Source organism: Meles meles, chromosome 15 (assembly GCF_922984935.1).
Source record: "Meles meles chromosome 15, mMelMel3.1 paternal haplotype, whole genome shotgun sequence".
Classification (NCBI taxonomy): Eukaryota; Metazoa; Chordata; class Mammalia; order Carnivora; family Mustelidae; genus Meles; species Meles meles.
In genome coordinates, this window is record NC_060080.1 from 39,294,401 (window position 1) to 39,438,579 (window position 144,179).

At 40.9% G+C, this 144,179-nt stretch overlaps 2 protein-coding genes across 5 annotated transcripts; one reads left to right on the forward strand and one right to left on the reverse strand.

The window, feature by feature from the left end:
• Positions 1-17,295: 17,295 nt before the first annotated feature.
• On the forward strand, positions 17,296-23,695 carry CD8A (CD8a molecule). 2 transcript variants are annotated; one of them, XM_045980017.1, is made up of 6 exons: positions 17,296-17,840; positions 17,930-18,295; positions 18,883-18,993; positions 19,227-19,337; positions 19,997-20,033; positions 22,375-23,695. In XM_045980017.1, exons 1-6 carry the CDS (start codon positions 17,792-17,794, stop codon positions 22,424-22,426), a joined length of 726 nt encoding a protein of 241 aa, XP_045835973.1. In that variant the 5' UTR covers positions 17,296-17,791; the 3' UTR covers positions 22,427-23,695. The 2 variants fall into 2 exon arrangements, with proteins under 2 accessions (XP_045835973.1, XP_045835975.1); XM_045980019.1 differs by having other exon boundaries at positions 17,301-17,840; positions 19,227-19,341; positions 20,007-20,033.
• A 7,904-nt stretch (positions 23,696-31,599) lies between these two features.
• RMND5A (required for meiotic nuclear division 5 homolog A) lies at positions 31,600-95,047 on the reverse strand. 3 transcript variants are annotated; one of them, XM_045979213.1, is made up of 10 exons: positions 94,582-95,047; positions 74,468-74,610; positions 58,151-58,285; positions 56,526-56,626; positions 43,863-44,029; positions 42,705-42,870; positions 40,113-40,215; positions 37,818-37,972; positions 35,976-36,063; positions 31,600-35,492 (listed from the first exon to the last, which is right to left on the reverse strand). In XM_045979213.1, the coding sequence occupies exons 1-9, from the start codon at positions 94,721-94,723 to the stop codon at positions 36,000-36,002; spliced, it is 1,176 nt and encodes a 391-aa protein (XP_045835169.1). In that variant the 5' UTR covers positions 94,724-95,047; the 3' UTR covers positions 31,600-35,492; positions 35,976-35,999. The 3 variants fall into 3 exon arrangements, with proteins under 3 accessions (XP_045835169.1, XP_045835167.1, XP_045835166.1); XM_045979211.1 differs by having other exon boundaries at positions 31,600-35,496; XM_045979210.1 differs by having other exon boundaries at positions 31,600-36,063; positions 94,582-95,045.
• Between the last annotated feature and the right edge of the window lie 49,132 nt (positions 95,048-144,179).

Consider the following 144,179-nt stretch of genomic DNA (forward strand, 5'->3'; position numbering starts at 1 on the left):
TCCAAAGGGAAGGCATTTCAGTAATCCCCACCTCAAGATGCCCACCTGCAAAGTACAGCCACGCTGTGACTTCACCAGAGCTTCTTGGCCCCAGGGTCCCTGAGAATCAGTAGCAAGATATGCAGGTCCACGTGAGTGAATCTTTCCCATTTTTACCAGAATCCCTCCCTCCCCCATCAGTGTGTTCCGGCTCCTCGCCCCCACCCCAAGTCCTAGCTCTGACTCTAGGTGAGTCAGACTCTAGGTAAGAGACTCTAGCTCTGCCCTGGTGAGCAGTGAGCCCTGTCCCTGTGACCTACAGAGTGTCCACCTTTAATAAATTTGCCCGAAGTCCTAGAGGCTGGGGGAAAGGGCAGTGCTGGAACTGGAAAGTGCTCAGAGACATGGCTGTTCTGGCATCTCTGGCCCCGGGATCACCGTGGATCACCAAAGGTACAGTTCACTCTCTTCAATGTTATTCAGGCACATGCTGGAAAAACACTGAGAAACAGTTACTGGATGCCACGGGGCAACAAATAAAAACAGTTACATATGTGATAGATATTAATCCAACCACATCAGTAATCACTTTCAGTGAGAATGGTCTAAATACACCAACTAAAAGACAGATTGTCAGGATATAAAAAACAAGATCCAAGCATATACTGTCTACAAGAAGCCTGAAGGTAAAATCTCAGATAGGTTGCAAAAGGCTGGGAAAAGCTATATCATGCTAATACTTATCAAAAGAAAGCTGTTTCTTTTAGAGTTATATTAACTTCAGATAGGGCAGACTTCAGAATAAGAAAAAGTCTCAGGATTAAAAAGGGGCATTACATAATGTCGAAGACTTAAAAATCTAACACGTATGCACCTAACAACAGATTGTCAAAACCTGTGAGACAAAAACTGACCTGACAGCAAAGAGACAAATCCACCATTGTTGGATATTTCGAATCTTCGCAAAGCAATGGATAGGTCCAGCAGGGAGAAAATCAGTAATGAGTTAATCAACATGATCAGTACTATTAACAAACGTGATTTAGCTGACATTTATAGGATACTCCATCAAACAACAGCAGAATACAAATTTTTCCCAAGTTCACACAGAATACTTCCCAAAACAGACCACATTCTGAGCCATAATGCACATTGAACAAATTTAAAAGAACAGAAATAATACAAAGCATGGTCTCAGACTATAATGAAATTAAGCTAGAAATCAGTAACAGAAAGATATCTGGAAAATCCCTAAATATTTGGAGATTAAACAACAAACACGTGAGTCAAAGAATAAATCTCAAAAGAAATTTAAAAATAATTTTGAATGAAACGAAAATGAAAATACAAGTTATCAAAATGTGTGGGATGGAGCAAAAGCTGTGCTTCGAGGGAAATTTACAGCATTAAATGAGGGTATTAAAAAGGAAGGAAGATCTAAAATCAATTATTTAAGCTTCCACCTTAAGAAATGAAAGGAAGAAGAGCAATTTAAGCCTAAAACAAGCAGAAGAAAAGTGAGAGCAGAAATCAAGAAAATGGAAAACAGGGAAACAATAGAGAAAATAAATAAAGCTAAAAGCTGGTCTTTAGGAAAGATCAATAAAATTGATAAATCGCTAGCCAGGCTAATCAAGAAAGAAAGGGAGAAGACACTGATTACTAATACCAGAAATGAAAGAAGGGTCATTTCTACTGATCACGTGGACCATAAAAGATACTGAAGGTATATTATAAATGGATGGGGCTACTTGTGTATGACAGACTGGACCATTCCTCATCCTCTTAATAATCCCGGAAAAAAGCAAAAGACACCAGCTTCCTATACCTCACTTCCCCTCTATCTCCACCAAACTTTCTTTACCTTAAGGACAATGAAAGAAGAATCTATCAATTCCAGGAAAATCATGTAATCTCACTGGGCATCACTTTCCCCCATATTTCAGCCCAATTACCCCAAGATCTCACCACTCTAAAAAATGCTTTATAAGTAACACACACACACACACACACACACACCCCTCAGTTGTATAAGCCTGAGGCTCCATAGTACCCCTACCTGCTTTGTGTGCCACACTGAAAGTTCTGCTCAGGACAACAGGCAGCAGAGGGAGAGGGAGAATTCGTGGTATCTGGTTTGATGGGCTGGATTTTTTTTTTTCAATAAGGTGTTTTGCTGTAGCATAAACATAAGCATAATTCCTAGAATGTAAGACTTGAAAGAGATTGACCTCCTCACGTTACAAGTCAGAAAACACAAGTACAAAAGGACAAGAACAAACAACCCACATACAACAAAGACAATAATCATCGTAGTTGCAGGCAGAAAAACAACTTCAATAAAAATCAAAGCAAATTTTTTCACAGTATCCCGCTTCTTTTTTTTTTTTTTTAAAGATATCTATTTATTTATTTGACAGAGATAACAAATAGGCAGAGAGGCAGGCGGGGCGGGGGTCGGGGGGGCGGGGAAGCAGGCTCCCTGCTGATGCGGGGCTCCATCCCAGGACCCTGAGATCATGACCTGAGCCAAGGGCAGAGGCTTAACCCACTGAGCCACCCAGGCGCCCCTGCCCAGGTATCCCATTTCTTATCTCAAAAATAAAACTGTCCTGCTTTTGGCTTTGTTAATTTGACCCCTGCTGTGGAGTTCAGTGAAGTTCAATGAAGCAAGCACTCCCATGTGGCCGCCAACCATGAGTGTTTGTCAAGTCCTTTAGAGGCCAATTTGGCTTTCGACGCCATTTCCCTCCAAAATTCAGACCAAGAAAATAATTTATTCTTCTTTTATTTTTTTAAAGACTTTATTCATGTGAGAGAGAGAGGAAAAAAAAAAGCGGTCGGGGGGTGGGGACAGAGGGAGAGAGAGAATCTCAAGCAGACTCCACACGGAGCAGGAAGCCTGATTAGGGGCTCGATCCCAGGACCAGAAGATCACAACTGTGCTGAAGGCAGACACTCCACCGACTGAGCCATCAGCACCCCAGAAAAATAATTTTATTTTTTTTAAAGATTTTTAAAAATTTATTTGACAGAGATCACAAGTAGGCAGAGAGGCAGGCAGGGAGAGAGGGGGAAGCAGGCTCCCCGCTGAGCAGAGAGCCCGATGCGGGGCTCGATCCCAGGACGCTGGGATCATGACCTGAGCCGAAGGCAGAGGCTTTAACCCACTGAGCCACCCAGGCGCCCCTCCTAAAGGAAAATAATTTAAAAGCCAAAAAAAGAGACATATGTCAATTTGTCTGTTTGCCATTGTAACAGCCATGTGGTTTTCACACTACATAGCATCACTTTAAAATAAGGAAATAAAATGATTAAAAGATATAAACATCCAGTTATCAGATAAATAAGTTCTGGGGAATGTAATATACAGCATGGCAACCATAACCAACAATACTGTTGTAAGTTTGAAAGTTGCTAAGAGTAAATCTTAAATGTTCTCAACTTGCACAGAAGAAAGAAAATGTAACTATGTGAAGTGATGAGTGTGTTAACTCTTATTGTGATAATCATTTCACAATACACATATCAAATCACCATATTGGACACCTTAAACTTATACAATGTTACATGTCAATTATATCTCAATAAAGCTGGAAAACATTTTAATAAATAAGTAAAATATATAAAGCACAAACTATTAGGAATATAAAAAGGAAATAATAAATCCACATAGTTTGACAACTTACAGTTCTTTCAGAAAGTAGAAGATCAAATAGATAAAAATACAGGACATAGTAGTTATGGATAACATATTTGACGGAGCTTCATCTCACGTATAAGAATTTTGTACCCGATCATTCATTCAACACCATGCTTAATTTACAAAATCAATCACCAATCAAAAGCTCAAAAAATTCCAGGAAACTTATACATGGACCACATTCTCAGACCACTTAAATTAAAAATAAATAAAAATAAATTTTAAAATAAAATTAAAAATGAATCTATCCACTTAAAAATTGTTAACCCTTTTGAAGAACTCGGGGTAATTAAGAAATAAAAATTGAGATTACATACTATTTAGAAAAAAGAAAATTAAAAAAAGAAATTACATGCTATTTAGAAATCACTGTATCAAAATAAACAAATATAGACACACCCTAAATGCCCAACTAATCGGGGACTAATTGGGCAAAATATGAGCAGACTTTAAGGTATCAGGTGAGATTCATGACAAACATGTTATAAAAGAAATGTGTATGGCATAAGATTTTTAAAAGCAGGCTAGAAATCTGAATAGAAAATATGATGACAATGATGGGGAAAAATTTAAAAGACACATCAGTACAGGCTTAGAACACAAAAAGACAAAAAATAATACCCCCCCCAAAAAAAGAACAACTATTGAGAGTGATTATAGTTCCATATTGGCACGATGGATGATTATTTTTCCTTCCCTTTTCTATTTTATATTTTGCAAAATATTTTTAGCCTGGAAAAGAAGGCAAAACTTTTTAGGTTAAATATTGATTGTATACATCTGTGGCAGAGAGAGATTTAGGGATCTGCCAAACCACAAATTCCGTGCAGCAGGACCCCCACTCTCTCCGCCCACCACAGACACACTGCACTCCCTGGCCCCCAGATCTAATCAGCTCTAGATCCACGCGAAAAAAAAAAAGAAGAAGAAGAAGATTCCTGTCACCAGAAGAAACAGACTGGGCCTAGTGACGTGTTAGTGGCTGACAGCATGACGCATTTTGACATGGGGCTGGGCTCCAAGCACCGCCTTCCAAGTAAACTAAAACCGAACGGGGAATGAAATCAATGGAAAGGCCAAAGGAACCTCCCACCTTAGTGCTTGGAGGTTTCCCCCCTCCCACACCCGCCCGAGCCCGGCGCGCGCCAGCCTGCACCCGCCGCTGGGTTCCATCTCCGCACAGCGACCTCTGCGTCCCCGCACGGGAGGCCGAGGACCGGATGCTCCACCTGCCCCAGGACTCCCCGAGCCCCCCCCCACACACACACCTCCCCGCTCCACAGACCCCATCCACTTCCTGCCCTATGCTGACCTCTTCCTACTCTTCCCTCCACCCACCGGTCCAGACCCCCTCTCGGGGCTGCATGTCCCAAGGAGAGAGCGAGAGGATCCCCACCCGCGGCTTCTCCGTGCCTCGGCCGAGCCGTCCTCTCCGGGGGACCCCCGGGCCGCGACCAGGTCACCCCCAACCCCGGCCGGGCCTCCCGGCTCCTGGGAGGGCCCAGGATCTCCGGTGTGGCCCACCAGGATCTTCAGTCGGTCCCTTTTCAGGATGGAGAATGGGGAGAAATCCTAGCCTGGCCCAAAGAAGAGGGGTTCTCAAACTGGGGATTCCTACCCTCCGTTGAAACGCTGACATTCTAGCTATTTCTAGGGATGAGGCATTGCACAGATGGCTTACGATTAAAGGTGGCTATTAAAGCACTGAGGGCGATTAAGAGTCTACCCAGGTATCTCCCCGCCCAAAAAAAGGCCAGAAATTCCATCTTTAACTAGTCATTTGGTCCGCTGTAAAAAGGCTGATCCCGCCCTCCACCCCACCCCGCTTCCCTGTAGCATTCCGGGTCACCAAAGAAAAGTGGGGCTGGAAGGAGCCTGTAAGAGGACTTGGGAGTCGGGGTGGCGATCTTGAGAAAGGCAGGGGCGGGAGCTACAGCCGCGGGATACTGGGGCTGGGTGGCGAGGCTCAACGGGCCCGGGCACCGCGTGGCTGGGCAGGAACTTGGTACCAGCTTCAGTTTTGCTAGTGGTCCAGCGCCGACTGATTTCGGATTACCCCCCTCCACCCATCCCCATCCAACCCCCACCCAACCCCCATCCCAACCCCCCCAACCAGGTGGAAACTAGAACAACATCGCCCCCTGCTGGACCCAGCGACCGTGAGCTTTCATTCAAGGTGGGCGACGGGTGGGCCTGAGTGGGGAGTGAGCCGCAGGTTAATCGCCGCTCAGGGAGGGCCTCCCTGAGGGACTCGTAGTAAAATGCGCACCCTCCTGGAACTTCTGTAACATAAATGCTTTCGACTGGGTCTTTTCTGAGTTCATCTCCAACTCTACCTTCTAGATCCTTCATCTCTGCTTCCCCTCCCAGAGGCCCTGAGAGCTCTCCTTCCTCTCCCCACCCCCACCTCGTGGTCCTGTTCACCCCACTATGGCACCCCAGTTTCAGCTTCTGTGCTGCGCTGAGCTCTGTGCCCTACAGGGGCAGGGGCATGAGGCCAGGACCCGACCATTTTTTTTTAATTCAATTAATTAACATATAATATATTATTAGTTTCAGAGGTAGAATTTAGTGATTCATCAGTTGTATAGAACACCCAGTGCTCATTACATCCTGTGCCTTCCTTAATGCCCACCACCCAGTTACCCCACTCCTCCACCCTCCTCCCTTCTAACAACCCTCAGTTTGCTTCCTGGAGTTCAGCATCTCTTAACTTAACAGTTTGTCTCCCTCTCGATTTTCATATTATTTTATTTTTCCCATCCTTCTCCTATGTTCATCTGTTTTGTTTCTTAAATTCCACATATGAGTGAAATCATATGCTACTTGTCTTTCTCTAACTGACTTATTTTGCTTAGCATAATACCCTCTAGTTCCAGCCACATCATTGCAAATGGCAAGATTTCTTTTTTTGATGGCCGGATAATATTCCATTGTGTATATATGTATGGGCATCTGGGCACTTCCCATAGTTTGGCTATTGTGGACATTGCTGCTGTAAATATTGGGGTGCAGGGGCCCCTTCGGATCACTACATCTGTATCTTTGGGGTAAAAACCCAGTGGGGCAATTGGTGGGTCACAGGGTAGCTCTATTTTCAACTTTTTTTTTTAATTTTTTTTATTTTTTTTTAAGATTTTATTTATTTATTTGACAGACATAGATCACAAGTAGGCAGAGAGGCAGGCAGAGAGAGAGGAGGAAGCAGGCTCCCCACCGAGCAGAGAGCCCAATGTGGGGCTCGATCCCAGGACCCTGGGATCATGACCCGAGCCGAAGGCAGAGGCTTTAACCCACTGAGCCACCCAGGCACCCCTATTTTCAACTTTTTGAGGAACCTCCATGCTGTTTTCCAGAGTGGTTGCACCAGCTTGCATTCCCACCAACAGTGTATGGGAGTTCCCCTTTCTCCACATCCTTGAAAGCATCTGTCATTTCCTGACTTGTTAATTTTAGCCATTCTGACTGGCATGAGGTGGTATCTCACTGTGGTTTTGATTTGTATTTCCCTGATGATAAGTGATGTTCAGCACTTTTTTATGTGTCTATTGGCCATTTGGATGTCTTCTTTGGAGAAATGTCTGCTCATGTCATCTGCCCATTTCTTGACTGGATTATTTGGGTTTTTTAGGTGTTAAGTTTGATAAGTTCCTTATAGATCTTGGATACTAACCCTTTATCTGATAAGACATTTACAAATGTCTTCTCCCATTCTGTCGGTTGTCTGTTGGTTTTGTCGACTGTTTCCTTTGCTGTGCAAAAACATTTTATCTTGGTAGAGATAATTGTCTATTGACAAATGATAATTGATAGAGATATTGTCCCAATAGTTCATTTTTGTTTTTGTGTCCCTTGTCTTTGGAGACGTGTCTAGCAGGAAGTTGCTGTGGCCGAGGTCACAGACGTTGCTGCCTGTGTTCTCCTCCAGGATTTTGATGGATTCCTGTCTCACGTTGAGGTCTTTCATCCATTTTGAGTTTATTTTTGTGTGTGGTCTAAGAAAATGAGGCCCTGACCTTCTTTAGGGCCCACTGTTTCTTGGGGTAAGAGTGGGAAGTGTGCTGGCTACTCTGTTAAGGGGCTTTGCTATGCACAGAAAAATGAATTCTGTGGGAGATGGTGGGAGGGCTTCAGGCTCTGGATCAACCAGGATGGATATTTTAGACTTCTGCCATGCCAGAGTTAACCCAGAAATGGTGCTGAATGAGCAACTGAGAAGGGAGTAGGGGTGGGCAGGGGGGAGTGGACGGTTTGCAGTCCTTACAATGACCCCACTCCTCTCCATCATCAACGCTGCCTCCAGGGACCTGGCTGTTGCGGGTTCCCCAAACACACTGCGCCACTTCTAGCCACCGTGCCTTTGCAACAATGTGTGCCTTAAGCCTGGCTCCCCAGCTCTGCACCTGGCCTCTTTTAAGCCCGGTTCAGACACAGCAGCAGCACAGGTCTCCCTGGTCACCCTCCCCCAGGCTCCCTCCCCCCCTGCTAAGGGTGGCGACTTGGGCTAGGCTCCTGTCCTCGCTGCACCCACCACATCCTGGCACCCCCCCCCAATCAGGAGTCACGTGTTTCCTTGCCTGTCACCACTGCTGGCGTGTCTCTCAGCATGGGGACCCTCAGATCTGGAAGAGGTCCCCTGAAGCAGGACACCACCTGCACACCCCACCCACACCCCAGCTCCATGTAGCTCCTCTCCACCGCCATGGACACATTCTCCCCAGTCCAAGGGAGAAGCTGAGGCGGGGAGGGGGGGGTAGGGAGTCCTCTCTCCAGGTTCTGCCTCTGGGCACATGTAGGAACATTCCTGATGGACAGTTCAGCTCGTGTCCGAGGTGTGGAGAGGCAGCTCATTTCTCTCATTCCCGCTGAACTGAGAAGGTGCAAACGATCCTGGAAAGCCCTCTAACCTCCTTCATCCCGCCCCCAACGAAACAGACAGAGGGAGGAGGAGCTGGAGGATTGGAGGAGGAGGGAAGGCAAAGCCTTGGGTTTCTCCGTCTTTTCTCCCCTTCCCAAGCTTCGCCTTTTCTGCCTTCACTAATCCGGCCCTCCTCTTCCCTGAGGAGAAAACTCTTCTAACTGGGTCAGCGGGCTGCAGGACGAGCCGGAGCCCTTTCCGCCCGCGCTCGGGCGTTGGTGGTGAGCTGTGGAAACAACCGCCCTCCTCTCTGGCAGTTTCCATTGCTGCGTCCTCCCGCTTCCACGGCTCACCCCGCAGGGACGTGAAGAGAACCGCTAAGATCCCCTCAGACACTCGCACGGGGGGCTTCCCACCGGCAAGGTCACAGTTTATAGAACGTGGGAGTGAAAGCTTTACCGTTGAGTTGAGGTTACTTCATGGATCCTCCACCAGCGCCCAAAGAAAGAATGAGCCGTCTTTGTAAAAAGAAAAATTTCCCCAGACTTTTTGCTCCCTGCTCCTCCCTCTGCCCCTCACCCTGCTCATGCGCTCGCTCTCTCTTTGAGATAAATTTTTTAAAATCTTCGAAAAAACTTAAAGTTTCTATTATGGATGCACCGTATCAAGACAACAAGTTGTACAAAGAAGGGAAGGAAGGAAGGTACGTAGGAAGGAAGGAAAAGAAAGAAAAAGAGAGAGGGGGAGGGAGGGAGAAAGAAAAAGGAAGGAAGGAAAGAGGAAGGGAGGGAAGAAAGGAAAGAAGGAAGGAAGAAAAAGAGAAGGGAAGAAAGCGGGGGGGGGGGGGGGGGTAGGAAACAGGAGAAGTGAGCCTTTTTTAGGTTTATTTTGTGACTGGGTATTTTTTGCCAGAGCCTTAACTGTGAGTACAGCAGGACCCAGGACAGCCCAGAAACAAAAAAAGGAGCTAAAGCCTCATTTATTGTGGAAATTAGTACCAGACAACTGGTCAGAAATAAATCCGGTTCTCTAAGCACCAACAAAATGACATTCAGAGTGACAGAATCAAAAAGACTGACAAAATGAAGAATTATAAATCATGTGGGTAAATGGAAACTTGTGCAGAGCTGGTGTGAGGATAAACTGGCACCATCGCTTTGGGGGAAAATTTGCCAATAGCTATGGAGGTTGAAGACAAGCTCATGTTCCAAGTAAGTCACTGCTCTCAAGGTCAATATCCTCTTGAAGCTGTTCCTTCTAAGCTGACACCCTAGGGAAAATCTTGTACATGGACTGTAGGAAATACTTACCAGGATGTTCACTATAGCGTTGTTTGTAAGAGAGAAGACTGGAAACAGCCTAAAGATCCATTAACAAAGGAATGGATAAACAGTGGCAGTTCTCATCACATCTCGTTGCTCTTGTATCCCCCCCAAATATGAAAGACTATGTGCTCCTTCACTTATTTTTTTAAAGGTTTTTATTGTGGTAAAATACATACAACATCTACCATCTTAACCACTTCTAAGTGTAGAGTTCAGTGGTCTTAAGTACATTGACATTGTTGTACAAACAACACTCTCCATCTCCAGAATGCTTATTTTGCAAAACGGAAACTCTGCACCTATTAAATAATAACTCTCCATCTCCCTGGCCCTCAGCTTCCAGCAATTGCCAATCTACTTTCTGTCCAGTGAATTGAATACGCAATATACCTCATGTCAATGGCATCACACAGGACCTGTCTTTTTGTCATTGGCTTATCTCACTCAACATAAGGTTCTCAGGGTTCATCCATGTTGTGGTATGGGTCAAAATGTCCTTCCTTCCTTTTTTAAACTTGAATAATATTCCATTGTGTGGATATACCATATTTGCTTATCCTTTCATCTGTGGGGGAGGAGGGGAGGACAGGTGGGTTGCTATGAACATCGATGTACTCCTTCCCTCCATTTTAACTTGACGTCAAGCACTTTTCATCATAAATAGTTGTAAAATATATAGTTTCCAATGTGTTTTAAATATCGATGTTTTAAGGTAAGACCTTCCATCACTTTTTTAATTGTTTCTGATAGAATGTAAATAAATAATATATTGATTTTTATTTCAGCCATCACCTGTTTTTAAAAGCAAAAACAAGTTTTTTAACTTTTGGAAATTTTTCATCATTTCTTTCTCCCCTCTAATTTATGAATTCTATCCATCTTCCTGCCTAGAAGTTTATTCTAATGTAATATGTTTTTATGCTTGAAGATCTTTGATTGATCATACTTTTCTGCCAGAAAAACGCATAAATTGAAATTTTAATTTCCTGTAACCATGAATTTCTAAGTATTAAAAATTTGTTTAGATTATGCCATTATTACAGCTATGAGTAGTGTAGATGGTTCAAAGAGAACATAAATTATGAATATTGAAAATTAAGGGTTAAACATAAAAAAGTCGTTGGTGATATTGTATAGAGTTGCAAGATGTTACCATTGGGGGGATACTGGGTAGAGTGTATGAGAGCTCTGTGTTACTTCTTATAACTGCAGTATCAACCTACCATTATCTCAAAATAAGAATTTTTGTAAAAAAAAAAAAAAACTTGGAGGGAAATTTTAGCTCCTAATGAGATGGAGAGTGCCCAGTTAATGAACTCACAGGAAATTATTACGTATTGCTAAAAAAAGTACACCACCAATTACTTTCCTACGTTTATTTTTTTAAGATTTTATTTATTTTTTTAACGACCAACCCGAAGCAACCCGATGCGGGGCTCGATCCCAGGACTCTGGGATCATGACCTGAGCGGAAGGCAGAGGCTTAACGACTGAGCCGCCCAGATGCCACCCCCCCTTTTTTTAAATACAATGTAAGCACCGAGAAATTTTGTCCCTATAAATAGTTGGTTTTGTTATAGCAGAGTCGCTAAATCTTTTAACTAAAAAAAATATGTATATTTCTTTCTTTCTTTCTTTCTTTTTTAACAAAACAGAAAACCACAATGGTGAACTACCACCAGAAGTTCATCTGAGGGGTGCCCGGATGGCTCAGTCAGTGAAGTGTCTGCCTTCTACTCAGGTCATGATGCCAGGGTCCTGGGATTGAGCCCTGTGTCAGGCTCCTTGCTCAGCGGGGAAGCTGCTTCTCCTTCTGCCTGCTGCTCTTCCTGCTTGTTCGTGCTGTCTCTCTTTCTGATAAATAAATAAAATCTTTTAAAAAAAATTCATCTCAATGATCTATTAGTTGCTGTATTAGTTTGCTAGGGCTGCTTAAATGTATGGTCTCACAGTGTGGAAGCTAGAAGTCTGAGACAAAGGCTGAGTTAGTTCCCTCTGAGGACCGTGAGGAATAATCTGCGCCGCCCCTCTCCCCTAGCTTCCAGCAGGTTGCCAGCCGTCTTTGGGGTTCTTGGCTTGTGGAAGCACCACCCTGATGTCTGCCTTTATTTCCGCATGACACTCCCCCAAGGTATGTCTCTGTGTCCACATTTCCCTTTTTTATAAGGACACCAGTTATACTGGATTACAACCTGCCATAATAAGGTCCTAATGACCTCATCTTAACTTGACTTTACCTCCGATATAACCCAATCTCCAAATAAGGTTACTTTCTGAAGTACTGGGGGTTAGGACTTCAACATATGATTTTCAGAAGGACACAAACAATTCAACCCATAATAGTTGCCAACTAGAGTAGGTCTTCTTTCAATTGTGGTGAAAGCAAAGACTTGGGAACCACTAACCTGTAAGTGGATTGATTATCATCATTAGAATTATTCACTGCTCAGTTGCTGGAAGCAGACTCAAATAGGCTTTACCACTGTCTATTGGGTAGCTATGAACTGTACCATTCTTACTTCACCTAGAAGCAACTGCCTTCACTGATGAACTTAGAAGGGGTTGGGGAAATAGAAATATTTTTAATTTCAACACAAATTTGCCAAAACAATAATTTGATGTTTTCATTTTATCAGACTTTAAACTTTGTGGGGTTTTATTTAAGATTTTTTTTTAAATTTTTAAAAAAGATTTTATTTATTTATTTGACAGACAGATCACAAGTAGGCAGAGAGGCAGGCAGGGTCGGGGGTGGGGCCCCGATGTGGGGCTCAGTCCTAACACCCTGAGATCATGACCTGAGCCAAAGGCAGAGGCTTAACCAACTAAGCCTTTAGGCACCCCTAAAGATTTTATTTATTTGACAGAGAAAGAGACAGTGAAAGAGGGAACACAAGAAGGGGGAGTGGGAGAGGGAGAAGCAGGCTTCCCATGGAGCAGGGATCCGGATGCGGGACTCGATGCCACGACCCTGGAACCATGACCTGAGCCAAAGGCAGACGCTTAACAACTGAGCCACGCAGGCGCCCTAAACTTTGTTTTCATTAAAACTTTGGAGCTAAGGTTTTACCTCATTTGATTCATTGCAAATAAAAATGCTGCCAGCTAATCTCTTTGGCAAAGTCAGTCATCAATGTCAAAACAATTAGCAAATCAGACTTTGTATCAAAAAAGAAAGTGTGGGGCGCCTGAGTGGCTCAGTGGGTTAAGCCGCTGCCTTCGGCTCAGGTCATGATCTCAGGGTCCTGGGATCGAGTCCCACATCGGGCTCTCTGCTCAGCAGGGAGCCTGCTTCCCTCTCTCTCTCTCTGCCTGCTTCTCTGCTATTTGTGATCTCTCTCTGTCAAATAAATAAATAAAATCTTTAAGAAAAAAAAAAAGTGTGGTTCCTTTTGCAATGCTGCTGAGCACGCTAGGAATGAGCATACATCCCATAATACCTCTCTGGTTTCTGCATTCTAGCTCTACAGAGAGAGGTGAGTAAAGTGATGAGGACCAGGAGTCGGCCATAAGGTGGTCCAGCTCCAGCATTTCTCCCAGACACCCTCTTTGCCAGGATCTTGGGAACTTTCCCCAGGAGAAATGCTTATCCACAGCTAAGGGTATGGATGCAAAATGAAAACTATCTGGGTGTTTCCCTTTGATTATTGTCCCATAGAGTTTTGTCCCCCCTGGGCATTGCACCACAGTAACCTACAGGACTGCCTGTCTGTCTTAGTGTTTTAAATCAAGAAAAGAGAGGTTATGAAAGGGGAGGCAGGGAAAGCGAATCAGCACAAAGACTAGACACAGACATTTGCTCCTGGGCAGATCTTAGGAAAGAGAGCCAATGGGAGCTGAAGATCTGGGAATGAGCCCCTAAAAATAACGTGTATCCCCAAAGACAGCCAGCCTCCTTGTCCCCCCAGGGTACGAATCCTCTGGTTGGAGGACCACTGAACTATGGAATATTCACAATACTACTGCACAGCATTTAAAATAAATGAACTAAATCTCTATGTATTAACACAACTCAAAGACATATGGTATGACAATGTTCTATACATTAAAACATTCTCCAGAAAAAGTGGGAGTGGCACAGGTGGGTGGAATTGACAGGTATTTGCATGGAGATAAAGCAAGGCCCTGTTAACTCTAGAGCTCAAAGAAAGGCATTTCTAGCCCCAGACAAGCTAACCCCTTCCAAGGAGACAGTATCTTCTCCACAGTTCAGGATTGGCAAGAGGAGGCAGCAGGCCATTGATTCCAAGTCGCCCCTGCAGTCAGTGTCTTATGAGCCACGATGAATTTCTTACCAGTGCCCAGTCCATTTAATGTGCTCCGAATGCCTTCAATTCATGTAAATTAAAATTACTTTATTCCCATATTTTAAGAACAAACACCTTCGAGAGAAACAAAGACTTACTTAAATTTGGCACAGATACTGGTGACTCTCTTACCTTCTCTCTCTCTGGATGCTTTTAAACATAAGGGACTTGCTTGACAGCGTGCAAGTCGTTGCCGTTGTTCCCATGCCTTCATGCCATCCCACGTGAGTGCCGCAGCTTGGGGTACGGGAGTTCACCTGGCAGTGAGGAGCGGGCCCCGCCCAGCCCTCTGCACACCTGGCCCTACTGCAAGCAAGCATCCCCAGAATTCTCGCAAATTGCATCTGCTCTCCCACCTGCTGCAAGGCGGATGTCGTTGTGGTTGCATTGAGAATCCACCACATTCTGTAAAAAATATCATTGGGGTCACAAAGCCTCCTTGGTAGGTTTCACATGTTGCCTTGGCATAGCCCCCACCCTCTGTCATGCTCTGTACAAAGGGGCTGTTACCCCCATGGCTGACAGTTTTCTTAGCTGCAAGGCTGGAAGGCCTCCAAGCCAGCTGCAGCTCTCTTTCAGGTGACCAAGATGGTCAGCCTGGATTTGACTGTTTCCTTGTCACGCTCAGTCATGTGGGTTAAGGGACAGCCCTGTGTCTACACAGCCAGGGACACACCGTACATGTGTACATCTCCATGCCAGGGATGCCCAGTTGTGAGTCACAGTCATAACCATCATTACAAAGCGTTTTCCTTCCCCAGCCTCCTTCATCTTCCATCTGAAAATCTAACATGTAGTGAGCAAGTCCCCAGTGCTGTAGACGTATTGTGTCTACTGCAGCCCACTAAATGCCCATTAACAGGAAAACTCAGTTCTGGAACACCCATAGAGAATGCACCCATTGAGAAGAATGAGATAGATCTACATGTGCTGATAGGAAGAGCTTTCCTTCTTCTACTATCAGCTAAGAAAGGGAGGTTGCAAAAAATGCAGGCGTAGTACAATCTTGTGTCAGTTGATTGAGCAGCCGACTCTTGCTCTCGGTTCACATCATGATCACGGGGTTTCGAGCCGGAGCCCTGCCTCAGACTCTGCACTCAGCGGAGAGTCTGCTGGAGATTCCTGGCATAGTCACAGTGGAAAACAGTGTGGAGGTGCCTCAAAAAGTTAAAAATAGAGTTATCCTATGTTCCAGTAATCAAACTACTGAGTATTTACCAAAAAAATTACAAAAACAGAGGCACCTGGGTGGTTCAGTCAGTTGAGCCTCTGACTCTTGATTTCCAGCTCAGGTGATGGTTTTGGGGTCCTGGGATTGAGCCCCACGTTGGGCTTCAGGCTCAGTGGGGAGTCTGCTTGGGATTCTGTCTCTCCTTCTCCCTCAGACCCTCCCCCCACTCATGCTCTCTTTCTTTCTAAAATAAATAAGCAAAATCTTTATAAAAAATACAAAAACACTGGGGTGCCTGGGTGGCTCAGTGGGTTAAAGCCTCTGCCTTCAACTCAGGTCATGATCCCAGGGTCCTAGGATCGAGCCCCTCATTGGGCTCTTTGCTCAGTGGGGAGCCTGCTTCCCTTTCTCTCTCTCTGCCTGCCTTTCGGCCTACCTGTGATCTCTGTCTGTCAAATAAGTAAATAAAATCTTTTAAAAAAATACAAAACCACTCATTCAAAGGGATACATTCACCCCTATGTTTATAGCAGCGTTATTAACAATAGCCAAATTATGGAAGCAGCCCAATGTCCGTCGATAGATGAATGGATAAAGAAGATGTATACATTTATACATGGATTATTATTCAACCATAAAAAGGAATGAAATCTTACCATTTGCAATGACATGAATGGAGCTAGAGAGTATAATGTTGAGGGAAATAAATCAGAGAAAGACAAATACCATATGATTTCACTCGTATATGGAATTTAAGAAACAAAACAAATAAGCAAAGGAAAAAGAGAGAGAGAGAAACCAAGAAACAGACTCCTTTATAGAGAATATACTGGTGGTTACCGGAGGGGAGGTGGGGGAGGGTAATGGACAAAATAGGGGATGGGGATGAAGGATGTGATGAACACTGGATGATGGATGAAGGGCTGAACTGTACACTGAAAATTAATATAACACTATATGTTAACTACACTGGAATCAAAATAAAATATGTTAAATGTTCCACCTAGGGGTAAGTACCTCAGCTTTGAGAATGCTGGGGAGCACACATTAAAATCAAGATGTAATTAAATCAAAGTAATAGTAGTAATTTTTTTAAAGCCCATCCAACACTTAAGTTCTACCAACACAGCTCAGCCCAAGTTATGATATGACATGGCCGGGAGGGGTGTCTGCAACACAGACCTCACCAGGCAAAATCCACGGGTGGGGCAGACACATGGAAGAGATAATGCCACTTGGCTTGACTCTAGACTCAGGTAGCAACAGTGTGAGGTGTATTTGTTCTGGGATTCAAAGTGGAAAGGCTAGGGCACCCTGAAGTAATGAGAAGCAGGCATCCACTGGGGCTGGAAGGCTTCAGGATAGCAACAGGCAAGAGGGAAGGGGATATGATGCGCCAGAGCCTGAGAGGGAAGAGTGCCTCCTCCCAGGCATTCACCCAGGCTTCACACGGGTCCCTGCCCAGTGCCTAAAGCCAAGGATAAAGAGGAATGAGGTCCGTGTCCTACAGCACAGAAGCTGGCCCCCAGGCTTAAACAGAATGGTATTTCAGACAAAGGGAACAGCAAAGACAGGAGTCCAGAGTTTAGACAGCTTCGAGTTCAGTGAGAATATAGGGCTAGGGGCCTGGGAGGAGGCTAGGAGGAGCCAGCACCCAAAAGCTCTGAACCAGGCCCTGTTTCAGCTTCCGCCCTGTCCTGCAAGTCATAGAAGGCTGCCAGAGTGACGCTGTCAGAGCCCCTTTAGGAGAATAATGATCATGGCAGGGTGGTTGAAGGTGTGGCCAAGAAAGAGACTCATGTGAAGACTGTTGCAGCAGCCCCAAGAAAACATCTTGAGGCTGTAGGGTGATGTGTGGCAGTGGGGAGGACTGGGTGTGGTCGCCAGAGGACCTTCAGTCCCACGCAAGGCAGGTGGCTGCTGCCCCTTGGTCTTCCTTCCTGCTGAGCCCCCAGACTACCCTGCAGAGTGGTGTGCAAGTCACCAATGCCTCTCCCTCCTCAGCCCTCAGCGCCCGTCTTGTTAGAGCCATTCTGAGTGACTACAAAGGAAGTGGACACTCTGCTTTCCTGCTTACTCTCACCTTCTTCACCTCTTCTAAACTCTCTTTACCCTCTGTCTCTGCAGCCCCCACAGGAGAGCCTGTTCCTAAGGTCATTGGCGAGCCTCTGTCTTCATCCTCAAGCCCGCAGTTTTAACTGCCCCCAGCTGCCCTACAAGCCCGCTTCGACTGCCCAGGCCCAGATCATGGACCCCAGCCTGCTCTCTGGGCTGGAAGGTGGTAACCGCGAAAAAGAGGGCGACTCTCCCCTGCGGGACTTCGGATGACATCACATCCCCCCAACTCGAAATCTGGCTCCTTGGCCGGCCGAAGGGCGCGGCTTCCCCTCTCCGCGTCCCACCCGCTCCAGAGCGCGTCCGCACGCGTCGCGCAGCGCAGAGCGCGCCATGGCCTCCTGGGTGACCTCCCTGCTCCTGCCGCTGGCCCTGCTGCTCCGTGAGTTGGCGACCCTCGGGGAGGGCGGGGGACGGGGCAGACGAGGAGAGCGGGGTTCCCGGCTCAGCCTCGATGCCTGCTGCCCGCAGATGCCGCCGCGGCCGCCGGGCCGAGCCAGTTCCGCATGTCGCCGGCGAAGGTGGTCGGACAGCCAGAAGGGAAGGTGGAACTTCAGTGCGAGGTGCTGCTGTCCAACGCGCCGATGGGCTGTTCCTGGCTGCGCCAGAAGAACGAACCTGCCGCCCGCCCCGTCTTCCTCATGTACCTCTCCCTATCCCGGAGCAAGGAGGCCGATGGACTGGACCCTAAACAGATTTCGGGCAAGAAGATCCATAACACCCTCTACAGCCTCACCCTGCACCGCTTCCGCAAGGAGGACGAAGGCTACTATTTCTGTTCGGTGCTGATCAATTCCGTGCTGCACTTCAGCCCCTTCGTGCCGGTCTTCCTGCCAGGTCCGGGCGCCCGGGGCGCGGCACCTCTCGGTGTGGGGTTTAGGGCTCACCTCTGAACCCGTTTTTTTATACGGAGCCCCGCTTTTGAGACTCTTAGCGCCCTTGGGGGCGTGGGGGCTACTTAATACTGCTTCCATTTCACAGACAAGGGAACTGAGGCCAAGGTGCGGCTGGGTCGGGGCTGAAGATGGTTTCTTAGGTCCCTCGGATCTGGGCTCAAGTTCGGGTGCTTGTCTGCCCCTGGACAGTTCCTTAAATTCTGTGAGCCTGCGTTTGGCTACCAACCCAAGCCCCCAAGCCTGCAGGTTGAGCCCTGGAGAGAGGCTGGGAGACCGGGAGCGGGCTCCTGCGTTCCTGTCCGAGGCGCCAGGTGCGCTTGGCCCCGCCCGGGACGCAGCAGGCTACCCCGCGCGGCGCGAAGGGAAGAGCGCGACTCCTGGAGGTCCCCAGTCCATCTGCCCTCCCTGAGTGCAGAGGTCCGAGCGGGCGAAGTAGGCGCCCCGTTGGGCAAAGGCGCGCGAAGCCGTGCGGAGGGTTAGCGTCGATGTCCCCTGTCCGACTCCAACCACACTCTGTTTCTCCCGCAGTAAAGCCCACCCCTACGCCCGCGCCGCGACCACTCACGAGGGGGCCCACCAACACGTTGCAGCCGGTGTCTCAGCGCCCCGGGATCTGCCGGCCGACTGCGGGCAAGCCAGGTGAGACCCGCGCAGGGGTCCCGGGACCGGGACCCGCCAGGGACGGTGCGGACGGGGGCCGCGGGGTTGGGGGAGCCCCCTCCAGGCTCAGTCCTGATCGTGGAGATAGAGCCCAAACCTGTCCAAATGGTGGGGAAACCGAGACCGGACCCGAGGGACAGGCCCGAGCTGGTGGTATGGGTTAGAGAATCCCGGACCAGTTCCTAAACCTCGGCGTCTTCGGTTTTTTTCAGTGGGAAAAGGTGTGCTTGGCTTTGCCTGTGAAATCTACATCTGGGCACCGCTGGCTGGAATCTGCGGCGTCCTTTTCCTGTCACTGGTCATCACCGTCATCTGCACCCACAGTAAGTTCTAGGGCCGCTCGGAGTGGCGGGGGAAGGGGGGGAAGTTTTGCTCCACTTCCTCCTCCTGCGCTGCTTGCTCCAGGCAGCTTGCCGCGAGATAGGATGGAGGTTTCTGGAACTTGAGCTGCACTGTAGGGTCAGGCACAGCCCATTTCTTTCCTGGAGACAGAACTCTGAAACCCCTTCCCACTCCTCTTTCCACTCTCTGGGACCTTCTTAGGGAGACAGAGCCCTTATTCCAGGATGGGCAGGAGCATTGTGTTCCATTGGCCAAGGCAAAGACGGTAGAGAGTGCAGTTTCTGGCTTCTTACAAATCACCCCCACCCACCCGGTGGAGAGTGTGCCCCTGTGGCCCTCGGACTAGTGCTCAGGAAGACTGGGTCAAAACCATGACTTGTTGAGATTTACCATAGGCCACCTCCCAGTGAACTCCCTACTTTGGGTCCCACTGTGGGTGACTGTACTAACCCATCTTAGCCCACATGTGTATTTGCAATGCTTTTAAAATTGATGAGAAGAGGGATGGAAAAGCAGCCTTACTTGGTTTTCAAGAGTTATAGTTCTAAAGAAATAGGAAAAGGGAAGGAGGAAATAAATCTATTTGGGGACTGTTGGTGGTGGGGAGGCAGTCATTTTACTCCTTCTTTTTCTTATCCAGGGAACCGAAGACGAAGACGGGTTTGCAAATGTCCCAGGTGAGTCTTATAACCCCTAGGGCTGCTAACACTGGGCAGCCCTCTGCACAGGTCCTAGCTTCCCAAGCAGCCAGCCATTGGTGGGAACATTTCCCAGAGAGAGGCCATGGCAGAGAATTCTGGGGATAGGGAGTCAGCATAGTTCCTGAGCAAAGAGCGGCACAAGGCTGGTAAGGTGAGGAAATGGGAGGCACAGTTTGGGCTCATGGGGAGAGTAGTACGACTTCTGTAAGTCTCCATTTTCTCTGACCTGGCTCCAAAAATCCCAAACAGGATTACCCCTGTTAGTCCTAGTTCCCCACAGCCTTGAGGTCTCTTTACCCGGATGATTCCAACTGAGTTTTGCTGTTTTGTTAAGAAAACTTTTTTTTTCTATTGTTTGTTGTAGATTTTTGAGCGACTAGTGTTTTTAAGAGCCAGTCTTTCATTGGAAAACCAAATAAACAATGGCCTAGGCTCCTAACTTCCCTGTGCCAGTGTAGTGCCTTGATTTACCACCAAGGACTAGAAGGGAAACAGAGGCAGGAGCAGTTAGCTATCTGGCAGTCCAAGTGACTCCCCCGATCCAATTCCAACCCGTGATCATTCTGAGATGATCAGGAAAAAAACAAACAAAAACAAAGACCAGTGCCTGGAAGAGAAGTCTCAATCTTTTCTGTCCTTTGAACTTAGGCTGAGGCAGCCTGTGCTAACATCTAACTGACCCCACTCTGGCCCTGCACCATGATGGGGGTTACACCCAGGTTCTCTCTTCTCCAGCAACCCCATGTGATAGATGCCACAGTCCCATCTCACAGCTGAGCAGCTCAGATCAGGAAATCTACCCAAGCCCGCAGAGACGTGATGATGCTCAGATTATCAAAATAATACACCATTTAATAAAAGCCTACAGAGTACCAGTTCCTTGTTTTATTTATTTATTATTTATTTATTTAAATATTTTATTTATTTGACAGAGATGGCAAGTAGGCAGGCAGAGAGAGAGAGAGAGAGGGAGGAGCAGGCTCCCTGCTGAGCAGAGAGCCTGATGCGGGACTCCATCCCAGGACCCTGAGATCATGACCTGAGCCGAAGGCAAAGAGGCTTTAACCCATGGAGCCACCCAGGCGCCCTTATATATTTCTTTTTAAATATCAAGTTTCATAACAATCTTTCAAGTAGTTGCCATGACCACCATTTTTTCAGATGAGGAAACCGAGGGTTAGGACATTTAGTGACTTGTCTGAGGCCGCACTGATGCCAAACAGCAGAGCTCAGACTTCTCTATCCAAGCTCAGGCTCCTTCCTGCTTGGGGGATGGGGATGTTTAAGGATAATCAGTTCCTTTCAGTGGATGAAAATACTTCAAATTTTATACCTAGAGTTTGCATTTCACACTCCTTGGTATCTCTCTGCAGGAAGCCAATTCCAATATCTCATATAATGTTATTTTTAAAAATATGTACCAGTATTTTTAACAACAGAAATATAATGAATGTATTCTAATGAATGTATTCTTATGCCTGTATTATGAATGGTATAACAAGGGGGACAAAGACCCTTTAAAAACAGAGAAAGATTTTTAGCATTTGCAAGTACTTGGGGTGCAGTTGGGAGCTTTGGCAGGAGAATCATCCCTTATCTTTAAGTTCTCTGAAAATTCTCATTTTGAAATGAACCGAGAGCAAAACCGTGCCCTTGTAATACAAAGCTACGCGGAGTGAACATATCCAAGGGACCCACGTGCCTGATTTAACACACTCAGTGATGACTGAGGGCAGCTCAGCTTCCAGAGAGGTTTGGAGGATGGTGTGCGTAGACCTGACATTCATGATGAATCAGCCCATCCAGGAGGTGTTAGCCCAGTCCTGAATGCACATTTTTAGTGGGACATCAAATTTGGGGTGTCTGTGTGAGATAAAGTAGCTCTGCTTGGCTGATGGTGGTCATTTGCTCACATCCTCCCGGGGGCCCGAGAATCAGCTCAACTGGTAACTTCGGTCATCAGCCTCCCTCTCTCACCTCCATGGGCACCTGACAAAGGTTCCCGGAAGCCAGACTAACTTGGCTCAGATCCTGGCTCCATCACCTCCTAGTTGTGTTAGAACTTGGGCAAGTTCTCTCCTCTATTTCCCAGTGGCCTCCCCTCTAGGTTGCTATGACAGCAAGATGGCAAACATAAGGCACTTGATGGAGTTTCTGACATCATTCACCCAGTCCCACGCTGATATTCCAGGGACAAGTTCGCAGACCCTGCAGGGGCTGGGAGGCTGGGGCGAGCCGGACAGATGTGGATGGAAGCAGTTAGCACACTGTGGGGGCTCTCGCTGCAATCATGGTTGACCGTCTGTCTCTCTTTCAGGCCTATGGTCAGACCAGGAGGCAAGCCCAGCCCTTCAGAGAAATACGTCTGACATGAAGATGGGCCCTGTGCGACAGCCACTACAAGACCCAACAGAATTCTCTGAGAACAGCAACAGTCCTTCCTTCCTTATATATCCATTCTCATTATTACTTTTGTGGGGGTGGGGTGGGAAGGGTGACTTCTTCTTCATGTGTTTTCCTTAGTTGACACAAAACAAGACTGTACGTCTACAGTACACCACAAGGGCTCTGATACCATTGTGCGCTCGCACGGGGGTGAAGGGTGGGCAGGCCAGAGCTACCGCGAGCCGTGTTCTCAGAATCTGGTGGTTTGAGCTGGGTGGGTGTGGGGGGGGTGTTGCTCAGCATGACCCGGTCCAAACCTCTTTGGTTGACATCCAGGGATGGGGAGCAGCTTGAGCAGAGTCACAGCAAGTCTCGGGGCTCTTTCTCCAGCCATTCGGGTCTTTCTTCTGGAGGTGTCTGTCTCAGTGTGGAGGTGCTGCATCTCAAACCCTAGGAGCACAGGTGATTTCCTGAGCAGCAGCGCTAGGCCCACGACTGCACCCATAACCCCAAGGGGGTTCTAGGAGAACTTCTGCCTTTCACAGAGTTCTCTAAGGTGGTTGAATCCTATTAGACTTTTTTTTATAATGACATGTGGAACTCCATGGAGTGGGAAGTCCTCAACTAAAGTGGAAGGGGTAAGCTGAATCCTGGAAAATGAGAAACTCCACCTCTAAAGACAATCTGTGGGAACTCCCCCAGTGGAGGCCAAATTGCTCTCCCAGCCCCCCGCCGTGCAGTGGGGCCCGTGAAAGAGGAGAGACCACCCCGTGACAAGTATGATCTGAGAATCAACACAGTGGAACGGTGGTCCTCTTGAGCCTCTGAACTTGAGACACTGTATCTGCTCGTGCTCCTGGAACATCATGGCTTCTGACAGTGCGGAAAGGCAGAATGGTTACAGAGCTGCCAGCACCGGCCCTGGCCTCCCCTCGACTGGCAGATGAGGGGCTGGGACGGAAGAGACTCTGGTGAGGAGGCGGACAGCCAAACTGGCTGCCCTCCACAGGCGTGTTTCCTCTCGTCTGGAGTTGAACAAGAATCGAGTCCTCACTGGAAGAAAAAACTCAAATGAGGAAGTACGAATCACCCATAATTCTTTACCTTAGGTGTAATCCATTGTTAATAGTGTGGTGTACATTCTTCCTGATGATTTTCTGTGCATATATGTGAAGCATATATTTCTTTTTAAAAATGCAATTGTGCTCTGCTTTTTATAAATGGCTTTAATAAATAAACATTGATAGCATCGTTTTTGTTTTGTTTTTTGTTTTTATTTTTTATAAACATATAGTGTATTATTAGCCACAGGGGTACAGGTCTGTGAATCGCCAGGTTTACACACTTCACAGCACTCACCATAGCACATACCCTCCGCAATGTCCATAACCCCACCACCCTCTCCCTACCTCCCTTCCCCCAGCAACCCTCAGTTTGTTTTGTGAGATTAAGAGTCTCTTATGGTTTGTGTCCCTCCAGATCCCATCTTGTTTCATTTATCCTTTTCCTACCCCCCAAGCCCCCCACGTTGCATCTCTACTTCCTCATATCAGGGAGATCATATGATAGTTGTCTTTCTCCGATTGACTTTTTTTGCTAAGCATAATACCGTCTAGTTCCATCCACGTCGTCGCAAATGGCAAGATTTCATTTCTTTTGACGGCTGCATAGTATTCCATTGTGTATATATACCACATCTTCTTTATCCATTCATCTGTTGATGGACATCTAGGTTCTTTCCATAGTTTGGCTATTGTAGACATTGCTGCTATAAACATTCAGGTGCACATGCCCCTTCAGATCACTACATTTGTATCTTTAGGGTAAATACCCAGTAGTGCATTTGCTGGATTGTAGGGTAGCTCTATTTTCAACTTTTTGAGGAACCTCCATGCTGTTTTCCAGAGTGGTTGTACCAGCTTGCATTCCCACCAACAGTGTCGGAGGGTTCCCCTTTCTCTGCATCCTCACCAGCATCTGTCATTTCCTGACTTGTTAATTTTAGGATGGCATCGTTTTTTAATGACAAAATAGCACGCCATTTTTGATTGTGCCAACTTTATTACTCAGCATTTAATTTTCCAGTTTCCAGTGTTTCACTACTCTAATACCACTGTCAAAACGTTGGCATGTGTGTTTGTGTCTTTAGGATAAAACCCTAAATGTAAAATTTATTAGGTCAGTCACTACTTTCACTGTGGACTCCCCGTTTTCCCATCAGCTAGAACTGATTAGCCTCTCCTGGCATCACCTTTTCTTTTGTTCTTTCATGGTAACGGTTAAGCTGATACTTCTCTCGTAATAAACCACAAAATCTTCACCCTTGTTGAGGTAAAATATACATACTGAGAAGTCCCCAAATCCTAGGTGTACGGCAGCTCCAAGATATCATCAAGTGAACACTCACATAGTCAGCACCGGGTCAACAAACTTTCCCTGCCCTCCTGAAACTGCCTTTTGCAACCTTAATTTTTAAAAACCATGACACTTTTAAAAAACAGAAGAGGAAAAAGTACCTCAAGTGTGAAAAAGCAGAAGTGAAGCTAAGAAAGTTCCCATGAGACAAAGTCTTGCCCTTGTCCTCTTCCTCCCCAAACTAATCCAGCGACAGAACCAGGAGCCACTGCAGGCACTGAGACCCAGTTCAGAGCAAGCTCCAGGGCTCTGAGGCTGCCTGTCCCTGGGTTCTCTGGGAGGGGGGACAAAGAACACCTTGCCTCCTTATGGGAGACACTTGAGAGGATGGCCGTGGAAGGCCAATCTTAAAGAACCCGGGCTAGCATGAAGAGAGGAAAAGGGCTTTTCCTCTTTAACTTGCAACACAGCTAATGAGTGGCTAGAAAGCCACCCTGGGGAGGCTGGGAAAGGGTTGAATACTTACTGATTTTCTCATACCCCCAAAGAAGTTTCACTTGCCATAACTAAAATGGTAAACACTATTTTGGAGGTTAAAAATATCAACATGGTTGGGGGGCGCCTGGGTGGCTCAGTCGGCTGGGTGTCTGACTCTTGATCTCAGCTCAGGGTCGTGAGTTCAAGCCCTGTGCTGGGCTCCACGCTGAGCATGGAGGCTACTTTAAAAACAACAACAACAACAACACAGAGAAAGGAATTCATTAGAATTGGCCCTCAGATCCAGGGAGAAAACAGAAAAACAAGCTACAGGCCAAGGCTGAAAACATGAAAGGTGGCTGTGAATTTAGGCTCAGGGCTTGCCGGAGACCACAAACATCCAAGTGTTCATTCTGCACACGCGGAAAGAGCACCTGACAGTTCAAAGCTGGCAGACTCAAGTCCAAGTCATATTTCACTTGCCGGCTTCTAGCCCGAGCACTGACTCTACAAATTTCCATGGGCAAGATGCCCATGACACATTTTTTGGACCCTGAGAAACAGGAAGTAGAGAAATGACTTCTCTATCATGTAGTCAGCTTGGTGTTCAGTGAATAAATATTCATTCATTTAACAAAAAACATATTCCATTTGTGGAAGAAAGAAACCGGAGAACTTTGTCATTTGTTTCTCCGGTTGGGACACTGCCCTTCAGAGAACCCATGCCACACTTGAACATCCCCCATGACTCTTCAACCAGTGGCACGGGGAGAAGTCTCTCTTTTCCACCAGCAAGAAGCAGCCCCTCTGTCCAGCCCAGGGCCGTTTGCAAATATCTCCCCCATCCCCCCACCACCTCCAATATTGTGACCACCAGGGGCAGGCAACACTTACTCTGCTCCTAAAGACAGGCTTGAGCTATGTTTCTCCACCAAAGGAACTGACGGAGGCCACAACTGCCCTCATTCAGGTTGAATGCAGAGTTCTGAAAGCAGCTTCCTGGCCCTGTGTTCTCTAGCAAGTGACTTCAGTTCTCAAAACCTTGGTTTCCCCACTTGTAACAAGGGGGTAATGATAATCCCGACCTCAAAGGGTTGTTGGGAAGAATATATGAGTTTATATGTATTTTTAAGTGCCTAGAAGAGCTCCTGGAACACAGTAACCAAACGTATACTGAAAACAACGTAGTGCATTTTTCAAAACCAGCTCAGTACCCATTACACTCAGAATGCAGCCAATTCTGTCTGATTCCCCCAATTTCTATTCTCAGAAAGGGTAACCATTTCTGATAGAAACACATTATGCATACACCCAGGGATCTCGCCCTCCCAGTGCTAAGAAAGACAACCCTTCATATGCATCTCACCTTGAGAGAGCTCAGTCCCAGATACACACAGCCTTGGCTCTGTCACTGAAGCTCCCGTCAGCCTTACATGCTGAGGGCCAGCCCCCCAGATCCCCCCACGCCCTCCTGCAAGAGAGCTCTACCATCCTCAGAGCGGCCGGATAAGGCTTGCAGAGTAGAAGCATGAGCTCTACTATCTGTCCTCTCAGCACCTCCTGAGGTCCCCATCCCTTTGGACAACTTCCCCTCTTCATGTCAGTTTCTAACCCCCTTCTTCCGCTCTCCCTCAGATGGTTGTGATCTGTAGGTTTCATTTGTTCTTATGTTTTAATGACTTAAATGAAATACCAGGTACCAGTTATTTAGCACTCATCATGGGCCCGGCACCTCACGTGGGCTTCAGTAGAACCCTGAAGTAGGAACGATTACCATTCTTCTTTACAGATGAGAAAACTAAGGCATCGGAAGTTTTGAACGTTTGCTCAAGATCACTCTAGAGCCTGGTGATGGGATCAAGATTTGAGCTCAGGTCTAATCCCACAGCCCAAAATGCCTAGCTGCTCTGCTCTTTAACTGAAGCACAGCGGACGCACAGCGGGACACACAACGGTACAACATAGGGATTCGACAACGGTGTGCGTTACGCTGCGCCGCCACAAGTGTAAGCACCCAAAACCAGTTTTTACACCTATGCAGCCCAAGGTACAAAACAAAAGTCACCATCTGCTGTGAAATCAAACAAATGGGATCCTGTCTGAAGTCAGGGTGAGGGCCCTGCTTCTAACGTAAATACCACGAGGGGCCAAGAAATGCAGCTCAAGGAGGTGGTTCCGCGACTGCGGACTCCTCATTTGTGTCATGTCTCAGGGAGGTGGAAGGCTGCACCAACGGCTGATGCCAGTGGCTTAATTCCTTTACGTGAGCGAAATTTCATCTGTCTCCTGGCTCCAAGGCACCGGCAAGCGTGGTAGAGACTGCCCGTTGTTTTTCCAACTGTTCTCCGGTTCTTCCTTACCAGCAGAGCCCTCACGGTACCACAGGTGGCACTGTGCCCAGACATTTCCCAGACTTCCCTGCAGCCCAGTGTGGCTAGTAAGTCATTGGATGGAGCTTCGGGGAAAGACTGTTCAAAAGAGCTAACTCAATGGGAAGCTGCTTCTTTCCCCACTCCCTTCCTCCTCCTCCTCCCTGCCTGGATCATGGTTACAACTAACAGAGAGGTGCAACAGGCCACACGTGAAGGCCGTGCAAACGGACAGGAGCCCGGGCCCTTGAGAGCGCGAAGCCACCCTACAAACCCTGGACTGCCTAGGCCTCACAGGCGGCTGACTGCGATCAGCTAGTAAAGTCAAAGGCTATTCGCCCAGATTTCCTATTTCCTTCTCAAAGCTTGCAGGATAATTAAATAAATTCCTGTGAAATTCCTCTTTAGGGCTGATTAGCTCACTGATCTAAAACAACTAAAAGCAACATGGTCTTAAAAATGAACAGAAACCTGAAATGCATTTCTAACCTGTTCAGAAGGGGAGAAAGCTCCCGAAATGGTAAGTCCTGAACACTGACAAATAACAGGCTTCCTTTTTTTTTTTTTTTTTTTTTTTTTTTTTTTTTTTTTTTTTCAGGCTTCCTTTTAAAGAACACTTTTCTTTTAGAGGGGAAACAACATCAAAGCCCTTTACTTGCACTGCAGCCCTTGCACAGTGGCTGAATGCAGTCCTCAGATGGAGTTAAAAAGACCCCTCCTGACTAGAAATTGGCAGAAAATCACACAACCCACATGGTATAGAAATCAACAGGAGGAGAGTGTGAGGTTAGAAATTCACCCTTCCGGGGGCACCTGGGTGGCTCAGTGGGTTAAGCGTCTGCCTCCAGCTCATGTCATGACCCCAGGGTCCTGGGATCGAGCCTGCATTGGGCTCCCTGCTCAGTGCTGGGTCAGCCTCTCCCCCACCACTTATGCTCTCGTGCACGCGAGCTCTCAAATAAAATCTTAAAAAGAAAAAAAGAAAAAAAAAGTCACCCTTCTAGAAAATGTAGGCACAGAAAGATTTGGGAATATATTTTAGAACATCAGATCAAGGAAGCTCATCACTCAAGACACCACCCTATTGCTTCTCTGAATTGCAGAAGGGTTTTTTATGATAAAAACTTCTCTTGCTAGGGCACCTGGGTGGCTCAGTGGGTTAAGCCTCTGCTTTCGGCTCAGGTCATGATCTCAGGGTCCTGGGATTGAGCCCCACATCGGGCTCTCTGCTCAGCCGGGAGCCTGCTTCCTCCTCTCTCTCTGCCTGCCTCTCTGCCTAGTTGTGATTTCTCTGTCAAATAAATAAAATGTTTAAAAAAAAAAAAACCCAGCTTATTCATATCTCCCTTCTCTTCCCTCCCATCATCCTCTGGTAGTTAGGATACCGACGGAAACTAACCTCACTACAAAGGCCTTGGTGCTTGTGCTCCACTTTTCTCTATCAGCAATTCCTAAGCTCCAGGATACCAAGTACCTTGTTTTCTCTCAGTGCCTGGCACTTAAAAAAAAACAAAAAAAAACAAAAAAAAAACCCACGTTGAATGACTAAAGGTGCCATACCATGGTATGTTAAATGTTTTCTGCCTTTAACATACACACATCTGTTTGAGTTATTAAGGATTCTAAGCAGTATTTAGCACGGAGCACCTTGACTTTCCCAAGGAAACTCAAAATGCTGATGAACAGGAGCTCTTGATTAGATAATACTTAATTTTTAGGTAAGTTATATTTGTTAGAATAGGGGACTCATAGGAGTGTAAGAAACTCTCCACTATAAGGAAAGGTTTTTTTGGAAAGTATTTTTTTTAAAAGAATGAATAAAATACTTTTTATCAAACATATCTTGACAGAGACTTCAAAGTAGCTTTGTGAGTGGACTCTACCATTGTCCCCTAATGCAAGGTTTTTTAATTTCATTCATTCATATTTTATTTTTTTAAATATTTTTATTTGTCAGGGAGAGAGAGAGAGCACAAACAGGGGGAGTGACAGGAAGTGGAAGAAGCAGGCTTCCTGCTGAGCAAGAAGCCTGATGTGGGACTCCATCCCAGCACCCTGGGATCATGACCTGAGCCCAAGGCAGATGCTTAACAGACTGAGCCACCCGGGTGTCCCAATGCAAGGTTTTTTTTAAAAACTGTGGCTCTTGACTAATTAGCAGGTCATAAAATTAGAGTCTTGGTGAACATTAACAAATTGAAAATATCAGTGTTATGACACATTAAAAGCATTCATTTTGTAAAACATGCTTCAGAAGTATAAACTTCGTGTATACGGTTATAAGAGTTTCTTACTGGTTGCCAGAAAACAAAGTCAGGTAGGTCCTCTGTGAAGTGACCTTTCTGTCTGCTAGGATACTATCACCAAAGCCTCTACCGGGGGGTGGCTACTGTTCGGTCTAAATGTGCATTTTTAGTCTTTATCTTGCCATTACAAAAATCCATTATTTTATATCCTTGGTGATCGTCCTTGCCCATTTTGGTGGGGAGGGGATGGGAAATGAATTTTGCCATGCAGCAAATACAGTACCCCTTCAAATGCCTGGATGCTTAAAGAAATGCACTGGTGTTAAAAATCACAGTCCTAAAACAGAGTTCAGGGCACACTAAATTTAACTTTTCTTGATGACTCAGGACTTAGTCATCAAGGGTAAATGTTGTTCAGTAGATGTGATCCTCACCTGTCCCTGAAGAGGGAGGATACTTCACAAAACAGGGAGGCCTCTTATCCAAGAGGCCCCTTGTAAGGGAAGCCAGTTTTCTCACAAGCATGCAGATTCGAATTCAGCAGATCTGGGCTGAGGCCTGAGGTTCTGCATTTCTCGCAAGCTCTCGGGTGATGCTGCTGCTGCTGCTCGAGATCACACTTTTGAGTCCTAGGGAGCCCCAAGTGCTGCAGGGATAGCTGGTGAGGTCTTTGGCCAGGCCGGCCAGGCACCGGAGCCACTGGCTCCAAATGCAACTGGGTGGTTCCCACGGTTGCTCCCAAGTAGAAAACACTCAAATGTCAGATAAGAATGAGTCTAGGGGCGCCTGGGTGGCTCAGTGGGTTAAAGCCTCTGCCTTCAGCTCAGGTCATGATCTCAGGGTCCTGGGATCGAGCCCCGCATCAGGGCACTCTGCTCAGCAGAGAGCCTGTTTCCCTCTCTCTCTCTCTGCCTGCCTCTGCCCACTTGTGATCTCTGTCAAATAAACAAATAAAATATTAAAAAAAAAAAAAAGAATGAGTCTAAAAAATATACAGAAAAGCAGAACAAACAGATCCTGGGTCTCCACCACATTAGCTTGTCACTAAACCGATCAACAACTCAGTCTGGCATTCTCCCAGCCAATGCCAAACGTAGGTGTCCCACTCGACCAGCAGCCCACGGACAGTGGCCCCAGGTCTCCTCTTCCCAGTCATACACTGACACCCCAGCCCGAGGGTCCCAGCCATCCAGAGGACGCAGCACGCACAGGGTGCTGGAGCCTGTCCACATGAATGCAATCCCCTCCTAGCGACCCGGGATGGTGTCCCCTCACCCCTTCCAACCTTCCCTTCCACTGCTGGTGGCACAGAAACAGGATAGGATGGAGACAAAGATGTGTTTTCAATTCTTGACACTCAGACCCTTAGCAAATACAGGCAGCAATGTTCTCTTCTTACCACTGATACCTCCAGACTCCCTCCCTCATACCTCTGTGACCTGTCACGTTTACACAGACTGGTTCCACAAAACACTTTTTAAATGTGCATTTCTTTAATTTTTAAAAATATACACAGGAGAAGCCATGTGTTTTACATAGGAATACACACATTAACAAAGCATTTGTTATAGTTTTCCAAAAACTCTATTATATCAGTCTGAAATTTATAAATTAGGTATATCAGAACTTTTTAAGTCAAAATGAAGTCCCTGAAACTACTTGATATGGTGGATTTTGTCCAAAATCAAATGAACAGAGAATATGAATATAGTTTGCGTTAAATAAGGTTTATTGTTAGCTTTATTGCCTATAGTCTATAAGATGCAATTTTATTGTGCCTTTGCAAACAGGATACATTTCTTAAAAAACTGATCAAAATTTTCCATACATATAGCTCTATATGATAGATTACAGTGCAACACTATTCTTGTTACATAATTATAGAAATACTATAGAACCCAAGAGCACAGCGTAAGCAAAGAAATACAATCCTGAGCCATCTGAACAAGATGATTTAATGAATCCTTTTAGTGTAAGTTTAGAAAACACGGACGAGGGGAAAAAAAATACATGCACGCTGCAGTCGTGAGCAAAATACACTAAATGCCTGTTCCTTGCTGGACACAGGTTGGGGGGGGACGGTGAGTCTCGGACACATGCACGCTCACTCACACGCCCGTTTTCTTCTGCTTCCCTCCCATCCCCACTACATTCACTCCCACCCCTTCCCAAAAGAAAAGATCAGGCACTAAATCCTAGTGAACCCCACATCTGCCTTGCTGGAGAACGTGAAGTGACTGCTGAAGTAAGAGTGTAAGTCCTCGCCCACAACATGAAACAAAGCATGTGCTGTAAGCCCATTCCAGCTGCTGCTGCCTCTTTGGAAGTAAACGAAGCATATGCTCACTACAGCTTAGCACTGTAGAGGGAAACGTCTCGAAAACAAATCTTTGTTTTCTCTCCCTATCTCTTGAAGTAAAATCAACAGCAGAAAATTCGCCCTAAAACTAATCGCCTCATCTGCTATTAAAATACATTTGTCATTCTATTTTTGGTATCTATTCAATTATAGCTCAGTAAGAACAGTTCATGCAGTTTGTACCTGCTTATGGTAAACACTATTGTACCACCATAAAGCCCACCCCAGCAGGACAGGCGTATGGAGCCCCAAGCCTTCCAAGTATGCGTTCCTTGCCAACATTCCCTCAAGACCACAGCATTCTAGTGTTACCAAGGATAATGTACGTAGAGTTAAGTAATGAAAGGTATTTGGTTTGCGTCTTTACCTTACACATCCTAGTGACGAAATTAACCAAACCATGCCTTCCCTGAAAATAACCTGAGTCTGCTGACTAAGCAAACTGACCAGCTTGACTGTCAGTCCGCTAATCAGAAGTTGAGCTGGAAAACCAGAGGGCTAATGTCTACCAGCAGCTTGTCTTGTGCGAATAACCAAGAGTCCTTGGTTTCTGCAGTATCTGTTGTCCCAAAGGCTGAACCACTGAGGTGGAAATAACTCACAGCGTAAAGAATACTGAACGAAACTAAAGGCCTGTGGGACTACCTGGAGAGAAAAAGGATCCTCATTCCCCACATAATTTGGTGTGGGGTTTAGTGTCTCTGTATACATCAGCTGCTACAGAAAAATCAAAAAGATTAACTTCATACCTTTCTTATTTTCAATTAAATGCTCATACACTCATAAAATACTCACACACCCTATGAATATGAGGTGGCTCTTCTCTTCAACGTTTTTTAAAATCAAGAGGCACCAATACCCGTTCATTTATGTATTAGAAGTCTCACATAATCACCACCGAAACAACAGAAATGGTATTTGTGATGGTCACACGAAGGAGAAAAAAGACTGAAAGACCAACTTGGCCACTGTCCTTCAGGTTGTACTTGAAAGCACAGACGCTCTGGCTGAATCAGAATGTAAGGTTCTAATAAGGTTTTATTGGTTTAGCATAGTCCCATGGCCTTTGTCCACGAATGATAAATGGAATGGTTCCTAAGGAAGCTGAGGAAACCACTCTGAAACTCTGTTTGCAATGTGTATTATTATAATGAGTCTGACTCTAAAAAAAATCTTGGCTCTATCACGACCTTTTGCAAACGGAGGCAGGGCATGACAAGGAGCAGCCTCCTGCACCGCGGACACACACAGCCTCAGCGACAAGGTCCTGACACCACTCCTGAAGGTGTTTCTAGAGCAGAAAGGACAACACGTTGTATTTCAGCATCTTTGGTTAAGGTCTGGCCTTTTCAAACCCACCTTTCCTTCACATTTTCCCACCAACGTTTTAAGTCCATGCATTCAGTTAAAGGTCACAAGACATAATTTTCATGTTAAATTGTCAAATCAAGAGTTTCAAATTTCTGGCCCTATCCTGCCGAGTAGACTACAAGGACCTTACATAAGAAACTCTAAAATCAAACGCTTCAGTTAAAAGCATGCTCTTTTTAAAGTTTCAGGAGCTGCACAGAAAACTGTCAACAGGATTCCCAACACTGGGAGACGGACAAAGCAGAGTTCTGGCTTTTGTCCTTCAAAGTGGCCTGAGCCGACCATGTGAAGTGTCTGGCCCCCCAAATATTTACCACCAGCCTCTTGTGCGACATCTATGTTGTACAAATCTTACGTGAAGCCTAAATGTTTCGTAAGTGTTAGAGATGGAAAGGTGAGAATAAGTTGTGAGTAAAGCTAAATCTGGCCTAGTGAGGAAATAAAGTAGTTAAAAAAAAGGTACTCTGGATTGTAACTCAAAGGGAATATAGATCATAAACCAGGTTTACATCCTCAGCCAGAGTTGCCTGGAATTCTCTACCTTCTCTTACGGAGTCCAAGGAGCTTCTCTCTGCTCTCTGCCTTCACTGCTTTAATGGAGAGAGCAGGTTTAGGGAGGGTTCCAACAGGAAAGCCGAAACACAGAGCTAGAGTCCTGGTGAGGCCAACAAGACAGAGGTCAGACAGAGCAACACTCTGAGCAGGCCAGTCGCCATTCCCGGCCAACCAAGCCCATACACGGCAGCACTCAGAGGGAGTCTGACCACACAGAGCAGTCAAGCAGGGCTTTCCAGCAGCACCCCTTTCCTTTGAGACGAATCCCTGCTCTCCCAGATAAACATTTCAGGACAAACCACGCAGGCCGGTGTATGACTGCATATGCTGACACTTTCGAGGGAACTCAGCACCAAAACCTGTTTTCTCCCTCCCTGCAAAAGAAATCAATCTGCAGTTTAAAATGCAAAGTGTCAACGGTCCTCTTTCCTTCTGCATTTTCTTCTTTCTTTGTTTTCTCATCAAAGTTTTCCTACAGTGATGTTCAGTTCCAAGTCAGATGAAATAAAGTTGCAAAATATTTGGTGACTTCCGTATAACATTCTTCTCATAATGAAGTGACTTAACAGGTGTAAGTCAGAAGTCCTTTCCATTGTAGTTCATTCATCATACAGAGAAAGACTCTTACACATGGCTATTTCTGGACAGTGCATTAAATGAAGATACCTCACAAGAGACAAGATCATCATCTGTATCCATTAGAGTAATATACAGATTCACAGCCAATGAGATGATACACTTTGCAGAAGAGAGGCATTGAACAGTATACTATTCAAATACAAAAACAGCAATAAACATATTCTGCACTACAGAAAATATGCTAACTTCTAACTTTAAGGATTTAAAGTAATGAGTCTGGTAACTGTATTTTAGGACTGGAACATGCTTCTTCCCTTCCAGATACAAAATGTTTGATGCTGGTGCACATATATACACACACAAACAACACTGTGTCTGCGATGATATACAAATGAAACAGACAGCCAAGTCCTGAAGGCAGATTTCAGAGAATAGGGCTACCAAGACCAAGAGAGCAAATATTAACTTAAGAACACCTCTAACTTCAGAATTTCATTTTATTGAACACACTTTTAAAACAAGCACCTCTTGGCAATAAAAGCAAAGAAACAATAGTACTCCTTCCACTCTGTTCTAGTGGAAGACTTCTCACACCAACCTGCTAAATTCACGATGGAATTTGAAACAGGCAGCCCGCTGGGGCTACAAGCAGAGCTCAAATGCAGGTCTGCTGACTTCTCGGTGAGAGCTGGAGCAGAGGAAAACATCAAAAAGCAAATTGGGAATCTATCACAGCTTTCTTCCTTAAGCAAAAAAAATGCAAATTAGTTTTATAACCACAATTCAGTTTTTCAAACTTTTTCTGAAGAATTTTCATTTAATTATGTATACATAACAGGAAGTAAAACTTTTTCACAAACATTCTCAAACCTTACAATTATCAAGAAATGACAAAAGTAAAAGCAGGAGAAATATTAAACACATGGCAGGGAGGTTGATTTCTGTTTCTGCTCTTAAAAAGTAAAAAAATCACCATATAATTAAGTACAAAAACCTGCATTGAATGACAACTGCTGGTGTATTTACTTGATCAAAAATGAAGACCAAGAATATAATAAAGCCCTATGATAATATTCATCTGGAGCACTCCCCTCAGTGTGTGTACACTAAAATGTTGGCAAAGTTTCTGGAGCATTAGCTTATATAAACACGGGAGTCCTCAGTTAGCTGCATTAAATGGAACGTTCTCTTCTGAAATGCGCCACAATTCAGTTTCACTTACAAATTGCAAATTAAAGTTATTTCTTCAGAAAAATATCTGTTTGGCATCTCCTGGACTCTGTTCCATCGGACAATATGGACATTTTAATCTAAAGACAAGAAAGAAAATACTGAATCAAGGAACAGATCAGTACTGAACATTCAATTTTCATCTACAGAATATCTCTAACAATTACTTACACACACACACGCACACACACACACACATATCTGTATTTTGTTTTGAGGGTTAACTATGCTTTCCCCTAATATACAACCAAACTCTGAAGGGTCACAAATAAATACCAATCAAGCCAGACACTAAACTGAAGGCTCCTCTTTAGTAGAAATTGGTGAAAACTGTTTTGTAAACAAGACAAAGACAATGGTTTTGAAAACTGCTTTTGTGGTTTTAAAAGTCAATCCAATTCTTCTCCTCCAAAGTTCAGGTTTTTCCTGTCTTTACAGGAATTTCAAATGTACTGGTGACACAAGGCAGTCATGTGCAGGCAAATGTGACCCGAGCTGCGGCGCCAACAAGGCACGGAGCCTGTGGAGGGCGTGCACAGAGCGGCATGCTCCAGGCCCATCCGGCTGCACCAGCAGGGCTGCTGCATGGTCTGGGAAGGGCATAGGGAGCTTCGTTACATGCCAGGACCTTCTTTCAAAAAAAAGACTTTACCATACCAGGTCTGAAATGAACTCCAATGAAAAAACGTTCAAACTACCTAAGCTAGAAATAGGCTTTTGAGACTTTTTATTTTTTTAAATAAGGTGTGCCCATTATGCGTACAAAACTTATAAATGTATATACTCTTCGAATTAGTAATTCCAATTCTACAGTTTACATATCACATGTAGATAAAATATTTCACTTTTTTTTTTTTAAGATTTTATTTATTTGTCAGACAGAGAGAGCACACACAAGCAGGCAGAGAGGCAGGCAGAGAGAGAAGAGGAAGCAGGCTCCCTGCCGAGCAAAGAGCCTGATGTGGGAATCAATCCCAGGACCCCAGGATCATGACCTGAGCTGAAGGCAGCGGCTTAACCAACTGAGCCACCCAGGCATCCCGATATTTCACTTTATAACAACAGATTAAAGGTTCATTGATAAGGAATTATCACATTTCCATACAGTAGACTACTCTGCAGGTTTAAAAAAGAATGAGGGCTGGGGCGCCTGGGTGGCTCAGTGGGTTAAGGCCTCTGCCTTCGGCCCGGGGTCCTGGGATCAAGCCCCACATCAGGCTCTCTGCTCCGCGGGGAGCCTGCTTCCTCCTCTCTCTCTGCCTGCCTCTCTGCCTAGTTGTGATTTCTCTCTGTCAAATAAATATTTTTTTTTTAAGATTTTATTTATTTATCAGAGAGAGAGCGAGAGTGCACAGGCAGACAGAGTGGCAGGCAGAGACAGAGAGAGAAGCAGGCTCCCCGCTGAGCACGGAGCCCGATGTGGGACTCGATCCTGGGACGCTGGGATCATGACCTGAGCCGAAGGCAGCCGCTTAACCAACTGAGCCCCCAGGCGTCCCCAAATAAATAAAATATTAAAAAAAAAAATGAGGGCTCTCTCTGTAGCATGTAAAAGACCTCTAAGATATACCATCAAGTAGAAAAAGCAAGGTTAAGAACTATATATGGTGCGTTACATTTCGTGTAAAGGCAGGGGGAACAACGACAATGTATTGCCTACCCCAAAAGTTAAGATTAAAAAACATGCTTGTAAATCTAACCATCAAATATATGAACAAATAAAAAGACTGACCAAAAAAAAAAAAAAAAAAAAAAAAAAAATCAGATACAACCCTCCCACTAAGTTCCAAAAGAAAAATGTTTTTAACCAACATTTAAAAAGTCAGACACTTACTTGCTACCATTAAACATTTTATTCAGGGCATCTCTTGATATAATATGACCACAGACCAATTTCATGGGTGGATTGTTATCTGTTGTTTGCTGACGAAGAATGGGACAGGCAAATATAGAGTGATACCAGCACTTTTTACCAAGGTCCACTTCAATCTTAAAAACAGTAAAAAGCCTCAAGTTATATTTCAGAAAACATGTTAATATGCACTGGGCAGCAAAAACATCAGTCTACTCATCTGAATTTAACTTTTTAAGCACTCTTACCTCAAAGAAGGGTAGTCTTAGGGATCCAAGTGTTACTTCATTATCTTAATTAACCTTCAAAATTATTTATAACACTACTTTTCAAACCAAATGCTCATGTTTGAGGAGTCAAAGGGAAGGCAATGCTCTAGAAGTCAAACACTCTTGAAAACGTGTCAGGATATACCCTAAGAGCAAAACCCACCAAAACCCCTGTTTTGTAGCACACTTAGCTAGATGATAAAAATTTAGTGTAATAATAATTCCTTTAAAGGCAGACTAAACAAGGTTTACTTTTGTGTAAACTTCAGATCTGAGTTTCTCATGTTTTGTGTTTAATGGTCCAGAGAAACCAGCTGAAACAAGAACTCAAGTTCTTGTTCAAGCTCAAGTTCAGGAAGACCTTTCACAATCTGTCCGTCAGAGCCCATGGCAGGTGTATCAATTATTTCCCTCCACAGTGAACAAAACAAACAAAAGCTCTATAAATGTCAGTTCTTTGTTTCCTTACCTTCTAAAATGGTTGTATCAATATAAAGTCTATTACCCAGACTCTTTCAAGAGAGCTGACAAAGTGTAACAGAATAATCCTGAGAAAAAATGGTCAGATCATCACCTCCCATTGCCTTACTACCCTGAAGCACAGGCTTTCAGATTTTCAGATTTTCAGATTTCAGTATGCTCCATGCCACTGCCAAATGTCAGAAATGCCCGTAATGTAGCTGGGAAACTGCCAGACTTGCAAGCACCTGCTTCAGCAAAGCAAGTGAAGGCTCAAGTTCTTTTCACTCGTTCAAATGAGCAGCCATGAAGTAGGGGTGCTGCCAGTATCCTGCCCACACCCAGCACTGGGAATGCACCTGTGTCTTCAATCAAAACAGATCTTCAAAGAGAAGCTGGGGCAACCAAATGACAGTTACCAGCTGGAAGGTAACTGCAGATAAACCTGTGCACAGGTGTAGCAGAAAAGAAGCAAAAAACCCAATGCATATATAGCCTATTAGGATCTCTGACACAGCCATGACAGGCATGAGAATTCTAGGCAGAGTTTCAGTGACTACTGTCAGAGGTCTGGTGGAAACTCACATGCAGTGACCTTTGTCACTGTGTCATGACTACTATGGCAGCAAAACTGGAGTATCTACTATGTGTCCCATGTTATCCTAAGCATATCAATGTTATCTCTAGCCTTTAATAGTCCCATAAAGAGAAGGGTGGTCCCCATTTTAAAGATGGACCAACTACTGTTTAGAGAAGTAGTAGAGCTGGCAAGTGATCCAAGCTGATGTTTAAAATCATGATCTGTTCCATGAGCAGCAGTGGACACACAGCACAGGAAGGCCACTGATGACTGCAGGTGTCCCACGGATAACCTTTAACAGCTATGTGGTATTTTAATAAATACAAATCCATAATCTCACAAATACCAATGCTTAAAACAAAACTAAATTTAACCAACTGACCTCCCTGCTTTTATATTTTAAAAGAATCCGAGTGTGAGTGGTCTGTCCACTACACTGGAGAACACATCTGCAAGCTACAGTGTACACCCCCCGCACACCTGGGAGATCTTCCTTCATGGGTGAGCACCGCCACTCTAAGTCAACATTTTATTATTTTTTTCCCAAGTCAGAATTTTTAAAAAAAGCAAACTCAGCGCTTCCAAAATGTACTGGCTTCCCATTTCTATTGTCTAATCATGTCTACACGTAAACGAATCCTGGCTGAACGGTTACAATGCTGTTCTCTGCTTAAAGGGCAAAACAAGCATTTTAAACTTTTTTTTTTTGAAGATTTTATTTATTTACTTGACAGAGAGAGATCACAAGTAGGCAGAGAGGCAGGCAGAGAGAGAGGGAAGCAGGCTCCCCGCTGAGCAGAGAGCCCAACGCGGGACTCGATCCCAGGACCCTGAGATCATGACCTGAGCCGAAGGTAGCGGCCTAACCCACTGAGCCACCCAGGCGCCCCAAGCATTTTAAACTCTTAACATCCAAGTCCTTCTAACAACGGCAGGAGAAAATAAACAACCGACAGAAGTGTAACTCACGGGCAATTCATCTTTCTGGTTCCAAACTCCAGTGCACTGCCTCTGTTCAATCACAGCTTTGATATTAATTAAAGCCGGCAGCGCCACACAACCTGCTGAGAAACTGGGAGAGCAGAAGAGGACGTGTCAGTGCCAGGCCAGGTGGCAGACAGCCTGGTCCCAGGAAATGTCAGTTCCTCCAGACTCCATGGGCCGAGGGCCCTGGCCATTGGACAGGGCACAGGGCCCTCTGCTTTGCTGAATTAGCACCCCAAAAAAGCTTTACATTTTACAAAACCACCAGACTCAACAGGCTCTGCTTATCAGTCATGAATGACTTTCTGACACTGTTTTTGCACACAGACTAGGATAGCCCTGTCCAGGGCAGAAGTGCTCATTTCTCAGATCTGAAAGCGCTGGCAGCCAACTCTCAGCTGAGACCCTCTTCAAGACTGTCGTCACTTGAAGCAAGCCACCTGACCAGGGTCACATGTGATGACTGCTTCGCGTGAGGACACACAAGCCCAGCTCTGTTGCCCCAACTGGGGATAATCCCACAGGCCCACCATAGCTCCAGAGCTCTCCAGGGAGGGGCATCACAGTTCAACTTACCCTCTGCCTAATCCTGCTGCTTTCATTTCCCCACTGGGGCCGATCCTAAGCCCCTGCACGTCAGTCTCCACATCACAATCTGTTCCCCCCGGACCTGGCCTGCGGCTGGTCACACAGTGTAATTAACTGCCTCAGTGTCCCCTTGTGCTCAGGTGGAACAGCTGGTGGGACGCAGACTGCACCTTACCCATCTCTGGAGCCCACACAATACTTGGTATGTAGCAGGGATTTGAAAACACTTGAGGAATTAAATAAATAGGAGAGAGCTAAAGAAGTTATTTTCTTAAAACAGGCTCATAAACTTCTTGGCTTCAGGACCCACTGACATGCTTAGATATTAAGAATCTTCAAAAGACACTTGTTTTTGTGGGTTATCGCTACCATTACTATACTAGGAATTATAACCAAGAAATTTTCAAAATATCAACTCATTTAAAATAATTAATATATTACATGTTGTAAGTAACATTCTTACCCCCCCCAAAACTTCTATATTTTCCAAACCAAAAATAAATTTGTGAGAAGACTGGCACTGCTTTACATTTTTAACAAATGTCTTTAATGCCTAGCGTGATAGAAGACAGATGGATTCCTATCTCTTCTGCAATCTGCTGCAGTGTGCTCTTTCGATTGAAGTAAATGGGAAAGGAAAATCTGGTTTTAAACAGATATTTGGTAATTTAATTGCCTTTGTGGATAATTGTGATATTTCCCCTTTAATGCCACACCAAAACTCAACAAGAATAGTTTCTTAAAGTTAGTTGCAAAGTGGAATCTGAATCCTTGTCATCGAATCCTTCTGTACCTTGCCACATGAAACTCCAATTGGCTGTCTCGTACTGTGAATGAATCTTCTATTCATGTGTGACTTTGTAAGATCTCGGAGAATTAAGATCTTCTAACACATTTCATTATACAATATCGAAAAACTCATATTCATAATATCACCAATTTCATCAGAAAGTATTGGGAAGCTGTCAAGCCCACAGTGGCAGGTACAAGTTTCCCAAAATTTCTTTTGTAGCTTAAACTCATGAATTTAAGAGATACAAAAAGACAGTTGCTTTCCTTGACATGATTCTCTTCCTACATGTGGAAAAATATCTGCCAAAAACCAAGTGTAATTAACTCTATTTTTTAGTGATTCTTTCAAGTAAGAACACGTTCATTAAAAAAAAAAAAAAAGCAAAACTAGTTTATTGGCTCATAAAACTCAAAAAACATACAGGTGTTTTCTTTTAAGTTTTTTTTTTTTTTAAGATTTTATTTATTCACTTGACAGATAGAGATCACAAGCAGGCACAGAGGCAGGCGGGGGGGGGGGGGTGTGGGGGGCAGGGAGCAGGATCCGCTGAGCAGAGAGCCCAATGGGGGGCTTGATCCCAGGATTATGGGATCATGACCTGAGCTGAAGGCAGAGGCTTTAACCCACTGAGCCACCCAGGTGCCCCGCATACAGGTGTTTTCTAAGACAAGCATGATACTTTGGCTTGAAGGGCTTTATGAGAACTTCTCACTTTGTAACACAGACTATAATAAATAAATAAAATCTTTAAAAAAAAAAAAATGTGTACTTAGAAGTCAGGATGTAATAAAACCAATCATTTTTTAAAGAACAGTGTTAAGTAAAGCTAGTGTGTCTTCAACTGCAAGTGTGTGGCAGAGTACAATGCGTGAGGAATACAGTGAGTCCTTCCGGACTTTGGGACCACTGCACTGATCTGGCTAAGGCACAAGCAGTTCAAACCACCATTATTTCTGCAACATCTTTGCAAATGTCAACACAGTGGAAAAGGTTCTCAGGGACAACCAGAGGTTCATGGATCACACTGCTCTAAAACTGCTTCCCTGCCAACTGTGACGATCTCTTGAAATACCAACTGTACTCTTCCTCAGAAAGACAAATGTTCTCTTCAGGTTTAACATCAAGAACTAGACAAGAAATTAAGGAAAACCAACACAAAGCAGTGCGTATTCCAAGAGCACGATCAATCTGCATACCTGACGCTGAGCGGGGACTCCACCGAGAGCCCCAGGAGGGCGCAGGCATCCCGTGTGAAGATGTCGCAGATGTCAGCCCACTGGTTTGCATCAAGTAGGTGAACATACGGTGAGTTCTCAATCCCTTGTCTCAGGTACACAAGGCTTCCCATCAAAACCTGAATGTCTACGCAAAAACAGCAGCAATTTTAAGTGCGAATGATCACACCTGAAACGGGGGCTGGCTTGGGGTTGGAGGCTGAGAAAGGCAAAATTCCCCCAACTGGCATAGCCTAAATCATTAACGATGTCTTTTTAAAATTCTCGTCCTTAACCTTGGTTTCTCCCTTTAACAAGAGAAAGGGGAAGAAAACAAAGCACTAAATATGAACCTCAAGTTACTTTATTCTTTTTATTTTTTTTAAGATTTTATTTATTTACTTGACAGAGTGAGAGAGCACAAGCAGGCAGAGCAGCAGAGGGAGAAGGGGAAACAGGCTCCCCACTGAGCAGGGAGCCCGATGCGGAGCTCAAGCCCATGACCCTGGGATCATGACCTGAGGTAAAGGCAGTCACTTAACCAAATGAGCCACCCAGGCACCCCTCAAGTTACTTTATTCTTATACAGAGCACAGTATAACTACCAGTGTCTAATTGATGTCATAAAGGAGGCCACACTGATCTCCCACCATAGAACTGGTCAGAAGACCAGTATTCCCACTCTGGCGCTCAGTGTCACTGGTGCCACCCGGTGCACCCTCAGACACTTTGTGGGGCAGTAATGGCAGCATGGGGGGGGAGGGTAACCCTGCTCTTTCTCATATCTCTTACATATGGAATCCCAAAAATGCAATGTCTCTTTTATCCAAGAGGCATTAATGTTTTACTTTTTTTTTTGTTCTAGGTCCCATCAGACCTTTTCCCAAAGTGATTATCATCTAAAATTGTTTCAGTTCATTAGCAAATACGTATCACATCCCCTTAAGATAAACTTAAATCTCAGCAGTGGCTACAGTTCTGTTCCAAATATCATAAACATTCAGGGTCCCTGGGTGGCTCAGTCTGACTCGATTTCAGCTCAGGTCTTGATCTCAGGGTTGTGAGTTCAGGCCCTGGGTTGGATTCTACATCCAAACAAACACAAAAACAAATATCAAAAACATCTGACTGCAGACTCACCTTTCTGATGATTTAGGGCAAATGGCTGAAAATTTTTAGCATATTGTAATGCTTCTCGCTGATTTGTAGTTCCACCCATTAATAAGCTAATAAAATACAGTCTGTGTAGTTTAAATTCCAGGGAGCTGTTTTGGGCTATAAGCATTTCTCGGTTTGAAACTGCCCATCTAAAGAAAAAGCAGAAAAGATTTTAATGCAATTAAGAGCATAGGCAAGTGTTAAAAATTCTTTGAACCCTAGCAATACAATAAAAGGGTTTGGTCTGCCATCTTGTGGAAATCAGTGGTAATTATCAACCTCCTGGCCCAGAGACTCGTAAAGAAAATAAACAGAACTACACCCAAAGAGGCACTTCAGCCAGTAAAATCAAGAAAAAAATATGAAGTCAGATGACAGTTACATATTTAGTAAGGTTTTACACGAAGACAAAACTGACTCTGATGAGTCACATGGTATTTCTGGCACTATACAAGGGCACACTTTGAAGCAGGTGTCAGCCATGAGATTCACTACTACTCAATTGCCCCATATCCACTACTCTTTTCCTGTTAAACCTGGCATAGTTATAAATGGATCACAAGACTCTGAATGGGAACCATCTATTTTTAGACTTTTGTTGGGTGCAACATTTTGTGCTACACTTTGAGATTAAAAACAGCAAACGCCGGTATTTGCCTCAAGGTGCTTTCAGTCCAGATTTTTGCTTTCAAGCACATATATATGTGCCAAAATAATTTGTACCAACAGTGCTAATGAGGGAAAGAACAATGTTCCATTCTGAATGATCCAAAGTACAGGAACTCAGGACTCTATAGTACAAACAGCTGGGATAACCAATCTCGAGCTGGGACTACCACTTCAGGTGGGTGCTAGAACAGAAATATATCCCAGGCCAGCTGTTAAAATCAACTTTGCAACCAAGTGGTAAGGAAGCATTACTTTATTTCTGTAAACATATTAACATGTAGAAGCTTTATCATATTCTCCTTTAATTTGACCTTTAGTTGGGCAAACAGTTCCCACCTAACCAACCCATTTCACCAAGGACCGTTGGAACCTGTCGTGGTGTGAATATAAACTTGGAGTAGCTTTCTATAAATGACGAAAGTAAAATGTCTCAGGTTATTCATAATGGATCAGCCGGCTGGGATTGGACGTCACAGAGCTGTACTTTTACGGGATCCTACCCTAAGGGTTGCACATGCAACATGAATATTCTGATCAACTTGTGGATGTATCCACATCTTAGAGTGCAATCATGAAGCTTTTCCAACCTAAAAAAGTGACTGTTAAAAATATTCATCACCTGGACTTTGGAAATACTTATTTAAATGTAAGTAAGCCTTGAATCGTAGCCTGGCACTAACACAAGCGCAGTCAAGCTGGAACACCAACTCTGGGGTAAATCTTGCCGACACCAACAAGGTACTTTTGGCAGCAATCTTTCATGAATGCCCAACACCAACCATCAGTACCAAAAGTATTGTGCTTTTGGCAATCTCTAGTTCGTCAAGCAACTTCTTGACTTCCAGTTCCAAGGAGTACATTTATTTATTATTTTTTTTTAATTTAATTCCAGTATGGTTAACATACAGTGTTATATTAGTTTCATGTGTACAATGTAATGATTCAGCAATCCCACATCATCTTTACAAGAGCCCTCATCGATCCCCATCACTTAGTTCACCCATCACCCACCCACCCCTCTATGGTAACCATTAGTTCTCTCTCTATAGTTAAGAGTCTATTTTTTGGTTTGTCTCTTTCTCCTTTGCCTGTATTCTTAAATTCCATGAGTGAAAACACATGGTATTTGTGTTTCTCTGACTTACTTAAAGCATTATACCCTCTAGCTCTATCCATGTTATCACACATGGCAAGATTTCATTCATCCTTTTTATGGCTGAATAATATTCCATTATGAATATATACTACATCTTCTTTATCCATTCATCTATCAACAGACACTTGGACCAAGGAGTACATTAAATCAGGTTACTTACCAAAAGTTCATCCTGCTCCCTCTCATTCATAAAAGCATGAGTATGTTTTCCTACTAACAAGTAAGGAGAGACAGCAAGCTTTTTCTTTTTTTGATATGAAATACATGTGTAAGATAGAACAAGAGACGGGCGCTAATAGAGTAACTACAAATTTTAATAAAGAGTGAAAGCCAGCAAAGAAAGGGCAAAGTCCTTAAGTAGGCAATTCACAGAGGAAGAAAATCTAATTCACCTTTCCAAGACAGATTTTCAGGATATGATATTGCAGGGGGGGGAGCAATGATATGTAGAAAAACTTAACTTCTAGTTGCCAGAATTTTTAACAGTAATGACTCCAGAGAAGTTGGATTCCACACATTATTTACCAACTGCTATGGCATGGACTGTGACAACCCAGAACAGGGCACCAACTACCAGAGCAGCACCAGGAGGCTAGAAACAATGGGAGGACACACTGCTGAGTAGCAGCTAACAGCCATCCAAAGGACAGTGATTTAACACAGTCTATGCTGTCCTATGTTTTCTAAATTTTCTACAACGAACATATATTACTTTTATAATTAAGAAGGTAATGATTTTTAAGCAAATGCAAAAGTAAACAAAAGTTCTTCCTTTTTTCATCAGAGCTTACTGAGTAATTGCAAATTACATTTCCTAAGAGTAATTCAAGCCAAGAATTATGAATTTAAGCTCTGCAAACTCTAACTTAACCCCTTTAACTTGCAGAGGCATTTACTTAGACAATGCAGTTCCTAATTTATCACTTATTTTTACCCACCTTCAAATTTAGCTATAAACAAGGCTACAAAATAACTGGAAAAAACTAACATGGCTAGTTCCTGATCTCCACCCCCACCATGAGAATTTTAGGAAAGTAAATAGATATTTCATTACAAAAAGGAGTTGGAGGAGTACGGGGAGAATGCAGAATCCAAATTCACAGAATATAAGTTATCGTATGTTTCTTAAATCATATTTCTTGACGTTCTATCCTTAAACAATGTATTATCTTCATTTAACTTCTGAATATTACACTAAGCCTAAATCTCACAAAGCAAGGGATTAGAGTAACCATTTCTAAGCTTCTTTTTGGCAAAATGTCATTTCTAAACTAAGGATCTCTGTCCCCAAACATGTAAGCACATGTAAGTAAGGACTAAGAGAAAAACCTGGTGCTATGGCACCTCTCCCTCATACTCCAAGACTATACCCCCAGGTACCCACAACTGTATTTTCCTGACCCAATTCGTTGACCACAGCCAACTGGCCAGGTAAACATGGATTTTAAAGTCACACTCTTGGGGCGCCTGGGTGGCTCAAAGAATGGGTTAAGCCTCTGCCTTCGGCTCAGGTCATGATCTCAGGGTCCTGGGATCGAGCCCTGCATCGGGCTCTCTGCTCAGCAGGGAGCCTGCTTCCTCCTCTCTCTCTCTGCCTGCCTCTCCACCTACTTGTGATCTCTGTCAAATAAATAAATAAATTTTTTTTTTTTAAAAGTCACACTCTTATGTTGTCACCTAAAAGCAAGTTCATCTATCCCTTATGTCCTTCCTATCACTTCACGGTCCTGTATCTTTTGTTCTTTCAGTTCCTGATGGTTGCCTTCCTTGACAATCATAACACCTGCCTTAACTCATCTTTGGAATCTGGGTACAAATTTCACAGCAGCATTTTTATTCACACTAGCAGCCTCCCCAGGGAGCTAAACGTAAGTCAATTCGTGATGGCTTCTAAAATGATGAAACCATCTCTGGCAGTAAAGTTCTTCACTCTCCTTGTAATCACTGTTTTCTTTCAAGGAGGCAACTAAATTCAACACAATCTGAATGTTAGCCAAACTGATGGAGGCTTTTTTTTTTCCTTAAACAATCTTCAATCCAAACTAATAGTAAATGTTCTGTTTAAATCAGAGGCAGCTTTCTGTTCCTTGTGCAATTTAAATTAAAAGATGTCAAAGTGCCTCTACCTTGGTTTTTATATTCATTGGGCTTTTTCAGTATGGCTTATATCATAACTTCATGTAGGCCTACGTCTCATCCTAGTTTTACCCGGCCACTGTCATTTTTCAGATCTTTCTAATCACATTCAATTTCACTTCTAGCAATTCATGTCTGTTGACCAAGCTCCTCTTTCAACTATCCATTTCTGTAATACATTGTGGGTTCACCTCTAGGAGATGAGCAGGCAAGACAACTACACACTTGTTGTCTGAGGGTAACAGGTGCTCAGTGACCAATCATGGACAGACCTGGAAAAAAGTGATGTGGTTGGCTGTGAGCATGATGCACATCCGTTATTGAGGCAGTGATCTGTGGACCCCAAAGCTGGGAGGACACTTTGTAGTTTATGCAATTACTTATAGTTAATACACTGTGGTAACTGAAATCTGAACCTTTTTGTTAGGGGGAACTGGTATTATTTACCTCAAATGTGGTAAATGAAATCCCGGCATACTGACATTGTACAGAGACAAAAATCCATAAGCTCAAGAGAGAAGACAGTGGGGGGACAAAGAACATTTCACAGGGAGAAGGTTACTCTACAGACACCAGGAAGGCCCAGAGCAGCACAACGGAGACAGATGCAACCACTGAGCAACTGAGCAAGTCCATGTGTCCATGACACCACTCTTAAAGAGTCAGAAAGAAAACCAGATTAGTTTCACCAAGATCCCTGTCCCTCTACTTTTCTGAGAGGGAGAGAGCTCGGATGGAAAACCAAGAGGTTTATGCCAGGAGGGGAAGTTATGCAACAAAAGGGTGGGTGTCGAGGGAGAAAGCAATGGTTGGCCAACAGGATGATCTAGAGGCGTTTGTCATGTGGTGTGAAGAATTAGAGGAGGAAAATAGCCATGCTGAGAATAGAACGGAGATAGAGGCGCTGGCCAAGAAAAACACACACAACACATACAGATAACCTGATCTAGCAACTTTCATAACCACTAAGTGACATGTCCAGGTGAATTAAAGCTAGTCTAGATAGAAGACCTGTTTGCTTTATGACATTAGAAGCCATGATTCTACCTCCCAATGTAGGTGCTGGTTAATTTTTACAAAAGCACAATCAAACAGAAGGTGAGCAGCTGAGAATAGAGTTGAAAACCTCAAGGCCCAGGCTCAATTACCACATTTTTAAAACTTTCCTAAATAATCTCTCCATCCACAGGACTCTAGATGTCCTTTATCTGAACTTCTCACACAGCTCATCTCACAATCTACTTGGTAGGACAGCTTCTGGTCTTCATTTGGCAGGAACTCAGTCTTGCTCATCTTGGCGCACCCCCTTCCTTTGAAGGGGGAATAGTGATAGAGAGTACAGGTTAGTAGAAATCAACTATGCATGGACTTCAGTCTGAGCTCTGCAGTGTGAATTTGGGCAATCTGTAACTCAATTCTCTAAAATCTGTTTCCTTACTGTAAAATGGGGGTACCTCAAAGGGTTTTGGGCATCAAATGAAGGTGCTAGTTTAAAGCACTGAGCACAGGGGCAAGCACAAACAGATACTCAATAAGCTTCTTAATTTGTATTTACTGAAAGGATGAACTCTAATGGTTCTTCAAAGTCATTATTTTTAATAAGAAATTTATACTTAAAATACAAGAATTATTTGGGCACTTCCATGTAATATTCAGTGCTCTTTTGATTTTTATAGGACCAACTGTGTGGGAATATGATGATATGCATGTATCATTTAATCCTCTTCAAAAAATTGTCAAGTTTTATTTATTTATTTGACAGAGAGGGAGGGAGAGAGAGAGCACAAGCAGGGGAAGTGGCAGTCAGAGGGAGAAGCAGGCTCCTCGCTGAGCAAGGAGCCCGACGAGGGACTCGATCCCAGGACCCTGGGATCATGACCTGACCTAAAGGCAGATGCCTAACCAATGGAGCCATCCAGGTGTCCCAAAATTTGTCAAGTTTTTGTAGCTAGAAGTTCACACTGAATATTTGGGTATTTGATTCACTGAGCAGGAATAAAGGGTAGAAAACAGTCACAGGCTTAATTAAACTGGTACTAACCAAATCCAAATACTACAAGCACAGCAAACTATGAAAACATGAAATATAACTGGCCCCCAAAACTTAACCCACTGTCTATAAAGCAACAGAAGACACATGACCAAGACACATAAAAAACTAGTGGAAATATTAAGGAATAGAGTGTTGTATTCTGGATAATGGCATTTCCAGAAGAAAACTTCCAATTTTAAATTTTTAAAAGAAAACAGCTAGCATGATACCACAACCAATAAGTTAACTAAACATTCAACTGAATTATAATATCACTGTTTTTTTTTAATTCTGCTCCCAAATCTCTGATGTGTCCAGTGAGAGCACCATCAACCTTAGAACTATTTCTTGTTTAAAGAAACACTGTAGAAAGGTCACTAATGTCACAATTATCTCTGTTCACTGCATTCTCTAATAAAGAGATCTTTTGTGCCTCTTCCATAAAAAGACCTCAAAACAATACTACTGACTTCGGTGACTAAGTTAGAAGCAACCCACATCCACACAATTATCCCACAAAGCATTAAGCATTAATTATCTTAACTGCCAGGCCTCTGAAAAGACTTGGCATATTGTTAGCTCCATATTTAGAATTCCCATGTTATTCCAAAAATAATTAAAACAAGATCCCACCTCCACAGTTAGCTGTTGTCCCGCAGGAACCTAGCTGACAGCCTCATCTGTTTACCCCTCTCCTCTCATAATTTTGCCAATCTGGGTCGATGTCTATTTCTGGTAATAATGAAATAAAAATACCTCTTGTCAATGCCCACAGATACTCCACTACAACCTTTAACTGCATTTTTAAAGGATCACAACTATATTCTTTTTCTGGTCTCCTTTAGGGGCGGAAAAGCAGAAATTCTGGGAAATGAATGACGTTTCTTTACTCCACAGATGTGGACTTAGCTGAATGTTACTGGTGACCAATCAAGTGCTTAAAAATTCAGAGAACGGCAAAAATGACAAAAATCAAAGTTCAGCCAAAAGAGTTAGAATCCTGTAACTTTACTTAAGAGACCAAAAAAGAAGCTTCTGGCTAACATTTCATTTCGGAGGTATTTTCTTTTTTTTTTTTTTTTTTTAAAGATTTTATTTATTTATTTGGCACAGAGAGATCACAAGTTGGCAGAGAGGCAGGCAGAGAGAGAGGGAAGCAGGCTCCCTGCTGAGCAGAGAGCCCTATGCGGGACTCGATCCCAGGACCCTGAGATCATGACCTGAGCCGAAGGCAGCGGCTTAACCCACTGAGCCACCCAGGCGCCCTCGGAGGTATTTTCAAACGGCAATTTCTCAGATACGGATTGAGCCCATCACTGGAACTACAAACATTTTACTCACCTCAGAACTGGTGTGAATCTCTGTCCTTCTTACATGCTATTTTAAAAACAACACAAACTATAGTATTACACCTTTGGGTCTACTTAAGAAAACAACACACACACATTTCTAACCTGAGCCTCTCAGTAATGCAGCATCCAGTAAGAGTCTCTAACAGCTGCAAGTGGCAAATGGGGTGCCATATTGGACAGCGGAGTTCTACACATTAGTGTTTTGTTTGTTTGTTTTTTATAAAAAGTACTTAAATATGGGGCACCTGTGGGCTCAGTCAGTTAAGTATCTGACTCTTGATATCGGCTCAGGTCATGATCTCAGGGTTGTGGAATCAAGCCCCACGTCAGACTCTGCACTGGGTGCAGAGTTGGCTTCGGATTCTCTCTCCCATTCCCCCAACTCACACTCTAAAATAAAATAAACAAATCTTTTTGTAAAAAAGTACTTAAATATGACATGCTTTATTTACCACTAATTTCCTACCACAAACCCAAAAAGTTTTACAACCTAAATCAACGTAAATAAGAGATCAGCATTTTACAAACAAACTTCAGACTTTTTCCTTTTGGTTCCCATTCCTGGCCTACTTCAGCTCCTTATTCTTTTAAACGCTCAACCTCGGGGACTGTTGGTTTCATTTTGGCCTTCTTTTTAAGAAGATTCCCAATTCCTCTACAGTCATGGTTCACCCACTCATTTTCAATATGCTCAAGTCCTTGGTGAGGATAAACCCTACTCCTCCTGAAGAATACCTATTGTGTTAGAACTGCACATAAACTTTTGCTAGCAATAAACATAAAACAGATAACAGAAAATGATGTTACCACCCTACGTATTTCTTCCCTTTTGGCCTTTATAGTCCACTGAGCTTTCTTCTGTATCCTTTCCACTGGGTACCTCTCTCCGTTTTCAATCAGCTTCTTTTTAATACAGGAGCTCCTTCTCTACCACACTTAGTGAATGGGCACAGCAAGTTAAAAATGTATGCCTCAACTTACCTCTTCTGCCTTTTCAGAATTAACAACCACCCTGAAGCAAAATGAACAAAAACAAAAATACAAACTCAGACTCTGGGAAATAATCCAACTTGTTCAAAACTTTAATTACTTTTCTCCAATGGTGTATCTACTGGAGACTTCTTTCTTCTGTTAGTTCTATGTGGCTATTAAAAAAATGCCTGAGTCAGCAAGACTGCCCACCTACTGGAAGCCAAAACTAAAAACAAGAAAACAGCAGAAACTGCTTAATCATTGTCACCCTCATTTCCAGTGATAGTCAAGGTTCTCTGATCAGGTACCACAGCTTGCTCCCTTCATCTTCATTTTCTAAAACCTTTCTACATGTATAAACTGTTTTCTTCGCTGATACTACAATTTCTTTAAGACTGGCAAGCATTCCCTTCTCCTAAGATCCAACATTCACACCACAAAGAGACCACAGTACAATGGCAAGCTCATGCCACATCCCTCTGTGGTTTTTATTTCTAGCCCCCCCACCCCCAATCACTAGGCTTGGAGATGGGAGTCCTCTCATTTTTCAATAGTCTGCCTGATACCGTTCATGGCCTGTCTAATTTAAAATCCTTCTGTGGTCTAAACTAACAAGATTATCTCTCTCTTCTCTGAAAAATTCTTTTAATGTCACTCTCTCTCTCTCATAACCATTCAGTCATCTTCTATTCCCTCAGAGCACTCTACCAAGGCTTTCCAAACAGGAGGGCTAGGAGGCCCCTTGGCCTGCTTCTCAGTGTTGAAAAACCACGTTTCCACATCTGCAAGCCAGATCCTAGGCTATGGCAAATCCACCAAGATAATACTACTCTTTGAAACACCTTTAGGAAGGCAACCAACTGGCTTCTCCTGAAGATAGAGAGCACTTTCAAAATGTCAGTAACTGGCACATGTCTACAAGGACAGGTTCTACTCTTCTAATATTTCTCCATCTCTTTGTATTAATTTACTATTATTCTCTCATTGAACTAGTTACTTTTGGCTTTACAGTTCTATCTACCCATGAAGGACGGGGTCATGTCTGTTCCAAGTTCTCCTTCAAACTATTCCACCATTTATTGAAGTATGGAATAAGCTATCTAAATATGTACCATGCTAGGTGCCAAGAAGAACTGAAAAAATAGATAAAGCAATCTGGATGAGAAGAAAAATCTGTACACAAACTCAGAAATGTAAGGGGCAGGAACAAAAGAGTAGGCTGTGTCCTAACTAGATCTGTGTATATAATTAGCTGTTCTGCCACTTCTCTCTGCCTTAACACCATTCTTTTCTGCCTTCTTTCCACTGTCTACTACTTGTAAATGATAGTTAATGCTCTCCAAAGTTCCTCCATAGCCTCTATCCATACTAATTTCTGTGGTTGGCCCCTGCCTCCTTAACGGCCTACCTTGCCTTGTGGAACTGCTATAGCCCCTCCTGAAGGTTCCAGACCTGCCTCCCAGCATGTGCCAGCAGAAGGTGCCAAACAACTGAAAAATACTCTCTGCCTTGTATCTGACCCAGAATTCTCCAAACTGATGTCCCATATTTTCCAACTTTTACTACAAGCTGAATGCAGTGAATTCTCTATACCTTGCACATTAAGGATGCTGAGGAAATACCTGCTTTGTATCTACCAGTAATGGGCAAGAACTGGAAAAGTCTGAGTTGCTGTAACAGACATTTCTATTAAGCTATCATTTCAAAACGTTGGTTCTGTAGAACACCAATTTTGTGGGTTTTAGTGTTTTGGGAGGGATGGGGACAAGAATAAGGATTCTTTGGTCAAATACACATGGGAATCAAGAGTTTGGTCAAGTTAAATGGGTTTCTTTAGGATTGCTGATGACCCCTGGAATGTGCTAAAGTCTCTTGGAGAAGAACATTCAGGGGACATCATGTGAAGCGCTTTTCATATGACCTTTTGATTCCATATCCTTTTCTTCCACAAAGCACTTCCAGGCCTCGATCCCTCCTCTATAAAATGAGTACTTATTTCATAGGGTTATAATGAGGATTTAATAAGTTAATACATGTAAAATGCTGAGAACAATGCTAAGTATATAATAAGCACTCAAGAAGAGTTGACTATAAATGCTACTACATTCCCCATGCTGACACTATTTAATATGCCAATATTCCCAAAAGAATGATGTTTTGAAAAAAATTTTTACTTTGCAGTAGTTTCCACTGTTAATACCAAGTAGACAGAATGAGCCCTCCTTTTGCCTGAGAGGTACTGCCTGAGGCTCCAAATAACAGAAAACATTCATACAAACAATTGATATATAAGATACAGTTTTCAGTAAGGAACAAATCTTACGGAAAAAGCACAAAGCGAAAAGGTGTTATAAATTTTCTTCATTCAAAAAGGAAAAAGCCTCAAGTACTTTGAGAGCTGAGGTGGTCTAAATGCTCAGCACGTCTCTGGCACATAAGAAGTCCTCAACAGAAGTTTGATGAGCCTGAGAAATTAGCAGATAAATGACTATTACCCTGAACAGCTCAAATATATTTCCAAATCACTATAAACTACTGGGAAACCCATACAATTCTCTGTTTAGGATCCCTCACTCTTCTCTATAGATGTTTAATCATATAGGTGAAATATGAAAGTAGATAGAAGAGTGGTTGCCATGTTCTGTTTAAGAGTTATCAGTGGTACTTGGCAGAATTCAATCTCCCAAGTATGCCAAAATCTAACATCTGCTAATAAAATAAAATAAAATTTAAAAATTGTAAAGGTAATGTGCGCCATACACATGGTACTATTTGAGGTTTTTTAAAAAATTAACATATAATGTATTATCAGCCCCAGGGGTACAGGTCTGTGAATCGCCAGGTTTACACGTTTCACAGCACCCACCATAACACGTACCCTCCCCAATTCCATAACCCAGCCACCCTATCCCTACCCCCTCCCCCCAGCAACCCTCAGTTTGTTTCCTGAGATTAAGAGTCTCTTATGGTTTGTCTCCCTCCCTGGTCCCATCCTGTTTCATTTTTTCCCTCCCTTCCCCCCACGACCCTCCACCCTGCCTCTCAAATTCCTCATATCAGAGAGATCATATGGTAACTGTCTTTCTCTGATTGACTTATTTCGTTTAGCATAGTACCCTCTAGTTCCATCCACATATTTGATATCTTTTAAAGCTACAGTACCTACTTGTCTCATCTTTATAATTTATACAGGAATTTATCATTTATAAACTTACACAGGAATCTATCTCTACATGTTCATCTGAGCTAGTTTCAGAACTTTGAGAACTTTTTAAGAACGGATAAATGATCAGAAAGAAACTAAGCTATGAAGAATTAAATCGGCTAATGGAAGAAAAAATTGGTGCATTTTATAAAAATCAACAAGCATCTTCTCAACTATTTTTTTTCCTGAAAACAATGATCTCAAATACTTCTAATTTAAAATACCAGAATTCTATCGCTAGAACCTCACACCAGTATCACTGTTTCTATCACCCAGTTTCTTCCCTTTATTTTATGAGCTTTTCTTTCTTCTTTAAAACCTGGTAATCCTCACACATTAAAAAATTCTAGGAGAGGGGTCGGCAAATTATGGCCAAGATCCAAATATGATTTGCTGCCCATTTTATACACCAGATGGCCAACATGGGTTTTTTGGGTTTTGTTGTTGTTTTGTTTTTTTACATTTTTAACGGGCTACAAAATAAATAAAAGACGAATATGCGGCAGAGATGCTACGTGGCTCACAAAACCCAAAATATTTACTCTGGCCCTTTACAAAAAACTCTGCCGATCCTGCTTTAGGGTACCACAGTTTACTCAGTAATTCAAGATAATTCCTATCAATGGCAAGTTCATAATGAACCATTACATTTTACAGTGACAATGAGCGCAAAACTCCTTCATAACAATATTTGCGGTCTTCATGCCTATCATTTAGTTCCAATAACCAATTAAGTTGTTTTTTTAAAATGCTGGCATAGAACCCCACAAAGTATGGAAGTTCAAATATCAAACTCAGACCACCCGAACAATAGTACTGCCTGTTATAATGCTAGTCTAAAGTAGTGGAATAAGCTTGGATATAGGAAACCTCTTTCCACTCTTGGGAACTCAGATCAACTGATAAGCAAAGAAAGCTCAAACCATTTTCTCCTATTTGTACATCCCCCATTCTAACTTAGTTAAAAGGAAGAAAATATTTCTCCCTTGCTTTTCTCTGAAGTCTCTGAAAGTGAGAGGTATGTATATGTGTGTATCTCAGAATCTCAAATGTGTTTTCTAGTTAGGTTTTCTTATAGATAGTTCTCCCCAAATATTCAAAAGAAAACAAACACAGAACTTACTCTAGAGCAGGTCTCAGAACTCTGACTTTTAATGCTTCTAATATTCGATTTAACTCCACAAATGGTTCTTTCTGACTTGGGTCTACAGAAAGACCAGATTCCTGAAAAAAACAGAATGAACGTTTGTTAGCAGTAATAAGGTAAAGAGATATGGTAAAAACATATTCTAAATTATAAAATATGGGTCGAGCCATTAAAAATAATTTTTAACATGTATTTCTATGGTACAGACTAATGACTGAGCCCTACCATCATTTTTTCCAATAGTAGAATCCCTATTATTCCATACAAAGTCAAGTATGTAACTGTATGGAATAAAGCTGGGTATGACTTTGCGAGAGTAAATTCTGGCCAGTGAAACATAAACATGAATTCTTAGTCCCTTTCTGGAATACCAAAAGGTGCAGCTAGATTTCTGGCTGCTGTCCTGGATCATAAGGACAGTGGACACCTAAGGAATAGCAAAGCTACAAGGAAGCTAGGGCCCTGAAAGCCTCCTGCAGCATCGCTACTATATATGCTGTGAATGGCTCACCACCACATATTTCTTTGCAAGAGAAACAAACTTTTTTTTTTTTTTTTTAAGTCACTGGTATTTTGGGTCTTTGTTACTTATAAATAAACTTAATCCTAAGTGACATAACTCCCTTCAGGAAATTTACAAGGACACATACAAAATTCCCGTAAGGTACAGAGAAAGACCTGAGTTACTGTTTTTCTGAATTGTTTAAAATAGAAGGGGTGCCTGGCTGGATCAGTTGGTAGAGCATTCAACTCTTGATCTTGGGGTTGTGAGTTTGAGACTCACATTGGCTATATAGAGACTACATAAAAATAAAATCTTTTAAAAAAATAAAATAAAATAGAAAAGGCTTAAAGGTTTGGTTTACAGACTGGCTTTGAACTATTTTATCTTTATAGTCCTTCATTCTTCTAAATGGAAGACACAACAGTGCATGGTGGCTTAGAACAGAGTCTGAGGATGTCAATTTGGGACTGAATCCTAGTTCCTTCAGTAAGGAACCCGTATGGTCTTGGGCAAAGCCACTTCTCCAGACCTCAGCTTTCTTATCTACAGAATGGAAGCAATTTCTAGCAACCTCTACCTCACAGGATTGTGGTGAGGAATAAAGGCAGGGGTTGGTTTGTGGACTCAATACACAGCAGCTGCCCCCATTACGACTAGGTGATCCTGGTAAACTATCTGAGATCCCTAAGCTCATGTCTACTAGCAATAAAAGACAAAAGCTGCTCACCTGAAGTAAATTTTAGCTTAAAACTCATTTGATACACAAAATGCTACAAGTTGGGCCAGATTCTTTTCTTCTCTGCTATCCTACCCTCCCTATTTAAAAGAGGAAATGGAGAGAGTAGTATCACTTTTGACTCCTTGGTTGATGAGCTGGGATCAATGTGATAGGGCAGGAATAAGGAAAAAACAATTCAAATAAGGAGTTTTAGGACTGTAGTTTTCACCAATTAAAAAAAAAAAAAAGACCTCCTAGTAAAATGAGGTCAGGATACTTAAAATATTAAAAATCTATCTGCAGCCAGAAGAAGATTCACAGACTCCAAGGAGCCCTGTCGTTTCTGTTTCATCTCCTCACACGCCAGCACACTGTTACCTGGCAGAGCTCTTCAGCCACATCCAGCATTCCTTGTCGAAAGAAGTGCTCCACCATCACCTCATTGAGAAGCCTCTGACTGTCTGCCTGCCAGCAGCCATCTATTCCCACACTGCTAATGTCAGAATCAAAATTCTGAAAAAAAAAAAAAAAAAAGAAAAAAGAAAATGATTCATGAGTTGACTAGGATATATCACTTCATATGATTTTCACCCCACCTAACAGAAAGAGTACCCTTCGTTTCACTCAAATATCCACAGTAAGGACCCCATTCAAATCATTTGCAGCCTATGAAAGAAGTTGTTTTTCCACTGCTCTTTTCTAAAACTTGTACTCTCATTGATTGATCATTGTTAGAAGAGTAAAGGAGTACATTTTCAGAGGGTATTTTGGGAAAATACATACACTGAATCATTTCTGTGAATAAACTGGTTTCTACACAATACAGTAATACACTGTACACAATACAGGTGTACAGTGCTACCTATAAAAACATATTCAATGCAGCATTGTCTAACTGGAAAGGGGAGAAAACCCCTACCTCCAACATAGGATTAAATAATCAAGGCACAGCCCAACAACTGCCGTGCCAAGGTAGAGGTTGAGTGGGAGAATGGCCAGGTAATTAAGAGAGCAGGCTCTGAGGCCAATCTACCTGGATTTGAATCCTGGTTCTCTAACTAGCTCTGTGATCTTGGCCAAATCAGTCAAGGTCTTTGAGACTTACCTTCCTTATCTTAAATGGAGAAAATAACAATACCTTCCTATTATGGGCTGCATCTTAAAATTCCATGTTGAAGTCCTAATTCCCAGTACCTCATTAAATTAAGATGAGGTCATTACGGTGGGCCCTAATCCCACAGGACTGGTATCCTTATAAAAAGAGAAAATTAGGACACAATAAGTACAGAAGAAAGACCCATGTGTTATGGACTGAATATCTATATGTAATCCCTCCCTCCCACCCCCGACCTTGAAATTCCTACACTGAAGCCCTAACCACCAATGTGGTCATATTTGGAGATGGTCTGTGAGGAGGAGATAAAGGTTAAATGAAGTCATAAAGGTGCGGCCCTAATCCTGTAGTGCCCGTGTCCTTACAAGACAAGAGAAAAACACCAGAGTGTTCTCTGTCTCTCTACCCTATGAGGACACAGTGAGAAGGCAGTCATCTATAAGCCAGGAAGGAGGTTGTCTGCCCTTAATAGGAAATGAATTGGCCAGCACCTTGATCTTGGACTTCCCAACCTCCAGAACTGTGCAAAAAATAAGTTTCTTTTGTTTAAACAACCTATGGTATTTTGTTTTGGAAGCTCAAACAGACTAAGACCCCATGTGAAGATACCAGAAGATGGCTATCTACCAGCCAAGAAGACAGACCACAGAAGAAACCAACCCTGCCAACACCTTGATCTTGAACTTCTAGTCTCCACAGCTGTGGAGAAATAAAGGTCTGTTTAAGCCACCCAGTCTGTGGCATTTTGTTATAGCAGCTCTAGCAAATTAATATACTCCTTTATTGGTTAAATGAAATGCTAGTTGCTACTATTCTAATATTACTATTCATAAGGGAAAAGTGAGGTTCATTACTATATATCTACTAATATGGAAAAATGGCCATGACATCTTCAGTGAAAAAAAGTAAGTTTTACAAAATTACGACCCCATTTTTGTTTTTTTAAAAAAGGAGTACTTGCAAATGGTTAGGAGAAAATCCAAAAGAATATACATTAAAGTATTAACAAAGATTATCACTGGAGATTACCACTTTCCACACAAGGAGTAAATATTTCTTTTATAATAAACTAGAAGATTTTTTTAAAAACACGTATGTAAAGAGTTCCAATTTGGGTAGAGTATGTAAGCACATTCCACCTTATCTGTCCCACTGAATGCAGTTATAAAATCAGGACAGAATGAAGGCCAGCAGCTATCTGAGGACACTAAAAAGTGATTATAGATCTTCCTCCACTTATGATGGGGTTAAATCCTGATAAATATAATGTAAACTGAAAATAACGTAAACTGAAAATGCATTTAGTATAGCTAACCTACTAAACACCCTAGCTTAGCCTAGCCTATCTTAAACATGCTCAGAATGCTTACATTAGCCTACCGTTGGATAAAATCATCTAACACAAAACCCTCTTTACAACAAAGTACTGACTGTCTCATGTAATCTATTCAATACTGTAATGAAAGTGAAAACCAGAATGGGGATACGAATATAAAATGGTTCTAAGTGTACTGGTTGTCTACCCTCGGGATCACGTGGCTGACTGGGAGCTGCAGCTCAGTGCTGCTGCCCAGCATTCCCAAGAGTAACGGACTGCACAGTATTGCCAGCCCTGAAAAAGATCAAAATTCAAAATTTCAAGTGCAGTTTCTACCGAATGCATATCGCTTTCACACCATCATAAAGTAAAAGAAAATTGTAAGTTAAATCATCCCAAATTAGGGGCCATCTACAGTATTAAGTGAATTGGGAAGTGGGTCACAGGACTAGTGGTGAGTTTACTACTTTTCTCCCTCTAATACCTCTCAGCCTGGATGCAATATAGCCAAAACACAGAGCTAGGCACCCAGAATGTGGACAGAGAGTTCCAGGGGAAGCCCTCTAGTTCTAGCATGAGAAACAGGAACGGGTTTCTCCTGTCACCCAGAGAGGAAGGAAAATCACATGGTTTTTCCCTCCATTTTCTTGCACCGCTAGCTCAAGGCAGTCTGATGGTACATTAGTTTTTTACTGCAACTTAATTCAACACAATTTTATCTCACAGCTTGACAGATCAGAAGACCAACAGGCTCATACCGTTTCTCCGCTCCGGGTCCCAAAAAGCTGAAATCAAGGTGTCAGTGACGTAGGCTCTTATCTGGAGACTACAACATGAATCTGCCTCCAGGCTCGTTCAGGTTGTTGCAGAATGCAGTTCCATGCAGTTTTAAGACCAGGGTCCTTGTTTCCTAACTGGCTGTAGGGGGTGTTCTCAGCTTCTAGAAGCCTCTCACATTCCCTTGCTCACCACCCCATCTATCTTCAAAAGCCAACAACAGAGGTGACATCCTCACACTCTGAATCTGCTTTCTCTCTACCAACCTCTACTGTTTTTAAGGGCTGTCGTAAATTATTCCAGGCTCACCTAGATATCTCCCTATTTTAAGATCGACTGCTTAGTAACCTTAATTATACCTGCAAAGTCCCTTCAAAGAAGTACCTAGATAAATGTTTGAAAAACCAGTCTACTACAGCAGGCAACCTAAAACTCAGGCACAGGGAGTTCTTCCTCTCCAATTAGAGGAGCTGTGGTCCCAAGAAGGGAAAAACCTCTACTGAATCTTTGCTTTCTGTCCTTCCACCACCTAGCCCCAGATACAGGTATAGTCACAGTAAATGTACAGAAGAGTAGGGTAAACAAAGCCCCAGTTTTCTGGCCAAATGACCAAAAAAGTGGCCCCAGAGAACCCTGAAGTCCCAGTGAGATCATAGAGAGGGAAAAATTCAGAAAAGTGACACCTTAAAGTTGTTTATGAACTCCTGGGCTCACTCTCCAGATGCACCTGCATGGGCTGACATACCAGCCCCTAAAAACTGAACTAGGGGATAGAACTAGATTCCAGGTGCCAGAATGGCCACTGGTTGGCACACAAACAAGACATTTCTGAATAGCTTGGACACTGAAACCACAGCTCACAGAAGACTGATCAGAACTTGTAGCCTGAACTCAACCAGGTTAACTGTCTGCTAAAAGAGAAATATCAACATTCTCCATAGTATTTAAACAAGACCCAGAGTCTTCTAACATAATACAGGTGGACCTTGAACCTTGGACCTTGAACAATTTGGGTTTGAACACCGATCCACTGCCACAGGAGTTTTTTTTCTGATGAATACACTACAGTACTGTATATGTATTTTCTCTTATGATTTTCTTAATAACATCTTCTCTTCTCTAGCTTACTTTATTCTAAGAATACAGTATATAACAAATATACAAAATAAATGTTTATTAACTGTTTCTGTTATCAGTAAGGCTTCCACCCAACAGTAAATTACCAGTAGTTAAGTTTTGGGGGAGTCAAAAGTTTTACGTGGATTTTCAACTGCGCAGGGTGTTGTTCCAGGGTCAATTGTATTAAAAATGTCCAAGATACAATCCAAAATCATCTGGCAAAGAACCAAGAAAATCTCATATGGGAATAGATGGTTCAACAGACATCAATGCCAAGATGACAAAGATACTTGAAATCATTATTTTTTTTAAGATTTTATTTATGTAGCTGTGTGAGAGAGAGTGCATGAGCAGAAGGAGTGGGAAAGGGAGAAGCAGACTCCCCATCAAGCAGGTAGCCTGACATGGAAGCTCAATCCCAGGACTCTGGGATCATGACCAGAGCCGAAGGCAGATGCCCAACTGACTGAGCCACCCAGGCGCCCCCATTAAACACTTTAAAGTTTTAAAACTGCTTTATAAAAGAAGATAAAACACTTTCAAACAAAAGACAGAAAGTCTGAGCAAAGACAGAAGACACAGTAATCAAAAGAAAAAACTCGTTGAATGGGCTCAGTATCAGGATGGAGGTGAAAAAGTCAGTATCGACAGAAATTATCTAATCTAAACATCAATAAAATAGACTGGAAAAAATGAAAAGAGCCTCATAGACCCACGGGACAAGACATCTAACATGCACGTCACCCCAGTACCAGAAGGAAAAGAGAGAGTAATGGAGAAAAAATAAAGACTATTTCCTGAACTTAGCAAAACACATAAGCCTACAGATTCAAGAAGCTCAGCAAACTCGTGAAAGGATAAACTCAAAGAAATCCACACCCAGACACCTCACAATCAAACTGCCAAAAACTAAAGACAAAGAAAAAAAATCTTGCAAGTGGCTAGAGAAAAGTGATGCATTACTTATAGAATTCTTCACAGAAACCATGGAGACTAGAAAGAAATTACTCAACATTTTTCAAGTACTAAAAGAAAAGAACGGTCCCAGAATTTTATGTCAAGTAAAAATATTCTGTACAAATGAAGATGAAATAAAAACATTCTCAGAGGAAAGAAAGTTGAATTTGTTGCCAGAAGACCTGCTCTCAAAGAACTGTTCTAAATTCTTCAAACAGAAAGGAAATGATACCAGAAGTAAATTCTGAACATCAAGAGTGAAGAAAGGGGGCACCTGGGTGGCTCAGTGGGTTAAGCCGCTGCCTTCAGCTCAGGTCATGATCTCAGGGTCCTGGGATCGAGTCCCACATCGGGCTCTCTGCTCAGCGGAGAGCCTGCTTCCCTTCCTCTCTCTCTGCCTGCCTCTCTGTGATTTCTCTCTGTCAAATAAATAAAATCTTTAAAAAAAAAAAAAAAAAGAGTGAAGAAAGCACAAGTCTACCTTATGGTCTAAAAGCTTTCCCCAATCAGATACTGCATCACACCTGTCAGAATGGCTAAAATTAACAACAGAAGAAACAAAGGTGTTGGCGAGGATGCAGAGAAAGGGGAACCCTCTTAAACTGTTGGCAGGAATACAAACTGATGGAGCCACTCTGGAGAACCACTGGAGGTTTTCAAAAAAGTTAAAATAGAACTGGCCTACAATCCAGAAATTGCACTTCTAGGTATTTACCCAAAGGATACAAAAATATAGATTCAAAGGGGTACATGCACCCTGATGTTTATAGCAGCATTATCAACAATAGCCAACCTATGAAGAGGGCCCAAGCGTGACTGATGAATGGATAAATATGTGGTATATATACATAATGGACTACTACTAAGCCACCAAAAAGAATGAAATCTTGCCATTTGCAACCACATGGATGGAGCTAGAGTGAAGCCAGTCAGTCAGAAAAAGATAAATACCATATGATCTCACTCATACGTGGACTTTAAGAAAACAGATGAACATATGGGAAGGGGGAAAAGAAAAAAGGAGAGAGGGAAACAAGTCATTAGTGACTCTTAGTGACAGAGAACAAAGTGAGGGTTGATGGAGGAAGGTGAGTGATGGGCTAGATAGGTGATGGGTATTAAAGAGGTCACTTGTGATGAGCACCAGGTGTCATATGCAAGTGATAAATCACTGATTTCTACTCCAGAAATCAATAGTGCACTATATGTTAACTAATAAAATTTAAATAAAACAAAGTAAAATAAAATAAAAAATAAAAGCTTTCCCTAACGAATTTTACTTTCACTCCCTAAATCTTACATAGGCATTACCCCCAATAAACTTCCTGTCTTTTTTAAGCATGCATATTTAATTAGACTAGACTGTTTAGATTTAACTGATATTATAATCCTAGGTAATCACTGCTTAACTCAAACCAAGAAACACAAGATTATTTTATAGCACATACAAAAACAGGCAGAAACTGCTAAGCACCCACCATTTACAATTACCATAATGCAAGAGGGTTCTCCTCTCCAAAACTGAACACATTTTTCTTTAAAGAGTTATCTACCCTTATTTTGGATGTCAAGCCAACAGCCTAAAACAAAACACCTATAGTAAGACTCAGAATTACTCGGACAAAAACCAAAAATGAACAAGCAAAATTACTGTTAGAGTCTTAAATTTTTATTTACTTGCTTTTTATAGACCTCTTTCTTGGTCTAGTGGTCTAGTACTTAACCTAAAAAATATTAATAACACAAAGTACCTAGATGCTAAAGCAATAGCTTCTACACACATACTAAACAGGCTGTCTCTAGCCCTGAAGAAAAAGCCACAACTGCTTGCATAAGGCTAATTTCAAATCAGATTATCAGATTCTGCCTGTTGAGAGATGACTTTATAACGGTTTACCAATGCTTCTGAGTAGATTATTGTATCTTTATGCCGTCCATGCCCACTAAAACAATGGAAATGGTGCTACTCCATTCGTCTTCCAGACTAGAGCAGAGGCCATAAGGGTGACGATGGCATAGACACTGTACCATATTTTCTGCCCCAGACAAATGACCATTCAAATGAATAAATGAATGGGTATCTGAAGATGACACAATTTATAACAAATCCAGAATCTTCCTTATTTCTCTAAATGTCTATGTGTACCCTACAAGAATCATTCAGACTACATAAGAAAGATTCCTCACTGCTCTATCGACCTCATTCAATCCAAACATAGCCTTCGGATTTCCACTTACTCATTCGTTAATTATTCTCCAATCCCATCAACTCCCAAAAAATTTATAAGTTGTCTGTTCTGCAGTAAAGAAATGAAACAACTTTGGAAGTTGTCATCTCAAAGGACAGACCATATTAAAAGAGACTTATTTTATTTGGCAATATAGATTAAGTCCAAATTTTAATAGCTACCATCAGATAGTAACTGCTCAAGGAAAGAATTCCTTCAAATCTTCCCTTACTATACATTAAAAAATTAATTCTGACTATCTGAAAATGTTAAAATGTAAGAGTTTAATATTTTAAAAAGTTTGAACAGTTATACTATGTTTCTCACGTACCTTTATTTCCAGTAGGTACACCCTAAGTCACTGCTATATGGGCAAGGAAAAAACTCAAAACACTTTATGCTCAGGATATCTTTACTGCGTTAAAATTCTATAGCTTATTCGATAGTCTTGGAAAACATAACTAAACAGGAATAAGCAATGCATTAGATGAAATTTTCTGAGCTCCCTTCTACCATTCTGGATTTCCAGTTTAAACTATCAGGGTAGAAAAATAAACTACTTTCACAGCTTATTTTCTGCTCACATGTAGTAAAAATCAAAAGTTAAAATGGTATAAAGAGGTTGAGGAAATGCAGTGTAGTGCTAGAACTCCTTTTGTTATAACTGTATGTTCTTACCGTTGCATCAGTGCTAGGATCAGTTCCAGCTTCTGTTGCTAGGTGACCAAACTCGTTTGCATGGCTGCAGGAAATAAGCAGCATTGCAAACAAGCCAAGAAGTGGCTAATAAAAAGAAATATCTATTATTAGCACTTCTGTTTTACTGTACTTTTTCCTTTAACATTTTTAAAGAAAAAACTTGAAAAGATGTTCTTAAATGTGAAAGCAGGATTCAAGCAAGAATCAAAGAGCACCCATTCAAGGGTGTGTCTGCCTGACAAGGATGTTATAGCTTAGAAAGAAATTCAAGAATACATTAATTTATACACTATCTCATGTATGTACTTTCAATGCCATTCATATTTTGATTATTTTGATTCATATTTTTGATTATTCCAGTTTAAAAATCTGGAAGCTGAAGGGTGCCTGGTGGGGTTAGCTGGTTAAGCGTCTGACTCTTGGTTTTGGCTCAGGTCGTGATCTCAGAGTCATGAGATCAAGCCCCTCATCTGTCTGTGCTCCGTGTGAGATTCTCTGCCTCTCCCATCTCCCCTGCCCACATGCTGCTCTTTCTCTTTCTCAAATAAACAAATAAATACCACCTTTTAAAAATATATATATATGTAAACAAATAAAATCTGGAAGCTGAGACAGAGAAGGAGTAAATAACTTTAATAAAACATTATGAAACTATGGAATCTAAACAGATCATCCTATCTCCTTGGCTACATCACGAACATGCTGACAAACTGGTTAGTTTAAGGACTGGCTTTGACTGTTCACCATCCAAAACGAATACATTTCTGGAATAGTTTATGAAATTGTAATTTTTTTAGTAGGCTCCATGCCCAGCATAGTGCCCAAACCCACAACCCTGAGATCAAGACCAGAGCTGAGATCAAGAGAGTCGGACAGTTAACTGACCAAGCCACCAAGGCACCCCTGAAATTATAATTCTTGAGCACACAGTGGTAACAATACATGATAAAAATCAGTATTTCTTTTAATTCTTAAGAACCAATTCTTTTTAAAAAAACTCCCCAACCTACTTTTGAAGGAAAATTTGTGTATGAACCCAAAAATGCGCTATTGTTGCACGTGCTAAGCATCCAGTTAATCTGGTTTAGCAGTGAGGGACAGAGATAGACCACAAAGGATACTTAACAGGGAATTAAGAAGACCTGGATTCTGGTTCCACTCAGTCTGGGAAAAGATACCTACTTTATATACATACATACATACATGCATACATGCATACTTAACATACACCCAAAAGAGGTGTGGTTTTTAAATTTTATTTTTTTTAAAGATTTTATTTATTTATTTGACACAGAGAGAGAGACAGTGAGAGAGGGAATACAAGCAGGGGGAAGCAGCAGAGGGAGAAGCAGGTTTCCTGCAGAGCAGGGAGCCTGATGTGGGGCTCGATCCCAGGACCCTGGGATCGTGACCTGAGCTGAAGGCAGATGCTTAACAACTGAGCCACCCAGGCGCCCCAGTGTGGTTTTTTTTTAATTCCTCCCAAATATTAGGATAAAATAATCAAAATTCCTCCCAAACGGTAATAAAGACAAACAACCTAACTGAAAAAAAATTAAAATGGACAAAAAATGAGCACGAAATTCACAAAAGGGAGAAATTCTGAGTAAAAAACTTGAAAAAATGCTCAACCCCAAAGATGATGGAAATGCAAATTTACACAACTAGCTAAATTAATCAGATGGCTGTGAAATATTCCAAAATATTTTAAGTTTGATAATACAAGTGTAGGTAAGAACTGAGAAAAGAGAACTGTTGTTTAATACATGTTTGGTAGGACAGTAATTTACTATAAGCCCTTCGGGGAAAAATTTAGCAAACCTAGTAGAGCTGATTATGAGGCACATGGTCTCAAATGAAATAATCCATATTTGGGCATATACCAGCCAGTGGTGCCTTGCAAACTATGGCTGGAAAATAAATTCAGTAGTGTGTCATAATGAGCATTTGTAGATGCATTTCTAGATGGAGATGCTACTTTCTTAAACGTTCCATTCTGTCTTCTGTATGACATTCATACTCATGACGGTTTTCAAAGTTACAAGACAGGCAGGCTGTAATCTAACTACCTGTCACATTTGCATCCTTACCCCTCACAATTATTTTACATATTATTTCACATACCTTTCTGCTCTGATCAATCTGCTGTCCCAACTGCCTCCTTATCTGAACAGATGGCAGAAATTTGATGAACTACTTTACTAATTTTCCCAAAGATGGCACATACCTCTTAAAACTCTAGATGCATAGGAGAGACATTCATACACACATGGGATGCCCAAGGGCACTCACCAGTTAATTCTCTCAAGGAACTCCAGTTGAGGAAGTTTCTTCAAAGTCATAAAATATTAAGTATTTATTCAGTTCCTCCATCTGCTTTCTAGTTCTTTGATCAAAGTTTTCACATTTGCATCTGTGGACAATAATCCCTATCTTACCAAGTGTTGCTAAAGACTAACTAAATATTGTACACCAAAATATCTACTGGGACCTAGCCACAGTAAGCTTTCAGTACAACAGTAGTGAATTGGAGAACCAGGCTTTGCCATCAAATCAGAATTCTGATTCTACATTGAAAAGAGTCTTCATTTTAGAAAACATTAAACAAAAAACATTAATGGGGCATTAAAAACAAATTCATTCATTTAAAAATCACCTGAATACAATTACACACTGTATTAGGTGGCACAACTTAATGGGTATAAGGTCCTTTTTCCCTCTCAAACCAAACCTGACTTGGATGTTGGATCAAGTAAGCTATTTCACCTGCTAGCCTCAGGCAAAATTGGGCCCATACCACCTCCAGGCCCAGTGGGATTCTCTGATCCTATCCTAAGATGAGACCTGAGTGCAAAGGTCTAAGCTTTCTTCTGTGAACTAGACTATAATGCAAACAATTATCATTATCAACTAAAGAATGTCATTTCATTCTGCTCAGAGCAGAGTAAGAACAGCATAGGCCCAGAGCTTAGAGTTACTCATGTTGTGTAACAGATGGCAAAGAAAACAGAACTTAACTCATTCTTTCTTTTGAGAATGATCTTCAGACTGAAAAAGACAAAACCAATATTGTTTCACAGAAACTGGAGCCTGATAAAAGTGAAGAGACCCAGAGAGCATCTAGCTGCTTGTATGAGTCGGGACTCTTGGTTCATACAAACAGAAATCTCCTTTGCCCAAATCCTGGATTTGAGGAAAGGCTCAGGTAACCATGGATAGGCATGAAGGTAGCTGAACCTCGAAAGATGTTTCCTCCCCACCTCTTGCCTCTACTTCTCTCTGAAGAATTTCTCTCTGAAAAATTCTCTCTAAAGAAGGAAACAAAATTCTTTCCCACAACAGACCACATTCTTTCAGGGGCTACTAATCACTTCTAGGCGTACATATTCCCAGCCCTTCTTCCCATAAGAGCTCTAAAGAGAAAGATCCTAAGAGAGGACTTTGAGGTACTCACCCTGAAGCAAACAACTGTGGCCAAGCCTGGGTAGGTCAGATCCATCCCCAGACCATGCAACTGTGGCCAAACCCAGAAGGTATTGAGAAATGTAGCTGTTCTTAGTCCAAATCACATAATTTTAAAACAACACCTTCCATCTTGAGCGCAAAGATAGGAGACCTTTACTAAATGCCTTGCAAAAATTTAGACACCCAGTCTACTGCATTTTCTTAGATTACTTGCTAGTAGTTCATGGAGAAGAGTTAGTTTGAACATGTTTTATTTTATTCTTAGGGACTACGTTCCTGGGTTTTTATCATTGTTGTCTTTTTTCTAACTTTGTTAACCATTCCTTTTCAGTAATTCTAAAAATTCAATACTCAAAGTATATTATCAGTTTATCTGTCTATATTTCAGAACTCAACTTAGCTCTTTTTCTTAATCAGAGTGTATTTTCTATTTCTAGTCATTTCAATTTCCTTTTCCCTTCATTAACAGTAACATCTCTCTACCATATAAAGATTTATCCATTACATAATAACAGAAGTTTAGAGCTAGTATATACCTGATCTCACCCACTCTGTATCTCAGCTACTATTTAAGGCCAAATCCAACACCTTTTCTCCCATTGGTATTTTCTTCTCTTCTTATACCCCAGTCATACCTACATAAAAGGCAGTTCCAGATGGCTCACCCAGAACTATCTTAAATATTCTATAATTTGCTTTTTATGGCATTACTCCATTTTTTAACAGTCAGCATTTTAACTCACCCATGTAAATGCTCCATCTACTGGCAGAAGATCAGTTTAGGCTGACGCTTTTTAAAAACTATTTTAAACACTTATTTCCCCCCTTAAAACACTACCAGCCCTGCAACGGCCTGATTTCCTAGTGTAGCACCCATGAGTGAGATCTTTTTCCAAATACTGATTCACCACTTCCAAGCTGTTCACCTGGGGTATCTTACTTAATATCTAAGTCTTAAAATGGGAATAATGTACCTATGGCATGTAATATAAATATATGTACAGCACCCAGCTCAACAGTCAGGGCATGGTCAACACTCAGTAAGTGACATCTATTATCTTCCTTCCTCTGACTTCTCCTTAGTCTAATTTCATCCTACTTAATGAGGTCACGTAAATTCTCAACTGCTTATATCATTCACTCCCTTTTTCCCTAACCTCTAATCAAATCCTTAGGCCTTCCATCAACCCTATTCTTGATAAGGCGGCCAATCCAAAAGAGCCAGTCCCCGAGGGTCTTTCACAGGAGTCCAGTATCTCTCAGTTGTTCAGCCTCTTTCTCAGTACTACAGAAAACCACATCTCACTCTGCTGTCTGAAATCTTGCCTGTTCTTCCAAGTCAAATTCTTTTGAAGATTTTATTTATTTATTTATTTATTTATTTATTTATTTATTTGGAGAGAGCATGTGTGTGAGCAGGGGAAAGGGTAGAGGGGGAGAGGGAGGAAGAGAGAAAGAGAGAAGCAGATTCCACAATGAGCACGACCCCAAAGATCACAACCTGAACTAAAAGCAAGAGTCAGACACTTAACCAACTGAGCCACCCTGGTGCCTCCCAAGTCAAATTTAAGATACCAACTCCACAACACTTAAAGAACACAATGATCTTCCCTTTACTTCACAGTAAATAGAGTGAATCCCATGTGAATTTATCTTATGTTGCCTCATAATTTTCCCAGCTCTTTCATGTGTACAAGTAGCATTCTTACATGACCGAACTAGACCATACTCTTCTAAAGAACACGGCCTATGTATTTTGCTTTCAACTATCCCACAACAATGGCTAAATTTAGACAGTTTAAAATCTTAGCCCTATTTATTTCAACATACACACATATGTACCTAAAGCAGTAATGATTTTACTGACTTTTCTTATTTAGGAAGAAGTAAACTCAAGAAAACTCAAAAGACTTAAACACTGAAGTAAAAGCCCTAAGCAGGAGAGAATTCTAGATGTTCTTAACATGGGAGAAGAAATTAAAAATAGGCCAACATTGTTTTTACTAAAAATAATCTGCCACAGAAACCAATATCTGATATTATTATTTTAAATAGTGATCATACTATGGGCCTCTGAAACAGTCTGAAACTCTGAAACATTAAGGCAGAAATCTTCAATAATTTTTTATGTTCACAAAATTAAAAGCCAGAAAGTGCCTTGGCTAACACCACAAACCTCTTTTCTGCTTACATTAAGTGATGACTAAAGAACTTTAAAACAAGCATTAAAACATTAAAGGACAAAAAAAATCATTAAGTGTGTCAAAAATTCACTACTGTTCCTCACTCAAAACCAGCCTGCTCATAAAGGAATCACCAGCGTGATTCCTCATCTTGGCAGGGTGGGAACATAGATTCACAACAGGGTGCTGCTCACAGGCTGCTGGACAGCATTCCAGTTTATTACTCAAGTCTGTTTGTGGGACTTAAAGGCCTGGGCCACAATGGCTTCAGCTTCATCCTGTCTGCTCACATCAGCCCACAGGAGTCCACCCAGCCCTGTCACAACAGGTGGCCCTGGAAGCTTGTCCAAATTTTCCAGGTCCAGACTACAAGTCAGTAGAGTCTTATATATGACAACAGCCTACACAGAATTCCTCAAGTATGTGAGAAGCACAGTGTCTAGGTAGTTCTAGTGGGGTAACAGCTTCCTGTTATAGCTCAGGGTAAACAGATGCTCCCACCCCAAAAAAGAGGGAGGTAGGAAGGGAGAAGAACATGCACTGAAAGATGGCAGAGAACGAAGTTAAAAGATCCAGGCTTTCTTCTGTGTTCCAGAACCGTAATTCAACAAACACTTACCAGTATCAATTTAACAACGTAGTTTCATAGGATGGATCAGAAGAATCTGGAATCCAGGTCACCTAGAACCTAAACTACTTTCACAGCAACATAAAACCACACACAAAAAATTTTTTACTTGAAATAGCCCTTATTACTTAACATGACAAAAATGTCCTCAAAAGAGAAATGAGTAAATTAAAATATATAATTAGGAACATTCACCTCAAACACACCCCCACCAAAAAAGCCAGAATGTAGATTACTCATTATGCATTCCCTTGGTATCCATTCTCAAAGGGATTCTTCTGTTTCTAGCACCAAATCACTTAAATGCTTTGTCTCAAAGATTAGCCAAAATACCTGACAACAATTATGAATATTGGTAAAGACTTGCTAGATCAGGAAGACATGCTTTACAAGTCACCATTAAGTTAGGTGGATAAGAGTAAAAAAGAAGGTTCTAATAATCTGACAGGACAACAGGCACAATCTAGGAAATGGGGACACACGGTTACCCATCAGTGGCGGAACACAAAGCTGGTGAATTGCTGGCCCCACGCTCTAGATCCTAGTGGCCAGTAGTCCACACACTTGAGATATGGCTGCTGCCATCCTCACCTCTCTCGAATTTGGGATCTCTCCTCAGATACTTTCTCTGATTAGCTGCCATGAGAACTTCAGCTCTTCCCACTATCATGGCATCTTCTGGTCTTGCTGTCCCCACCCTCTGTCATAACTACAAGCAGCATGATGGTCAAGCAGATGCCTTCTGTTACCTCCAAGGGTTTCAACCATGAGAATCACCAGATTGCCTTGGTCACTGTCAGCCATCAAAACCTGAAGTTTCCTAAACACCACCTAGAGCAGCTGAAGGTCGCTCACCCACAGTGATTTAAGACCCTCTCTAAAGTGCCCCGCCACCATTCTAGTGAGCCCTTAAGCTAGTACATACCAACTGAAGACTTCCAATGCTATAGCCCCCAAAAGGTCTGATGCCAAAGCCATTTCCCAAGCTGTATGCACTCTCTTGCGGTCACCAAACAGGCAGCACAACCTCAAAGTTCTTTCAGAGAATACGCAATGCCTTCCCAGCCTTTGCTAACAAATGCCATCACTAATCCAAATATGGTGTTGCTGCTGCCAGGACTACTTTTCAGGCCTCTTTTGACAAGTTGAAACCCTCAGCATTATGGGAATGGTAAAAGCTCTCTGAAAGGTCACTAACACTTCTGTAAACCACAGGTACCCAAACAATCCTTAGAGCCCCTGCCACACACAGTCCAGTTACACTGTACCTGACCAGTTAACAAAACCTCCTTAGGAGCAGATAGTTCTGCTTTAGACTGCCTCGAGTCTAGCCCTTCAAGACTACTGCTGTACAGGGTAATTTCTAAAAGGTAAGCTTACCCATGAGTTAGACAAAGTCACCCCCTGGATTCCATGAGTTTCTATTTACATCATAGCTACTAGCTCTCCTACATTCAGACTAAGAAGCAAATCTTAGGAATGGTTTTGCTTTTACAAAGAGCTCTCCCAAAGTTCTTCCTACCTTCCCACAAGTTTACAATCTGTCAAAAAAATCCATAAAAAAATAAATCCATAAACAATTATAAATTCTCCAATGGCTGATGTAGTCAGAGGTATCAGTAACCTCGGGCCCTGTCTCTTAGGCCCCACTATGAACTCCAAGGGCAAAACTGGCCCAGTGCTAAAAATAACCACTTATAAGTAAACCACTAATAGGTCACAGATTCAAGAGATGTCACCGGAACAATCACCCAACAGAAGTGGACTGGTCCTGCAGCTAGCAACCAACCCACTCACTCACACAGAAAGCAACAATGGAGAAAAGTAACTAGCATGCACACAGGAAGACAACAGTTAGGATGATGCAAGGGTGTTATCCTAATAACCCCACAAGAGAGACAGTCACTGCCAATGAACTATTCAGGAAGTAGGAAGTTACTTCTGTAAACACACTCCCTCAGAGGAGTTAAAATTTCTTTGGAAATTTACTCACCTTGATACAAGGAACTGTAGTCATATAAACAAATTTTTTTATTTTTGTTTTTTTTAATAGCAAATGAAAACTTTAAGAGTAATATAATAAAACCAAATCTGAAAAAGTTAAAGCCAGGATGAAAGGACTAGCATAAAAGAATTATTATCAAAGCAGTGCTAGGAGAAGAAGGATGATGTTAAAAAAATCCCAGACACTTCCTTCAACACCATACCTTATCAATGGCTTTTCCAACACGAGAAACACTGCTGTGGATGTCTTTGTGGTCTGAGGCCAATTTTTGAACAGTGTCCTTTATTCTCTTACAGCATTGTGTCAAAACAAGTGAAAGTGTCCCTGATAATTCAGCATCTTGGCCTATAAAAAAATAAAGAAAGAAAAATAGAGAAAGACTGGTTACTGACGAAAGCAAACCCAAAGATGGCAAATTTCAAACAGGCCGTTTAGAACATGAAAGTTGGAAGAAAAGTGAAGAAAAACAAATATCTGCTTTGAAGCAGATGGTCACATTCATAGATAACATTTTTCAAGTGAATGCTAAGAAAGTTATCTTAATTTGGAATAAATAAGAAAACTTTACTATGAAATAAGCCACTTTTGTAATTACCAAAATAGCACAGACTGTGAATGATACTGCCAAGGCATTTTTCTGAAAATATGTCTTACTGAATAAACTCAGTTATCCCATCCACTTAAGCTGTTCAAGTCATTCTCAATACATTTTCATTGTTATTCAATTTCCTGAAAGAGAGATTTAGTCTAAATGCTTTATATTCTATATAAAGAAGTAGAAAAGAAAACCCAACAAACTTCTGTGGATACCATGTTGAAAGAGTGAACACAGCACAGAAAGAGTTAACATATCCCCATCTATATGGCCCAGTGAGCCATTCTTATCAGGGTTCCCCACCACCCTAACTGGTAAGAGTGGCTCACTATTCCTAAACTGTACAATGAGGCTCATGCTGAATTCCTGCTTTCCTTTTGAGACTCTGGAATTTTTGTATGTGCTACGCTGACGGTGCCTATATGATCAGTCCCCAGTGAACACCCTGAGCACTATGCCTCTAATAAGCTTCCCTGGTAGACAACACTTCACACTTGTTACAATTTGATGCTGGAGGAATTAAATGTGCCCTGCTTGTGCAACTGACACTCCGCTGAGAGAAGATTCTTGGAAATTTTCTCCTGCTTCCTCTGCACTTTGCCCCATGAGCCTTTCCCCTTGCTGATTTTGCTTTGTGTCCTTTTTGCTGTAGTAAATCTTAGCCATGAGTGTGACTACATGCTGATTCCTATGTATCCTCCTAGTGATCAATGGAACGTAAAGGTGGTCTTGGGGATCTTGATACACACGATAAATCAACTGAAAGTTACTACAGTTTATATCATCTTTCCCAGCGCTACCTCCTCAGGAAAAGGAGAGGAGAAGGTGGGAGAAGAGTGAACATTTGTTAATTACCTCATACATCTACAAATCCCCACCGGTGAGCAACAGGTCTGGCTTCTGAACTACTATGATACAGCAGTGGTTCTTAAACTCAAGTTTACATCAGAATCACCTGTAAGTCTAAGTTAAAACAAAGGACTTCCATCCCCTGTATGTAATTCAAGAGGTCCGGGATGGCTGAAGAATCTGAACAAGAACCACCCAAAATAACAGCAGCCCTAGGATGTCCATTCATTCAACAAATACTTATTGAGCAAGATACCTTCCGGTGAACAACACAAAATAAGTCAATTATATATAGTAGAACAAAAGAGGATATATTCTATTGGGGGGGGGCGGAAGCACTGTAAAAGAGATGGGGAGTGTATGTGAACTGAACAATTACAATCTTAAACACAGTGGATAGGATAGACCTCACTGAGAAAGTGATATCTGAGCAAAGACTTGAAATAAATGAGGGAACCAGCCATGGGGCTACTGTGGGGATGAAGGGTGGCAGAATTTGCCACTCCAAAATATGTTTCTTTGCCATAAGGATTACTTTGAGCATGTTATTATGAGAAACAGCAGATACAGGAAAAGTTCGAAAAACAGAGCAGAAGTTATCCTTTTGTAAGGAAATTTACAATTTGAGGGAAATTCCATTCATAAGTCTCCCTCTCTACCCACATAGAGAAGAATGGCTCTAAATCATAAGAAACTTATCAGTGAAGAAAGTTCAGACTTGTATTTGCATAACAAACCTCACTTTTGTTTACTGTGCATTTCCTGATAAACTGGCTTCCCCACCTTTCTTTCATCTTTAGCTAAAGATGGTACTTAAGCTCGAACTCTAAACCACTTGAGTTACTCACCTTTCTCTGAGAACCTCCCATGTATACATAAAGTATACATGTTAATAAACTGTTTTTCTCTTGTTAATCTGCCTTTTATTACAGGCGTCTCAGTCAAGAACTCACAAGAGTAAAAGAAAAAGTATTTCTCCTCCCTTTCAGGGGGAAAGCATTCCAGGCTGAGAGGATAAAAGCCCTTACAGGAATATACCAAGATTATTTAAAGAATAGCCAAAAAGCCAGTGTGGCTAAAGCAGAATGTCTGGCAAAGAAAAACAGGAGGAGAAAAAGTGTAAGAGATAATGGGGGTCTTGATCTTACAGGGCCTTTCTGGCACTGTAAAGACTTTACCTTTTATTCTGCATGAAAGGGTATCCACTGCAAGGTTTTGAGCAGAGCAGGTACATAGACTGACACATTTTAGTATGGTCTTCCTGACTCAAGACAGGAATACAAGAACAGAAGCAGCAAGAGAAGTTAGGAAGCTGTGGCAGCAATCCAGGTAAGAGGGCACTGGCTCAGCCCAGGGTGTAAGATCAGAGGTGGTGAGAAGTGCCTGGATTCTGGATATATTCTGAGAGCAAAGCCAATAGGATTTCCTGACCGAGTATGAAGGAAGAGAAGGACTCCCAGATGACTCCAAACTTGTTTTTTTAGTTTAAGTCAAGTAGAAAAATGGCACTGTCTTAAATTAGAATGATAAAGATTAAAAGCTGAGCAGGTATGAGAGGAAGGAAGAGATAAGAAGTTCAGTTTTGGGCTTGTTAAATTTGATATGTAAGTAGTCACTTCAGCACATATGTGGAGTGTGTTAGATTTATAAACCTGGAGTTCAAGAGCAAACACAGGGCTGGATATATAAATTTGTGAGTCACTGGCATGTAGGTGATGCTTCAAGCCATGAGGTGACTGGCTGGCTCAGTCAGTTGAGCGTCCAAGTCTTTGTTTTGGCTCAGGTCATGATCTTATGGGTCCTGGGATCGAGACCCGTGTTGGGCCTTGAGCTCAGTGATGAGTCTGCTTGAGATTCTCTCTCCCTCTTCCTTTGTCCCCCTACCCTCCCCCCGCACTCTCTTATACTCTCTCTCTAAAACAAATATTTAAAAAAATAATAAAGCCATGAGGCTAAATGAAGACATCAAAAGAGTCAGTACAAACAAAAAAAAGTGATAAAAGATGGGAGTCCTGGAAACTCCAAGCTTACTCCAAGATGAAGCAGAATTAGAAAAGGAGACTAACAGAACACTGAAAACACTGTGATGCGGGAGGAAAATCAAGCATGGTGCTAGGGCAGCCAAGCAAAGACAATGTGTCAAGGAGGAGGAAGTAACCAACTGTTTTAAGTGCTCTGCTATGTCAAGTAAGATATAGACTGAGAACAGGCCACTGGATTTAAAATGTGGAAGTTATGAGTGATCATAACAGAACTGTTTCTCTACAGTTTGAAGGAAAAAAAAAACAGGAAGTTGTAGGGACTGTGAAGAGGGAATATAAGTCTAGTTCAGTGACAACCACTGGGAGATGTAAGAAGATAAGCAAACAGAAGATAGATATAAAATACCATAAGATACCCACTGCAATATGATGTAACCAAAATAAAAACTGTCCTCTTCTCTATATACAATTGCACAAAGTATGTTTCAGGTGCTTCCAACTTCTAATAACGTAATTTAGGCTAAGAGAAGACTTGGTAATTCAGGAAAAATTTCAAAATCTGTATAAAAGGTATTCCATGGGGCGCCTGGGTGGCTCAGTGGTTTAAGCTGCTGCCTTCGGCTCAGGTCATGATCTCAGGGTCCTGGGATCGAGTCCCGCATCGGGCTCTCTGCTCGGCAGGGAGCCTGCTTCCCTCTCACTCTCTCTGCCTGCCTCTCTGCCTACTTGTATCTCTCTCTGTCAAATAAATAAATAAAATATTAAAAAAAAAAAAAAAAGGTATTCCATACTACTTTGAGCCAAATGAATCTAACTGCTTCAGTAGTTCTACTCTGGTCATTTCTGTATCTAAACCTTACCTAACCTCAACACCTTCATCTTCTCTATGAACCTCTCTGCTCATAGATTTACTCAGTATTCTCAATTCCTAACGAATTCTGTTCTCTTCACCTTTCCTCTAGCACTTAATTGAATACCACTCAACAATATCATGTATAATTCCATCACCAGTATCAATTAGATATACGTAAGTCCTGAGCAAAGACAAGTTCTTATTCTAAACTAAATATTCCAGTCTTATCACATGCCTTACAGAGTTTTTCTTTTTTTTTTTTTTTAAGATTTTACTTATTTATTTGACAGAGAGACACAACAAGAGAGGGAACACAAGCAGAAGGAGTGCAAGAGGGAGAAGCAGGCTTCCAGCTGAGCAGGGACCCTGATGTGGGGCTCAATCTCAGGATCCTGCAATCACGACCCGAGCCAGAGGCAGATGCTTAAGGACTGAGCCATCCAGGCGACCCACCTTGCACAGTTTCATACACTATTAATATAAGTATGTCAATTGACAGTAACTAAAGCAAGGAAAGAACAGTTAAAAAGAATGTCATATTTGACAAATAGTGCTGGAATAAGCAGATACCCACATGCAAAAGAATCATACCATATAAAAAAATTAACTCAAAATGGAATGAACACCTAAAGGTTAAGAGCCAAAACTATCAAATTCTTAGAAGAACGTGGCTGTATTCTCAACCTTGTATTGGACAGTGGTTTCTTAGGTAAGATACCAAAAGCACAAGTAACGAAAATAAATAAATAGGTAGAGAGATAGATAAATAACTCCTAGAATGACAGAAAATATTTGCAACTCATGTGTCAGGTAAGGGTCTAGTATCCAGAATGTACAAAGAACTGTTACAATCTAACAAGACAACCCCACTTAAAAATGGGCAGGGGCAACTGGGTGGCTCAGTCAGTTAAGTGTCTGACTGTTTGATTTTGGCTCAGGTCATGATCTCAGGGTCCTGGGATCAAGCCCCACGTGGGGCTCTGCACTCAGCATGGAAGTCTGCTTGCCCCTCTCTCTGTGCTTTTCCTCCTGCTCACTTGTGTATTTGCACAATTAAATTTGTGCATTTGCACAAATTCTTAAAAAATAAAAATGGACAAAGAATTTGAGCAGACACTTTTTCCCCCAAGAGGAAAGACAAATAACCAATAAACACAGGAAAAGATGTTCAACATTATTAGTCAAAAGAAAAATGCAAACCAAAACTACAAAGAGAAACTACTTCACACCCACTGGAGTAGCTATAATGAAAAAGATGGACAACAAAATGAGTCGGGGAGGATGCGGAGAATTTAGAATCCTCACACATTGCCGGTGGGATGTCATATGGTACAGTGCCTGAAGAAAACAATCTGACAGTTCCTCAGAAAGTTAATAACAACATATAATAACATAATAACCATATGATACAGGAATTCCACTGCTAGGTACATACCTGAGAGAAATGAAAACGTATGTCCACACACAAACTTGTATAGGAATGTTCATAGCGGCATTATTCATACTAGCCAAAAAGTGGAAACAATCCCAATGTCCAAATGGTGACTGGATAAATATGGCATAGCCACATAATGGAATATTTATTCAGCCATAAGAGGAACGAAAAACTGATACATGCTACAACACAGACGAACCTTGAAAAGACTGTGTTGACTGGAATAAGCCAGATACAAAAGGCCGTAAGTGTATGATTCACTTATATGCAATCTCTAAATCCAAAGACAGTAGTAGATTCACAGGGGCCAGAAGCTAGCAAAGGGTAGAATTGAGAGTGACTGTTAGTAAGTATGAGGTTTCTTTGGGAGTGATGAAAATGTTCTGGGATTAGATAATGGTTATGGCTGCACATTTCTGAATATATTAAAAGCTAGTGAATCACAGCCTTTAAAAGGGTGACTTCTATGGTATGTGAACAATTTCTCAATTTTAAAAATCGTAAAAATGCAAGCCGTAAGTCCTATCCATTCTAGCATGTTTGTTTCTACAGTCAGTAGACAACAAAGTAAACAAAAGGTTAAAGAACAAAAAAGCAGAGGCCAAGCTGGAGGACAGAGGTCATCTGGAAATTTACTAACTGAACTTCTACAACCCAACCTTGAAATTCATGGTATTTTCAAATCTCAGCAACTTAAATGTCTTGAAATTTGGTGCTGCTGTCCCTTCTTCAAGACCCTACACTTTTTGGTCTTCAAGTTTATAAAAGACAGATTCTAGTAGTGGAAGGTCAATTAATTAACATTGAGAGTTCTCAGAATGCCCCAAGGAAAAATAATTTCTACAATGTATTTGGAAGTGGAAGAAAAGTATAATGGAATAATCTGAACGAGAACCCTGGGAAAGCCCTGTTCAAAGAGAAAGATCCCACTAATGCATTTTCAAATGGATTTAGTGGAAAGCGGCCAAAGGTAAAAACAGGTTTAGAAATCACTGTAACAATCAAACTGAGTGAGACCAAACCTCTAAGTCCTAAAGGGAGAGTTCTTATGTTCTTCTGATTTCTCTTTCTGAAAACAAAACCTGCTTCTAGAAGAACCTTTCTGTGAAAGAAATCTATATGGATTCAGTTCCTAGAAATAAAGCTGGGGAATTACTAACAGCCTTCTCTGCCATAACTAAACTAGATGTGAGGTAGATGTTAGATCCTAGTTGGCCACGGTGGTGGTCACTTTTTACCCAGGATGAAGACCTGTGCCAACGGTGTCTTTTTTTTTTTTCCTTAAGAGGAAGAAAGAGAGCCAAAGAGAGTGGGGTGGTGGTGGAGCATCCCAAACAGGCTCCATGCCCAGCATGGAACCCAACATAGGGCTGGATCTCACAACCCTGAGATCATGACTGAGATTATTACCTGAGTTGAAACTAAGAGTCTGAGCCACCCAGGCGCCCCCAGCTGTCTTTCAATGCAATAAACCTCCCTAGACTCATGACCTACCATACATGACCATGAAAGGAATAGTTCTGAGGCAGTGCTCATCCATACAGTGACCACATGTACTTTTCAAGTTGAGTTTTTTTTTTAATTATTTATTGATTTATTTATTTAAGAGCGAGAGAGCGTGAGTGAGAGCACAAGTCAGGAGAAGAGGCAGAGGGAGAAGCAGACTCCCGCTGAGCAGGGAGTCCATTGCAGGGTTTAATGCCAGGATCCTGGGATCATGACCTGGACCAAAGGCAGATGCTTAACCGACTGAGACACCCAGGTGCCCCAAAGATTGTGGGTTTTTTTATTTTTGTGTTGTTTTTTTTAAGAGTAGTTTTAGGTTTACCACAAAATTGAGGGAGGTACAGAGATTCCCCAAATGCCTACTACCCCCTCACAACAAGCACAGCCTCTCCCATTATCAGTATCACCCCCCAGAATGGTACTTTTTTTTTTTTAAACCAAGATTGAGCCTACACTGACACATCATTTATCACCCAAAGTCCATAGTTACCTGAGGGTTCACCCTTGGTGCTGCACCATGGATTCTGACAAATGGGTAACAGCATATATCACTATAGTATCCTACAGAGTCTTGTCACAGCCCTAAAAATCCTGTGCTCTGCCTATTCATCTTTCTCCTCCACCTCACCCCCCACAACCACCGATCCTTTTGTCTCCATAGTTCTGCCTTCCTCAGAATGCTGTACAGTAGGAATCCTATAGCATGTAGCATTTTCAGATTGGCTTTTTTCATCTGAGTTAACGCCTAAACCATTTTTTAGAGAGCCCCGCTAACAATTCAAGCTCTGCCTTTGAGCTTCGCTGCCAAGCCATTTCAGGATCTATGTCCATTAGTTTCAAAGAAACAATAAATCGTTTATTTCCGTAGCATCCTGGACTTCTCTATTAGAGTTTCACACTTGATTACAAATATTTGTCTTATTACCCTCATGAAATTACTTGAAGACAGGCAATATGATTGTTTAATCATATTGGGCTCCACGCCCAATGTGGGGCTTGACCTCACCACCCCCAGATCAAGAGTCACGTGCTCTACTGACTGAGCCACCCAAGGTCCCCTAGTAAATTACATATTCTCATTTTCAAGCCCAGCACTGGAGACTCTGGCACTACCAACACCCTGAACCAGTACCCTCTGATTGCCAGCAGTTTCACACTCAGCAGCTCACTGATCTTCTATGCCCTTCCAGGATGTCTCATGTGTACTACACAAAGCATTATGGCCTAAAATTTCCAAAAAAATACCAAATAAATAATACACACACACACACACACACACACACACCAATGTCCAAATAAAACACACTCATAGAATAGAGTCCCCCCAGTTATGAGTTACTTCCCTTTTCCAAATAAGGACCATTTCCTCCCCTCAAAAACCTTAAATATATAGGTAAAGACTGGGGGAAAAAAATTAACACGCTTGTGTTTTGAGCAGTTTCTGTGTTTGTAAAACAAAACTATGCCAAGATGTGTTAAAAAAAAAAATGAAATACATTTCAACTTAAGTACATAATGTGTTTCTATAAAATTATACCCCAAGTCAGAATGTAGGAAGATAGAACAAACTTACACAATATAAGGAGTGCCCAACTCCCACACAGGGAAAAATTACGAAATTCCTAATCATACCTTGGTTTTATAAATAACTTTTCAATATAGCTGTATCATTTTGTACATTTGTTCAATTATTTTCCTTCATAATCACATGGCTTAAGACAACCATATGTCCAATTATATGATAAGATTTACTCGCCATTTTGGCTCATCTAACATAATCGAGACAAAGATATCAAGACTGAAAACTATGTTCTCATCCTTACTCAGTGTTCGCATCTGCCATTTTGTTTGCCACTTATTTTTAGGCTATCAGAAGGGAAGAAAACCCTCAAATAATTGTACACAATATTAAAGAAAGATAATACTGCTCAAACTAAACAGCTGGTTGGTAGGCAGCACTATAATGGTGTAGCTTGATACATCACCTCATGGACAGATAATCAAAAGTTCTAACCTGGCCTGTAAGAGGCAGTTTAAACATGTCAATTACACCATGAGTACATGCTGCCTAAGAGTCAACCACATGAGAGATGGAACCCCTATAATTAAGAAAACTCTAGGGCGCCTGGGTGGCTCAGTGGGTTAAGCCGCTGCCTTCGGCTCAGGTCATGATCTCAGGGTCCTGGGATCGAGTCCCACATCGGGCTCTCTGCTCAGCAGGGAGCCTGCTTCCCTCTCTCTCTCTCTGCCTGCCTCTCTGTCTACTTGTGATCTCTCTCTGTCAAATAAATAAATAAAATCTTAAAAAAAAAAAAAAAAGAAAACTCTATAAAAAACGGGAGGCACAACACAGAAAGGTGATTATCATGATGATTATTATTCAGATGTCCAAACTGGCTGAAAACATCGCCACCTAGGACTAGAATATTTTGGTAGAAGCAAAGAGTAGCATTCTCTAGAAATCACTAAGACCTGACTTAACAATCTTATGAATATCATGGTGGCAGAAAAAATTTTAAATATCCAAGTTTACAAATATTACACATATTGCACTTGAGCTCTTTTGCATTATTAAAAGTTAACTCCACTTCATAAAATGGACAGAGATCTTAAATTTGGAATTAAGTAGAAAACAAAATGGCACGCAAGTTTTGAAGTGAAAGCAAAAAAATCCATTTAGTAAACATAATCCTAACTATACCTAAATGAAAACCGAGGCCTCCTAGAGCTATATCTAGAATTCATTCTAGATTAATTCCTTAAAAAAAAAAGTTAAAATAGAAAAAGTCAAAGGAAGGCTGTAAGGGGAAAAAGAATTCTACATTATCCCACTCTTTAGAAGAGGGGGAGAGGCAGAGGGAGAGAGAGAATCTTAAGCAGGCTCCCCAGCCCCCACCTCAACCAGACACAGGGCTTAATTTCACCATGCTAGGATCAGGACTTGAGCTGAAATCAAGAGTCAGGCACTTAACCGACTGAGCCACCCTGGCTCCCTTATCCCACTCTTACATTTTTATAAATTTTATTATCTTAAAATAAACAAAATGAGACTAGACAAAGACAAAACAGGGGCAAAAAGACTAAAGTCAAAAGGAAGGGAGAACCATGATTTAGAGTCAGTTTACTGAGTGCTGAATGCCTCTGTCGGCAGTGTTCAGGGTACAGATCAAGTATGTTAGATTAAGAAATTCAGGATGGGAATATAAGACAAAGAATAAAAGGGTCTAAGCCTGATTCTACAGAAATCACTGGCAAGGTGAACACGGAAAAGACTGCAAAACATTAAAATAGAAAAACCTGAGGGCACCTGGGTGGCTCAGTGGGTTAAGCCCCTGCCTTCGGCTCAGGTCATGATCTCAGGGTCCTGGGATTGAGTCCCGCATCGGGCTCTCTGCTCTGCAGGGGACCTGCTTCCCTCTCTCTCTCTGCCTGCCTCTCTGCCTACTTGTGATCTCTGTCTGTCAAGTAAATAAATAAAAAAAACAGAAAAACCTGAAACTTGAAAAGGTAAGGTTTGTATTAAAAAAAATAATAATAAAAGGACTGTCTCATACTGTGAGTGGCAAATTAAATTGTGGCCTGTTGGAATTTGGGGCTTCTTAGGAGCTACTTCAGCACTTAGGACACAGCAGCTGCTCAACAGAGATTCACTTAGAGGAGGAAGGAAAAGGCACAAATACAACGCACTAGTTTTTTTCTAGGGGCAGTCAATCACTGAAAACAAAACAAACTCTTTTCAGTATATTAATAGGTGGTAAATCTACAAAGCAGAGTATTTTGGGGGTAACCCCTGACCTTCCAGAACAGAACGCAGATTCAGACAGGTGTGCTCCGATCCACTGCACCAAATCACAGCCTAGGGTGCTGCAAAACCAACCATAAGGGGAAAAAAGAAAGAAAGTTTCTATTTAAAAGCTAAATTACATGGTACAGACTAATAGTGCTCCTAGAGCAGAGAGCTAGACCAAAATGACTGGCACAGGGAAGAAAGGGAAGGCTTCAAAAATACACCATGAGACAAGAACTGAGAGAGATGACAGAAGAAAAAGAGGACACATAGCACCAGCTTTCGAATGTCTGCTAGACAGTCCCACTTTGGAGAGCCTATTCATTCTCTTCAATTTCAAAATATAGAGAATTAATCTCTAGCTATTTCCTTCTGTATCTCCAAAACGAATGGCTGAATCAGGTAAGGTTTCTTGTAGTCTTTAAGTGTAAATTTCAGACTTACAAATCAAACTCAGATTTCTACCTTCCCCTCTCATAAACTTATTTTCTTCCTGGTTCTATAATTGTCTACCTGTCACTCATGCTCAAACCTTAGATTAAGCTTTGATTTTTCTGACGCTTCTCTCCCATCCTGCCAGACTACATCCACACACCACGTCCTGGTAACTCCTTCCCTCAGGAGATCCCATGCATGGGTCCCTGTATATTTCTACCACTACTACCCAAAGACAGGTCCCTCTTTCATCAGGTCTAAGTTGATACTTAACTAGTCATCCTGCCTCTAGACAAACCGCATTCCCAACTCTAATCAACCTAAATGCTGCTAACTGGTCTCAAGATAATGTCCCTGTCCAGTCCCTGTTCAAAATGTACTCCCCACCCAAGTCATTCCACATCTTCCCAGTCTACTATTTTCCCTGTGACTCTATAAGCCCTGATTCCAATTAATTTTAATTCTTCTATCCTACTTCTCTCTGCTCTGGTCCTTCCCTCTTCCCAGAATGCCTCCTGTATTCTCACTCCTCTACACCTTTGTTCTTGCCAACCACCACTGCTGGGACCCCATCTTATCTTCCTATTCTCCACATTCAATCTCTGTTACTGAAACTTGACAGGTTAGAGGGCTCTGTCTAAAATCCCACCCCTTCTTGCCTGTACCACTCAGTCAGCATTGGTCCTATCTATATGACCTTCCATTACCAGGCACCGTTGCTTAAAAACACACCAATGGCATCTCCTTAACTGGACAGAAAGTTATTAGAGCATGAGAACGATTGCTTGCCCTTTGTTAACTCCCACAAGATTTTGCCTAGTTCTACATTTAATTGGCAATTAATAACTATTGACCACGTGCTCTGAAGTTCAATTGAAATCACTCACACACACACACACACACACACACACACCCCTCAGCAGTTCTTTCTAAGGGATTCTTCTTTCCTATTTCTCTGAACAGTTAGTATTTGTACCAATCAGAAGCACTGCTATTTATACTGTGCCATGGCCATGGCTTTTCCCCCCTCCCAAATATAAGTCTGGTCTCATTATCCAACTCAAGTTTCTTGAAGACTGTATTTATGTCTTTGGAATATTCCCTATGGTATTAGGCGGACCACAGGGCACAGAATGGTAAATCACATACACCAGTATAAAAGATACCTAACAGTCAAAGTGTTTCCATAGCGCTTAACTGCTGCTTAAAGGCACAGACTTTTTAAAAAAATAAAAACAAAAAAGACACAGACATTAAAAATAACAAATATACCTTGTTTTCAGATTTTAAAGCCAATTTCCATCTATTACTTACCGATTTCATTCCCATAATTCTGTGATATAAGTTACAAATTTATTGAAGAGGAAAGAGGTTAAACAAGATTATAGAACATGTAAAGTGGCAGAGCAAGGACTCAAACTCAGATCTCCTGAGCTCAAGGACAAAATTTTGTGGTCTACTCTCCAAGTGGTAGACTCATCTTCTTATCTCCCTAACTAGCCTCCATGTTCCTGAAGGGCTGAAGTCATGTATAATGTTTCTTTTAAGACATTCCTTACCTCCTCCTGAATGCCTTCATATAATCAATAATGAGATATTAAATCTAGATGGATCCCACAGATATAGCAAACTCATCAAAGATAATACACAGCCAGATGCTATAACACAAAATGAGAAGAAAGTATTCAGGCTCAATCTTAAGTGTTAAAGACTTTGCAGTATAGCTTTATGGACTTCCAGAACAATGTTCTTTAAGAACCATTCTGAGCTGAGCCATAAAAATCACCAAACCCAAATAAGGTGACAGTGTTATTTCCAAAAGTCTCAAGTCCTGCAGCAGATTCTGGTGTCTGTTCTGAGGGATTAGACTAGCATCTAATTTAAAAGACCAGGCATTTCTGCCATTCTACAAACTCTTTAAGTTTTCAAAACAGGGGCGCCTGGGTGGCTCAGTGGATTAAGCCACTGCCTTCGGCTCAGGTCATGATCTCAGGGTCCTGGGATCGAGCCCCGCATCGGGCTCTCTGCTCTGCAGGGAGCCTGCTTCCTCCTTTCTCTCTGCCTGCCTCTCTGCCTACTTCTGGTCTCTCTCTCTATCAAATAAATAAACAAAATCTTTAAAAAAAAAAAAAAAGTTTTCAAAACAATGCCCAGTTTAGAGAGCATCATGTCCCTGATACCATCAACTTCTAGGGATTACCTGGAGCACAACGGGACTCCAGTATGTATGTAGCTCAGGACCAGGGCCCTCTATAATTCTCCCCTATATCACATTTTGGGGTCACTTTCAAAGATTTTACAGCTGAAGAAGCAAGACCCCAAAATAAAACAAGTCAGTTTTAACATCCCAAGTGAACAGTTTACCAAAACATGATTTTCACTATCCTAACGACTAGGAGACTAAGACTGGAAAGAAGGGAAGTTTCTTTAAATACCCTAGTATCATATCATAGAAGTGTTGGCAAGTTTCTCCCTCACCAGTATTATTATCCAGTTAGAAACTATGTAAAAGATAAAATAAACTTAGTAAAATGATTTTACTATGCCAAGCACACAAGCAATTTCAAGTAACTTCCCAAAGGTAACATGAACCAAACTGTATTTTTTTTAGTCTCCAAATCAAGTTGCACTCACAACTCAGTATTTGAATCATATGAATGTTATGGTTAGGAGGCCAGGCAAAAACTGAGAAATAAAGGTTGGGATGGTCAAGAAAACATCTCAAAGGGGCACCTGGGTGGCTCAGTGGGTGAAAGCCTCTGCCTTCAGCTCGGGTCATGATCCCAGGGTCCTGGGATGAAGCCCTACATCCCCTACATCGGTCTCTCTGCTCAGCAGGGAGCCTGCTTCCCCCTTCAAATTTCAAAAACTGGAAGCAGTTGTGCAACTAGGAACTAAATTCTCCTTGATTCACCAAAGAAAGATGGAGGATTATGGTTTAAATGAGTTTTACGACTGGCAGTCAGACCATAAACACACACAAAAGAAGGAGTTTTGGAAGCTAAAGCATGTGTTGACCACTCCTACAAATTAAGCTGTCTTTACTAACTTGCAAATTGCAATAGTACTAAACCTAAATCGAAGTAAGTAGAACTACATGTCCAAAGCCTCAAAGTAAAAATGAATAGTGACAAATTATTATTATTTACCTGATTTTTCTTAAAAATTTTCCTGGAAGCTAACATCTTTGTCTGTGAAGTGGACAACTAGGTGGCCCACAAATAATTAAGAGTAAAAGGGAGACTTCTTACTGGGTATCCTTTTTCTGTCATTTGAATTTTTACTATTTGAACGAATTATCTACTCGAAACAAAATTTAAAATTACAAAATTCATTTTAAAAAAGTCATTGAGAATCATTTTCAGAAACTACAATATAGGGGCACCAGTGGCTCAGTCGGTTAAGCGTCTGCCTTTGGCTCAGGTCATGATCCCAGGGTCCTAGGATCAAGCCCCCCATCAGGGAGCCCTGCACTGCTTCTCCCTCTCCCTCTGCCTGCCCCTCCCCCTGCATGCACACTCTCTCACTCTCTCCCTCTCAAATAAATAAAGTCTTAAAAAAATACAATACTACTCCCTATAATAGCCTAAAAAATAAATTTTTAAAAAGGAGCCTCCATACCCAGCATGGGCCTTGAACTCACCACCCTGAGATCAAGACCTGAGCTGAGATCAAGAGTTGGACACCTAACTGACTGAGCCACCCAGGGGTGCCTAACCTAGAAATCACATTTTTTTTCTCTTTTTAAAATTATTTTTATTAACATATAATGTATTATTTGCCCCAGGGGTACAGGTCTGTGAATCGTTAGGCTTACACATTTCACAGCACTCATTACATCACATACCCTCCCCAATGTCCATAACCCAACCAGCCTCTCCCTACCCCCTCCGCCTACCAATCCTCAGCTTGTTTTGTGAGATTAAGAGTGTATTATGGTTTGTCTCCCTCCCGATCCCATCTTGTTTCATTTTTTCCTTCCCCACCCCCAGCCCCCCACCCTGCCTCTCAAATTCCTCGTATCAGGGAGATCACATGATAACTGTATTTCTCTGATTGACTTATTTCACTCAGCATAATACCCTCTAGTTCCATCCACATCATTGCAAATGGCAAGATTTCAGAGAAATCACTTTTTAAAAATACTGCATACCCTTGACTCCTACAAAAATTGTAATTTTCCCAGTACTCGTCAAACATGTCATAAATGCTACCCTATTGTTTCAGTCTAATCTCCATTTACCAAATGTGAAATTAGAATATCAGCAATACGTGATATATAGTTCTTTTCTGTTCTCCCTCCCACCACAGAGGTGCTAATGGGAAACAAAATGTATCTGCCAATAGGAAAAAAATATGCTAAAAAGCATATAAACAATCACAAGTCAAATCAGGAACATTTATCCATACTATCTGCCTGTTAACTGAGGGTTACCCAAGGTGTGGTTTCCACATCACTGACGTGAATAGTGATTTTAGCTGTATGAGATATAATATTTTAATAGTTATGAATTTGCTTTTAATAGTTTATTATACCTAATACACTAAACTTACGATTTCATAGATATCAGTGCCTACCATAAGGATAAATCTACTTAAATGAAATCATGAATCCATCTGAAAAAATAAGAGCGCACATGCATGAGTGAAATCTGAGAAGCACTAGCGCCTTACCCAAATTGATCAACGGCACACCAGGAATGATCACCAAACAGCATCAACCATACAGAATCTTAAATAAGACCAAGCTTCATGTGCACATGGAAACAAGCTGGTACAACTAAGTGACAACAGTGCTCTCCTCCTTCCTAAGAGTTGAGGAAATTAAGTGAACCTGAAGTTTAATCAGAGTAACTAAGGGTAAGACTCAGAGCTTGGTACAATCCTTGAATTTCTGGCAAATTAAGCTTAAAAATGGTACCCCAAACACCTAAGCACAGACCTTTCATTAACTGTGGACAGTCATCTCCAATCCCTTTTACCTCAGATCAGGCTCCAGATCACTCTCCCATCATCCAATCTACCACCCTAGGGTTTCCCAGGAAAACCTTAGTTAGGCCTTGAAGACCTTAAACCTCGGACCTGAAGAAAGTCGTTAAGTCAGTCTCCAGAAGAGGAATGAATCAGGCTTCCACAGAACTTCTGTTTAGTATTTTCTGTGATTCTTTACTGCCCCTTTGCTCTGCTACGCTGCCCCTTTATCACCAAACCTCCATGCCTGGCTATGACTTAGTCAAAGCCTGCATTCTCCCAAAGGTATTTGAATTAAGAAAAATGCATTTTTAATGAAATAATTAGGGAAAGTTTATATGAAAGAAATTCAGAGCAGATGAAAGAAATGTTAGGGCTCACTACAGGACTACTTCCAGGCCAGTCGCCAGGCGAGCCCCCTTTGAGCAGTTTCACAATCTGGAACAAAAGTAGAGTGGAAATGGGTTGTCAACAGGTTTACCAACTAATCTTCATTTACGTATGATGTTTCCAGCACAAACTATTCTAACTGTCCTCATTTAGTATAGTCCTTCCCTCACTTTAGAAAAAAGATATTTCGGGCGCCTGGGATGCTCAGTCATTAAGCATCTGCCTTCAGCTCAGGTCATGATCGCAGGGTCCTAGGACTGAGCCCTGCATTGGGCTCAGCAGGAAGCCTGCTTCTCCCTCTCCCACTCCCCCTGCTTGTGTACCACCCACCCGCCCAACTCTGTTAAATAAGTAAAATCTTAAAAAAAAAAAAATAGAAAAATGACATTTAAACATAAGAAAATGTAAATCATCCCCCAAAACTGATCTCCTGACCCTAGCTAAAAAGATACTTCTGAATCAGGTAGTTACTCACCATCAGTATGATGCCATGTTGGAGAGCTATACAGTTCCCAAGATTCTACTTTATTCACATCACATTCTTACAAGACTATTACTGCAAATAACCCCAGAGAATGAGATCCAAAGCCCTGACAGATGGTCCCAATTGGAGCCCCTCTCTCAAGTCACAGGAGCCCACAAGATCAATTGTCCAAACAAGTACATTCAAACTTGAAAATGGAGCTCCAAACTCAGATTTCAGGAGACACAACTTTAGGAAGGGTATATTTAAAATACAAATGTAATACTCACTACATCGCTGGCAAAGAACATTAGAAATTATCTGCTTTGAAAATTACCATAACCTAGATACCAAACCATGATGTTTGCCTCCACATATAAGAGCACCATAAGGGAAAAGAATTTACTTGGGAAACTAGACCTGGCACTTCTGGTATTTATTTTTCTTTCACGTTTCATAACTGCCTTTAATCACTTAATCCTATTATTAAAGAATTAAAGAAAATCAAAGAACTACCAATATCAAACTGCAATCTGGTAGACCAGAAGGCAAAAAATAGGAGGCTGAGTAAGAAACATATGCAATTCACCAAGTCAGATCATTTGAATAGCATGACATTATCTGTAGCTAATACCTTCACACCACATATTCCTTGGAAAGTTCCCCGATACCGAGCAAAGACAATTTGTCTAAAGCAAACTCATGCTTCAGCAATTTCTGGCAACTATTTTATCCATTGGAGATGAGCCCCAAATTCCCTAAAATGAGGCTTGCAATCACACTTTCCCCATCAACTACTAGCCCCTGCTCTCTTAAAAGAAGGTATTTTACTTTCCATCTTCTCTCATATTCTGCCTATCCAACCCCTCAATCTCTAACCTGGTCCCTGAAAAGGATATGCTCCTTCCACCTCTTCAAGTCTAGACCCTTCACTCATTCTTTTCCTTTCAGCCTTGAACAAGACACAGATTTCCTGGAACGGAAGGGTGGGTGGACAGGCAGGCAGAGACAGAGGGACAGAGACACACCCCCCCCCCACACACACACATTCCCCACACACATACACACACCTCCTACCCCTGTACTTAAACAGCCTTGTGCCTCCTTACACTTCAGTTTGCATATTTTTCTTAATTCCCACTGAGTTTATTTTAACTCCATGAAGCTGTAAGCAGAGGGTCCCCGACTCCCAACCAGCTAACCAACTTCTCTTTTCCTAAGCTCCCTGCCTTTTCTGTTTCGGCTGGTTCCTCCATGGCCCTCCACTCTCCAAGAGTTGGTTCAAGGTGTGATTAGACCCTACATTGTTCCCCCTTACAGTCTATGGGATCTCCTTCACTCTCCTCAGTAGAAATTACACTAGGAAACCATCTGAGACCTTACTTTTTCCCCCCAATTCCAACTGCATCTTTAGCCACCAGTACACATAGCCCTTCAGCTTTACCTCGCATGCCCAAAAACCAAATTCACCAGAGCGTTCCCAGGATTCCCATCCAACTCTACCTCCACTTCCCCTTCACAGGCAGCCATCTAGGTCTGCTTATTTTTCCATATTAATATTCTAACTCCTATTCCCACTATGGTTGCAGGCTTGCTCCTTCCCCAGAGCTCAAAAGTGACTGCCATGTTCAGAAGAGTATGTTTTAAGACTCCCTTATTACCGGCTAGTACTTATTCCCCACTGAAAGGCGTCTGGAAAGAAAGGTGTAGGAGGAGAAAGAGAAGAGGGGAGAAGCTCCAATGAGGCCCTGCCTTCACCTTACCTGCCCAAGTAACCACATTTCACCCCAGCTACCAAACTTTCCTTTCCATAAACTGCTGTTCAGCCTAGGAGCTGAAAAGGCTTCCCGAAACTTAAACAAATCCATTAAATAAAGTCTTTTCTTTCTTGATCAGGAAGAATCACCACTATGAATACGTTAATCTGAGGATACCAGACCTTCAAATGTTACTAAAAAAAAAACAAAACCAAACCCCTTCCCAACCAGCTTCCACAAGTTAACCTCAGCAGAGCATCTGCCTCCAGGTCCTCAGGCAATCATTAAATAATCTAGGTAAAGCACCTTCTATAGAAAATCTGTCTTCTGGGGCGCCTGGGTGGCTCAGTGGGTTAAGCCGCTGCCTTTGGCTCAGGTCATGATCTCAGGGTCCTGGGATCGAGTCCAGCATGGGGCTCTCTGCTCAACAGGGGGCCTGCTTCCCTCTCTCTCTCTCTGCCTGCCTCTCTGCCTACTTGTGATCTCTTTCTGTCAAGTAAATAAATAAAATCTTTGAAAAAAAAAAAAAAAAGAAAGAAAATCTGCCTTTTTGAAAGTAAAAACTTGGCCAGGTAAGGCAAGTAACTAAAAACTTGTGCCACAATTTGCTTCAGGAAAGTTGCCTGTTCTTCTTCAGGCTACACCAGGAGAGCTGCAAAGTTCGATTCATCTGGTTTCCTAGGAATCAGGTCTGTGCGACTGCGGAGTTGAGGAAGAGCTGCTTCCACACAGCAGTCAAATCGTGAAGTTGCAGCAGCGGCTGTTCTGTTAACCCACAGCTAAGAATAACACTCGACTTTCTAATTTAAAAAAAGAACGGAAAGAAGCAAAAAGGAAAGACTTGGAAAGTCAGTCCCCAGGCCAAGGATCCAAGGCAGGAGAGAAAGAAAGGGGCTTCCTGCACTGACCCTCTCATCGCCCAGACCCTCCGGTCCAACGCAATCAGCGCACCTTCAGCCCGCAGGGACCAGAAAGCACCGGGCCGGGCGGGGACGAGGGGCGCCCACCCCGGGGCGGCGGCAGTTTGCAGGTGCCACCGACCGGCCCCCACGCACGTTTAACCCGGCTGGAACCCGTGGTTCCAGGCTCGGTTTCCGGGTGGATCGCGCTCACTCTTAATCGACAACGAAGTAGGTACAGGTTCGAGGCAAATCGGGAGAAGGAAAAGTCACAGGGGGCTGGGGCGGGGGAGGGGGTCTCCGCACCTCCGGGGAGGAGCGGGGACACTCCTCCGGGCCCGTCGTGGCCCGAGGGGCCGGGCCCTGCCCCGCGCGCCCACCCGGGCCGCCCTACCGTGGCTCTGCAGGATCTCGTGCTTGAGGCCGCCTGTATAGTCGATGAGCTCTTCCAGGCCGCGCTCGCACAGCTGCCCGTAGCCCGAGAACTTATGCAGCACCTTCTCCAGCTCGCGCTCCACCGTCACGCACTGATCCATCCCGGAGGCGGCGGCGGCGGCGCTCGGCTCCCTGGTGCCCGGGTGTCCGCAGCCGTTCGGCCCGGGCCCGGCCGAGGCCGCGTCCTGCTCCTCGTCCCCCAGGCGGGCGGCGCGGGTGGCTGAGGCGGTCAAGACAGCGGGCGCGCTAGCCGCGGCGCCGGGGGAGCCCCGCGCAGCCCGTGCCAGCCTGCCCCATGCCCCCCCGGCCCCCGGACACTGGCCGCCGCTCCCGCTCGCTCTCCCCACCCGGTCCCGCGCCCCTGGTCCTCACTCGCCGCGTTCGGCTGCCCGCGGCGGCGCCGCCGATTGTTTTTGTTTTCACGGGAAACGACCGATGACCTGGTTCTCCCGGGCGGCACCAAGCGCCGCCGACCCGAGGGGGGGGGCAGCCACCCCAGCAAGGGAAAGAGGCGGCGCGGGCCGTACCAAGCGCGCCCTCGAGGGGGAGCAGCCTGGCGAGAGCGGGCGGAGGAACGCGACGGCTGTGCGAGCGCGCCGCCGCTCTAAAGGTGTGGGCAGTACCACGCGGGAAGCGTGTAAGGGAGAGGGCGAGGGTGGAGCAAGAACTCAATTGGCCCGAGGAGCTAAATAGGGAACTTTGGAGACAGCCCCGGCGCTCGGAAAGCGCTACAACTACGCTCTCCGTAAACAAGAGGGTGGAAACCGTCCGTAACCACTCCGCCCAGAAACGGGGGAAAAGAACCAATGGGCTCGGGGAATACGTAAGGAACCAACGTTCTCCAATCCCTGACCGAGGCGTAAACCTTCAGCCAATCGGGGTCTAGGGGCCAAACCAACAGTCTCACTGTTGGAGGGGGTGACTTTAGAGTGCATACTGGGAAGCAAGTTATTTCTGGAAAGCCGTGAGGGAAAACAAGGCAGAGATTAAAAGGTGTGTTCTCTATAGGAGTTCGCCCTGGTCATAACTGATGTCATCTCCCCATTACTCCTGAGACTAGTGTCATTCCGAAGTTTTGAAAGACGGACTCGCCGCCCCGGACGAAAAACTAAGCCCGGCGGGGCGGGTAGTGCGGCGGGAGGGGGTCGCTGACGAGAATTGCAGGCGGGGGAGATCCTGGAGGGCGCGGGGCCGGGGCGGGGACGGGCCCGGTGCGAAGGTCCGTGTCCCCGGGACGCTGGCGCTGCGGGGCATCGGCTGCGGGCTTCAAGCCCTTTGGCTCCGGGGCTTGGAACCTCTCCCGACCGGTAGCTCCTCTCTGCACCATGTGCGGGCAGCTTCACGCAATGGAAACCCGCGTGGGAGAGCAGCACAGCATGCTTCCTGCTCTCGGGAGCCTTATTCCATTGATCCGAATTAAGTTACCTCCTTTGCGTAAACTCTTCCGGGACTGCCGTGGTGCCTCCAACCTTGGCCCATATCCCCTTGCTCACTAAGCTTCAGTTGCGCTAATGTTAGCTTTCCTGCAAAGGCCACATCAATAATTGCCTCAGGGCCTCTGCACTTAGTCTTTCGTGGGCTTGGAAAACCCATCCACCTTTCTCATCCTGAAGTTCTGAGCTCACTAGTCCCTCAGAGGGCCCTCTCCTGACCACACTAACAGAGCCTCTATCTTCCCGCACTCCTCCAGTGTCGTGTCATATTTATTATAATAACCATATCACCAGTTTTCTTATTTTCACACCGTTTATTAAAAACTGAAGTGATTTGGTTCATTTATTCGTTTACTTTTCGGTAAATCTCCATAAATTCAAGCCCTTTGCCTGTCTCATTCCGTGCCGGAGAGCCGTGCCTGGTGACATAGTAGCCTTTTTTGTTTGTTTGTTTGTTTAAATTAAGGCTAAATCTTTTTGAGTCTCAATTTCCTTTTTTATAATTTGGGAATATATTCCAAGTTTATGATTTGGAAGTAATTGCGAATAATAATACTTCATTGGATTCTTGGAAAATTAAGTGAGATAATACATGTTAACATTCATAGTAAGCAGGGAATAGTCACATGATAAAGGGTAGTGGTTGTTACTAGTATTGTCTGTTCCCAGAAGTAAATCTGAGATGGCTGCCTAAAGTGGAATCGGGTTGGTCTAGTCCCCAATCCTTTCATTCACGTGATTGTTAAGGGCTGCCCTAGCTGTTGGTGTATTAAATCTCCTTTCTCCTCCCCACCTAACCCATTTTCCTTTCTCCTCTTCCTTGGCAGATGGCCCTGATTGCTTTTTCACTGAGAAGATTAAAAAAATCCAGTTCCAGCATCCTCCACCACTCTTAAAGTATTTCTGTCCCTACCATCCATTTCCGTGAACTGTTGTCAAGTACCTAAAGGACCAAGAGTCTCTTCCCCCTTCTAAGTTGCCAACCTTTGGCTTGCTGGCTTCATGTCACCTCCCTCCAGACCACCTGGGTGGGAGATGATCTTTATCCCTTCTCAAGCTGTTGCCCTTTTTCTCTCAGTCCCTTCACTGCCAGACTGCCCAAATTTTTTATACTTTTTCCTCCCTGATCTCCTTGATAAACTCATTCTTTTCTCAGTCTTGTTTCTTTTTTCCGTGACCTCACTGCCACAGGAGAAAATTCTGACTCACTTTCATCTGTAAAATTCTTGACATTGCCCTAGTATAGTTCGGTCACCCCTTCTCCCTTGCTGGCTCTTCTTATTAAGCCCTCTATGTGAGTGGGCATTTGCTCCAGGTTTTTTTTTTTTTTAAGATTTTATTTATTAGACAGAGATCTCAAGTACGTGGAGAGGCAGGCAGAGAGAGAGAGAGGAGGAAGCAGGCTTCCCGCTGAGCAGAGACCCTGATGCGGGGCTCAATCCCAGGACCCTGGGACTATGACCTCAGTCAAAGGCTTTAACCCGCTAAGCCACCCAGGTGCCCCTGCTCCAGGTTTTATCCTCAACCTCTCTTTTCCCTTTATCTGCTGTCCTGGGACAGCACTTTACAATCACCCATCTCCAGCCTTGATCTGCCTCGTAAGCTCTAGCTTCCCATTCTGTCTTACTAGTAAGACATTATCATGCAGAGACTCATTACCTCTAGTCACCATGTCAAAAAAAAAGTTCACATTTCCTTTCAAAATTGTCTTTCCTCCCTTTGACTCCTTTATTTTTGTCAGCATTACCTTAACTCCCAGCTACAGCTGCCACTTCTCCATCCTTATCTTTTTTAAGATTTTATTTTTGAGTAATCTCTACACCCAACATGGGGCTCGAACTCACAACCCTAAGATCAAAAATCACATGCTCCATCAACTAAAGCTGGATGCTCCTCCATACTCATCTTTGACTTACCTAAAGGACTCTCAAAAAGCCTTTAAATTCCTCAATTCTACTAACTTGTTTCTATTGCCACCCATCTACATCCTTCCTAAGATCCCTTTGCTAATTCAGCTGCCTTCATTCACCCCAGAATCATTGGTGTTCCCCAGGATTTTGTCCTCAGCAGTATCCCTAGGGATGCAGATTGTCTTGTCCCTTTTTCATTCATCCTCCACATGAAGTCAGACATCAAGTTCTATTGAGTCAGACTTCCTCATGTCCTAATGAGGCTTTTTAACTTCTACATCCTCATCATCAGTACCTTGAGATATTTCCAAGATTATAATTGCTTCTCTTACCCCTACCGTGGCACCAAATAAATCTTCATTCCCTTCAAAAGATTGTTATAATTAAATGAGATAATCCATCTAAAGCACTCAACATAATGCCTGACACATGGTAAGAGCTATTATTATCCACTGATCAGAAATAATCATGCAAATATCAAATCGTGTTGTACACCTGACACTAATGTAATGTTATATACCAATTATACCTCAGTTAAGAAAAAACTAATTACTCCCCCATTACAAACAGCTTCAAATCATAACTCTCAGCTACATGGTCTCCCCAGTGTAGCAACCCATCATAATCCCCCATCCAAACTCCAGACACTTTCACATTTTCAGGGTGAAGTGAGCACAGTTCATATGTGCTTTTTGCTCTTCTGGAATGCCTTTCTTTGTCCAAAGCCATTCAAATCCTCCCCTTTCTTCAAGTAACAAGACAAATCCTACTTTTTTGATACCTTCTAGATCTTGGCCTGCATTCTTCAATATGGTAAGTCACCAACCCTATGTAGCCTTTTAAATGAAAATAAAATTAAAAATTAAAATCCTCAGTTGTACAGACCACATTTCAAGTACTCATTAACCACATGTGACTAGTGGCTACTATGCTAAACAATCACTGAGAAGTTAATAACAGTTCAGTTACCAGCCATTCTTTGACCTGCTATAGGACTTCTCTGTGTTAAGTCATTCAATTCCGAAGCGCATAGTGCTCTCTTGGTTAACTTTTCTAGTTTGTTTACTCAATTAGATTGTTAGCTCCTAGGTCTGGGATAACTGTTCTTTTTCTCTCAGGGAATTTAGCCAGCATAGAAAAACTGCTTTAGGTAATTGTCAAAGGAAAGAGCATAATAATAGAAGAGACTTCAGAACACCTGACTGGCTCAGTAGTTAGAATGGGGGACTCTTGATCTTGAGGTTATGAATTTGAGCCCCATGTTGAGTTTAGAGATTACTTAAAATCTTAAAAAGAGAGAGAAGAGGTTTTCAATTTAACAGAGTAGAGAAAAGTAGTGTTTGTTAGGGCAGGGATCTTTATGTTCCCTCTTTAGTTTGTATTGGCCCTGCCTATCTAGTGCATGATTGCTCTAAGCTCCTACCTTGATTTCCCAGAGGAGGATCTCTAGAAGCAAAAGGGGGGGGGGGATCAGTTTTTAGAACAACTACAAATTATTGTATTTTCACTATACAACAAAAAATTCACACACAAACACAAAACCCCACTCCAGTATCAAATGGACTCCCCCATATTCTGTTCAATCTGGAGAACCTCTCAATTTGTAATCATTCTGGACTTTGCTCTGGTCCTTCCCTTAACTTTAAGTTCGATTCTTTGTAACATTTAACCAATATTAATTGAAAGAAAGGAAAGAGGAAACCCTTTGAATTCCAACTAACATGTACATTCATCATAAGGCAATTAGAAAAAAGGGATGCCTGGGTGGCTCAGTCAGTTAAGCCTCTGCCGTCAGCTCAGGTCATGATCCCAGGGTCCTGGGATGGAGTCCCACATCGGGTTCCTTGTCCAGCAGGGAGCCTGCTTCTCTCTCTGCCTCTGCCTGCTACTCTGCCTGCTTGTGCTCTCTCTCTCTGACAAATAAATAAATAAAATCTTTAAAAAAAAAAAAAAAAGAAACAGTACATAAAGAAGTAATAATCTCATGAAATCCCAGAAGCCAGAAAAAATGGATTTTAACATTTGGGGTGAATTTCCAGAGTTTTTCCTGTGTATACACATATCCCCATATGTGTATTTTCATAAAAGATAGCTCTTTTTATATACATTTTGTAAACTGTTGTTGTTCGCTTAACAACTTTTCTCTAACAACAACAAAAAAAAGTCTTTAGAGCTGCTTTTTTTTTTTTTTTTTCTTTTAAGTAATCTCTACACCCAGTGTGGGGCTCGAACTCACAACCCCAAAATCAGGAAGCACATGCTTTTCTGACTGAACCAACCAGGCACCTCTAGAACTGCTTTGGACATCCTTTGAAATGCTTAATAGCTGTTGCACATTACTAGAACTTAGCACTCACCCTTATTCAACATACTGCATATTTATACTTTTTACTTTCATTTATTCTTAGAAATCTGAAATTACACAAAGGGAAGATAGAAAAACTGAAAATTTCATCTTTCAGATTTGATAATCAATTTTTTAAAACTGCCTTAAAGTGTACTTTTATGCAAAATATACTCTTGATAAGGCTAAAAAAAGACTTTATTAAAAAAGACCTTGTGGAAAAGAACTTATTAATATACGACTGTTCTAGCTCACAGCTAATATAAAATAAGAGTAAACTGAAAAATGTGTAATAAAATACTGGATTACAAAATATATTCCTTCTCATCACTTAAAAAAGTCAGTTTTCATCATTTTCAAACAAAACAAAATCTCCATACTTTTCCAGAAATTGTTACTAAGACTGGTTTAACAAATGAAGAAAAGTACAACTACAAGCAAAAAATATTGTCGTGAATGTTTTCCCCTTCATTTGTCTCCTGTGTGGTTTGGGGCGGACTGCACCTAAATGCAGAGTGCAATCTGCAGTTAAGTGGCCATCAAGCTACCCCCTTAGAGATTTCTATGAGGATGATATGCAGACATTGCCGTCATATATAGTACCCAAGCTGTAGGGAAGTATTTATACCTTTTGGACCTGTTCCCCAACTCCCCAGGTTTTATGGACCCCAATTTTTCCTTTCTGGAATCTGGGGTGTCTTCCTATGGTTTATTTCCTGCTCACTCTTTTGTGTGCTTTACTAGGTGCAGCAAGAAGGGTGGTAATACTGAAGTAATTCTTTCAACCCTTCCCAACCCAAGTTTCCTTGTCTATAAAATGAGAAGCTTGAAATAGATGATCTTCTAGGTCCTTCCAGTTTTAAAATGATAGAGATGCCAATGTTTATTAAGCAACATGTGAGGTGTGACCCAACCAAACAGGAATGAACAGATGCACCCTCTCTTGCTTTTGAAAACTTTGAGACAGAATCATTATTTCCTCATGGAAATGCAGTGTTGTTTTGGCTTGGGGTTTTGTTTTGTTTTGTTTTGCTTTATTTATCCCTAATTATAATAATAGCTACTTGTATTTATTGAGTGCTTACAATATGTCAGGCGTTTTGCTTTAAATGTGTGATTATCCAAAGCAACCTTTTGAAGTAAATAGTTGTTCCCATTTTACAGATGAAGAAGCTGAGGTATTGAGGGTTTAAGTAATTTCTCCAAGATTACACAAATAAGGCATGGTGGAGCTAGAATTTGAATTTGAATCTGACTCTCTAACTCACAAGCCACTAACCCTCAAAAAGGCAAAATTATGCTTTGTGATTACTTGTTAAGCATAGGATTTCTACTAGAACAGAAGGTTATTTACCCTAGGTAGTGTGGTTTGGTATCAGGAGCTCAGGGCTAAGATTCATAAAAATTATAACACTTCTACTTACCAGCTTTTCAACCTTAGGCAAGAACCTTAACCAAACAGACTTTATTTTTTTTTAAGATTTTATTTATTTATTTATTTGACAGACAGATCTCAAGTAGGCAGAGAGGCAAGCAGAGAGAGAGGAGGAAGCAGGCTCCCTGCCAAGCAGTGAACCCCATGCGGGGCTCCATCCCAGGACCCTGGGATCATGACCTGAGCTGAAGGCAGCGGCTTTAACCCACTGAGCCACCCAGGCACCCCAGACTTTATTTTTTTTTAAATAACAATATCTACTCCACCTACCTTGCAACATTGTTGAGAGTAATATATACATATATATTTATAAAGTAATATGAATATGCTTTATATAATAAATGTATATATTTAATTAGTAAATATATAAGAGCATTGTGTATATACATTATATATGCAAAGTGCTCTGTAAACCATTAAGCCCTATAAAAACTTAGGGTGCTCTTACTTCCTCTTACTGTGTATGCATTTGAGTCATCTGTTTATGGATCTTTTTGTGCATCTGTTCAGTGCAGAGTCTAGGTTGTAAATTGCTAAAATAGAAGATTCATGACTTCTGACAACCTGGGGAGATTCCAGGTAGTAAACTAAACTAATGTTTAAAAATGGCCTTTTAAGGAGACTTCCAGTTCAACTAAGATGAAGTAATCCCATTCTTGTAGGTTGTCCCTAAAAAGTCCTAGACATAGTACAAAAAACAAGCATAGTAAGACTTTGGAAGAAGGAAAGAAGTTGGGGTACATAGGAATCTGGAGACTTGAGAGATATAATGGTAAATTTCCAGGTTTCCTTATTTCTTCTCATATCTCAGGGCAATGCAAAATCCTCCAACCCACCAGTACAAACAGGCACAGATAATAAAAGCCCAAAGAAAAGTCTGCTTTTCCTACCTAAAGGATGGAAAAAAGAATGACCTAACAATGGAAAGCTTATTGGCAATTCTGTTCTACTCCAGCCAACTACAGAAAAACTGCACCCTCTAATCACAGCATGGTTTCAGCAGAGCTGAGCAAGGAGTTAATTTTCCATTCACCCTTCCCTAATCCACGGACATGAGTGGCAGCATTCCAATTCCCCTGCAGAATGGTTTTGGCAAGGCTGGAGTAAGGAGCTGACCTTCTATCTTCTGCCTGGTGAAAGCAGGTGGTGCTCCAGTTCCCCCAGCAGGTGGTATCAGCAGATTGAGAGAGGAACTGAATTTTATACCCTCACTCAGATGCAACAAGACAGAGCGAGTTGGCACCCCACTTTCACTGTGAAGTTGTTAGTGGAGTAAGGGGGGAGCTGGACTTCCACCACACCCATCTGCAACAAGGCAGGGTGAGTCAGTGCTCCACTTTTGCCAGGTGGCATTGGCAGGGCTCAGAGAGAAGTTAAACATACATACCCAGCAGCCCATGTGCTAAATCTCAACAGGAGATTTCCTGCTTTAAAAATAAATAAATGATTGATTGATGGATTGATTGATTGATTGATTAAATAGGATCCAAAGCTTCATAATCTAATATCTAAAATGTCCAAGATGCCAAAAAAATTACTAATCCAAGAACCAAGAAAATCACAACATGCATGAGAAAAGATAATCAACAGATTCCAATAGCGAGAGGAATCAAATGTTGGAATTGTCTGATAATTGTGTTAAAGCAGTGATCATAAAAATACCTCATCAATCATTTATAAATACTCTTGAAACAAATTGGAAATAAATATTTCAGGAAAGAAATAGAAATTATCAAAAAAACTAAATGGAAATTATAGAACTGAAAAAGACATAGTAAAATTAAAAACTTACCATAAGGGCCCAATAATAGAGTGAAGATAACAGATGATATAATCATTGAACTTGAGGAACAGACCAGTGGAATTTACTCAAGTTGAACAAGGAGAAAATTGTCTGAAATAAAATGAATGGAATCTCAGAGACTATGAGATATTAAAAAAAAAAAGTAACAATCATATCACTGTAGTCACCGGAAGAGAATGACAGAAGAACTGAAAAAATATTGAAAGAAATAATAGCTGAAAACTTCCCTAACTTGGTAAAAGACATACACCTGCAAATTCAAGAGATTAAATCGCAAAAAAGACAAGCCCAAAGAAACCCACTCTAAAATATGCAAAAATTAAACTTCTGAAAACTAATCACAAAGAAAGTATTTTAAAAGCAGCCAGTGAGAAATGACAGTACTTATAGGGGAACATATCTCCGGGCAGTGCACCGATATGAATCACCTAATGTCCTGTGTAGGACAGAAGGAAGTAGCACAGTATTTTTCAAGTATTAAAAGAATTGTCAACCAAGAATCCTATGTCCAGTGAAATATTCTTCAATGATAAAAAGGAAATCAAGAAATTCTCAGATGAAGGAAAACCAAGAGAATTTGTCACACCAAAAGGCATTTTTTTAAGTGGACTCCGCACCAAGCTTTTTTTTTTAAGTTGACTCCATGGGGCTTGAACTCATAAACCCTGAGATCAAGACTTGAGCTGAGATCAAGAGTGGAACGCTTAACCAGCTGAGCCACACAGGTACCCCAGGCATATTTTCTACAGAAAGAAAATGATTTAAAAAAAAAAAGGAAACTTGGAAGCAAAAATTATAACACTATATTGTTCTAAATGTATGTAAATATTTAAGACAATTTTACTATAAACAGGGAGGAGAGAGACATAAAGAAGTTAAAGACATAAAAGACATAAAGGAAGTTAAAGTTTCTATATTCAACGTGAACTGGTAAAACAATGATACTAGTAGATTATGATATGTATACATAATGTAATACCTACTAAAGCAACCACTAAAAAACTATACAACAGCTAAAATTTATTTATAAGTACCACAGATAAGGGGGAAGTGGGGAATTATTCTTTCAAGTGGTACAGCATTTCTGTTTGAGGTGAAAGATTCCAGAAATGGATAGCTGTGATGTTTACACAACATGGTGAATGTACTTAATGCTCCTTAATTATACACTTAGAAATGTTCAAAAATGGTAAATTTATGTTATGCTTATTTTACCAAAATGGAAAAAAAATATGTAAGTTAAAAAAAATTATAGAAATGATAATCAATTTTGCAATATGTAATTGTATCAAATCAAACCATTGTACACCTTAAACTTACACAGTGTTATATGTCAATTGAATCTCAATAAAATTGGGGGGAAACACTATAAATAAAATAGAATTTTCAAAACAATTTTCAAAAATCTTCAAGTAGGGGCACCTGGGTGGCTCAGTGGGTTAAGCCGCTGCCTTCAGCTCGGGTCATGATCTCAGGATCCTGGGATCGAGTCCCACATCGGGCTCTCTGCTCAGCGGAGAGCCTGCTTCCCTTCCTCTCTCTCTGCCTGCCTCTCTTGTGATTTCTCTCTGTCAAATAAATAAATAAAATCTTTAAAAAAAAAAAATCTTCAAGTAACTCACAGGATGGCAGGAAAAAGAAACTACAGATGGAAAACAAAGAGTACACAGAGAAAATAAATAAAATAGCACACTTAAGTTGTAACATATCAATAATTACATAAAATATTAACAGCCTAAATATGCCACTTAAAAGATAAAATTGGCAGAATGAATTTAAAACCATGGCCTAATTATATGATGTCTACAATAAGCTAATTTCAAATGTAATGATACAGACAATGAAAGGGATTTAAGAAGATCTAGCACACAAACATTAATCAAAGAAAAACATGAGTGGCTGATATTATATTAATATTACATATAGAAGACCTAAGATCAAAGAAAATGATCAAAGATAGAAATGGCCACATTGTGATAAAAATGTCAGTCCACCAAGATGGCATGGCAATTCAAAATAGGTATGCACCAGACAAGAGAGCTGCAAACAAAATGTGAAACGAAAGCTGAAAGAACTATAAGAAATAGACAAATCCACAATAATAGTTGGAGATCAACACCCCTCTCTCAGCAACTGATGGAACAACTAGCCAAAAATTAGCAAGGATATAAAAGAGCTCAACGCCAACAACCAGCAGGATCTTGTCTATATCTATTGAATACTTCACCCAATAACAGCAAAATACACATGCTTATCAAGTGCTCATGGGCATATACCAAGATAGATAATTTCCTGAGCCATAAAACAATTCTCACTTAAACAAATCATACTGAGTATGTCATCCAAGCACAATGGAACCAAACTAGAAATAAATAACAGAAAGGTAATAGGAAAATATCCAAACACTTGGAATTAAACAACACATTTCTGAAGAATGCATGGGTCAAAGAGAAAGTCTCACCTCAAGAGACTCAGAAAATGAGTGCAAAACAGACTCAAAGCAAGCAGAGTAAAATAATAAATATAAAAGCAGACAGCAATAAAATTGAAAATAGGAAAACAACAGAGAAAATCTATGGAAAAAATTAACCTCTATCAGGATTGACAAAGTATAAAAGAAGACACTAATTAGAAATACTAGAAATGAGGGGCGCCTGGGTGGCTCAGTGGATTAAGCCGCTGCCTTCGGCTCAGGTCATGATCTCAGGGTCCTGGGATCGAGCCCCGCATCGGGCTCTCTGCTCCGCAGGGAGCCTGCTTCCTCCTCTCTCTCTGCCTGCCTCTCTGCCTACTTGTGATCTCTCTCTCTCACTGTCAAATAAATAAAATAAAATCTAAAATCTTTAAAAAAAAAAAAGAAAGAAAGAAATACTAGGAATGAAACAGGGAATATCACAATAGACCTTGCAGACATCAAAAAGATAACAAGGAAATACTACTACAATTCTATACATATAAATTCAACAAATTGTATGAACTGTTTTCCCAAAAAACACCCAACTACTACAACTCGCTCAATATGAAGTAGGTTATTTGAAAGGTCCTAAGGCTATTAAGGAAATTGAATTCATAATTTTGAAACTCTCAGAAAAGAAATCTCTAGACTCACATAGTTTCAACAGGGAGCCTGCTTCTCCCTCTTCCTATCACTTCCCCTGCTTGTACTCACTCTTTCTCTCTCTCTCATATAAATGAATAAAATCTTAAAAAACCTTTAAAAAATGGACGAAAATTTTTAAAAATGGACAAAAATCATTGGGACTTAGCGCTGAGCAAAGAATTTTTGGATTTGATACCAAAAACAGTCCATAAATGAAAATGAAAAATTGATAAGCTGACCCTCCTCAGGATTGAGAACCTGTGCTCTGTGAAAGATCCTGTAAAGAGAATGGAAGAGGCAAAGCGTAGCAGAGAAATTTGCAAACCATAGATCTGCCAGAGCACTTGTATCTAGAATATATAAAGAACTCTCAAAACTCAACAGTAAAAAACTAAACAATCTAATCAGACAAGGCAAAGGATGTGAATACACTTACCACGGAAGATGGTATACAGATGGCAAATAAGCACATAAAAAGCTTACCAACAATCATTAGCAATTAGCAAAATAAGAATTTAAACAATAATGAGGTATCACTACACACCTGTCAAGATGGCTACAATAAAATATAGTAATATACAAAATGCAGGTAGGGATGCAGAGAAACTGGATCATTCATATATTGCTGGTGGGGACGTAGAAAGATACAGCCATTTTGGAGCAGAGTGTGGCAGTTTTATATGAAACTATACATGCACTTGCCATATAACCCAGAAAGTGCACTTTTGGGCATTTATGCCAGAGAAATGAGAACTTACGTTCACACAAAAACCTGTACACAGACGTTTCATTTGTGATAGCCCTAAATAGGAAACAGCGCCAAGGTCCTTCACGAGGTGACTAGTTTAAAAAAACTGGTACAGTCATACCAGAGCGTACTACTCAGCAATAAAAAGGAATGAACTACTAATACACAGTGCCCTGGATGAATCTTAGGGGAATTACACTAGTGGAAGAAAAAAGCCAGTCTCAAAACTTTCCATTTATATCACATTCTTGAATAATGAAATTATAGAGATGAAGAAGAGATTGAAAATTGCCAGGGATTGGGGACAGTAGCAGGGACAGGCTGGCTGTGACTGCAGAAGAGTAACGTGAGGGATCTTTGTGATGGAACTCTCCTGTATCTTGATTGTGGTGGCCATGCAATTCTAATATGTAATAAAATTGCATCAAAGTTGTGTGAACACACACAAAAGTGTGGAACTGGTGAAAACAATAAATTCAATGAAGTGTACCAATGTTAATTTTCTCGGTGCAATATTGCACTATGCAGGATCTCTCTGCATGTGAATCTCCAGTTATCTCAAAAAGATTTTTTTTTTAAGATTTTATTTATTCATTGATTTGTCAGAGAGAGAGCACAAGCAGGCAGAGAGGCAGGGAGAGGCAGAGAAAGCAGGATCCCCACTGAGCAAGGAGCCTGGGATCATGACCTGAGCCGAAGGCAGCGGGCTTAACCAACTGATCCGCGCAGGCATCCCAAAAAGGTTTTTTGTTTTTTTTAATTGGCCTTTTGAGGATAATTATGATAATGAAGGAGGAAAGGCAACCACTCCTTGTATGTCCATAATTATTATAGCTACAGTCACTTCTCTTTTTTTTAGGGTTACCTGGTTTACTTTTTCTAGTGATTAATTCTAACTTGGGTTTAATCCCTCTTTTTTCTCTCCTCTCCATTTTTCCTGTCAAATAATCAATTGGTTATTTTGGTCTGATGCAAGATTATTTAGAGTTACATTTCAGTATAGAGACTTGTGTTTCTCAAACCTATGACAAGTCTTCCTCATCATCCCAAGGGCAGGGAGAGCATTATGGATTTTGGATACTCTCTGGTGGACAGCACATAAAATGTGTGTAAGGAGCGTGCTTTTGCTTCAAAAGACAAATGCCCCCATTACAAATCCTCTAAATCACCTTGTATGTTGAAATGAGTGGGGAGATTTTTCTGCTCAACTCATTCAAAGCTACCTTTGCCCTTGGTTGAGAATCAGGCATTACTCTTTTCTAAAAAGAGTTGTGGCTTATTAGAATTCAGAGAGTATAGTGTTTGCCACTAGAAATAAAGGTCAGAATATGAAGAAGAACCACATAATTGATTACAAACATCTGAAAAGAATAACAGCATATGTCCTTGGCAAGTACAATGTTTTGTAGCACCCATACCTTAGCATATGCTATTCCATCTGTCTGGGGTGCCTTCTTTCCATGTTTCAAATTTTGCTTAGGTGTCTGTGAATCCTTCAGAGTCCTTTATCCTACAGATAAATAATAATTCACTATGCTGTACTGTTTCTTTTTTTTTTAAGATTTTATTTATTTATTTGACACACAGAGAGAGAAATCACAAGTAGACAGAGAGGCAGACAGAGAGAGAGGAGGAAGCAGGCTCCCTGCCGAGCAGTGAGCCCCATGTGGGACTCGATCCCAGGACCCTGAGATCATGACCTGAGTCAAAGGCAGAAGCTTAACCCACTGAGCCACCCAGGTGCCCTGCTGTACTATTTCTATGAAGAGTGTATAATTCTATTATGGTATATAAGATGGAAAGAAACAGTACAATATAGTGATTAAGAACTTAAACTCTAAAAAAAAAAAAGAAAAGAACTTGAACTCTGACATCAAACTGAGTTTGAATCCCAGCTCCACTGGCTATGTGACAGTGAGAAAGTTACTTCATCTCTTGTTCCCACAATTTCCTCATCTGTAAAATGGCAATAGTAATAATACTTCATAGATGTATTGTAAGGATTAAATTAATATATGTAAAATGCTTGGAAAGATACCTGGCATATAATAAGTACTACATAGGTTTTAACTCTTATCTTTATTTTTACGTTTATTTCACTTAATTAGACCATAAACTACTTAAGGGCAGTATAAATTATCTATTGCTATATTCGAATTATTACAAAATTAATGACTAAAACAGCAAACATTATCTCATGGTTTTTGTGGGTCAAGAACCCAGGATCACTTAGTTGAGTCCTCTGGTTCAGGGTTTCTTACAAGACTGCAATCCGGGTATTACCTAGGCTACTAGTTATCTGAAGGCTCAGCTAAGGAAGGATCACACGGTTGCCGGCAGGATTAAATTCCTCATGGATTGTTGGACTGAGACCCCAGTTGCTCAGAGGCTACCCTCAGTTTTTTGCCACTGAGCCTCTCCATAGGGTAGCTCACAACATGGCAACTGGCTTCCCTCAAATGAACAAGCAGGAGAGGTTGAACAGGACAGAAGTCACCCTATTTTAATAACCTCACCTCATCCCTCACCTTTCCTGCATTCTGTTTGTTAGAAATGAGTCACTAGGTCCAGCCCACAGTAAAGGCGAAGGGATTATATAAGAGCAAGAATAAGAGGAGGCAGGATAATTAGGAGCCATGTTAGAGGCTGCCTCCCAATTATTTCCATTATTCTCATTCCTCCCACATGCAAAATATACTCATTACCTCCCAAAGTTCCCAAAAGTCTCATCTCAGTATAGGTAGGGACTATATCGTTCTTTCTTTCTTTTTTTTTTTTAAGATTATTTATTTATTTGACAGAGAGACACAGCGAGAGAGGGAACACAAGCAGGGGGAGTGGGAGGGGGGAAGCAGGTCTCCTGCTGAGCAGGGAGCCCAATGCGGGGCTCATTCCCAGGGCTCTGGGTCGACCTGAGTCGAAGGTAGAAACTTAATGACTGAGCCACCCAGGTGCCCCAGGCAGGGACTATATCTTATTCATATTTGTAACTACAGCCACTTTTTTTTTTACTGATTTGATCAAAGGAAAAAGGGTAATACGCTTCTTTGTAATGAAAGAAGAGAATCTTATGTCACTAAAACTTAAGCTATACAAATAAAATTCTATAAATAAAAATGTAATAAAGAACAAGATTTTGGGGGGCGTCTGGGTGACTCAGTTGGTTAAGTGTCTGACTCTTGATTTTGGCTCGGGTCATGATCTCATGGCTGATGAGATTGAGCCCTGCATCAGGCTCCATGCTCAATGGGGCATCTTATTGAGATTCTTTCTCTCCCTCCCCCCTTGTCCCTCCCCCTGACTCACTCTCTTTCTCTCTCTCTCAAATAAATAAATAAATCTTAAAAAAAAATAAAGAACAAGAGTTCTCTTATCTATTATTTTGAATGCCCTGAAATTTTTGGAGAATTTAATAACTATACAGATTTTAAGGATTCATCATTTTATTTCATTTCCATGTTTGGTTTGAGTGTAAAGATATTTCAAGAAATCAGAAGTCAAAACTTAATCTTGCATCTTAAATTTCTATAAGCTCATCCATATATTGTTTATCTTCTCTGTTTGCAGTTGGATTCGTGATAACAAGGAATATAGATATTTTAAGCTCCTTTTTCCAAATCAGCACCTGATCGTGGATGTCCAATAAGGTAAATACCAACTAAAACACATTGTTGCATTGAAATAGAACTTTTCTCATCCAGCCATATCTAGGGCACTTCTCCAATCCTTAACTATAGGTGCATTTTGGAAGGAACACAGTAGGTATATGCCATACCATGTGACTCTTTGTCTCTATCCCTCTTCTTATCATCCACATTTTTCTGAGGCATAAGCAAAATCCACAGAACCAACTGCCTTGCCCTGGAGCCTTTCCTTTGACCCTCAGCAGCCTTTTGGAGCAGGACATTTGGGGAAGGGGATTTTTTTATGAAGAGCTGGATTCAACGCCATGAGGAAAACCAAAGGAGTTGAACCTGGAAGCAACAAGGTGTATGTTTGGATGGCAAAATAATTAAAATCAATTTTCTTGCTCCCAGTCCCGCGGGCCAGAAAACACATTTTTCTCTTTAAAAACTATGGGATTTTAACTTAAGTTTTTAGATTTAAGGTATCTAAATAACAGGAGGTTTTCAAACTACTTCATTTATCAGGCTAAAGATCCTGGTACCCTGTTCTTATTTATTCCTGCCCCCAAAAGGTTATTTAAAAAAAAAAAAAAAACCTGTAAGGATCTTTAGGATACTAGTGTTATTTTTCATGAGAAACTATGAAGGATATTATTTACAAAAAAAAAAAAAAATCAAACAAGGTATTAAAGAAAAAATAGCCTGTCCATGGGCCACCAGTCTCCTGAAATAACGTTTCTAGGGATCTCCTTGCACGGCCCACTTATTAAATCTAGTAACCTTTCTTATGCTGCTCACTACTGACCCGTTTATTCTCAGAACTACTTCCTAACATGAACTTTCAGTTCTAATCTAAATCAGTCCCTCCTTTCCTCTGTTCACACTGTTGTTGCTCCTATCCCCATCCCTCTGCTAATCTAATGCCCTTCTCTCAACCCCCTAAAGTCTGATCCTGTGCCTCAGAGCCCAGATGATTTTTCTTCAAAGCTACCCCACATCATGAGAGCTGTCTTATAGACAGAATGTTCAGTGCTTAATTTGTTTCCTAACCAAATACCTCTTCTTAGTTAACATGTAACCTTTTCATGAGTGAGCATCTATCATAAAGCTGTACCCTCAGGATATCTGTTATGCAATTTTAGACCTTTGGAGATGAATGGCTTATGAAGTGTCAGTTATTCCCACAGATGCTGTACAGTGCTACCAAATGGTGGTAAACAGTGCCGCATATTTTTGACATTGAACGGTCCAGGAGCCGAAGAATATGCTTTTCCCGAATTAAATAGTGGGTTTCTACATGACCTCATATCAAATCAGACTTTCAAATCAGAGTACCTAAATAAACTAAAACAACCTGCAATTACACGTTGCCTAAAGGCGATATATCTTTAGAGCATGTATGTGTGATCTGTATGTTTGTATTTCATGATATATGTGGATTCTTTTCCTCATGGTTTTTATTTCTAAACCTCTTTAACTTTCAAATTTTCCCGAATACTGATTAAAACTAAGTCCTTTTCTGGTCAGTTTGTCAAGTTTGCTACCTTTTCTGGCAAGAATTTTATGCAGCTACTCCTGAGGCTTGGAAGTTAACAGCGACGTGCTTCTGAACTAAATTGCACTAAGAGTGACAGGTTTTTTCACCCTTCCTTGGGCGGCTTCTCACATAATTTTCCAATCTCTCTAACTTTGTTCTCCATCTATTTCTCCGTATAAAATACACAGAACACTTTTATAGTCAGCAGCCAAAATTGCTTGTCTATTTTCCACCAAACAGAAGATAGTACTAAGCCACTTAGGAAAATCCATCTTAATTTTACCCTCTCCCATGGCCATCTCAGGCAGGGAGCCAATTTGGCAATTTTTATTTACTGACCTAAGTTACCAATTTAACAACTTTTGCCAGTTTCCCCTGGCAAATTAGTGTGTGTGTGTGTGTGTGTGTGTGTGAGTGTGTGTGTGTGTGTGTATCTTGGTTCAGTAGTTTGCTTCATATTAAATTTAAAGTGACAGTCTCCCCTTCAGAGGAAGAGAAGAATAGCTGGTTTTATCACATTCCATGACTAAATTGTAGGTTTCTCTTTAATTTTCTCTTTCCTGCGCCTCTCCCAACTTAGCACAAGTGTTTAAGTAGTACAGTAGTACTGAACTAATATTCTGTTTGTAATACAAAAATTGTAATATGTCAGAGTACTGACTATTACAAAAAGTTCTAGGGGCACCTGGCTGGCTCAGTTGGTAGAGCATGCAGCTCTTGATCTCAGGGCTGTAAGTTCAGGCCCCACATTCGATATAGAGATTACTTAAAAAACAAAATCTTCTAAAAAAAACTTTTTAGGTGTCTTCTCCTATATTAATTACTATTAACCATAATTTTATAAATTTCATTTGCTCTAAATGAAATTTTTAATTTTAAGACTAATGTATAATTAGCAATTTGACAAATTACATTTTAAATATCTGATAATGAGGGTTCAAGACAGTGACACTCTTTAATTTCTTAACACATTGCCCTATACACACAAAAAAGGAGAAAAAAGCTGTCTCTCAGACAACCCATGTTCTTGCTATGATCTGAGCCCCAGTTCTTTCTTTAGACTTAATGGAGTGCCTAAAAATAAAAATTAATTAATGGAGTGCCTAAAATCCATGACTCAACATAGAATAGAATTGATCTAACAACTCCCAAGAATGAAAACTCTTTAACAGTTTCTTGGGCTGGTCTTCCTCTCTCAATCTCCAACCCTTTGAACCCAGAATTAGTTGAGAATAAATGTCAGGATAGAGTTGTTATATTGGTTTTCTATTGCTGCATAGCAAATTATCCACAAACTTAGCACCTTAAAACAACAAACATTAGTTATCTCACATAGTTTCCGAGGTTTAGAAATCCAAGAGTGGCTTACCTGGGTTGTTCTTGCTCAGCATCTGAAAAACATGATTCTTTTAAATACATACATAGAATTGCAAGCAAGGAGAGGTGCCTGAGTGGCTTAGTGGGTTAAGTGTCTGCCCTCACCTCAGGTCATGATTCCATGTTCCTGGGATCCAGGCACTCACTAGGCTCCCTGCTCAGTAGGGAGCCTGCTTCTCCCTCTCCTTCTGGCTTGCGCTCTCTCGCTATCTCTTTCTCTCAAATAAGTAAATAAAATCTTTAAAAAATAAAGAATTGTAAACAAGCACACTTTTTTTTTTTTAAGATTTATTTATTGGACAGATAGAGATCACAAGTAGGCAGAGAGGCAGGCAGAGAGAGAGAAGGAAGCAGGCTCCCAGCCAAGCAGAGAGCCCGATGCGGGGCTGGATCCCAGGACCCTGGGATCATGACCTGAGCTGAAGGCAGAGGCTTTAACCCACTGAGCCACCCAGGTGCCCCCAAGCACACTTTATTTTACATGAATGTTACATCCAGTCAGAATATATCATGTGTTTCATTGTCATTTCAATTGATTTCTGATCTTTTTAAATTGAAGTAGTCATATTAGTTTCAGGTGTACAAAGTGTTGATTCAACAATTCTATATCTTTTTCAGTGCTCACCTTGATAAGTGTAGTTGCCATCTGTCACTACGCATTATTACAATATATTTAACTGTATTCCCTTGGCTGTACTTTTCATCTCTGTGACATATTTATTTTATAACTGGAAGTTTGTACCTCTTACCCTCTTTATCTATCTCATCCTCTCCCCACTCCACCTACTTCCCTCTGGCAAACACCAGTTTGTTCTCTGCATTTAAGAGTTTGTGTTTGTTTGTTCATTTCTGGTTTTTAGATTCCACATAAAGTGAAATCTTATGGAATTTGGCTTTCTCTGACTTATTTCACTTAGTATAATACCTTCTAGGTCTATTCATGTTCTTACAAATGTTAAGATCTCATTCTTTTTTTTTTTTTTTTTTTTTTTTTTTGGCTGAGTAATACTCCAGTGTATGTATATTACACATCTTTATCCATTCATCTATCAATGGACACTTGGGTTGCTTCTGTATCTTGACTATTGTAAAGAATGTGGCAATAAACATAGGGGTGCATTTATCTTTTTTTTTTTTTTTTTTTTTCATTTTCTTTGGGTAAACACCCAGTAAAGGAATTACTAGATTGTATAGTGTTTCTATTTTTAATTTTTTGAGGAATCTGCATACTGTTTTCCCCAGTGACTGCACCAATTTACATTCCCACCAACAGTGTATGAGAGTCCCTTATTCTCCACATCCTTCCCAACACTGGTTATTTCTTATCTTTTTGATAGTAGCCATGAAACCATCATCACAGTGCACACAGTGAGTGCAGTCATCACCCCCAAAAGGTTCTTGTACCCCTTGATAATCTCTCTCTCCTACACTGCCCTACCTTCTGTCCATCTACAATGATCTACTTTTTGCTATTATAAATTACTTTGCTATTCTAGAGCTTTATGTAGATGGAATTATATAGTGTGTACTCTTTTGTCTGGCCTCTTAGCATAATTATTTTGAGATTAATCCATGTTATAACATATATGAATAGTTCATCCATTTTTATTGCTTAGTAGTGTTCCATTATATGGACATACCACAATTTGTTTATCCATCCAAATGACCATTTGGGTCATTTCTAGTTTGACACTATTAACAAATAAAGCTGTTACATTTGTGTGCAAGTTATTGTATGAAGGTATACTTTAATTTCTCTTGGGTAAATACCTAGAAATAAAATGGGTGGTTAGGGGCGCCTGGGTGGCTCAGTGGTTAAGCCGCTGCCTTCGGCTCAGGTCATGATCTCAGGGTCCTGGGATCTAGCCCCGCATCGGGCTCTCTGCTCAGCAGGGAGCCTGCTTCCTTCCCCTCTCTCTGCCTGCCTCTCTGCCTACTTGTGATCTCTCTCTCTGTCAAATAAATAAATAAATCTTTAAAAAAAAATGGGTGGGTTATACAGTAAGTATATATTTAAATTTTAAGGAAGTGCCAAACTCTTTTTCAAAGTGGTTGTGCCATTTTTCATTCCTAGCTCCACATCTTTCCTCCACATCCTTACCAAAACTTGGTGTGAACACTTTTCTAAATTTAAGACATTCTGTTGGGGTATAGCAGTGTCTAACCGTGGTTTTTAGTTTGCATTTCCATAATGACCAATGATTTTGAGCATCTTTTCATATGCTTATTTGCCATCTGTGGATCTTTGGTGGTGAAGTATCTTCTTTTGCCCATTTCTATGTCAGATTGTCAGATTTTTTTTTAAGATTATGTATTTGAGAGAGAGTACAAGTGGGAAGAGGAGAGGGAGAGGGAGAAGCAGAGTCCCCGCTGAGCAGGGAGCCTAACATGGGACTTGATCAACTGAGCCATCCAGGCACTCCTCAGATTTTCAGATTTTTTAAAACTTTAATGGTTTTGAGAGTATTTATATATCCTAGACTCAAGTCCCTAGCAATTATAGTGCCTATATCATTTATTTCTTATCTCTCAGGGATCACTGCCTAAGGTACAGTGTTGAAAACTATTATTTCAAATCTTTTGTCTGATTCTGTTGTTGTTGTTTCAGGTAGGAGGATAAATCCATTTGCCATAGCTCCATGCTGGCCAAAAGCTCAAGTCCATTAATCTTTTATAAAAGCAATACAAAAACCTTAAATAAGATTAAATTTTACAGAGAATTCTATGTGATTTTAAAATAATTAGTAATTTGAGAGTACCAGTTTATATGAGGAAAAGGTAAAAATTGTCTTCAAAAGAATTCTCTTCAGGGAGAAAGTCCAGAAATAATAACGGAATATTTTTAACAATGAAAATCCTAGACAAAATATTTAAAAATCTTTGGGATAGAGCCAAAAACAAATATAAGTATTGTTTTAAAAGCTTACATTGACCAAAAAAGAGAAAAGAAAAATAAAAAGAAAACTGAGAAGGTATAGTAATAAATTTAACAGTACAAGTATAGTATCAGAAAGTGAAAACTGGAGCACCTCGGTGGCTCAGTGGGGTAAGCCTCTGCCTTTGGCTAAGGTCATGATTCCAGGGTCCTACAGTCAAGCCCCAAGTCAGGATCTCTGCTCAACAGGGAGCCTGCTTCTCCCTCCCCCTCTGCCTACTGCTCCCTCTGCTTGTGCAGTCTCTCTCTCTCTCTCTCTCTTGCTCTGTCAAATAAATGAATAAAAATTTTTTTAAAAAAGGAAAGTGATAACTTAGTATGAAAAATAGAACTCCAAATTAATTCTGATTAAAATGCAAGTAAACTTAGTATGAAAAATAACACTACAAATTAACTCTGATTAAAATGCAAGTAAGCCACCAGCCCAACTAACTTTTTTTAAGATTTTATTTATTTATTCATGAAAGACAGAGACAGAGAAAGGCAGAGGGAGAGGGAGAAGCAAGCCACCTGCAGAGCAGGGAGTCTGATACGGGACTCCATCCCAGGGCCATGGGATCATGACCTGAGCCAAAGGCAGACACTTAACCAACTGAGCCACGCAGGCATCCCAGCCCAACTAATCTTTAGAAGGCACAGAAAGTACATAAATTAAGAAGACCCAAATGAGAAAGAAGATATTGCACTGATAAACATATATAAGGAAATGATGTAGCCAAAATATTACTTAATAGTTATCATTGGGGGATGGGATTATAGGTAACTTTTATTTATCTCTTTCTCTGCAAGGTGAATGTGTGTTTTATATTTTTTTGCAAAGAACATATGCTATTTTGTATAGAAGCAGTGTTTGGAAAAAAATTATGCAACCAAATTTAGAAAACTTAAAGTGAAAGAAAGAAAGAAAAAAATGTAATGTATCCAGTTGATTGATCAGAGGAGAAATTGGAGTAGCCAATAAAAGGCTGAAAAGATGTTCAACCTCACTAGTAATAAGAAGAACACAAAATAAAACAATGTAAGACCATTTTACATCTTTGGGTTTGCATAAGTTAGTAAACCTGATAATGCCATGTGTTGGCAAGGATATGAAAGCCTAGAATTCTCATATTCTTCTAGCAATAGTGTAAACTGGTAATGGTATATCTTGATTCCCTAGGAAACAGGTTCTGAGACAGAAATCTGTATAAGGGGTTATTGGGAAGTGTGCTTGGGAAAAACTTTTATAAAGAAGGAGAAAAGTCGGGTGCCTGGGTGGCTCAGTGGGTTAAGCCGCTGCCTTCGGCTCGGGTCATGATCTCGGGGTCCTGGGACCGAGTCCCGCATCGGGCTCTCTGCTCAGCAGGGAGCCTGCTTCCCTCTCTCTCTCTCTCTCTCTGCCTGCCTCTCTGCCAACTTGTGATCTCTCTCTGCCAAATAAATAAATAAAATCTTTAAAAAAAAAAAAAGAAGGAGAAAAGTAGCATTCAGCAGAGGAAGAAGTTGAGCCACTATTCAATTGCAAAAGAGGCCTCAGCTAAAACCATTGGGGATTTTGGAAGCTAGAATGGCCCCAAGGCAAGGGGGCAGGACTTTGTATTTTTGTGTGAACCAGTTATTAGATATAGGCTATTCCTGAAGAGGGGACCTAATCCTAGGTGAGGTGGCTCTTTTCAGTCAGGGATAATTTCTAGAGAGAGACTCAACTATGAGCATGAAACAGTAGCTGAGGCAATGAGCACATTGGTCCTCCAGGGGTTCTGGGCAGAACCCCACAGAATCCACGATAGGTACTATGTTACCCTAGATAACTGCCTCCCAAATTTGTGCACACCCTAATCCCAGGAACCTGTGACTATAAACCTGTGAATATATTACTTTATGTAGTAAAAAAGAATTTGCAGATGTGATTAATTTAAGGATTTTGAGATGGGGAGATTATACCAGATTATTTGAACAAGCCTTCTGTAATCATGAGGGCCCTTGTAAGAAGAGGCCAGAGAATCAGGGTGAGTCATAAGATACATGGCAATGGAAGCAAAAGGCTGTAGAGGTGTAAGGAAGGAGCCACCAGCTGAGGTCCTCGATTCCAGGACCCTGAGATCATAACCTGAGCTGAAGGCAGAGGCTTTAACCCATTGAGCCACCCAGGCGCCCCTCCTATATAATTTTAAAATACACATAATATAAAAGTCACCATTTTAACAGCTTTAAAGTGTACAAATCAGGAGCATTTGGTACATTCACAATGTTGTACAATTCACCACTAGAAAATTCCAGACGATTTCCTCACTGTAAAAAGAAACCCTGTACCCACTAAGCAGCCATTCTCTTTATCTCTTCTCCACAGATCCTGACAACCATAAATATGCTTTCTGTCTCTATGGATTTTGTTTCATATAAATGTAATCATATGATACATGACCTTTTGTAAATGGCTTTGTTCACTTAACAAAACGTTTTCAGAGTTCATCCATGTTGTAACATGTATTAATACTTCATTCCTTTTGATGGCTGAATTATATTCTATTGTATAGATATATCACATTTTGTTTATTCATTTCTCAGTTGATGAATAGTTGAGTTGCTTCTGTCTTTTGGCTATCATGAATAGTACTGCTATGAACATTCAGGTGCAAATTTCTGAATGAACACCTATTTTCAGTTCTTTTGGATATATACCCAGGAGTGGAATTTCTGGGTTGTATGGCAATTCTATTTTTAACTTATTGAAGAACTGTGAACTCTTTTTCATAGCAGCTGCACCATTTTACATTCCATCAGCAATGTATAAGGATTCCATTTACCTGTATCCTTGGCCAACACTTGTTATTTTCTTGTTGTTTTTTGTTGTTTCTTTTTTTAAATTATTGTTATAGCCATCCCACCATGTGTGAAGTGGTATCATATTGTGGTTTTAATTTGCATTTCCCTAATGACTAACGACATTAAGCATCTTTACATGTGCTTGTTGGCCATTTGTATATCTTCTTTGGAAAAATGCCCATTTTGAAGTGTTTTTCAACACCATCAAACAATTTGACTCTCAGCAGATGCTCACAGCTTGTCCTACAAATTTAACTCAATTCTGACACTATCTACCTGGATAGAGCATCAAATCTCACAGGCTCAATTGCGTAAGACTGCTCCCCCGTCAGATACCAACTGTAAGTCCAGAGGTTCCCACGACCCCCACCTCCAGTTCAGTCATTTGTTAGAACAGCTTGCAGAGCTCAGGGAAACATTAATTTGGGTTTATCAGCTTATTATAAGGATATTATAAAGGATAAAGATCAACAGGCAGATGAAGAGGTTCACAGAGTAAAGACCTGAGGGGTCCCATGCACAGGAGCTTTTGTCCCTGTAGACCTAGCATGTGCCACCCACCAGCATGTGGATCCCTTCAGTAACAGAAGCTCATCAAATCATATGTTAAGAGTTTTTATAGAGCTTTATCTGCAGATCCTCCACACTCCACACTCCCATGCCCCCATGCTGTGCCTTCCCCAAGGTTGGTAGATGGAACTGAACGTTCCAACCTTCTAATCACTTCTGTCTTTCTGGTGATCAATCCCAACCTGAGGCTATCTTGGGGATCCACCCTTATTACCGTATTAGCATAAACTCCAGTGTGCTTTAAAGGGATGCCTTATGAATAACAAAGGACACTCCTATTACTCAGGAAATTCCCAGGGTTTTAGGTGCTTTGTACCTGGAACCCAGAGCAAACTCCAGATATATTTCTTATGATACCACTATTTAGGCATTTGCCCATTTTTTAATTGGGTTGGTTGTCTATTTTTTGTTAAGTTAGAAGTGTTTATGTATTCTGGATACTAGATCTTTATCAGATATATGATTTGCAAATATTTTCTCACTTTCTATGGGTTTTTTTTTTTTTTTTGGTGAAATCTACTTTATGTATTTTTTTTCTTTTGTTGTTGTGCCTTTGGTGTCATATCTAGAATCCATTGCCAAATTGAGGTCATGAAAATTTACCCCTATAGTTTCTTCTAATAGTTTTATAGGCTTATCTCTTATATTTAGGTCTTTGGTACATTTTGAGTTAGTTTTTGAAGGTAGTGTGAGTAAAGCGTTCAACTTTTGCATGTGGATATCCAATTTTCTCAGCACCATTTGTTGAAGATGATGCCGCAGGCCGGGTCCAAGAACACGGTGGGAACAGAGAGGGTCCTTCAGGACCCTCCAAGAGAGTCCTTGGCTTCATGCAAGATGGAGATAAAATGTGAGCCAGCAGAAGGTGAATGCAGAGTTTATTGAAGATATAGAGAGGGAAGATAACATACAGAGCATCCAGGAGACTCGGAGAGGAAAGGAGCATGAGTCTTATCGTTGTTCAGGGTCTGGGGTTTTTAAAATTGAGATTGGTGATCTGGTGTGGTGATCTGGTGTACATGTCCACTCAGGCATCCAGGAACTGGTTAGAATAAAGACAGGGCTCAGGAGCCAGGAGGCCATGGCATCAAGTTGACTAGCTCTGGTGGTCTGGAATATGCATATGATTTCTTCATCTAGTCATTCTCACATGGTCCTTCCTTAGATGTTATCTATTCTAGAGAAATCATTAATTCCTCATCCCTTGCAAGGAGGACATATGCTATTTGCGTTAAAAAGGCATGTGTGGAGTGCAGTGGGATACAGGTCCTAGCAAGAATAGAAGCAGGAGGGGCGCCTGGGTGGCTCAGTGGGTTAGGCCGCTGCCTTTGGCTCAGGTCATGATCTCAGGGTCCTGGGATCGAGTCCCGCATCAGGCTCTCTGCTCAGCAGCGAGCCTGCTTCTCTCTCTCTCTGTCTACTTGTGATCTCTCTCTGTCAAATAAATAAATAAAATCTTTAAAAAAAAAAAAAAAGAATAGAAGCAGGAAAAGGAACAAAAAGATTTTTATGGTGTCCTTCAATTTCCCTGTCTTAAAGAGACTGTTCTTTTCCCAGTTATGAATTGTCTTGTCACCTTTGTTGAAAATCAATTGATCATAGATGTGTGGGTTTTGACTAGAATTCTGTGGTTGGAATTGTAGCCTCTAAAGTGAGTGTATGCACACCTGAAAGTATTCAAAATGATCTAGTAGGTTACAGAAGGAAATGATTTAAACTGTATTTTTATCTACTATGTAATATACAACTTATGTAATATGTAATTTGATTAAATATATATCCATAAAACAACAAATTAAACTCCTTAATATTTACCTTATTGTTTAACACTGTTATACAGTTTTCTTTCTATATATCATGAACTATCACAGTGCATTTACTATAGGATATCATGAACATGATTAATTTTACTTAAAAAGTGTTAAAGGATAAGGCCTATACAGTACTTTGTATTGATATGGGAAGACACAAGGCAACTTTTTGGTACCATAGAGTTCACTAGCAGTCTTTCTCAATCTTTTCTCTCTGGAGGAATTCTTGAAATAATTTTCAGGTCTCAAAGGACCTCTGTATAAAAATTATTTTACCTGCAGTTCATAGTACATTAGCATGATCAGTAAATTATGATATAAAGATTAAATGATAATATCCCGTGTTCTTCTGAGTAGAGAATGATCTATATATTTTTGAGGATCTGTTTATTTTGGTGAACTAATTAGCCCACACTTTTGTGTGGTTCCTCCTCCTGATAAAAGATATTAACTCATAATACCTGCTTGGTTTTTTTAACCTTGTCTGTGTAGATCTGAAATTCTTATCACAAATTCCTACTAAATGAGAGTCTAATGAGGATGGTATGTGGTATATGATGTATGCAAGAGGAGTTATTTTCCTTATTTACCATTAAAATGTCTTTTTAACCATCTATTCTTGAAAAGGAATCAGATAGTTAAGATTAGCTTACCTTTCTTGACATTTATTTCCTTATTGCCTTGTCATATATATTTAAAACTCACAAGGCAAATATAATACAGTTTTGTTAAGGAACTGGTTTAAGACAAAATGAAACTTAATTTTTTTAAAGGGAAGAGAAGTAGATTTAATTTACACAAAGACTATAAATAGATTTTAATTAATGTTATTTACAATGTGAAATTTATTGACAATGTTGAAAAGAAAAGCTACTAAAGCCATAAAAAAAGCAATATGAATAAAAATATGGCCTAAAACAGTTTTATTCAAGACCATGTAAAAGCATTTCCTTAATGACCTACATGATCGGGCTCCCATTGCAAAATCGCAAAATTGCTATGGACATGTGTTACTTCTTGATCTCTTTTAGCAGACTACTATAAAAGAATTTAAAGTATTCTTTTTGAAACTAGAACTAAAGAATGGAATTTACATTTTTATTAGAAGCTATGCTTGCTTTTTTGTTGGTCCGACACAAAGATTTCATTTTTAACTGAAAAAGACAGATTCTGATGCTTGTTAAATAAGAAAAAAAAACTTATTAACGTATTTTTTTTATTCGTTTATTTGTTTATTTACAGCATAACAGTGTTCATTGTTTTGGCATCACACCCAGTGCTCCATGCAGTACGTGCCCTCGCTATTACCCACCACCTGGTTCCTCAACCTCCACCCCCACCCCCCCCCCGCCCCTTCAAAACCCTCTGGTTGTTTTTCAGAGTCCATAGTCTCTCATGGTTCATCTCCCCTTCCAGTTTCCCTCAACTCCCTCTCCTCTCCATCTCCCCATGTCCTCCGTGTTCTTTGTTATGCTCCACAAATAAGTGAGACCATATGATACTTGACTCTCTCTGCTTGACTTATTTCGCTCAGCATAATCTCTTCCAGTCCCGTCCATGTTGCTACAAAAGTTGGGTATTCATCCTTTCTGATGGAGGCATAATACTCCATTGTGTATATGGACCACATCTTCCTTATCCATTCATCCGTTGAAGGGCATCTTGGTTCTTTCCACAGTTTGGCGACCGTAGCCATTGCTGCAATAAACATTGGGGTACAGATGGCCCTTCTTTTCACTACATCTGTATCTTTGGGGTAAATATTAACGTATTTTTAAAAGTTAAACTCTTCAGCAAAATGTCCATTGCTTTCTTTTGAATAACAGGATCCCACCTTTTTTTTTTTTTTAAAGATTTTATTTATTTATTTGACAGACAGATCACAGGTAGGCAGAGAGGCAGGCAGAGAGAGAGGGGAGAAGCAAGCTGCCTGCTGAGCAGAGAGCCCGATGCGGGGCTTGATCCCAGGAATCTGAGACCATGACCTGAGCCAAAGGCAGAGGCTTAACCCACTGAGCCTCCAGGCGCCCCCAGGATCCCACTTTTGCACAGAAATTCAAAACTTGTCCAGAGGCAGATCAGTAAATCTCATTTTGAGATGCAGCTCACAAAGTTCTTCTCTCAAAGTCCTATTTCCAGGCTGACCAGAAGCTTCAGTGTCGTTATCCAAGTCACTACCTTGTCGTGACAGGGAGGGAACATACCATCACAGTGGTTCTGTTATTCAGTAAGATGTGAGATTTGAAAAAGCTCTTCTCACCTTAAAACCCAAACAACAGTGGAGACATGTCAGGATTTCCTTTTGCAGCATAACTTAACAAAAGATTCCATTTCTTTTAAATCCAAGAATCTTGCCAGTTGTAGTCAAAACATTTTCTCTGAGCTTTTGGTTTACTTTTTTTTAGTCCAAAACTCCTCCTGAGAATTCTTCCTCTGCTAAACAAGCAGATTTGTCTTTGTAACAGATTTATGCACCCTTTAACCTGGGTGTTCACACCATTTAAAAAACATTCTCCTGTGAATTGTTCTGTCCTTAATAAAGTTGACATTTTGGTCACATCATCTGGACTTTTAACATTTCTTCATTAACAGGCTTCAACACCAGCACCTCTCTGTGAAGAAAACAGTGTGTTGTGAACAAAGTCAGATTTTCTTTGTTCGTTAGAGGAATGAATGACTCTCCTGGAACCAATTATTGGTGGGCCCTGTCAGTACAGATGTCCACAATCTTCCTCCAAGGACAGATCTTTTGATTTCCAATGAAGACTAAACATTAAATGTTATCTTGGTCTTAATTTGTTTGCACAGTTCTTTGCAACAGAAAAGCAAAAAAAAAGTTCTCAATTTTCACAAAACTTAACAAATGTTATAAGACATTTAGTGGTAAATTCTGTTGATTCATCAACCTCAGTAGAAAAGCAATTGTTCAACTTATTACACAAAACTTTTTTGGCGCAATGTTCCATGTCAATAGTATGTTGACTGACTGGGCTGCTAGCGAGTAACAGTTTCATCATCATACTACATCTTATCCTACCATTTTACTCCTCTAATTTTACACACTGGCATTATTAGGTTCCCACCAACTGGGTGCCTTTTACTTTCTGGGTAATAAATAAGTGCTATTAAATAGTTTGCTTCCTGACCCTTGTCACTGATTATGACTTTTTTAAAAATAAGAATTTTACTCTCATGTGTTGTGATGTGCACTGGGTGTTAATACATAACCAATGAATCATTGGACACCACATCAAAAACTAATGGTGTATACCATAAAATGGCTAACTGAACATAATTTTAAAAAGATACATTTTTTACAATTTCCCTGTGGAACTATAAGACAACAAGTCTGTTGTTGTCTTAAAAAAAAAAAAAAAAAGAACTTACTCTGCTTTGAGATCCTAATAGCCATTTAAAATACTTGTCAAATGACTCTGATTTAGAGCTGTCTTTGCGACCTAGGGGGTGACAATGTGTAAGTTGTTTAATACACATAATACATAAGTAATAGAACAGCTTGGATTACCAGACTCCCTTGTCTCTGAGTGCAATGAGGTGCCTCAAAACATTGTGCTTCAAAAGATTGGAACACTTCATCATTAACTGTATCAGAAGGATCTATAGATGTAAACCCAGAATTGTTCTCTTCCATCTCACCCCTTGTCTTTAAAAATCACCATGTTATTGGAAGATTACATATATACATAACATTTTATATATATGTGGTGGAATATTATTCAGCCGTCATAAAAGATGAGATCTTACAATTTACATTGATGTGGATGGAAATGCAGGATATGGTATTATGTTGAGTGAAGTAAGGCAATCAGAAAGATAATTACCATATGATCTCACTCATATGTGGAATTTAAGAAACAAACAGAGGATCATATGGGAAGGTAGAGAAAAATAAAATAAAATGAAATCAGAGAAGGAGACAAACCATAAGAGACTCTTAACCATAGGAAACAAACTGAGGGTTGCTGGAGGGGAGGTAGGTGAAGGGATGAGGTAATAGGGTGATGGACATTAAAGAGGGCATGTGATATAATGAGCACCGGCTATTATATACAAGTGATGAATTACTAAATTCTACATATGAAATTAATTATATACTGTATATTAGTTAATTGATTTTTTAAAAGATTTTAATTATTTATTTGACAGAGATCACAAGTAGGCAGACAGGCAGGCAGAGAGAGAAAGGGAAGCAGGCTCCCTGCTGAGCAGAGAGCTTGATGTGGAGCTCCATCCCAGGACCCTGAGATCATGACCTGAGCCGAAGGCAGAGGCTTAACCCACCCAGGTGCCCCAAGCTAATTGAATTTAAATAAAATAAGTTTAAAAATTTTTAAATAAAAATGACCATGTTGGACAACCACAGATGTTTAAAAACACAAACACTGGAGTACCTGGGTGACTCACTTAAACGTCTGACTTCAGCTTGGGTCATGATCTTGGGTCATGATCTTGGGGCTACTGGGATAGAGCCCCGTGTTGGGCTCCCTGCTCAGTGGGGAGTCTGCATGTCCCTCTCCCTTTGTCCCAACCCCTACTTGTGCTCTCAATCTCATTCAAATAAATAAATAAGTAGTCTTTTTTAAAACCCCCAAACTAATAAAACATAAAATGGTAGAACAATAAATACATGAAAAGAAGGGCTATCCATTTTCATTTCATATGGGGCCTTGCAAATATTGGAGCTGGTCCTATTCCAGGGTAGGAAGAAAGAGCAAAATTCAAGTACAAACTGCTCTCACTCTTTCTTTTTAGGACACCTACAAGCTACCAGAACTCTTATACGCTCCTAATGGGACTTGGTGGGGAGGAGCTTTCCATCTCCAATGAAAATGGGTTTTTGCCAACTCTGGAAAGTGGGGGATGAGCAAATTTTGTTTGATTTTGGAACACTAAAGAATATAACATTTCTTGCCATTTAGGTGTTACAGAACAAATTCTTACCCCTTCCACGAAGATTTTACTACATCAATCTTATGTTTAAAATTCTATAGTGAAGGGGCGCCTGGGTGGCTCTCTGAAGTTTTCCCAAATCTCACAAATCACAATGGAAGATTATGTTCTTGGGAAATTAAACAGGCACTTTAAAATTAAACTGTAGGGGCCCCTGGGTGCCTCAGTGGGTGAAAGCCTCTGCCTTCGGCTCAGGTTATGATCCCAGGGTCCTGGGATCCAGCCCTGCATCGGGCTCTCTGCTTGGAGGGGAGCCTGCTTGCTCCTCTCTCTCTGCCTGCCTCTCTGCCTACTTGTGATATCTGTCTGTCAAATAAATAAATCTTTTTAAAAAATTAAACTGTAATTAGCTGTTTAATATGTCAGAAAGTGTCTTGGTTCTTACTCAACATAGCAAAAGACAGACTCTATATATTAGGGAAAAATCATTTGGAAGAGCCGTTATTTGACAGTTTTGACTTAAAAATGGCATATCAGGGGTGCCTAGGTGGCTCAGTCAGTTAAGGGTCCTACTCTTGATTTCCACTCGGGTCATGATCTCAGGGTCATAGGATCAAGCCCCATGCTGGGCTCCACACTCAGGGTGGAATTGGCTCCAGATCCCTCTTATACTGTTCCCTCCCCAATTTGTTCACTATCTCTCTCTCTCTCTCTCAAATAAATAAATAAAATCTTAAAAATGGCATTTCATATGGGTAATCTAATAGATTTTAATTTAAATAAAACTTTCCCCTACCTCTTTGGTTTCTTATAGGATTCTTTCTTTAATGACCAACAAGCACAGCATTTAGTGACCTATTATCTTTTATTCCAATATTTCCCATCATTATATTAACCTTGTATGAATCTAAAGCTTTCTAGGTTTATAACTGTCTTTTATTTCCATATTATACATGGCTCTTATTCAACAGTGGTGACCTTCTTTGACTGTCTCCACCATCGTTATCATTAGCTTAATCTGTAAATATTCTTATCAACTTTACAGTCTACTGCTTTGATAAGCAAAGCATGAAATCACTCAGACATTTCAGCTGGTGTTGCTTCCAACAATGTTTTTCCTGCTCTGCTTACTAGTTCTAAATGAGGCTGTAACAACAGTAGTTGGTGCATGTCAAATATCATGTTCTCTAATTCATCAATCATCTCATAACTAATTCAGGTTAGAAACTTGTGCTGAAGTTCTCCTCTTGCAGATGGACTCTCCATCCCCAGCAGGGAGCATGCCCTCAAACTTCTCTGGGCCCTCTGCCAAAGAATTCAGTGATGAAGCCGAAGAAAAGAAAACCAGCCCAGTTAGAAAATGTTTGGGCAAGGAATTTGATTGTTCTGGCTGAGGTCATATGCCTATCCCTGAACCAGTCATTGTGGCCAGAGGGATGGAATAATATTATTGCCCAAGCACCAAGTTATTAACAGAAGAAACTTGGAAGGCAAAGGTATCCTGAATAGATAAGAACACTAAATACTATTCCATGTTGAATTGGAAGATTCCCCTACCTTCCCCTTTATCCTCTGGGTTTTGTTTTACCTCTTCTGCTATATAAATACATGTTATATGAATAAGTTTGATCTCTTTTTCATAAGAAAATCTTCAAATATGTTAACAGTGCATGTGTTTCCTTTGTTTCTTCCCTTTTCCAGCCAGTGAACCCCCTGCTGGTTTCCCCCTGGGCATCTAGCCATTCCTTCTTCCCCCTCTGGACTTTCTACCCTGGCCCTTGCCCTACCCTAAGATGTTGGCCCTTTTCTTCACTATGCACCTTCTCGCTGAGTTAATTAGCATTGCCCACTGCTCTATCATTAGCACACAGCAGCATTTCCTGTGCTTCGGACTCTCTCTGACTCTCTTCTAACAGGATTTACCCAAGTTTCATTTAAAATCTTGCAATCCCCACCCTTAGGAATTTTATAAATTATTTCATCATTTGAAAAAGTAAGGATTTTATTTGCCTACAGGTAAAAGATAGTTGGTATCTTAGTCCATCCAGGTTGCTGTAACAAAAAAATATCATAGATTGGGTGTCTTAAACAACAAACATTTATTTCTCACTGTTCTGGAAGCTGAGAAGTCCAATATTAAGATGGGGACAGACCTCCCTGAAGCCCCTCTGTTCTTCTGTAAAAAAATATATATATTGATAAAAACAATTTACAAGATCAACAGCAAAGATACAGTATTGATTTCTTTGCCTTTCCTTGAGTAGGGTTTTCCTTTTTTTCTATTTCTTCTATTTTTAATCCATTGTTTAATGTTTCAAGCTCCCCAACCCTGGAGAAATCCATCTGCCTAGCCCTGATTACTGTGAGCTGCCTACTCTAATCCCAGGAGAAAGTAACTCCATTTGCATTGTATGTGGCTGTTCACAGATAAAAAAGGACATACTAATAATACATGAGTCCTCTTTTATGGAGTTTGTCTTAAAGTGATAGAATGTGCACTAACAGTGGGAGTTGTAAATTGGTACTATTTCTTTGAAGAGCAATTTAGAAAAGGTATCAAAACATCTTTTAAATGTTCATCACCTTTTAAGAGAATTTATCCTGATTTGTAGAATCATGTGGTAGAATCAAAGAGGTCAGCAAAGTCTTGTTTGGAATCTCAAACAAGTCTAAAAGTCTAAAATTAGGGTGTCGATTAAATAGATAATTGTATATCCATACAAATATTAATGATGTTGCAGAAATGCACCAACTAAAATGAAAAAAAAAATCAGACTATATTGCTAAGTGAAGGAAACTATTTAAAAAAGTATATGTGGATCTGTTATCCCACTTTTTTTTTCTTTTAAGAATCTGTAGAAAAAATTCTGGAAGGACTTCCACCAAGGCATTAATAAATAGGTGGGATTATGAAACTATGATTATGATATTCTCTGCTTACTTCCTCATGTTTTTCTATTTTACTTTGAAGAGCACAAATTACGTGTGCAATCAATGACAACAATAAACGATGTTTTGATTGCTGGAAGAGTTACGTGAAAAGTTAATGACACTGCCAAGCGGTCTGGCATCACCTGCTCCTCCCAGGCCAGCTAAAGTAAGAGTATTCCACGGTAGGTCTGGCCTTCTGGCAAAGGGAGATATGTCTTCAAAAACCAGTCTTTGCATTTCACACCCTGATCATCAAGCAACTGCAGAACTATCAGGAATTACAGGTTTCACAACTGGAAGCTCTGACGCAGACAATTTGGCCCAAATTTCAACACATTTGCCCGTTTGTTAAAGGAATGAAGACTTCAAACTTCATTCACTGTCTCCAGAATTAACTAGTATTTTGTCAAAATTTGGTACTGTTTCCATAAAAAAAAAAAGAGCTTTCTGTATTTAACTTCTCTAAGATACACGGCAAAATTGGCAAAGCATCCCATACATCCTAAATTCTCTCAATTACAGCCTCAGTCTACATGGTTTTTAGATTATCATTGCCCTACTATAAAACTGTTATCATTATCAATCACATTATTGAGTACATAAAATACACTAGTCACCACACTAGTGTATTTTATGTATTATTTAATTTGACTTCACAACCTACTTTAAAGCACTTGCTTTTATTACCATGTAAAATATATAACAATACATATGTGTATAATTTGTAATTACTAGCCCTTGTGGTAGACAAGTATAAATGGATAACCCAGGATTTCTCTTCCCATTTCCTAACAATACCCTGGAAAATGGGAATGATGAGAGCATCTATTCATAGGATGGTAATGAGCTTTATAAAAGTGAATACATGACTATCACAAATAAAGCTGCTATATACATTCATTTCCAAGGCTTTGTATCGATATGTTTTCTTTTGGGAACATAAATGAGTAGAATGGCTGGTTCATATGGTCGGTATATATTTAACTTTTTTTTTTAAGATTTTATTTATTTATTTGACAGAGAGAGAGAGAGATCACAAGTAAGCAGATAGGCAGGCAGAGAGTGGGTGGAGAAGCAGGCTTCCTGCTGTGCAGAGAACCTGATGCAGGGCTCGATCCCATGACCTTAGCTGAAGGCAGAGGCTTAACTCACTGAGCCACCCAGGCGCTCCCTATGTTTAACTTTTAAAAATAATCTGCCAGATGGTTTCTCCAAAGTTGACATACCATTTTATATCCTCATCAAAAATGTGTGAGTTCGAGTTCTTTTATATTGTCATCAACACTTGGAATAGTGATTTTAGCCATTCTAGTGAGTATGTAGTAATATCTCATTGATATTAATTTATAGTTTCCTAGTAGCTAATGATGCTGAGCACCTTTACATATGTGTATTTGCCAGCTATATATCTTCTTTAATTAAGTGTCTGTTCAAATCTTTTGCCAACTTATCATGGGTTATTGGTTTGCTTATAACTGAGTTTTTTAAATTTTTGTATATTCTGGATCTAAGACTTCTATCAGATATGATTTGAAAATATTTTCTTTGTGGATACTCCTTTTATTCTCTTAACAGTATCTTTTGAATAGAAATGTTAAATTTTTACTAAGTCAAATCTATTAATTTTTTAGTGAACTGTACTTTTGGTAGCATATCTAAGAAATCTTTATCTAAACCATTGCCACAAACATTGTCTCATATGTTTTCTTTTAAAAGTCTTATAGTTTCAGGGGGTGCTGGGTGGCTCATTTGGATGAACATCCAACTCTTGATTTTAACTCTGATCATGGTCTTAGGGTCATGGAATTGAGCCCTGGGTTGGGCTCCATACTCAGCAGGGAGTCTGCTTGGGATTTTCCCTCTTCCTTCTTCCTCTCCCTCTGCCCCTCCTCCAGCTTGTTCTCTCTGTCTCTCAAAAATAATAACTAAATAAATCTTTTAAAAATGTCATGTTTCAGATCTAAGATCTATTTTGAGTAAATTTTTGTATATAGCACAGATACAGACAGAAGTATACTTTATTTAGATTTCTTTGTATATTGATACCCAGTTGTTCCAGTACCATTTAAAAACACTAAATTGTCTTGCACCTTTGTAAAAAATCAGTTTCCTATATACATATGGTTTATTGGTGGACTTTATTGTTTCATGGATATCTTTCTACTTTTGTACTAATACTACACTGTCTTGATTACTTTCATCTTACAATAATTTTTGAAATCAGTGTAAGTTTTTAATCTACTTTTTCAATGATGTTTTCACTTTTTTAGGTTTGTTAATTTCTACCAAAAGTTTGATGGGATTTGCATTAAGATTGCATTAAAACTGTAGAACAATTTTGGGTGAAACGATATCATAGTATTGAGTCTTCTGAGCTATGAACACAGTATATCCATTTTATTAATTTCTTTAATTTCTCTCAGTGATGTATTATCATTTTCAGTGTAGAAATCTTTCATATCTTTTGTCAGTTATCTCTATCCAATATTTTTATGTTATTATAAATGGTAGTTTTTACTTCAGTTTTCAATTGTTTATTGCCAGTATAAAGGACAACAATTTATTTTGTCTATTGGTCCTGTATTCTACAACCTTGCAAAACTCATATATTCTAAACCCATAATGGAATTGGGAGATTCTTTTGAATTTCCTACATAGACTATCATGTTATCTCAAATAAAAATAGTTTTACTTCTTCCTGCTCAATCTGGACACCTTTCTAAAAAAAAGATTTATTTATTTATTTTAGAGAGGGACGTGCAGAGTGAGAGAGTCTTAAGCAGACTCTGCACTGGGATCACAACCTGAGCTGAAAGGAAGAGTCCACCTCTTAACCGACTGTGCCACCTAGATGCTCCTGATGGGTTTTATTTCTTTTTTTGTGCCTTATTGCACTGGCTAGAGTCTCCAGCATAATGTTAAATAGAGATGGGGAAAAAAAAGTATTCAGTCTTTTCTTTCTTTTTTTTTTTAGTATTCAGTCTTTTATGATTAAGTGTATTATGATTAAGTGTATTAAGTCTTTTACGATTAAGTGTATTATGATTAAGTGTATTCAGTCTTTTACGATTAAGTGTATTCAGTCTTTTACGATTAAGTGTATTACGATTAAGTTTTCCTGTTTTTTTTTTATACATGCCCTTCATCATGTGGAGGAGGTTCCCTTCTATCTCTCATTTGCTGCATTCTTGGGAATTAATGTTAGATTTTGACAAATGCTTCTCCTGCATCTACTTAGATAATGATATGACTTTTCTTTTTTAGTTTATTAATAAGGCAAATTATATTGACTTATTTTCAAGTATTAAATGAAACTGGCACTCCTGGGGTAAGTTCCACTTGCTCACCATGTATTGTCTTTTTAATTCTTTGTTGGTTTGAATCACTAAGATTTTGTTTAGAATTTTTACATGTGTGTTTATAAGGGATATTGTTATGTGATTTTCTTCTGTAAAGTCTTTGCTTGGTTTTGATACCAGTGAAGAGTTTATATACTATTTCTTTCTTAAATATTTGGTAGAATTAACCAGTGAAGTAATTTGGACCTGGAGTTTTCTTTTAACTGCAGATTCAATTTCTTTAACAGATATGGGCTACTCAGCCCATCTATTTCTTCTTGAATAAACTTTAGTAGTTTGTGTCATTCAAGGAATTTGATAATTTCTTCTAAGTTTTTTAATTTATTTGCAAAAATATTTTTATAATAATCCCTGTTTATCCTTTAATATAATCTGCAAAGTATGTTGTGATGTCACCTTTCTCTCTTTATGCTCTTGTTGTCTTACATTTACTAATACATGTGGTATAAGTCCAGAATGCGTTTTTATTATTATTTCATCATTATTTTCATTAGAAAATAACCTGACCTTAGAGGAAAAGCTCTCAGTTCTTCATTGAGTATGATATTAGCTGTGGGTCTTTCCTATATAACCTTTATGATGTTGAGGTATGTTCTCTCTATCCCTACTTTGTTAAGATATTTTTTAAAAGATTTTAGTTATTTATTTGAGAGTGAGTAAGAGAAAGAGAGAGCATGATCTGGGAGAGAGGCAGAGGGAGAGGGAGAATCAGACTCCCGCTGAGCTCTCAGAGAGAACAATGTGGGGCTCAGTTCTAGGACCCCGGGATCATGACCTGAGATGAAGGCAAATGCTTAACCAACTGCGCCACCCAGACACCCCTAAGGGTTTTTATTAAGAATGGATGCTGTAGTTTGTCAAGTGCTTCTTCTAAATCTATTCAGAAGATCATATGGTTCTTAACTTTTCTTTTATTAATGTGATGTAGAATGTCGATTGATTTACAAATATTGAACCACCCTTGTAACCCAGGAATAAATCTCACTTGATTGTGGTGAATGATTTTTTTTAATGTATGTTGGATTAGATTCATTAATATTTGGCTGAGAATTTTTACATCCATGTTCATCAAGGATATTGGCCTGTAATTATCTTTTTTAGTGGTGTCTTTGTCTGGTTTTGGAATCAAGGTGATACTGGCCTTGTAGAATGAGATTGGAAGTTTTCCTTCCGTTTCTATTTTTTGTAACAATTTGAGAAGAATAGGTATTAACACTTCTTTAAATGTAGAATTCCCCTGGGAAGCTATTTGGCCCTGGACTTCTGTTTGTTGGGAGATTTTTTATTACTAATTCAATTTCTTTGCTGGTTATCAGTCCATTCAACTTTTCTATTTCTTCCTGTTTCAGTTTTGGTAGTGTATATGTTTATAGGATTTTATCCATTTCTTTAAGATTGCCCAATTTTTGGCATATAATTTTTCATAATATTCTCTTATATTTGTATTTTTGTGGTATTGCTTGTGATCTCTCCTCTCTCATTTGTGATTTTATTTATTTGTGACCTTTCTCTTTTCTTTTTTACAAGTCTGGTTAGGGGTTTATCAATTTTATTAATTTTTTTCAAAGAATCAGCTCCTGGTTTCATTGATCCGTTCTACTGTGTTTTGTTTTTTGTTTTTTTATTTTTATATCATTTTTTTCTGCTCAATCTTTATTATTGCCCTTCTTCTGCTGGTCTTAGGCTTCGTTGTTGTTCTTTTTCTAGCTCCTCTAGGTCTAAGGTTAGGTTGAGTAGTATTTGAGATCTTTCTTCTTCTTGAGGTAGGCCTGTATTCCTATATATCTCCCTTTCAAGACTGTGTTTGCTGCACCCCAAAGGTTTTAGATGGTCATGTTTTCATTTTCATTTGTTTCCATGTACTTTTAAATTTCTTCTTTAATTTCCTGGTTGACCCATTTATTCTTTAGTAAGATGTTCTTTAAACTTTATGTATTTGTGGTCTTTCTAAATATTTTCTTGTGGTGGACTTCAAGTTTCATAGCGTTGTGGTCTGAAAATATGCACGGCTGGTCTCAGTCTTTTTGCATTTTGAGGCCTGATTTGTGACATAGTATGTGATCTATTCTGAAGAATGTCCCATGTGCCCTCAAAAAGAACATGTATTCTGCTGCTTTAGGATGAAATGTTCTGAATACATCTATTAAGTCCATCTGGTCCAGTGTGTCATTCAAAGCCATTGTTTCCTTGTTGATTTTCTGCTCCGGTGGTCTTCCGTTGCTGTAAGTGGGGTGTTAAAGTACCCTACTATTATTGTATTATTATCAATAAGTTATTTTATGTTTGTTATTGTTTTATATATTTGAGTGCTCCCAAGTTGGGGGTGTAAATACTTAAAATTGTTAGATTTTCTTGTTGGATAGACACTTGTATTGTGGTATAGTGCTCTTTTTCATCTCTTGCTGTGGTCTTTGTTTTAAAATCTGGTTTGTCTGGTATGACTGCTCTGGTTTTCTTTTGATGTCCATTTGTTTTTGTTGTTGTTTTTTTTTAAGATTTTATTTATTTATTTGATAGAGAGTGAGCAAGAGAATGACAGGGGAGAAGGTCAGAGGGAGAAGCAGACACCTCATGGAGCTGGGAGCCCGATGCGGGACTCGATCCTGGGACTCCAGGATCATGACCTGAGCCGAAGGCAGTTGCTTAACCAACTGAGCCACCCAGGTGCCCCTTGATGTCCATTTGTATGATAAATAGTTCTCCATCCCCTCACTGTCAATCTGCAGGTGTCTTTAGGTAAAATGAGTCTCTTATACGCAGCATATAGATGGATCTTTTTTTTTCTTTCAATCCATTTTGACACCCTATGTCTTTTTTTTTTTTAAAGATTTTATTTATTTGACAGAGATCACAAGTAGGCAGAGAGGCAGGCAGAGAGAGAGGAGGAAGCAGGCTCCCTGCTGAGCAGAGAGCCTGATGCGGGGCTCAATCCCAGGACCCTGAGATCATGACCTGAGCTGAAGGCAGAGGCTTAACCCACTGAGCCACCCAGGCGCCCCAACACCCTATGTCTTTTGATTGGAGCATTTAGTCCTTTTACATTCAGAGTAATTATTGATAGATATAAATTTAGTGCCATTTTGTCACTTGTTTTGTCATTGTTTCTGAGGATTTTCCCTATTCCTTTCCAGTCTTTGTCAGTTTTGGTCTTTATTTCCTAGTCAGAGTCCCCTTTAATATTTCCTGCAAGGCTAGTTTTGTAGTCATGAACTCCTTTAGCTTTTGTTTGTCTGGGAAACTCTTTTATCTCTCCTTCTATTCTGAATGGTAGCCTTGCTGTAGAGTATTCTTGGCTGCATGATTTTTCTCATTCAACACATTAAATATATCATGCCACTTTCTTCTGGCCTGCTAAGTTTCTGTGGAGAGATCTGCTGTTAACCTTATCTGTCTTCCCTTATAAGCTAGGGACTTCTTTCACCTTGCTGCTTTTAGGATTTTTTCTATGTCTCTGTATTTTGCAAATTTAACTACAATATGTCTGAGTGTTGGCCTGCTTTTATTGGTTTTGATGGACATACTCTGTGCCTCCAGGATTTGGATGTCTGTTTCCTTCTCCAGATTAGGAATATTTTCAGCTATAATTTCTTATATAAACCTCCTACACCCTTTTCCCTCTTTTCTTCTTCTGGAACTCCCAAGACACAAATCTTATTATACATTATGGAGTCACTAATTTCCTTAAGCCTACAGTCATGATCTAATATTTTTCTTTCCCTCTTCTTTTCAGCTTCATTATTTTCCATAATTTTATCTTCTATATCACTTATTCATTCCTCAGCTTCTTCTATCTATCTTTGTGGTCATTACATCCAGTCGGTTTCATATCTTGGTTATTGCATTTTTCATTTCAGCCTGCCTAGTTCTTAGGTCTTTTATCTTTGTGGTAAGAAACTCCCTGGTGTCTTCTGTGCTTTTCTCAAGCCCAGGTAGTATCCTTATGATTGTTGCTTTACATTCTGGATCAGGCATATTACATATTATATGTATAATACTGCATATAATATTCATATTATATAATATATAATATAATATATACATTATATACATTATATATTACACATATATACATATATATTATATACATTATATATTATGACATATTATAATATATATATATACATATATATGACATATTATATCTGTTTCAGTTAAATACCTGGCTGTAAACTTTTCCTCTTCCTTCTTTTGGATGAATTCCTCTGTCTTGGCATTTTGTCTATGTCTCTGTCTTCTTCTGTGTGTCAGGAAAGCTTGTTATGTTTCCAACTCCTGGGAGTAATGGTTTTATGAAGAAGAGGTCATATACTGGCCAGGGCCTGGCACTTCAGGAAGTGTCTCTGGTATATGCTGTGTGCACTCTGCTGCTGTGTTTTGGCTGCTGTTTCCCTCAGGTCAGTCCTCTGCAGAGTTTCTTCTTGACTACAGTGGGAGTGTTTGGACCTTGGCCAGAATATGGCAGGTTTACCTAGGTATGCTCTGGTCTGTTTGTTAAAAGAAACCTGATGCTACTTCCATTGCAGCTGAAGCACTGCAGAACTCTATGGTCAGTGGATGTGGTGTGTGTGGATGGTTGTACTGGTCTTCTGGGGGAGGAGCCTGTTGCACTGGTTCTCAGGCACACTTGCCAGAAGAAAAGCAGTACCAGCAGAGCAGTGGGGCAGGCTTGGGTGAAGCAGTTTAGGCCACCACTGTTGGTGCTGTGCTGCTTACTCAATTTGGTTTATGCTGAGTGGTGAGGGAGAGAAATGGCACCAGCCAGCTCCCTCATTCCTGGAGAGGGAAGTTAGCACTGGCTGTTATCTGAAAGTCTTCCCATAAGAGTGAACAATCTCTCCTCATGTGTCCCAGGTTTTCCTCTGATCACTGCCTTCACCCTGTCTGTGTCCAGGCCATCTGCCAGTCTGGCAGCATAGGCCACCTTGGGCTCTCTCCTAGGCAGTCCAGCTGAATTTTAAAACTCCAAACTAGGGACCTGGTGTGGCAAGGACCCAACACTGGTCCTCTGGAGGAAGGTCTTGCACTGCTGGGACTGATGTATGTTTGTTCAGGAAGGGCAATTGCACAAAAGCACAGGAGTGTGGAATTTGGAGTAAAGCACAGCAAAGAGCCAGTGTCCGGGTTAGCTTCCCTCAGCAGATATCTCAGCACCTATGCTTTGGGTCAGGGAGGGAAATGGCACCCATCAGCTTTTTTGTCCCTGGAGAGGCAATGCCACTTCTCCCAGATGTGCTTCAAGAAAGGGAAACTATCTCTTCCAGTGCATCCCAGGGGATCATTGAATTGAGCCATCTGCATCAGGGCTGTCTGCCCTCCTTCTCCACAGGAGAAGTCTCCACAGTGTCCTCAGGGCTCCACACTGGCCACCAGGGACTTCTAAAACTCTAGTCTTTGAGCCCTGCTGCTTATAAAAACTCGCAAAAATCAGCCTCTCTGGTTTTCCCAGTCAGTGGCTTTAGGTAAGTGGTTTTTTGTGTGATCCCCTATACAGTCCTCTTCCTCTCTCTCTGTCTCTTTTTCTCCCTCCACCCCCAACCACAACCAGGGCTCCCTCCCCTCCATAGGCCAAATAATATTCCATTGTGTATATATGCCACATCTTCTTTTTCCGTTCACCTATTGATGGACACTTGGGCTATTGTAAATAATGCTGCAATGAACACAGTGGGTCATATACCTTTTTGAATTAGTGTTTTCATTTTCTTGGAGTAATTACCCAGTAGTGGAATAACTGGATCATATGGTATTTTTATTTTTAATTTTTTGAGAACCTCCATACTATTTTCCATAGTGGGCACACCAGTTTGCATTCCACCAGCAGTGCATGAGGATTCCTTTTTCTCTACATCCCCGCCAACACTTGTTTCTTGTGTTTTTTATTTTAGCCATTCTGAAAAGGTGTGAGGTTCTAGCTCATTGCACCTTTCACTTTACATTTCTTTGGCAATTTGTGATGTTGAGCATCTTTTCATGTGTCTGTTGGCCATCTGTATATTTTCGGTGGAGAAATGTCTGTTCATGTCTCCTGCCCATTTTTTATTTTGGCTTATTTGGGGTTTTTCTGGTGTGGAGTTGCATATTTTTTTTAATGTATTTTGGATACTAACCCTTTATCAGATATGTCATTTGCAAATATTATCCCCGTTCAATAGGTGTCTTTTAGTTTTATTTCCTTTGCTATGCAGAAGCTTTTTATTTTTATGTAATCCCAATAGTTTATTTTTGCTTTTGTTTCCCTTGCCTCAAAACATACCTAGAAAAATGTTGCTATAGTCAATGTCAAAGAAAGAGCACTGTCTGTGCTCTCTCTTCTAGTATTTTTATGGTTTCAAGTATCACACTGATACTTGAATCTTCAATCCATTTTGAGTTTATTTTTGTGTATGATGTAAGAAAGTGGTCCAGTTTCATTCTTTTGCATATAGTTGTCTAGTTTCCTCAACACCATTTGTTGAAGAGCCATCTTTTCCCCATTGCTTTTTCTTGACTCCCTCATCAAAGATTAATTGACTAAATAATCATGGGTTTATTTTTGGGCTTTCTATTCTGTTTTATTGGTCTATTTGTTATTGGGGTTTTTTGGTGCCAGTACCAAACTGTTATGATTAATTACAGTTTTGTAGTGTATCTTGAAATCTGGGATTTTGATACCTCCAGATTTTGGGAGTGGGGGGTTGTTTGTTTGTTTGTTTTTTCAGTACCACTTTGGCTACTCAGGATCTTTTGTAATTCCATATAAATTTTAGAATTATTTGTTCTATCCTGTGAAAAATGCTATTGGCATTTTCATAGGGATTGCAATAAATCTGTAGATTGCTTTGGGTAGTATGAACATTTTAACAGTATTTTTTTTCCAATTCATGAGCATGGAATGTCTTTTCATTTGTTTATATCATCTTCAATTTCTTTCATAAATGTTTTATAGTCTTAGAGTACAGGTCTTTCATCTCCTTGGTTAAGTTTGTCCCTAGGCATTTTATTAATGTTGGTGTAGTTGGAAATGGGGTAGTTTTATTAACTTCTCTTTCTGCTATTTCATTATTAGTGTATAGAAATGCAACAGATTTCTGTATGTTGACTGTATCCTGTGACTTTGCTGAATTCATTTTTCAGTTCTAGTAGTTTTTTGGTGGAGTCTTTAGAGTTTTCTGTGTGTATATAGTATCATGTCATCTGCAAATAGTCAAAGTTTTACTTCTTCCTTACCAAGTTGGATGCCTTTTCTTTTTGTTGTCAGATTGCTGTGGCTAGGACTTCTAGTACTTTGTTGAATAAAAGTGGTGGAAATGAACGTCTTTGTCTTGTTCCTGATCTTAGGGGGAAAGCTCTCAGTTTTTACCCATTGAGTAGCTTTTCCCCATGGAGTGTGAGATTAGATGTGGGGTTTTCAATCTTTTTGAATTTGTTGAGACTTGTTTTGTGACCTAATAGGTGATGTATTCTGGAGAATGTTTCATGTGCACTTGAAAAGTATGTGTATTCTGTTGTTTTAGGATAGAATCTGTTCTGAATAATACATGTGTCACTCAAAGCCACTGTTTCCTTGTTTATTTTCTGTTTGGATGATCTATCCATCAATATAAGTGGGCTGTTAAAGTCCCCTACTATCATGGCATCATTATCAATTAGTTCTTTTATGTGTGTTATTAGCTGCTTTATGTATTTTGATGCTCACATGTTGGATGCATAAATATTTATAATTGTTATATTTTTTGTTGAATCATTTCCTTTATGATTTATAGTGTTCTTCCCTCTCTTCTTACAGATTTTGTTTTGAAGTTTATTTTGTCTGATAAAGGTATTGGTACCCTGGCTTACTTTTCACTTCCATTTGTATGATAAATGCTCTTCTATCCATTCACTTTCAATCTGCATGTGTCTTTAGGCCTGAAATGAGTCTCTACTAGGCAGCATATAGAAGGCTCTTACTTTTTTATCCATCTGTCTCTCCATGTCTTTTGATTAGAAAGTTCAGACCATTTACACTTAAAGTCTTTATTGATAGGTATGTACTTATTGGCATTTTGTTGATTGTTTTGTGATTTTTTTTCCCTTAGTTTTTCTGTTCCTTTCTTCCTTTGCTGTCTTATCTCAGGTTGCTGGCTTTCTTTAGTGATATGCTTAAATTCCTTTCTCTTCATTTTTTACATATCTATTACTGATTTTTTTATTTGTGGTTACCATTAAGTTTGTATATAACATCTTCTGCATATAGCAGTCTATACTGAGTTGACTCCATTACTTCTCCCCTTACACACACACACACACACACATTTTAGGTGTATGATGTCCTACTTTATATCCTTTTATTTTGTCAATCCCTTGACTGGTTTGTTTGGTTTTTTTTTTTTTTTGGATAAATGTATTTTTATTGATTTTATGCTTCCTGCTTTTCTTACTCCTACTTATGGTCTTTCCTTTCCACACTTTCCCTATGGGGTTTCCCTTGTATGTAACTATTTTCTTGTCTCTTACTCTTTTACAATTCTCTCCTTGTCACTACTTTTTATTATTTTAATTGCTATTTGTCTTGGCATGGACCTCCTTGGGTTGATTTTGTTCAGGTCTCTCCGTGTCTCTTAGATCTAGATTCTGTTTCCTCCCCTGGTCTTGGGAAGTTTTCAGCTCTTATTTCTTCAAATAAGTTTTTTGCCTCCTTTTCTCTCTTCTTCTAGGATCCCTATAATGCAAATGTTATTATGCTCCTTGGTGTCAGTGAGTTCCCTAAGTCTCTTTTCACTCTATTATTATTTTTTCTCTCTCCTATTCAGCTTAATTGATTTCCATTACTCTGTCCTCCAGATTGCTGATCCATTCTTCTGCTTCCTCTAGTCTACTATTTGTTCCATCTAGTATTCTTATTATCATTTATTGAGTTCTTCATCTCTGATTGGTTTTTTTATTATGTATTCTATCTCTTTGTTAAGGGTCTCACTGAGGTCCTCCACTCTCTTCTCAAGTCCACTGAGTATCTTTATGACCATTACTTAAATTTTCTATCAGGCATATTACTTATATCCATTTCATTTAGGTTTCTTGTTGGGGTTTTTTTCCTGTTCTTTCATTTGGGACATAGTCCTTTGTCTCCTCATTTTGTCTAACTCCCTGTGTCTGTTTTAATGTGTTAGGAAAGTCAGATACATCTTCTGATCTTAAAGTAGTGGCTTTACAAAGAAGACATTATGTAGTGCCCTGTGGTGCAGTTAGTTTCCCCTATTCACCAGAATCTGGTGCTTCAGGCATATCTCCTATGTGTGTTGCATGCATCCTACTATTGTGGCTGAACTGCTTTTACCTTCAGCCCAGTCATCTACAATGGCTTTCTTTAACTGTTGTGGGCAGGATTTGGTCCCTATGTTGTTATTGGGCCAGTCTGGAGCTGCCTTGTGTTTGAGTTGAGCCAGATCAAATGTATGCCCGAGATGCAGTAGCATTAAACTCCAGGGCACTTTCCCTTGATAAGCTTTCATTGGTGAGTGGGGCCTGTAGTCAGACCAGATGTCTGCCCCCAGCCCACTGTGGGGACCTCAGTTGGACTGGTGCATATGGTTATCTTTCCCCCTTCCCAGGATAGAAGTCACTTTGGAGTGGTGCTGGCCCCACTGGTGCTGCTTGCCCACTGCTAGGTTTGTGGCACCATTTTGGATGGGCTCAATCCATATAGGAGAGGATAGGTCCACAGGAGAAAATGGTGGGCAGAGCCAGCAGTGCCGGCAAAGTTGTAGCCTGCCCAAAACTCCTGTCAAGACCACCAGGTTGGAGGTGGCAAATCCACAGAAGCACATGGGCAGAGCAAGTGGTGTTAGCAAGTAGGTGGAGAGTGTTGTCCCTGGGCTTGTTCTTGCAAGTGTCCATTTGTCTAGGCTGTGGGTTGAGGGAGGGAAATGAAACCCCCAGCTCCTTTGTTCCTAAGAGGTCTCCCAACAATCCCTGCTTTTCCAGCACACCTCTGAGATTAGTAAACAAATCCACCTCCCTACAACCCAGGAGTTTTTTGAACTGCTGCCTACACTGTATCACCCCAGGGTTGTTTGTTGTGCTGTCTCTTTAAGACTGGGGACTTGGTTTCCTATCTCCCTCCAGCTCTCTCAGATCCCAGCATGCTGATTTTTAAAGTTCTAGGTGTTAGACCCTCCTAATAGTAAGAACTTGCAAAATTTGGCTCTTCTGGTTTTCAAAAGCAAATCTTACAGAGGTTCATATTTCTTATGCCCAAGTGCCTGGGATGTCTGTTTCTTCCCCCTCATCTTCCCAACTTTATCTCCACCCTTCTTACCCTCTTCAGTGTGTGTTCTCTACATTTAGCTATGGAGAGTCTGCCTGCCATTCTTTGGGTCATTTTCTGGGTTATTTACACTGATGTGGATGCTATCTAGTTATTTCCATGGAATGAAGTGAGCTTAGGGTCCTTCCACTCTGCCATCTTCTATGGAACCCTCCTTTTTCTTTTTTAAATTCAACTGTATTTCATTTGAATAGTTTCTAGTGCTGGGTCTTCACATTTGCTAATCTTTTTTCAGTCATGTCTTATCTGCCATTGATCACATCCAATGTATTTTCCATCCTAGACACTGTAGTTTTCAACTATAATTTCAGTTTGGATGGTTTTCTATCTTCATGTTTCTACTTAACTTTTTGAACATGTAGAATACAGTTATAATAACTTTTAATTTAGTTGATTGCTTATTCTAACAGCTGTGTCAGTTCCAGTTTATTTTTTATTGATTTTTCTCCTCATTTTCAGGACACATTTTCCTGCTTCTTTGCATGTCTGGCAATCTTTGATTGGATTACAGACATTGGAAGTTTCATTTTTGGGGGAGATAGATTTTTCTTAAGACTTTATCTTTTTTAACTCAATTTTAAGTTTACAGCAATATTGGATGGTACCAAGATCTCATATGCATAAGATATGCATGTT

Excerpts from the sequence above, each read along its gene's own strand:
- CD8A (XM_045980017.1), top strand. The coding sequence starts at position 17,792 with ATGGCCTCCTGGGTGACCTCCCTGCTCCTGCCGCTGGCCCTGCTGCTC. Across the intron at positions 18,994-19,226 it reads GCCGACTGCGGGCAAGCCAG|TGGGAAAAGGTGTGCTTGGC; the intron begins GTGAGACCCGCG and ends GGTTTTTTTCAG. Across the intron at positions 20,034-22,374 it reads CGGGTTTGCAAATGTCCCAG|GCCTATGGTCAGACCAGGAG; the intron begins GTGAGTCTTATA and ends TCTCTCTTTCAG.
- RMND5A (XM_045979213.1), bottom strand. The coding sequence starts at position 94,723 with ATGGATCAGTGCGTGACGGTGGAGCGCGAGCTGGAGAAGGTGCTGCAT. Across the intron at positions 44,030-56,525 it reads GTTCTGAGACCTGCTCTAGA|ATGGGCAGTTTCAAACCGAG; the intron begins GTAAGTTCTGTG and ends CTTTTTCTTTAG. Across the intron at positions 40,216-42,704 it reads GAGTCCCCGCTCAGCGTCAG|TTTCTCAGCAGGTTGTGTGG; the intron begins GTATGCAGATTG and ends CTGCTCTCCCAG.